The sequence below is a fragment of the Vitis riparia genome, chromosome 5 (genome assembly GCF_004353265.1).
Source record: "Vitis riparia cultivar Riparia Gloire de Montpellier isolate 1030 chromosome 5, EGFV_Vit.rip_1.0, whole genome shotgun sequence".
NCBI lineage: Eukaryota > Viridiplantae > Streptophyta > Magnoliopsida > Vitales > Vitaceae > Vitis > Vitis riparia.
Window position 1 is genome coordinate 4,130,547 of NC_048435.1, and position 124,016 is coordinate 4,254,562.

At 35.3% G+C, this 124,016-nt stretch overlaps 15 protein-coding genes across 19 annotated transcripts in view; 11 read left to right on the forward strand and 4 right to left on the reverse strand.

Moving 5' to 3' along the window:
- LOC117913950 (signal peptidase complex subunit 3B-like) overlaps positions 1-1,180 on the forward strand; it is a 6,419-nt gene extending 5,239 nt beyond the window's left edge. Inside the window, exons 5-6 of the mRNA XM_034829085.1 lie at positions 218-304; positions 723-1,180. Coding sequence (XP_034684976.1) covers positions 218-304; positions 723-848 — 213 coding nt within the window. The 3' untranslated portion in view covers positions 849-1,180. The remainder of the gene's footprint in view (positions 1-217; positions 305-722) is intronic.
- Positions 1,181-6,439: 5,259 nt separating this feature from the next.
- On the forward strand, positions 6,440-9,781 carry LOC117914602 (stem-specific protein TSJT1). Its single transcript, XM_034829994.1, has 5 exons — positions 6,440-6,682; positions 8,396-8,636; positions 8,748-8,872; positions 8,984-9,089; positions 9,417-9,781. Exons 1-5 carry the CDS (start codon positions 6,480-6,482, stop codon positions 9,450-9,452), a joined length of 711 nt encoding a protein of 236 aa, XP_034685885.1. The 5' UTR covers positions 6,440-6,479; the 3' UTR covers positions 9,453-9,781.
- Positions 9,782-14,302: 4,521 nt separating this feature from the next.
- On the forward strand, positions 14,303-18,512 carry LOC117914374 (nuclear transcription factor Y subunit C-3-like). The gene is made up of 4 exons (XM_034829684.1): positions 14,303-14,484; positions 14,604-14,664; positions 16,744-17,616; positions 18,177-18,512. The coding sequence occupies exon 3, from the start codon at positions 16,790-16,792 to the stop codon at positions 17,576-17,578; it is 789 nt and encodes a 262-aa protein (XP_034685575.1). The 5' UTR covers positions 14,303-14,484; positions 14,604-14,664; positions 16,744-16,789; the 3' UTR covers positions 17,579-17,616; positions 18,177-18,512.
- A 530-nt stretch (positions 18,513-19,042) lies between these two features.
- On the reverse strand, positions 19,043-25,828 carry LOC117914373 (ATP-dependent (S)-NAD(P)H-hydrate dehydratase). The gene is made up of 12 exons (XM_034829683.1): positions 25,662-25,828; positions 25,301-25,569; positions 24,260-24,336; positions 23,991-24,100; positions 23,784-23,898; positions 22,918-22,980; positions 22,631-22,794; positions 21,691-21,752; positions 20,818-20,884; positions 20,110-20,172; positions 19,835-19,963; positions 19,043-19,507 (listed from the first exon to the last, which is right to left on the reverse strand). Exons 2-12 carry the CDS (start codon positions 25,533-25,535, stop codon positions 19,480-19,482), a joined length of 1,113 nt encoding a protein of 370 aa, XP_034685574.1. The 5' UTR covers positions 25,536-25,569; positions 25,662-25,828; the 3' UTR covers positions 19,043-19,479.
- An 8,344-nt stretch (positions 25,829-34,172) lies between these two features.
- Positions 34,173-38,450, forward strand: LOC117915123 (protein trichome birefringence-like 10). Of its 2 annotated transcripts, XM_034830700.1 has the most exons (5): positions 34,571-34,661; positions 34,760-35,008; positions 35,811-36,200; positions 37,271-37,429; positions 37,612-38,450. In XM_034830700.1, the coding sequence occupies exons 2-5, from the start codon at positions 34,776-34,778 to the stop codon at positions 37,964-37,966; spliced, it is 1,137 nt and encodes a 378-aa protein (XP_034686591.1). In that variant the 5' UTR covers positions 34,571-34,661; positions 34,760-34,775; the 3' UTR covers positions 37,967-38,450. The 2 variants fall into 2 exon arrangements, with proteins under 2 accessions (XP_034686590.1, XP_034686591.1); XM_034830699.1 differs by having other exon boundaries at positions 34,173-35,008.
- A 1,106-nt stretch (positions 38,451-39,556) lies between these two features.
- LOC117914357 (NEDD8-activating enzyme E1 catalytic subunit) lies at positions 39,557-52,840 on the forward strand. Its single transcript, XM_034829664.1, has 9 exons — positions 39,557-39,744; positions 39,843-40,006; positions 41,873-42,075; positions 47,609-47,841; positions 47,966-48,028; positions 48,153-48,209; positions 49,184-49,305; positions 51,308-51,425; positions 52,200-52,840. Exons 1-9 carry the CDS (start codon positions 39,643-39,645, stop codon positions 52,485-52,487), a joined length of 1,350 nt encoding a protein of 449 aa, XP_034685555.1. The 5' UTR covers positions 39,557-39,642; the 3' UTR covers positions 52,488-52,840.
- Positions 52,841-54,686: 1,846 nt separating this feature from the next.
- On the forward strand, positions 54,687-55,640 carry LOC117914358. The gene is made up of 2 exons (XM_034829665.1): positions 54,687-54,970; positions 55,108-55,640. The coding sequence occupies exons 1-2, from the start codon at positions 54,848-54,850 to the stop codon at positions 55,342-55,344; spliced, it is 360 nt and encodes a 119-aa protein (XP_034685556.1). The 5' UTR covers positions 54,687-54,847; the 3' UTR covers positions 55,345-55,640.
- Positions 55,641-59,283: 3,643 nt separating this feature from the next.
- LOC117914237 (3-dehydrosphinganine reductase TSC10A-like) lies at positions 59,284-62,491 on the forward strand. Its single transcript, XM_034829479.1, has 4 exons — positions 59,284-59,930; positions 60,302-60,449; positions 61,214-61,505; positions 62,222-62,491. Coding segments are annotated over exons 1-4 (972 nt in total). The 5' UTR covers positions 59,284-59,399; the 3' UTR covers positions 62,223-62,491.
- A 1,161-nt stretch (positions 62,492-63,652) lies between these two features.
- Positions 63,653-74,172, forward strand: LOC117914238 (peroxiredoxin-2F, mitochondrial). Its single transcript, XM_034829480.1, has 5 exons — positions 63,653-63,913; positions 64,019-64,048; positions 72,223-72,381; positions 73,349-73,443; positions 73,652-74,172. The coding sequence occupies exons 1-5, from the start codon at positions 63,698-63,700 to the stop codon at positions 73,755-73,757; spliced, it is 606 nt and encodes a 201-aa protein (XP_034685371.1). The 5' UTR covers positions 63,653-63,697; the 3' UTR covers positions 73,758-74,172.
- Positions 74,173-77,365: 3,193 nt separating this feature from the next.
- LOC117914865 (E3 ubiquitin-protein ligase RHF1A-like) lies at positions 77,366-81,577 on the reverse strand. 3 transcript variants are annotated; one of them, XM_034830372.1, is made up of 8 exons: positions 81,243-81,577; positions 80,193-80,239; positions 79,985-80,047; positions 79,717-79,828; positions 79,301-79,650; positions 78,834-78,941; positions 78,394-78,748; positions 77,366-77,747 (listed from the first exon to the last, which is right to left on the reverse strand). In XM_034830372.1, exons 1-8 carry the CDS (start codon positions 81,369-81,371, stop codon positions 77,736-77,738), a joined length of 1,176 nt encoding a protein of 391 aa, XP_034686263.1. In that variant the 5' UTR covers positions 81,372-81,577; the 3' UTR covers positions 77,366-77,735. The 3 variants fall into 3 exon arrangements, with proteins under 3 accessions (XP_034686263.1, XP_034686262.1, XP_034686264.1); XM_034830371.1 differs by having other exon boundaries at positions 80,599-81,335; XM_034830373.1 differs by lacking the exon at positions 80,193-80,239.
- Positions 81,578-82,045: 468 nt separating this feature from the next.
- On the forward strand, positions 82,046-93,282 carry LOC117914498 (DEAD-box ATP-dependent RNA helicase 58, chloroplastic). 2 transcript variants are annotated; one of them, XM_034829842.1, is made up of 11 exons: positions 82,046-82,338; positions 82,921-83,014; positions 83,500-83,613; positions 83,795-83,917; positions 84,071-84,175; positions 84,635-84,793; positions 84,904-84,972; positions 85,158-85,247; positions 86,107-86,247; positions 86,911-87,128; positions 93,154-93,282. In XM_034829842.1, exons 1-11 carry the CDS (start codon positions 82,061-82,063, stop codon positions 93,206-93,208), a joined length of 1,446 nt encoding a protein of 481 aa, XP_034685733.1. In that variant the 5' UTR covers positions 82,046-82,060; the 3' UTR covers positions 93,209-93,282. The 2 variants fall into 2 exon arrangements, with proteins under 2 accessions (XP_034685733.1, XP_034685732.1); XM_034829841.1 differs by lacking the exon at positions 93,154-93,282 and having other exon boundaries at positions 86,911-87,237.
- On the reverse strand, positions 87,395-91,446 carry LOC117914497 (glucose-1-phosphate adenylyltransferase large subunit 3, chloroplastic/amyloplastic). The gene is made up of 15 exons (XM_034829840.1): positions 91,160-91,446; positions 90,837-90,950; positions 90,579-90,752; positions 90,206-90,298; positions 90,033-90,116; positions 89,887-89,942; positions 89,657-89,750; positions 89,451-89,563; positions 89,111-89,183; positions 88,914-88,994; positions 88,651-88,737; positions 88,456-88,560; positions 88,189-88,295; positions 88,024-88,084; positions 87,395-87,648 (listed from the first exon to the last, which is right to left on the reverse strand). The coding sequence occupies exons 1-15, from the start codon at positions 91,382-91,384 to the stop codon at positions 87,547-87,549; spliced, it is 1,569 nt and encodes a 522-aa protein (XP_034685731.1). The 5' UTR covers positions 91,385-91,446; the 3' UTR covers positions 87,395-87,546.
- Positions 93,283-93,351: 69 nt separating the features above from the next.
- Positions 93,352-96,383, forward strand: LOC117914500 (uncharacterized GPI-anchored protein At3g06035-like). The gene is made up of 2 exons (XM_034829843.1): positions 93,352-93,532; positions 95,694-96,383. Exons 1-2 carry the CDS (start codon positions 93,451-93,453, stop codon positions 96,194-96,196), a joined length of 585 nt encoding a protein of 194 aa, XP_034685734.1. The 5' UTR covers positions 93,352-93,450; the 3' UTR covers positions 96,197-96,383.
- A 3,415-nt stretch (positions 96,384-99,798) lies between these two features.
- LOC117913810 (peroxisomal adenine nucleotide carrier 1-like) lies at positions 99,799-104,946 on the reverse strand. The gene is made up of 5 exons (XM_034828858.1): positions 104,601-104,946; positions 103,363-103,594; positions 101,084-101,230; positions 100,626-100,786; positions 99,799-100,384 (listed from the first exon to the last, which is right to left on the reverse strand). The coding sequence occupies exons 1-5, from the start codon at positions 104,741-104,743 to the stop codon at positions 100,108-100,110; spliced, it is 960 nt and encodes a 319-aa protein (XP_034684749.1). The 5' UTR covers positions 104,744-104,946; the 3' UTR covers positions 99,799-100,107.
- A 1,642-nt stretch (positions 104,947-106,588) lies between these two features.
- Positions 106,589-120,841, forward strand: LOC117915463 (mitogen-activated protein kinase kinase kinase NPK1). The gene is given in 19 exon segments (XM_034831060.1): positions 106,589-107,006; positions 107,158-107,199; positions 107,503-107,568; positions 107,644-107,754; positions 107,832-107,912; positions 108,028-108,105; positions 108,207-108,284; positions 110,100-110,104; positions 116,491-116,572; positions 116,709-116,775; positions 116,778-116,808; positions 117,172-117,211; positions 117,384-117,443; positions 117,537-117,586; positions 117,678-117,906; positions 118,003-118,239; positions 118,389-118,726; positions 118,831-118,898; positions 120,413-120,841. Coding segments are annotated over 19 exon segments (2,049 nt in total). The 5' UTR covers positions 106,589-106,724; the 3' UTR covers positions 120,517-120,841.
- Positions 120,842-124,016: the final 3,175 nt, after the last annotated feature.

Consider the following 124,016-nt stretch of genomic DNA (forward strand, 5'->3'; position numbering starts at 1 on the left):
CACATCTATTATTTGTTGTGCATGCTGAACCAATGACTTTGCTTCACTTATGACCATAGTTTCAACTCCTTAACCGACTCTTGTTCATACTATTTGACAATTTTGTCATTTAAGATTACTTTCTGTGCATGCTAAATTGTTGGCTTCGCTTGATTTACGGTCTCCATATCAGAAATCATATTCTGTGCATTTACTGGATTTCACTGTTATGAAACAGGTTTCTATTTGGGATGGTATCATACCATCCATAGAACAAGCAAAGTTCCGGATTAACACCATAAACAAGTACCGTCTTGCTGATCAGGTAAGGCTTCTCTTCAGTACAATTTTGCCACTAATGGTCCCAGGAGCGTCAAACCCCTATAAAAATTATGTGTCTCTCCTCACCAAGCCAGGGCCCAATATTTATCATACTTTATGTTGGTGATACGGAAAAGGAGGCTTTTCTTTCCAACCCCATCAAGAAAAGGAAAAATTTTATAATCTGCCTCTATTTTCTGCCCTCTTACCACCTACCATATGCAACAAGGATACCCCAGTATTTGCCTTCACCTAACATCCATGTCCAACACAAAACCTTTATCTAAATTTATGCATGAAAATGTTCTGGATGTTTCACTGTGGATGCCTTTCTGCTTCCTGATTATGAAGGTGATGATCTGTTTGTCAATCAGTTCACTGCATATTTGTTTTCTTCCACTCATCCTTGTCATCGTTTCCAGGGAAACAACCTTCGGGGCAGAGAATTTAACTTGACATTGCATTGGCATGTCATGCCCAGGACAGGCAAAATGTTTGCCGATAAAATAGTTATGACAGGATATCGCATGCCCCATGAATACGTATAAAGGATCTTTTCTGTGTATTTTAAGTTCTTATAGGATGGGAATTAAACAATTACACTATAAAGAAATATCACAAATTTTTCAAATTGGGTGAAAAGCTTATCAGGAAGAGACTTCCCTTGAGGTTATAGGCTGGCCCACTCTTTCATCTTAGCAATCAATTGCTACCTTCAAAAACGTTTGTCACTTCAACATTGACGCAAATTGTTTTGTACCTAATTTGCATCCTATTTTATATTTTGATCTCATCTATTTGTATTATGATCACATATGTTTTGTATCTTTATTTAACGATCTAGATTTCATAATATACAATCGAGATTGTATGTTTGATAGATGTAAATCAATACCCTAAAATTTTTCAAATATAAAATAAAATACATCGCTCTCACCAAACATGGTGGCTGGATTTAAAAAAGCTAAAAGATCCAAGTATGAAGCTCCAAATGGTGAAGATAAGCCATTCTCCATGCATCCCGGAAGGACTGCAACAAGATCCATTTCGTTCCCTCTCATTGGCTTGTCTGTAATTTTTTTTCTTCCGTTTATCTTATTTAATATATGTATGCATTTCATCGCTCTCATCAATCTGGCTAGCACTTATTTATTTGGACATTATTGGCTTCTGATATTTACTGGCAGCCAATGAAAATTTCATTAGTATTTAATAGCGAAAGTGCAGAGTGTGGCTCACACACCATATTTTTAAAAAGCAAATGGATACAAAAATGGAGGAAAATACCTCAAGATCTCCAATATCTCAATAGAAAATCCAAGAACCCACCCAATTCTTTTCGCAATCAATGACGATTGACTTGCTACTTCACTTCCATAATATTTTGCTTCTGCACTATAAAAAAAAGTCCTCCAATTTGGGCTGCCAAAAGATTCATCCAAATGTTTTTTCTCAATGCCTTTTTCTTTATTTTCAAAATTACCCTGGAGTAGTATCGATTCTTATATTATTCATTATCATCCCTGAGGTCATATCGCACCCATCTTCCAATAAAAATTTGACGCTTTTCTTTCTCTTTATCCATTCAACCAAACACAGCATGTAAATATTCTTAAAGAAATTCTTCCAGAATTCACCAAATCAAATAGAATATCTGGAAAGCTGAAAACTTCAGAGACTACGACAACGAATTATCATTCATGATGATGCTACAAATTGGATAACGAATCATCAAATTTGCTCAATATTCAATGCAGATGCATGAAAGTTTGAATGGTCCCTACGTATAATAGAATACAGTATATGAAAAAGAAGGTATCTTGGCATATAGGTTTTCCCCAAAATTGTAGTTTTCAGTGAAGGCGGTGGCCACAGGCCCCCAAGGTCAAGGGAAAATTGAAGATGTGGCTGTCACTTGCCTTAAGAAAATGGGGATTGCACAAGTCTTAATCGTTGTTACTGGTGGTTGTGCTCAAATGGGCTTTTATTTTGGTGGAATCGATCTTCCTCTTTTATCAAATCCAACAATTATTTTTTTTTTGGCTTTTTCTTATGGGTTGTTTGGAATCTTGCATTTATACGTTTCCTCTTGGCCCCACAGATTCCCAACCACTATTCTTCGTTTTTATCGGGAAAATTTTGAGGGTGAAACCACCTAGAATTCCTAGAATTAGGATAAAATAGTTATAAATATCAAAAAATTACATTTCAATAATTCACCAAACGGAGCCTCTTCTTAAGATAAAGAATAGAGCGTATAAAAATAACTTGTTTAAAGAAAAAATTGAGGGATAAGATAGGTTATTTTATATCATTTGACAAAACATAAGCAATTTGTGTTCTCAAGTGACTGCAAACCACCGCCAGACAAGGGCAGTAAAGTTTCAACATCTCCTTCATGGCGCCTTTAAGCTACCCACCAAATAAACGTGCCCTATAATATTGCAAATGACTTCAATCAACTGCCCTTTGCTTCTTTCCATTTTTGCCATTTTTTCAAACAATCTCTAATGTTTAGGAAACATTTTTGCATTTCTCAATGTACACTCACCTACTCTGCCCTTCGCAAGTTGCATATTCTTGCCTATAATTGGTCATTTGTGTTGCACTCTCTAGATGCTCATTTCTCTCATGATCTCATCAAGTGCCTCTAGTGGGTGCTACGTCCAAGCATGACACCTTCAAGATGATACCAGAAACCAATCTTAATTCATCTTTTTGTTTTTCATTTCATTGAACGAAAGAAAGTATAGGAAAAGGAAGGAGTGTAGAAGAAAGTTAGGTGCTAGTCGTGGGGTGCTACCATGCTAGTGGACAATAATTTTGTTGGTTTGCCCTTCAACTAGTACATGCATATTACATATCTTATTCATCATGTCATGTGCGTTGGTATGATTATCATTCAATTGATTCATGACCCATTTAATTATCCCATCATATTGACAAGAATAAGATTGTAATTTAGCTTCTACATCTACATATTCCCATACTACATAATTCGTGTACGTTTAAAATCTTCAATGAGTTCGATAAATCATAATCATATAATTTAATTATTTTACGTCCATTTCATGTTAATTAACCAATATTATCGTACACGTACCAAAAGGTAGACCTACCATGGAGTCCTTGACTAATCTCTTCAAGATGCTTAATGATTTTTTAGAACTTCATGTGAAATGCTAGATATATTATTCTTTTTCATTTTTAAATTTAATTATTAATTCTTTTTTAAAACAATGGAGTACTATGTAATATGAGAGCAGCATATCATAATAATAATAATAATAGAATGAATAGCATTAGATTTCCGAATAGATTCTTGAATCACATGATAAATAAATGTTATAAAATAAAGAACAAGTATATGTAGTTGAAGCAACCAATTGATATGTCCATTCTTCAAATTAATTGAACCCATATGGAACAAAGTTAAGGTATCAATTTGACATCTGATATACTCTTTATCTCCACCATTAAAAGTATATTAATCAAAATCGTACATACATGAAGTACGAGATTTTAACGTGATTTGATGATTAATATGATATATCCACTAAACGTATTAACACTTAACAATCTAATAATCAAAGGAAAAAGGAATAGAAAAGTGAAACTCTTCAAAAAAAATCCTCTGATTGTATTCTTTATAAGAATTAAATATATAATAGGAATCAACTCGTGATTTATCACATAAAAGAAATTTCTCTAGGGCGTTGCCCCTTCAATCCCATGAGCTAATCAAGCAGCTCGCCGTGTGCTCAACAAAGAATTATACTTCAGGCATCGCGAGCGAAATCAGATCAAATATAAAAAATAGGATTAAGATGGATTAAAGTATAAAATAATAAGATGCAAATATGTAACTAATTGATTGTACTTTTGGGCAAATGACTCTTTGTATCGTAGCTGACCGCATCCATAATATACCAGACTGGAGACAATCTTCTAAACCGTGGGCCATTTCCCAATACCATGTGCCGGTGGCCAGCGGGCGTTTCCCTCACGTTTCTCAGTTTTATCCACGGCCGTTGCTCTTTACACCTCTCCGATTCCTTGGATTTATTGTTTTTTTATCCACCACTTGGACAAGACAGCAAAGCCCAGTATCCACTGCCCCCACCCCTGATCCCTGCTCTGCAACCGACACGTGGCCCACATGATCGGGATCCACGTCAACATGATCCAGACCCCCAACATCAATGGGTTGACCCAAGTCCAAAAATTGAACGGCTCCAAGCTCACTGCGTGAGCACATAGTTTCCATCTTTTCAGTCTTGGAGATATCATCATTGATAGTTTTTAATCATACCTTTTCCGGTGATAGTTTTTTCGTAATGGAATCTGGGATCCTTGGAGTTGAAGAATCTTCCCGTTTTAATTAATGGGAAACAGAAAAAAAAATAGTATCTTTTTGCCTTGGATGACTAGGAAAGCCACTTGGAAAAAGTAAATTATAATATGAAAACCCAACATAAAGAATCAATGTATAGGCTGTCCTGTCCCTGCCGATGTGCCTGATTGCGTTTCGAAGCCTGTTCGAAACGGTGACGTTTTGATACTTCCACCCACAAGTGGCTCTCCTTTCTCTTGAAACTTAGGTTTATGTTGCTTTCAGCACACAGGAACTTTGGGTCCATCCCTGGTTTTGGACGTGGGAAGGAAGCTTGGACCTGGTCATATTTTTCAATATGATCACCATCCTATATTTAATTATTGGAATGTTTACGTGTGCCTTCAATACACCTTTATTTTTATTATTTTTTATTTTTAAAATTTTGAAAACAATATATATTTCATAATATTTTATATAAAAGTTATTATTTTTTAATTTTAATAATTTAATAATTTTATTTTTATTTTCTAATTTTAGAAATTGAAAACCTTCACCATCAATATCTGTTGTTAGGGATGGGAATTGAAAATTCGAATAGATTTCAAATATAACTTCGTCTCGTTCCATTAGTTTCGATTATATATAATATTAAAAAAAAATATTTTAATTGAGTTTTTTATTTCTAACTTATATATATATATATATATATATATATATATATATATATATATATATATATATATATATATATATATATAATATTATTTTTTGTAAAAATGAATTACAAATATGTATAATATTCATTGAGTTATAACATATTTTTTTAATAAAATTTAATATCAAAAAATTGAAAAAAGAAATTTAATTAAAAGAGCATAGGTGGATATGAGAATTTCTATACTATTCTACCCATTGCCATTCTTAATTGGTGTTGGTTAATAAAATAAAATATAAAAAATAAAAGAAGGAAGAAGGTAGGTGGAGATGGGGTGAGTAGTAAGGAGAAACCCAACAGGCCTCCATTTTAGTTAGGGTAGATGTCTTAATTTGAGTACCAAATTTAGAAACATGGTGTTGAATAAAATCCAATTAATCATATGGGACGAAAATGGTGGTCCCACATCCAGTCATCCATGAGATGGTTCACACTCAACCGTCCGATGCAATTTAAAAAAAAAAAAATTTATTTACTCAAATTTCATTAATACATATTTATTTTTAACATCTTAAATTAGAAATGCTGATATCATTTTGCTGAAAGGAAGTAATTATTTTGAATTAATTTTCCTTGACATTTAATTTAATAATATAAATATTAAAATAATATGTTTTAAAATTTTAATTATTTACTTTAAAAAATAAAAATGAAATAAGATAAAAAAAATAATAATTATTTTTCTTTTTTCTTTTCTCATAATATTTTCTTTTTAAAATGCTTTATTGGACGAACTTTATATAAAAGCTTTCAGCAAAAACATTAACCTCAATTTTATTAATATATATATATATAATCTTTAAAATTGTTGTTTATTAAAAATTACGTTGGATTCAAAAGCCACCAACTCCGGCCACTAGGCTGAGATGAGGCGGATGAGGGCCCCACAAAGCCAATACGTCTCAATCCGACGCACAAGAATCATCGCCCCTCACGCGGGACCCACGACCCACCCCACATGACCTTCCCGTCCTCTACAGAATTAAATAATTAAAATTACCATTAAAAAATTCAGGAAATCATATAATTACGATAATGCCCCGCCGCATTTTCTTTATATTGCCACCCCCTTCCTCGTTTCCTCTTCCATTTTCCAGCCTTTAACTTTCTGATACAGAGCAGAGTAAAATGTTGGGTGTTTTCAGCAGCTCCATCATGTCGCCTCCAGACGAGCTGGTGGCCGCCGGCTGCCGGACTCCGTCGCCCAAGATCACGGCGGAGGCGCTGATGAACCGGTTCATCCAGGGAAACCCCTCCGCCGTTTCCGTACATGTCGGAGACCACGTTCAGCTTGCCTACACTCACCACAACGAGTCCCCTTTGCTGCCCAGGTAAAAACACACACAAACCACCAACTCCACGACCTCCTTCTGCATCTTTTTCTCACCACATATCAGTCGTTACTAAAATTTCGTTTCAGAAATGATTCCTGATTTTTTTCGACGCCGTCAAATGCCATCCACCGCCCGATGAGATGGCGGATCTGCTCATCGGACCGTGGGGAACATTCAATCGTTTCCCAGATCCCCCCTCCCTCCTCCGTAGACCACATGAATGATTTCTCCGTTTGGTAGAGGTTCAAATTAGGTTCAAAAGAGGCCTTGTTGTATAAGCATACCCATCCCAGCATCCTCACACAGTGTTAAGGTTCTATTTGCCCAGAAACCAAACGGGATCACTGATCAGACTTTCACTCGTCTTGAACACGAAAGTGAGAAAGCTTCATCCTTCATTTCCTGCAATTGAGATTGGACGGTGATGATCTCATAATCATCGTGAATTCTGCGGCAATGATTAAAACTCATCGGCCAGAGTTTTGGCGTTGAGGGTCCCACCTGCATCCATGCATGCATGTGTGACACGTAAGACAAGAGCTGTGACCTCCCAGGTCATCCGTGGGCTTTCAACCACACGCGTGGCATAGAGCCCAGAACTGAGGCAAACAACTGGTCTCCTGGTCAACTTTCTAGTTTTGCGTTTCAATAATTCAATCTTTCATTCGCTCACATTTTTTCATGCTTCTAGGCACATGTATTGCAACACCCAAAAAAAAAAAAAAAAAAATCTTTCTAAAATATTTTTATTTTTTAAAAAATAATAACATATTCAAAAAAAAAAAAAAAAAAAAACCCCTTTAGAAATGCTAACTTTTTACATCATCAAGACAAAAGTGGAAAATCTTATACTAAAAAAAAAACGTTATTTAAATTAAAATTATCTTCCAAAAAAAAAAAAAAACCCTTATTTTAGATAGGAAATATAGATTTTTTTTTTTTTTTTTTAATTTTCTAGTTCGATTATTTGGTGTGAGATGGTTGGTCCCCGGTTGCAAGGGTGTGACATAATCGGCGTATTAGATGATTTAAGGACACGTAACTTGTCGTTTTCTAGAGGTATAAGCGGCGTAAGCCATGGGGCCCAACCTACTATTTAGATTTATTCTGAAATTTCTTATAGTATAATTTCAATTGTCAATTTTTAAAGTGATATAATATAATAATATAATAATATAACATTGACATGATGGGAAAATTTGAAGGCATGGTATAGATGATGACAGATTTAGAAATATGAAGACTATATAGGACTAGAAAAATGAATATGATTAATAATGATGAAGCAGATAAAGCCATGGCAGCATCTTCATCTTCCCAGCGAGGGGATGAGAATCCAGGACGGTGTGGGCTCCATTTGGGTTGAACAAAGGAAGAAAGAACGGAGGAGGTCATGGAACTAGTGATCCTCACGCTTGGACTTTGGGATTTTTGCTTTTATGACAATGACCTAATTTTCCTTTGTAGTGGGTGGCCCGATCAATGGTATGGTGACTACGCTTTATCCTGAACCGAGGGGATGGGCACCGGCTAAGGATAACGTCCCTGTCTCACCTGTGGGACCTCGACCATTATCAAAACCCAAAGCCCATATGGTCCCCCAACTTATCCTCTTTCCCCCACGAAAGTCTTGATATAATATATTTATAATGAATTTCGTGATTTTTATTTTTATTTTTTATTTTTATGAAAAATAAATTTGTCGTGCAGGTCATTTGCGGTGAAGGATGAGATATTCAGCTTGTTTGAAGGGGCACTGGACAACCTGGGGAGCCTGAGGCAGCAATATGGGCTAGCCAAGTCAGCAAACGAGGTGGTTCTGGTGATAGAAGCGTACAAGGCACTGCGTGACAGGGCGCCTTACCCTCCTAACCATGTCGTGGGACATCTCAGTGGAAGCTTTGCTTTCATCGTCTTCGACAAGTCCACTTCCACCTTGTTTGTTGCTTCTGTAAGTCCCTCCCTCTCACCCACCCCCACCCACCAATATAAGATGGGGTGTGTCCAGTTTTCAATTTCGTGTTCTCTGATGTGAGTTGGGGGTTGGTTGGAATTGTGATAGGACCAATTTGGGAAGGTGCCTCTGTCTTGGGGAATCACTGCTGATGGGTATGTGGCCTTTGCTGATGACGCTGAATTGCTCAAAGGCGCTTGTGGCAAGTCACTGGCCTCTTTCCCCCAAGGATGGTTCTTTTTCCCCAGTCACTACTGATGTTCTTATCTATCTATATATATATATATATAGTTTACCAAAAACAGTTAACCGATTTAATGGTGGGCATTGGGTTTTGCAGGATGTTTCTTCTCCACAGCAGTGGGAGAACTGAGAAGCTTTGAGAATCCCAAGAACAAAATCACTGCTGTTCCTGCTCCCGATGAAGAGATATGGGGTGCAACCTTCAAGGTATAATGTTGATTGATCAAATCTCGTACTTTCTCGATAAGTTCCAAATTGGTTGCTACATTGTTTATCCTCAGTTGGAGTTCATGCCAATTCTTTTGGCCCTCTAGGTCCCACCCGTGGGGACGATGTCACACACATCAAAATCCAATACGCAAAGATTATCTCGTTAGACTTTTACCCAGCTGGCATAATTATTCCTCCTCTGATAATATATGTGGAAATGAACCAACCATCTAAAGTCCTAATCAACCAACTTGGAAAAACCCATTGAGCCACATATTTTCTTCATTCTACCCTACTGATCTATTGATTTATTGGCATTCTCAGGTGGAAGGCCCAGCGGTTCTCGCAGCCACAAAATAATGACGTTGCTCTCCATCACTACTTCCTAAACCTTTTGTTTATTTCAGGGGCGGAAAAAGGGGGTTTTTATGTGGTTGTGGACGAAAGGCTTGCATGGAGGGGTGCCATGTAAATAGCAGAGTGAGAGTTGGGTGGTGTTGACTTCTGAAGAGAGTATGTTTGTGCCAAGCGATGGGCAAATTTAGTACGTGGGTCTGGTAGTTGGTAGGGCCTGTTTTCTCTAGGATAGTTGCTCTTTGGGTTATATAGCTTTTCAGTGGTTTCAATCAATGTACAGCTATGTTCCCTAGTTTAATAAAAAGCTTGTGTGATAGTTTGAAATTAATCAACCCCAAAAGACCATCCATCTGATATGAATTCCAGCTCAAATTTGAGGGATAACCTCAGCTTTCCCTTGTCATAAATGGCTATATATAGCCAATTCCTGAAGAGTCTTGACTCTGGGTGTTTCATCAGCAATGTGATAGTCAAAGTCCAACATGCCCAAAATCATAATTTGACATCACCTTTTGAAAGGCAGGAATCATATGGTTATCCATCCTTCCTTAAATCATATAAAGTTATAAACTAACTCCTTCAATGCGTCCCTCCAAATTAAACGGTGTCATTGAAGACAGCCAGCAAACCCATTTGAGCAGATGGGAACGATCAAACTGTCTTTCATGCACTCCAAATGACTTCATTCATACCCTATTTTCTTAAAAAGTAACTTCAACCTCTAAAAAATGAATGAATATGCATTCCATGAAGAAGGCTAAAATAATTAACAAAAACACTTACGATAGGGGTGAATTGGGTGATTTAAATTTTTTCAAAAATAATTCGGATAAGTAACTATTGAAACAATAAAAGTAAATAAAATAAGGAAGAGAAATGCAAACTCTTTTTATATTGGTTCGAGGGACCGTTATGTTCACTCTCTTTAATCTCTTTATGAGTGAAGGCTCCACTAATTAAAGTTTCAAAACAAGCCTTCAAATTTGTACACTTGGATTTAATATCTCTAGCACTATAATTTTCTTCAATTTCAATATTAACTTGAAGTTTAAAACACTCATGGCCTATTTGGTAATTGTTTTTTAAAATTATTCTGAAAAACAGTTTTTGAGAACAGTTTCTTATGTTTTCATAAAGAAAGAAAATTGTGTTTGGGAACTATATTCTAGAAAACAGTTTTTGTTCTAAAAAAAAAAAAAAAAACATGTTTGGTTAAGTTAATAAAAAAGTTTTTTAGAATAAGTAAAACAAAAAAACATGTTTGAAATTTTTTTTTTAATTAATAAAGTGTTTTCTTCCATTAACTTGATATTATAAATATATAAATAATTTTCATATGCACAATTCATTTAAATTAAAAAAAATTATTCCATTTTCAAATTTTTACACCAGTTATAATTTTCTTAAATAAATTATGACTTTGTCACCATATGTAAGTATATTAATTTCAATAATTTAAGGAAGAAGAAAGGTTTTGAGGGTGGGGGTGTGGGTGTGGTGGTTGGGTGGAGTTCGTTCATCTTTGTGGAAATACAAAAAAAGCTAAAAAAAAAACACAAAAGGAAGGAAGAAAAAACACGAAAAACAATATATTCTTTTAATGGTGAAAAAATAATGAAAATATCTTTTTATTATTTTCAAAAAAGTGGTTTTTGATAACACAAAAGATAAAAACACACCCCCTTCCCCCACTAAGTTTTTTGTGTTTTTTGTTTTCAAGAACATAAAATAGGAACCAAACAGACCCTCAATCTTTCACTAATAAAGGATAGGACAACATTTATCCTAACACCATAAATACTCATTACAAATGAAAGCTAGGAAGAACACAATGGGGGTATACTAAATGGATTCATAATTGAAAGAGTAAATGCACTTGGATTTGAAAGCTTTTGATTAAATAAATGAGTATGTAGTTTTTTTTTTTTGTTAATAAATGCATAGGAGTTCTCAATTTATTGCAATAACTTCAAGCACCCTATTATGCAAAAGTAGGTCTTGATCAATTGGGTTCCTATTTGATTGATTGAGTAGTTGTTAGACATTTAATGCACTGTAGGCAATGATGAAAATATCGATTTTTACAGATATATAGGGAAATCGATTTTATCGATATATCGAAATATATTGATGAATATTTTAACAAAAAATATCGATGGAACAAAAATTGATCAAAACTCATAAAAATGTTAAAACAATTTAAACAAATAAATATAAGAAGTAATAATAAACATTTTGATGTTGTTTTAAAAAATTTGATATATGTTTGATATAATTTATGATATTCAACAATTATATTCAAAATTTAAAAATAAATTTTATATAAATCTATTTAATTTGGATGTTTTTAGTGACATAAAGAAAATGATAATAAAAGTATAAATATTTTTTATTTTAAAATGTTGATAATTTTATTTATAAATTTATATGTAGTTATTTTGTATTTAATTATTATACAAAACATATGATACTTAAAATCAATTTACTTACAACAATTTTATTTAAATATATACAAAAAAACATATGTTAATTTATGCACGTATAATATAATTTATAATATAATTTACAAACAGAAGTGTGATCGGGAACGATCATTTCTCCCATCATGATACCTCTTGCTCAAATTACTCATACCTCAACGTGATTCAAAATTCATCACAAAAGCTTATCCAATATGAGACGAACTAATTAGTTGTTTGATACTTTTGGTCTTTAAAAAAAGAGTTTAACACTTCATCCACTATCATTGTCGTCTTTCCAATTCAAAGCGTAATCACAATTGTCTCATATGATTCTAGTAAAGATGCTAATAAAATAATAACTTGATCTTTCTCATCAATCTTAACATCTACACTTAATAACGGAGTAATGCACTTGTTAAATTTAATTATATGATCCCTAAAATTTGTTCTTTCATCCATCTTCAACTCAAACAATGGTTTTTTAAAAAATAGTCTATTTGTTTGAAATTTTGACACAAGTTTTTTCTAATTTCTTCCGTAAAATCGAAGAAAGATTACTTATTCAAAACATTATATTTTATTCCAAGAGTTAAATGAATAATATTTATCGGTCTTCTAATTATTCTCATTCTTCATTCATCATGCTCTCAAGTTTCTTGCTTTGTAACGCTTTAAGAATTATTTGTCACACCAAAGTGTCTTCGATGATACTCTACCATATATTGAAATTATTTTTTCTATTGAACGTCTAACATTATCTTCAAAACAATTTTTTCCAAGATCTTCTCATCAGGACTTTAATACCACTTATTGAGAAAAATTGTAACACTCAAACTTAATATAAAAAATAAAAAGAAATAGGTGAGACAAAATATTCGTGTAATCGCCTATATCCACGAAAAGGATATCAAATTTATTAATAAACTTTAAAAATACACGCTTTCCCAAAACTCCATGCACCCATTATCTATCTCTCCTCATTATTTTCTTACTTTTTTCTTATCTTTGTAAATCTATATAAGACCACATATTAATATTAATAGAGTCCTGTAATTAATCCCAAACCAATAGTTTTCTAATCCTATTCAAATTTAAAAAGGTAATTTACCAAAACACACCATCTATAAACATCAACTTTCCTATAATCACAAAGTCAAATCTCAGCACTTTAGAGACGTGTAGATGCTTCTAGAAGCTTTATGGCCCAGGATAATCTCATGTGAGAGTTCATTTGGAGAGGATGTGACAATGGTGGAGATGGCATGATTAAATTTTTAAGTTTCTTTCATACTCATTTGATTTATTTCCAAAGTTTCCCATTTACATTATTGTCATTATTATGCTATACTTTGAATTTACTTTTGACTTAGGATACATAGTTGCTTTTATTATTATGTTTCTAATTTCTTTTAAAATATCTTATTTTTATATTAAAAATAAAAATAAAAATAAAAATATAAACTATTTAATATTCTTTTCAATAGCAACTCACGAATAAAGTTTTTATTTTTTATTTTTTATAATTCTGAAATTTCTTTCTAGATTTTTCACCTTTTTATACTAATAGAAAGTATTTTTCAATCAAATTATATATTTAGTTCAATTAATACATTAGTATTAATAATAAAAAATGAATTTCAATTTATTTTTGCAATAAATCTCATTTTTTTAATTATATTTATGCATGTATGCCCAATTTTGTAGCTATTAAAGCTTAACCATCCAAAAAGAAAAATAAGAAGCTGAATTTGAAAAATATTTCTAATTTTTTAAATATTTTTAAAAATAAAAAATTATTTTTAAACCCAAATAGGTGTTTGGTAATTTTTTTAATTAAAAAAAATAAGAAAAAATGAGTTTTCATATATTTATATAAAAATAATTATAAAATAAGAACTCTAAAAATAATTTAAATTTAATACACTTACTAGTCAAAGTAACACCTAAAATGATTCAAAAGTCAAAAATAATACTTTTGATAAAAAATGCACAAAATATTAATTATTTTTAAATAACAATTTGAAATTTATATTTTACAAATTTGAGTTACTATTTTATGATTTTTTTATATTAGTATATGAAAGCATATTTTTTAATTATTTTAAAATAGGATTATTTAAAAGAAACTTATAGACTTTTTATTTTAGAAAACATCCAAAAAGTATTTTCAAAAACCATTATGAAAAACTAACTTTTAAAATGTTTTAAAAATGTTTCCCCCCTAACCTTATAGTTTTAGGACAAGAAAAATGGTCAAAAATTTTTATTAAAAAAATAAAAAAAATACACATCTAGAAACAATTTTTATTTTTATTTTTCCGACAATGAAATGCATGAAAATTAAAATGAATAGGAAGGGGGTTGGGGCTTGATAGTCCACAAGATGAAAAAGTCAAAACAGCACAAGGAATAGTTTGGAGGACGAAGAACCGAACTCGCGCTTTTCCCACTAATTCTATATAATATTATTTTTATTTTTTTAGTCTTTAGCAAACATTTATTCCTTCCTCCTAAGTGCTATTAATTCTCATCTTCCACTTCCCAAAAAAAGGGGGAAAAACAGTGTTGAAAAGGTTTAGATTTCTGAGCTTCGCATGTTTCTTTTTCTTTTTCCCTTTTAATTCGATGGAATTTTAGTTGCAGACGATATCTTTAAATTTTTTTTTTTTTTTTTTTTTTTTTGGTTTTTTAGGGTTTGAATCTGCGAAGAAGATCAACAGACGGAAGCAGATTCTTGATATCTACACATAAAGGTAGGGGTTCTGTTATATCGTATTGGTTTTCAGTTGTTTTCGGATCTGTTATTTCGCTTTTCCTCCATTTTGTTTTTATTTTTATTTTTGTTTTTTCATGTGTTGTGTTTGAGGTTTTGTCGGAACTGATAATTAGGGTTTTATTAGTATCATAATTTCATTATTATTGCTAGGTTATTTTTATTTTTTTTTAATTTTGCCGATGTAATCTGCTCTGATACTTGAATTCGGGTTTAATGATTATGTTTTTCATCTGTTTGTTAGTGAGTTGCATGGTGATGGTATGATGATGGTAAAGTTTCACAGAATGAATGAAGTTGTCTTATAATGAGTGGATTGTATTAATTTGGGGAATTAGGTCAAGTAGGGTTTGGGTAACTCAGCTCCATCTTTATTGCTCTAGTCAAAATTTTTGTAATGTTTGTAAATATATAAGTTTAGGTCGTTCTTGTCGGCTATATTTGCATGATGATAGGTCATGCAGGTAAGGCTATGCCAAATGCTCTGATGATATATTTTGACATGTTTTGAAGGTTCCCTTGTTCTATTATGCTGCAATTTGTGTGTGAAAATCGATCCAAGTTCAGACATGGTAACCATGTTTCAAGATAGTTGGACCGTGGTGTTGTAGAGTTGTAGTTTCCTGATGTCCGCAGCATTGCATGTATACATGTTGCTTTGATTGGATGTTTTTGTTTGGTTGGTGAAGTGGGTTATCGTGGTAGTAATTTGTTCAATTCCAAGACGTACCCTGAGGTTTTGCTGATATTTTTAATGATGGTATCTTCGAAGATGGGAGCAAAATTAAAGATTCTGCAAATTAGCAATCATGTGGTTGAGTTGCTGGTATTATTAGTTGTATAAATGTACAAAATTATCTTACTTTAATTTTACAACGTAAGCCACTTTCTTTGATGGATTTGCTTGTGTATGGAAAACAAATAGATAAACCTTTGTCTAGATATAGTTAATGTGCATTTCTACCTAGAAACTCAAAGATGATTGCCTTCATTTTTATCCTAGGAAGGCACATGTGTAGTTCTGAACAATAATGGAAATTTGCCTCTAGTAGATGTTTGCCTAAAATAGATAGGAGAGAGACGTAGCAGAGTGGGAACAAATTCTTGCATGCCTTGTGTGATTCTAACCTATTACCGCTTTTTCAAAGGTGAAGCTGAATGCAATTCCTGCTTTTCCCTTGTTTGAGGAAAAAAAATTACAGGCTGTGAAAGAAGGATTAACTCATCACCACCAATTTATTAGAGCTTACGGATGTAGCTGGAATGCCCCTTTTCCCTTATATTATAAAACTTCTTTATGTATGAAACTAGTTATTCAAACACGTCTCAAGTCAGTTCCAGGTATTGTTTTGTTTTACTTGCAGTTCTGTCACAAGAGAACCATGAGTTGACAGAATCATGGTTGTAGGGTGAGCATCTCGCAGTTAATATGTTCCTGCAACTAAGACTAGAGCCTTGTTACGTATTGCTTGATCACCTTGTCCTGTTTAACTTGTTCAATATAAGGAACACTAGAGACTTATCTATTTTGATGTTTTAAGTGGTTCTCAATTGGTTTAAGTGGTTTTCCACCCTCAATAACAAGGGTAACATAATGGGCAAGGAGATAAAGGAGCACAATCATGTCCATTTAGAGAGAACTCAATTTTAAATATAAGATTTGATCTTGAAAATATGCAGTTATGCCCTTAATTTGAGGGGTGGTTATCTATTCGGCTAAGAGCACTTGTCAAGTGGCATTTCCAATGAGAATGATGAGTGGTTAGGTATAAAGAATTGATGCCAGCATTCCAAATTGTTGGTGCTGGAGTGGCAATTTAGAGTAATAAAGCCATATTTCTGCATTCTAGCATTTGGTTTCTGTCAGGAAAGTGGTTGTTAAATTCTAGCTATATATATAGCATTGGATCAGTTTAATTTAGTTATACCATCTCTTAGCAGCTACCCCCTTTCCTTTTTGTTGTTGAAAATTCTTCCAAATTCTATATTGCTCTTGTAAAAGTTTTTAACTGTATGCTTTTCGTGTGTCGCCTTTTCTTTTACTTGTTTGTACCTGCAGGTAAAGTTGTAGAGCAAAGATTTTGTTTAAAGCCTACCTCGCCTGAATGGATCAGCCAGGGCATGGGCAGCCCCCGGCAATGGGCATGGTTGGTAGTGCAGCTCAAATGCCATATGGTATCCCTCCATTTCAACCTAACCAAATGGTTGGGACCTCTGGACCTGGAACGGTTGGATCAATTCAATCTCCTACTCAGCCAGCAGGTATCTCTTCTCCAGCTCAGCTGGCACAACACCAACTTGCTTATCAGCACATTCACCAGCAGCAGCAACAGCAGCTGCAGCAACAACTCCAGAACTTTTGGCAAAATCAGTACCAAGAAATTGAGCAGACTACTGATTTTAAAAACCATAGTTTGCCATTGGCTAGGATCAAGAAGATTATGAAGGCAGATGAAGATGTAAGGATGATATCGGCAGAGGCCCCGGTCATCTTTGCCAGGGCATGTGAGATGTTCATTCTTGAGTTGACACTACGATCATGGAATCACACAGAGGAGAACAAAAGGAGGACACTTCAAAAGAATGACATTGCAGCTGCAATCACAAGGACTGATATATTTGATTTCTTAGTTGATATTGTCCCACGTGAGGATTTAAAAGATGAGGTACTAGCATCAATCCCAAGAGGGGGACCACTTCCAGTTGGAGGTCCTGCTGAGGGTCTCCCTTACTTTTATATGCAACCTCAGCATGGTCCACAGGTTGGAGCTCCAGGAATGGTTATGGGTAAGACTGTGATGGATCAAGGTCTTTATGGCCAACAGCCTCGCCCTTATGTTGCTCAGCAGATGTGGCCACAGCAGCAGCAACAGCAGCCACCTGCAGATTCTTGAGCAAAGAGGAGATTTGCTAGAGCAGAAGCAAGAACAATGTGAGTGGGTTTATCATGGTTTATTGAATGTTGAAGTGTTAGTGCTTATTTTTAGTTTGTCATGAATAAGCTGTCATGGTTTATCTCCACTTATTAGCTCATTGCAATGTTGTACGTTTGGTACTGGTATTAAAATTTTGTTTTCTTCTAACATTTTTCTTAATCATGTCAAAGATGTGGATTCTGGGCTGTTCATAATTGAATTGCATAATTCTTTACCAGTGAGGGTGTGGTAGTCATTTCCTTGTCAAGTCAGTTCTCTTACCTTGGTGTTAACAATGCTTCGGAGTCCTTAAAAGTTAGTAAAATGTCATGTTGAGGTAGTTGATTTTATGTGCTAGTCAAAATTTTACACTGAAGGTCAACAATGAAAAGACATATTTTATACGAGGTTGCAGAATGTGGATTTATGGTGGAATATGATTCAGAAGCATGATGTAGATGGGTTTTGTTAGATTTTTTAATCTTCCCTCTTGAAATAGTTCTTCTTTATGTAATTTTCATGACAGTTCTCTTTTTGACCTTCTATTCACCGAGAACTCTGTGATTGCCTTCTGCAGAAGTGTCAGGGAAGAAGATGTCTTACTAGTATCGAAATGAACAGGAGAAATACATGAACAAGAGAAGCACCAAAGTGATTGCAAAGACTGAATATGTGGGCTGCACAAATTAATATTGATAAAGAAAATATTATTACCTCTGGAGATTAGCTTTATCTATAGAGTGAATGTTTTATTTTGTTGAAAGATTTAGTGCTTAAAACTTAGTTAATATGGACGGCTTATTATAAAGTTACTAGTGCAGGGTCTACTTGTAATGTATTTGCTATACTATGATTCTCAGGTCATGCAAATCAAAGTAGCTGAATTTGACCTTATGACCCAACTAAGTGTTGTGGAACCCAGGTGATGATGCCTTGCCTACATGTGCAACTTGCTTTCAATCTCCCAATTGTTGATCGAGTGTTGTTACAACCAAAATTCAATTACAAGTATTAAGTGTTGTGCTGGGTAGGTTCAGGTTTTCAATTGGTGGCTTCACAATAGGCAAATTTCCAACAGCATTGGATGCCATTAGAGATTCTGGGTGTGGCCTCAGCTTTCACTGGTCCCCCTGTTAACTCACTAGACCTAAAGTTTAGTTTTGGATTCCCTATTGAGCCTTTTAAGACTTTTAAGTTCTCTACATTTCAGACAGACAAGGCTGTTTGAAACTCATAAGAGAATGCATAATTTCGAGGTAGAGAAAGGAATGAAATCATGAACAAAAGAAAACAAATGGAATCAGCATGAAAGAGACCAATCCAGGTTTCTCCCAAATGACGTTTCTAACGCTAGCATGCTTAAACTAACATGCTCTATAAATTTCTGTAAAATAAAAAATATTGAAATACCTATAAATTTCTATAAAAATCAAAAATCAAGAATATCCATGCAAAATATCGCTATTCTATTCTTTCATATGAACAAAATCCGGGCATCTTCTAACTGATTTCCCGAGAAAATTTTGAGTCACCCAAGGGGTAAAACCAAATCAAATTCTTGACACCATGACCAGATAATTTATACAACAAATGCTTCTGCAAGTCCTAAGGAGGTCTTGGTCCCCGTTGTCAATTCAATCCCCAAGAAAATAAAATGATACTCAATACTCTGCGCTAAATATAGGGTGCATAACTTTTCCAGCAAATCAGTGCATATAAAGTGAACCGTTCCTTGCAGGTCTATCCACTCTTTACCATTTATAAACTTGGAATAAAAACATCAATAAAATTGTCCTTTATTGGTAAATTTATAGAAGCAGCAGCAGTCTGACCATGGCAAAAGTTTTCTCAGCTGTATCCACTCTATCAAACTCAACAGATCACTTGGCTGGACAAATATCCTCCAAACTGCAGCGGATAAAGCAATTAGTGTCTTAAGCCCAGTCTGGAATAGTGTTTTAACTTTTGTTCTTAAAATTAACTACCATTATGATATAATTGAATTTTATAATTGACAAGTCAACTGAATTTTAAATGTCTCTATTAAAGATAAGGATACTTATTATATTTTTAAATAAATAAAAATATGTTTCTGGTGTCCTTACCTCGATTTCCAAACACCCTTTAACAGTTATGTTTGACAGTTACTTTTATTGTTTGAAAAGCTCTCCCAAGCAGGGCTTTAATCATTTTTGTTCACTATACAAAATTTATGAGCATAATAGAATTCAATACCTTCTTCCCAAGCACTCAATGATATCACCGGTAAGGGTAGATCTTTTCTTATTCTCAAAGGCAAGTGATGCAGCCTTCCTCATTAAAGCAGACCCTGCAATGCTCCCCAGCACCGTTGGACTCTTCGGACTTTTTAACAATTGCAAAATTGAGAGAAACAAACCATTGTACATTTGTCAAGCATGGGGCATGAAGGAACACAAATATCCAAAAACCTCAAGCAACCCTATAAGCAAAAGTAAGGAAATTAAGAGATTCCAAGAAAATCATATAACCTGATATTCAAATCCCCTTCAGCAATGATTCGTTGTCGCGCCCATGATAAGAATACTGCAACACTGGCACCAACAAAAGAGAAATTTTCTATTATAAAAATGCCAGTCTGAGTAAAGCACTTCTAGGCTTCTCTAGGATAGAAGAATCAGTTTCTGTTGTTCATTGTCAAATAGCTAAGTTTTAAACATCCAGTTGCAGGGACCATGGCACTTGCACAAAGAAAACAACATAAATGAACCTAAATGTCAACTAAGTGCATAGACACAAGTGATGCACATGATCCTTGTGATTGAATTATTTAGCAGTGGCATTCACCCTTACATTTGTTAAGTTACTGTTTTAACTTTCAATTTAAATTTGTAATGATTTTTCTACCAGGTTTTCCTAGGAGAATAAAAGAACAATTGGTGTGAATAACCTAAAAATAAAAAAATCAAACTACTAATATAGAATTATAGACAAAGAGACTACATGAATAGAATAGAAAAAGCATAAAGAAATAATGCATTGTAATTAAAAGAAAATGGAATTTAAGGATGGAATAAAGAAGAAAATAACCTAGGAAACTCCAACATTTAAATAAGAAAAAGGGAGAATTCTGTCTGACAAATGTACAACATTAACACTAATAACAGGAGCCATCTAAACATCAGGGCACCTTTTCTCTTTCACAGAATATGTTGCTGAGGACCTAAATAATCACTTACCTTCCAGAAAGTATATCACCCTGGCCGCCACAGCGTCGAGGAGAACCATAGATGCCTACTGAATTGACTGCACAAAGTATGGAGTATTAGAACCAGATGGGGTTCATGGCTCCCACAAAAGAAAGAAAAAGCCAGTTAATTTCATTCATGAAATGGGATAGGCCAGCCAAAATAATATTTTGTTAAGAGAATACTAAATGCGCATGACTAATAAAAATTATTAGATCTGGATAAATGTTCAATTTGATTTCCAATACCCCCATACATGCTATACCAAGTCATGGGCAAGATACCAGGGTGGTACCACATTCTTTTTCAGCTAAACTCAACCTGGAGATCAATCCAAACTGATGGAGCTTCAAAGTCAACCAAATCAACTGGCTGCTTAGATTGAAGTTCACAAATAATGGAAGATAGGATAACTAAAAGATGGCCATGATCCAGTAAAGTCATTTTATCATGTCAGTAATTGATCAGTGTGAGTATCATAACCATCCAATCCATAAAGTCGCAGTGTCCCATATAAAAGAACCATTCAGCATACACTCTCTATCCTATATTGCTACCATTAATTTTGGAAATGCAGAATATTTGCAACCATTGTTTTGGTAGTAATAGGTCTCCAGGAATAGATCAACTTGCAGTTCCTACTGCCTAGACACATGTCACGTGTACTGCACCACCACTGGCAGAGTAGATATTTAATTTTTTGAAGGTGTACTCAAAACTTCCAGCCCATAAATAGTATGATAGATAGATGCAACAAAGAACTTTGCCAAAGAAAACATCTGCAAACCAATTCATCACCATTTCGAAAAACTAGCCAAAGCTGAACCACACATAAGAAACATAATTAAACATCTAATTCTATACCTGTTTCACCATCACTGATGAGATCAGACTTTCCTTTCCGTAGGATAGTTACGCCACCAATCCTGAACAAGAATAGAATCTATCTATTACGATATTCATTTACAAATAAGTATGTTACCAAGGGAATTATGTGTATTCATACACACACACACAAACGATAGACAGGCCAAAAAACTATGTATATACCCATGCAACTATGTACAGTTCAATATGGAAATATGAGAAATTGCACATGGTCCATATTATATTGACACAACTCAATAACAAGAATGTAGAAGAATGTAAATCCAAGCACATAGTCTGCCAATCTAATATGTGTCTTTTATATGGTGCAAAACCATGTAAAAGGCATGAACCACGCATTGCACATGTGATGCCTATGAACCATGCAAAACCATGTAAATCCAAGGAGAATGGCACATGTGATGCCCATGAGACATGAACCATGGTGGAATTCTGAGGCAGTAATTGTACCAACCTTAGCTGTTTCTGTTTTATCATTCTGTATCCTCATCAGTTCTTATATTTAAAACGTGGACCACAAACAATTTTAGAAGTTCATCATGACCAACCATAAGACTTCCTAAGTAATAGTATAGTCTTGAAAAGAGAGGAATGGAAAGATAAAAATCTACAATGATGAGAATCCATCTTTCTGACACAGACCAAACTATTTTAAAATCCACTAGACAATGGCCACCTACAAGGTGACATATAAGCCAAAATAGTGTCAATATTGGGTCCTTCCAGATGGTCCAGTAAAATGCAAGGATTGACATGACTGATTTCTATATATTAATCCCTTCAGAGCAACAGTTCTCCCATATTGCAATGCATCATAGTTCCATAACAATGAATACCATTTTGGAAATACAAATTAACCAATAGTGTGGCTCAAAAACGCTACATTAACTTAAAGGGATGTAAAAGGAATTTTTACCCTTTGGCGAGAGAGAGTAATTGCTCAGCAGCATCTTGATCACCTACTTCACAGTTTAGCACCTTCTGAACAAGGCGCTTATATTCATTCACATTTGGGGTTAAGACTGCTAAAGGATAACCACTAACCAGATCAAGACTGTTTGTAACAAGAAAGAGTCCATCCTGAAAGACCCATATCATCAAGCAAAAGGTCAAAGATCAACAAAAGTAATAATATAGAGTACACAAAGATGCAAGATTGAAGTAGTGTATACACTAACAAAACAACATAGCTACAATACATACCCCATCTATAACAATTGGGACATTTGACTGTCTTGCATGCTTCATGATTTCACTAACACAATCCTGGACATGTTATGCAAGCATTAGAAAGGATGACAATTGACAAAAATACGCTGTATATACCACAAAACGGGTGAAAAAAAAGGGCTTTCAAGGCACTCAAATGACATCAGAACCCTTGCATGCATCAATGCATGAGGAAAGGACTCCATTAGTTCTAACATTTCAAAACTTAATAGACATCAGTTATATGCTTAACTAAAGCTAAGGAAATCCCTTGAGGCTAGCCATTACGTCAAATAAGTTGTTAGATGTCATGGTCTTCATGCAGGAACCAAATCTAGGCATTTGGTTGAAACATAATGAAAGGCTCTAGCCATGGAATTGAAACTAAAAGTAACACCTTCTTCTGTTCACTTTAGTATCTTTTGAATGAAAAAGGGAAGTACTTTATCCTTTATGCTTAAAATTTATCCTGGAATGCCTTAAAAATGGTTTTGGGTCACTGCTTGCAGCTGAAATCAACAACACTAATGGCAGAAAATTTATCACCCCCTAAATTTTTCTCTATGAGATGGTTGAATCATTCATAAAAAAGTATGTGCTAGTAAACGTGTGCGCACAGACACATGTTTGTCTCATACCTCAAGTGGTCGAAACATATCAATACTCATCTTTGCCTCTGAGATATTTGTTAGTTCATAACTCTCTTTCAGAACCTTATATATGGATTAGGGACACATCTCAAGCATTGCAGAGTCAAGATGTGTACAAATGATTTTAAGTCATAAGGAAATAAAGAATTACATTATTCAACCTGCAAAGGTAAATTTAGGGACCAAAGCATTAGATTAAAAGAAGCACACCAGGAGAAAGGGGTCCCTTCCAAGGCCTGGACCAACGACTAGGCAATCAAATCTTTCCATCCACTTAACAACCTCTGTGAGAACCTTCTCTGAGATTGCTTTTTTGTCCTTCTCTCTGAAAATATAGTTTTCACAAGAATAAGCATAGTATTCAATAATAAAAAAAATATATGTTGAAGGGAAAAGCAAACTAGTTAAAGAATTTACCTAACACTATAAGATTCTTCTAAAAGAGGGTGCACAATTAACTCAGGGCTGTAGCTTTTTATGACTGGAGCAGCATCTTTAGTGCAGAACACATGAGACAAATCTGCACCCTGTGGGAGGTAAAAATAAAAACAAGTTCATTCAAACTGGCAGATCATGAGTGTGATTGAAATCACAAACAATTTTCTTTGAGAGACTATGCACTTGGAGGTAACAAAACCAAGGAAGAAAAACCGTAAAATCAAGAAAAGAAGGGGCAGAGCACTAACAATTTTTAAAGCTGAGATAGCAGAGAAGTATGGGGCACCTGTATATTCACGACAGCCGCCAATAACAGCTATTTTTCCTGAGTAACAAATAGTACTTAGTGGGGATTCATAACAGAGAACTATATACTTATTTGTACAGAAAACAAACAAATCACGGTGGACAATCTTAATTCTGTATCAAGAATGGAGCAAGTCATTGTCATCCCAAATGGATAGCAGATAATAGATCAAATTATATGAACTCTGGAGCATCTCTTTATTTCAGCAATTGCATCTGTTGCTCCTAAAATAATAAAATCATTCTTTAGGCTTCATCCAAATAATCATATAGGCTAAACATATTGCCAAGTCCCAGTATCATATCGAGTTCAATGACTATCACTACTATCTTTTTTTCTATAAATTTTCTTAAATTAGCATGCAATTTTCACATATGTATTCTTCCGGATTAAATAATAACATGCATACCTTGAAGTTTTACCATAAAATTTTTCGGTCATGTTGTTTAACCAAGTTTCACCCACATAAGCCCACAGTATCATTCACATAGCTTGCAGCATGAAATATATAAGAACCTCCTCGGCCACAGCCCAGATTCACTATTAGGTTCATCCATCAGAACAACTTCATTTAAACCACTAGCCATTGGATTTAAATATCAAGTCGCCCCAAATCCAATTTAGTGCTACTAGTTCACCATTGCCCATTAAAAATAAAACACTGGTAGAGAAAAAAAAATGCTCAAGTCTTCATTTTTGTTATGTATTAACAAAAATTTTCTCGGGAATCCTACGAAAGTTTCATCATGTTTTCACAATTAACTGCAAAAAATATGACTTGATGACTCGAAATATATTTATTTTATATTAAAAAAAAAAAAAGAACAGAACCAAATTTCATTTGCGTCTATAATTTCCATTTTCTTCGAAAAAGACACATATGATTCACTGGTCAATCATAAAAAGAAGATGAAAATGGCGAAAAGAACAAAGAATAATCATAATCCTAATCATAATAAATAAATAAACATGATGAGCTTACCAGCCTGGCCTTTGTGCCTAGCTAAGTCAAGTGTGGGAGTGATTGCTCTCAAAATGTTTTCAGCATCCGCCTCTAAAGCCATTGTTCTTGGCACTGATTTGCGATTGAATTGTTGGCTCTGACCTCCAACTCCAAGGCACCTTATCAAAAACTCCTGTCTTCTGAAAACAGCCGACGAAGCCAACATACGATTGTTTGGGCTATGCAAAAGACTCACGCCATTTTTTATTATCATGAGCTAGTGACACCACCGCTCTCTTTAACTAAACCTGACAATGATTCAGAAAGCTTCAATTTACCCACCATTTTCCTAAATCTTCCCAAATTGAGTGGAAATTTGAAAGCGAGTTGTTGATGAAACCTCGAATGGTGATGGAATCGTGAGCGAATTGTCGAAGGAGGAGATTGAGCTTCTACCGAGTTGAATCGGCCAGGCTTGGTCGGTTCTTCTGAAATGGGACCGAGTTATCGGCGTGTGCTGCTGAGGAGTACATTTGCCTTTTGAGAATTTCCAAACCGATTCACGGCTCACCCAGAGTGCAATGCTAGCGCGACCCCACCGATAATCATTTTTAATCTCCGAGTTCTAATTGTGTTAAATTTTTTGGGTTAATTTCATTCTAATCCCTCAGCCCTCGTCTATCAAACTCATTGGATTTGAAATTTTATTAAATATCCCTCTTACTCTTTTCATTTTTTATTTTCACTCCCTTCCCTAAGGGAGATACATAATAAAATTTCAAATATTTGGGAGCTAAATGTATTTAATCTTTTTATTTTTTATTCTCACTCATTTCCCTTCTCGACTCTCACTCAAAGATATATAATAAAATTTCAAATATTTTGAAGCTAAATATATTTAATCAAAATCTTCAAGTTTAACCCCAATCCAATTTAGCACTTATTATGTATATTATCTTATAGAGTTTTGGGTCAAAATGACCCATTTTTTTAAAAAATTGTAACATCTAACCACTTTTTGAAACTTATATTCAAATTGACCTCTTTGATGCCACGTAAGCGTCATGTCATTAAAATATATTTTTTTTGTCATTTTAGTTAAAGCCGCAGTTGATAACTGCAACTTCATATTTGAACTAAAGCCGCAGTTGGCAACTGCGGCTTCTTTTTTGAACTAAAGTCGCAGTTGTCAATCGAGGCTTTAGTTATTTTTTTTAAAAAATTTTAAAATTTAATCAAAAATTATTAAATTACAATTTATGATTGAAATTTTAAAAATATACTTAAATAATAAATAATTTTTATTTAAATTTAAAAATATAGTATTACTTCAACAAACATAAATTGATAAATATAAGATATTATAAATGAATATTTTATTTATTAATAAATTAATAATCTTAAAATAATAAATTTATATAACATATAAATAATATATAAAATTGTATAATTTATTAATTTAATATATTTAATTTGTTGTTTTTTTAGATATTAATTTATTTGTATTATGATAAATTTATCTTTATCGAAATAATAGTATACTTTTAAGCCTAAGTTGATAACTGAAATTTCAATTATAATTTTTTTTTTTACTTTCAAATCAAATTAAAAACTATTAAATTACAATTTATGATTGAAATTTAAAAAATATACTTAAATAATAAATTATTTATATTTAAACTTAAAGTCTAGTATTACTTCAACAAACATAAATTGATAAATAGAATATATTATAAATGAATATTTTATTTATTAATAAATTAACAATCTTAAAATAATAAATTTATATAACATATAAATAATATATAAAATTGTATAATTTATTAATTTAATATATTTAATTTATTGTTTTTTAAGATATTAATTTATTTGTATTATGATAAATTTATCTTTATCAAAATAATAGTATACTTTTAAGCCGCAGTTGGTAACTGAGATTTCAATTATAATTTTTTTTTACTTTCAAATTTAATTAAAAACTATTAAATTACAATTTATGATTGAAATTTTAAAAATATGCTTAAATAATAAATTATTTATATTTAAACTTAAAAATCTAGTATTACTTCAACAAACATAAATAGATAAATAGAAGATATTATAAATGAATATTTTATTTATTAATAAATTGATAATCTTAAAATAATAAATTTATATAACATATAAATAATATATAAAATTGTATAATTTATTAATTTAAGATATTTAATTTATTATTTTTTAAGATATTAATTTATTTGTATTATGATAAATTTATCTTTATTAAAATAATAGTATTCTTTTAAGCAGCAGTTGGTAACTGAGATTTCAATTATAATTTTTTTTTTTACTTTCAAATTTAATTAAAAACTATTAAATTACAATTTATTATTAAAATTAAAAATATATACTTTAATAATAAATTATTTATATTTAAACTTAAGAATCTAGTATTAGTTCAACAAACATAAATTAATAAATAGAAAATATTATAAATGAATGTTTTATTTATTAATAAATTAATAATTTTAAAATAATAAACTTATATAACATATAAATAATATATAAAATTGTATAATTTATTAATTTAAAATATTTAATTTGTTGTTTTTTTAATATATTAACTTATTTATATTATGACAAATTTATTTTTATCGAAATAATAGTATACTCTTAAGTGGTAGTTGTCATATATAGATTTTTTTACAAAATTAGTTAATGAAATTAATTACAAAAAGTCTATTACAAAATGTAATTTTTAATAGTTTAATTAAAGTCACAAAAAAATATCCACTAAACACTAATATAGTGGAAAAAAACATATATAGTTCAAAAAAGAAGCCGCAGTTGCCAACCGTGGTTTTAGTTCAAAAATAAAGTTGTAGTTGCCAACTACGGCTTTAGTTAAAAAATGAAGTCACAGTTGTCAATGACTTTAGTTCAAATATGAAGTCGCAATTATCAATTTGCAGCCTTAACTAAAATGACAAAATAATAATAATAATAATAATGACATGGAGCCTACGTGGCACCAAATAGCCTAATTTGAACATAAGTTTCAAAAAGTGATGAGATGTTACAATTTTTTTAAAAAAATTGGTCATTTTGACCCAAAACTCATATTTTTTTTATAAAAAAATATTAAATTATAATTATATTATATATTTTAAAATAGATATACGATTTTATTTTTATATTTTCTCATTATCTTGAAATTTTATCTTATTCAAATTTCAACAAAATGTATTTTTAAAAATTTTTTAAAAAACCATTGTGAATAAATTTTGAATTATATAATGTGACCAACCCCATTAGACCGACTCTAATACAACTAATTTGACTAATCCAAATATAGAAGAATAAGGTTGCATTGGGTTTGAATTAACTCATATTTGTGGTGAGATTGAATTGGGCTTAAGGTAATTATTTTTTAATGTTGGTTTAATTCTGGTTAGTCATTAATTGTTCAAGTTGCGGACACAATATGTCTAATTATTAAATATAGAGAAATGCTACCAATGCTCTTTAATTTTATTTTTTTATATAGTTAAATATCTTACATTCCTATATAAAAAATTTTCAAAATAATGAAAATTTCATATCTATATTAGATTTTTTTTTTCTTTTGATTCCCACTAAATTTGTGGAGATGGAATAATCAAGCGGAAAAAATGTTTTGATATATTAATTATTTTTAAATCATATGAGTTGAAAGGATATTTTTTTTTGAGAAAAAAGATGCTATAATTGAGAACTTCATATTTTATGGATTGAAATTAATAAAATAAACCTAAATTGTAAAAGCATTTGCTTAAGGGTATATCTTTTGAGGGTTAACAAAAATACCCCCTTTAAAATGGGGGAAAATGGGAGTTTTTGAGCAAAAATACCTCTTTTTAATAATTAGTTTTGACCAAAAATATCTCTTTAAAAAGGAGAAAAATCATCTAAATGTCTAATATATATATATATTATAACAACTTTTATAAAATAATTCGCATTCTGACTTTATCAACTTCTTTTAACCTTAACACTTAACAAACCAATATCACATTATTTTCTTTTTTATTTTTTTTTCTTCTTTCTTTATTTTAGCTATAAAGTATTGCTAGTTTTGATATTTTTTTTACTTAATATATTAATTCACTTTCTCTGATGAAATTTTATTAATTTCTCTTTTTATTTTTTTTATATTTATTTATTTTAATTATTTATAAACACTTTAAACATAAAAATAATAATAATATAATAAATAATTAATAAGAAAAATTGATATAAAATTTTAAAAAATACATAATTTATTTTAACTGGTTATAGCTTTTTATTTATAATTCTAACTTGAATGTAGTTCTAATTTTTTGTTTGATTAAAATGTTTAATTTTTTATATAAAATGAAAACTTGACTCATATATATATATATATATATATATATATATATTTTATTTATCGAAACTCGGGATATGGATTATTATGTTTTATAATAAATAAAATAGATAAAAAAAATAGAAGAAACTTTTTGTGGGGAAGAATTTCAATGGTTTTGCACATTGGTGCCATTTGTGGGAATGTAGAAAGAAAATGTCTCAAAGGCTAGAACAACTAGGGAGACCTTGGGAGGAAAAACGATTGTTGGATGAAAACCCCTCCATCCAAAATTCCAAATTTATGATGCTATTAGAGATCTAGTTGACAATCCGATGCATTTCCTACATTTAATACCTCTACTGCAAGGTAATGATGTGTTCATATGAAAAGATTTTCCAACCAATTTGCACTAGTATTGTTTCATAAATTTTTATTTTTGAGCATGTGGCCTCTCATTGGGTTGGAGAAAAGGGAAAGGAAAAAACACAAAGGGTAAGAATAATCTTAATCGAGGCCAATATTTCGACCGGAACTATCACAGACCATCTCAACGGTGTTGCGCAGGGGTCTGCCCAGAACGCAATCTCTATTTGTATAGTCGCCCAGTGACAAGGACGAGGGTGGCATACATAATACAGAGAGAGGGATAAGCTGCAGAAAGGGCAGGAAGATGAATAATGCGGTTAGATCCGGAATAGTGGTGGTAGGGGCCATAGCATTCGGATGGCTGACCCTTCAGGTTGGTTTCAAGCCTTTTCTCGAAAAAGCCCAGCTCCAGTTCCCCGAATCTCAGCCCCCTCCTGACCTTCACGATGCTCACACATTTCCCGATTCTCCCTCCCAGGAAGAGTTCGATACCATCCAAGTAAAGCCCACATCTTGATCCGTTTTGCTATTTCATCACTGCTCTCTTGGTTTTGCAAAAGGCCTCATTCTGGGATTCAATTTCATGATCCGAATCGAACTTATATTGAACGTTGGAATTTTCCTTTTTTATCAGTTTTGCCTTGCAGTATTGTATTTCCAGTAAAAGATTTGCCCTCAAAATGATGGGATTGGAAAATTGTTTGACATTTAGGGTTTCTATATAGCAGATTGTGGTCCTATCTCATTTTGTGCCTTTGCCATCTATGATAAGAAAGATTCTATACTGGATGTTCAAATTATCTTCCTAAGTGTGAGACTGATAGATGAAGTGCCTTGAAAAGAATCATACAAATCTAGAGATAGAAAAGCCATATCAGGTAAAATTACTGGTTCATATGGGGAATTCTTGGTTGCTTTGAGAAGGATGTACTGTGGAAACCGACTTATCCTCCTCATGTTCTTAGGATAGATTGGTGGGGATTTTGTTGGGCTGATCAGCTGTTAATCCTGATTGGTTTTCTCCACTCATCATTTGACACACAAAAGAACAAGTCTAAGCTTTAACTCTTCAGAATCTGGCTTTTTAGGATACTCCTATTTCAACCATTAATTTTGTGACTTCTCTCTGGATGATGGTCATGTTTATGAACAAATATGATTTGGCGGATGAAGAAAGAATCCATGTAATTCAGTTAAACAGGCAAAATCTTTTAGTGGGTCATTGTTTGGAGTGTGAAAGAGTCTGGTTGGACTGATTCACACAGAAAGGTGGGTATGATCAAGCACTTTACAAGTTGAGAGCTGTAAGCAGTCAGAAGGAGTTTATGAGTAGCAAATAGCAAAAGAAGCCTTGATGCAAAGCTTAGTATGAAGCTCATGACTTGCAGATCAAAATAAAATAGAATATGGGATAGGGTTAATTTCAGTCCTCTGGACTTAAGTCATCATGAGTTTGAAAATTTCAAACCAATAACACCATATCTGTTTAACCCAAACCTCAAAGGAGATAAATGAAATTAATCCTGCTGAGTTTCCAATGATTCTTTTTATAGAGAGACTATCTGGAAATAGACTCTAGATCTAAACAACTCCGGGTTCATGATTGAGTTAGTCTTGTTTGGTATCAAGGACGGCAGATCTGGGAAATGGTGTGAGAAAAGCTTCCAGCACATGAGCAGGCCATGCTCAAAAATGAAGCGAAGTAAAAGCTGCTGGCTGATTCTTCTTTCCCCTTTTGTTTTATTTTACAGCTCATTTTGGAGAAGCATTTTACAGCACATACTCCCATTAAAGTCAATGATAAATGCCTCTAACCAACCCCATCATTGTTCTTTGAACACAGTCGGCTTCTGAAAACTTTTGCAAGTGTATTAATATCTCTTCATTTTTCTACAAACAGTGTTGTATACATCTATAAGGTTATAACCCTTCCGAGAGCTGCACTGAGTCCAGACTATCTACACTTTCCATTGCTAGCTTCCTCCCATGTGGCCATTGTCTATCACTTAGAAATTGCCCACTTGGGTCCAAGAGAGTGGGTTGTAACGAATGAGAGTTGATTCCCCCCACGGTCCAAGGGTATTTCTCCATCTAACCCACAATCCATGGAATAAAATGGAAACATTGTGTCTGTATGAGATGATTCAATTAGAGAACGAGGGAGCGGGTCTTGAGTCTCTCAATGCAGGGGTTTATAACCTCCAAGTGGGTGGAGCCCTGGAAACTCACCGGTCCATCTCCTTTTTTGGCTTCCTTCCTGGGGGTTTACAAGAAGCGGGTTGGGAATTTTTGGGGCTTTACAGAGAGAAGCTTGGGCATCGCAAAAATATTAATTTGGCAAAGCGGATACGCCATGGTGTCTGCGCATCTCATTCCATGTGGAGGCAAAACGGAACGTGGCCCTAAATTCTAATATACTTGTGCGCATATCAAACTCTTCTGTGTGATCCGGTCCCTTGATATAATTAAATGGTAAAGGAGCATGATCATTATCAGATAATTTTTAATTCTTACACCCCAATAGAACTGCAATCCAAGTCCATGTAAAAGTGTCATAATTTCACTTTGATGGATCCCTCATGCCTCATCATTAAGTGCTCATTTTACATTTTGGAATCACATCTTAATAATGCTTCAATCCAATTCACTTTCCTCACTTTCATTTTCATTTTCTTTTCTTTTCTTTTCTCTCTCTATTTCATATCTTATTAGAGTTATCGGGTGTGATTTAGTAATTTAAATCATTAAGTATATTTGATAAAATAACTTAGTAATATGACTTAAAGTTAAAAACAACTTTAAGTGATAAATAAACTTATTCTTAAATCTATATTTTTTTTACCTTTTTATTTTTATTTGTCTTAATTACCTTCATAATCTCTTTTACAACTTTAATGATTTCCATTATTATTGGACTTCTTTTATCCAAATTATAATTTAGGAGGATAAATATATCAATTTAATAATTTAAAATTAATTTTAAGTTAATTTATCAAACAATTTTAATAGTTAAATTAAGAATTAAGTGATAAGTTTTAAGTCAAATTTAATTTAGAGTTAATTTAAGTTATTAAGTAATAAGAATTAAGTTTTACTAAATTCCCTCCTATTCTTTATTTGAATTAAAAAAGTAGGAAAGTATATGCATAAAATAGGCAAATGTCCCGGGAAAAACAAAATTTCCATTAAACTATCAAATTTAAAAGGAAAAGAAAAAAAATTCAACAATTAAGCCAAATTTATATTTTTATATCACACTGCCTTCTTAAAATGAATTTTTTCTATTTTTGCCACCCGCCCTACATTTTTGGCTTCGCCAAGTGAATTGTGGCGGAGGAATCACACTTTTAATGAGAGCAATATTTCATTTTTGTATAATTAATCTTTTAATGAAAGTAATATTTTATAATTAATTTTTTTTATTCTTATTACTATTTTAAAAATAATCCAAATACATTGGAATCATATTCCATTCCTTACTCTAAAGTTTCAAACTTGCCCTAAAAGTCCTTATCTTCTTTTTAAGGAAAATGAAGGGAAAAAAACCTTTGTAATTCTCTAAACATAAGAAAATTAGTTTTTTTTTTTAATATATTTCCTAATTTTTTAATATTTTCCATAAATCAAACATTGCTTGAGGATTTATTTATTTATTTTATATAAATGGGAAAAAAAAGTAATTAAAATTTAAAAGGTATGTAAAAACATTTATTAAAAGGTTTTTTTTTTTTTAATATCTTTCCATTTTTTCTTACGATTTTTACTATATCCAAAACTTTAAATATAAATTTCTTTAATATTTTGGCCTAAAAAAAAGGAAAAAAAAGGAAAAAGTCATGCAGTAGGGCAGAGAGAAGGGCAAAATGGGAAGTGGGGACAATAACTATTTAATATTCTCAGTGCTTTTTCCTTGTCGAAGTTATGAATTTGATGGATGTCCAACTACGCCACGCCCTTCACCCGGAGCGTGGGTTCCACCTCCAATCAGAAAACGGCACATTTTCCACACACTATTTGAAAAATCAAAAAAGGAAAATTGCGTGTAATCGCGAGATTTATTCCCCAAAAATCCTATCCGTGACCGTTATCCAATCCACCTTTCTTTCCCTAGGCTTCCCAGTAAGCCAGGGTCCGGATTTGACTCCGACTCCGACCCAAGCCATTGTAGCGCATTCTAGGTTTGAAATTGAACTTGAATCCTAGTAGCCAGTTAGTCTATGACTCTCTCATCATTATTCTCTTCACCAAACAGGTCCTTCTCTCTCTAAAATGTTTCCCCCTTTATCTCTCCACAAAGCAACAGGTAAAGAAAAAATAAAAAGAAAAAGAAAATATTAACTCCGCCATGAATGCTTCTTTGCTTCCTCCACACCCATCTTTTTCTCTCTTTTTCTCATCCAATTAGCCCATACTCACTTGCCAAGTAAAGAAGCGAGAAAATCGCATTATAGGACTCTACTGGGTATGAATGATATTTTCCTTGCGGAGCACACCTGTTTCTTTCTTTCCCATTTTCAATCACACTGGCTTGTTCTGTTTCTATTTTCTATTTAACCAAACGCAACTCACACTCGCCAACCCATTTCTGAGGTCGAAATGTCTAAGACCCCATCTCAGCAGGACCATGAAATCCTGCCCTTTTTTGATGTTTTCAAGAAGTTCAAGCGGTTTAGGCTGTTAGAGCCTTCGGTGGGTGTTCTTGGATTCTTCTTTGTTACTGTTTCTGTGATCTGCTGCTTCTTTTACTTGGATTATAGGGCTGCTGCTAAAGGGTTTCTGTTTTCTAGCCAATCGGAGAGGTTTATGTGGTTTCGTTTTGGTGGGTCGAGTGAGGATCGGAGGGTTGATTTTCTGGCAGAGCAGGGTGATGGGTGTGATGTGTTTAATGGAGGTTGGGTGTGGGACGAAGCGTATCCGTTGTACCAATCCAAAGATTGTAGCTTTATGGATGATGGGTTTCGATGTTCTGAAAATGGGCGTCCTGATATGTTCTATACTAAATGGCGTTGGCAGCCCAAAGATTGCAACTTGCCCAGGTTCTTTACCATCTTTATGCCTTTTTGCTTTTCCTGTTTGATTGCTGAGAAAATGTAGAAGAACCCACTTACTAAACTGGAAAAAGAAAACACTCGCTTATGCCTAATACAACCATTTAGTTGATAAAAAAAATAAAATCGTTTATTGTTTTTTTGTGTGAACAGAAAGTAACAGAAAATATGACCCTCAAATTTTGTTTATTTTAGTTTCCTTCATTTTCCTAGTAACCAAACAATTGTATTTTTCAACTTGGGAATATGTGAGTGGCTTGGAGAAGTGTGTCATAATGGCGTATATCTCCGGTTCCATTACGTTATGCTCGATGAAAATGACTTTGTCCTCAATCAACATTCCAAACTCTCTACCTTTTTGTCTTTTCTTTTCTGCTCAGTGCCTTGTATTCTCCTCCATAAATTTGGACCATTATCCTCCATTCATCAGCTTCGCCCGTGATCCATATGCTCTCGACTAATGAAGACAAGTTGAATTAGTTTTACTTTTATCATTCTGCCTGCCAGTTATGGTAGAATTTATTTTTCATTTCCCTTTGGTTTCTGTTTGCTAAGAACCGTGTAAAAGAAGACGCTAAAAAAAATTGAATTTCATTATTTAGTGCCCAGGAAATAAAGCCATGTCTGCTTAATTGAGCAGATTTTTTTCCAGAATCTAATTAAAATAAAGAACAAGGAAAGAATAAAATGAAGAAGATCAAGTTCCATTTTTTTTTTTTTTTTAAAGAATTCTCAGCCTCCAAAAGTATTTCTGATGGTTGGTAATATTTTCTGGTCACTTGGAAAGCAGATTTAATGCAACTCTGATGTTGGAGAGACTGCGGAACAAACGGCTAGCATTTGTAGGTGACTCCATTGGAAGAAACCAATGGGAGTCCCTCCTCTGCATGCTTTCTTCTGCAATTCCAAATAAGACTTCAATCTACGAAGTGAATGGCAGTCCAATTACCAAGCACAAGGGGTTCTTGGTGTTCAAGTTTAAGGATTTTAACTGCACTGTGGAGTACTATAGGGCTCCATTTCTTGTACTGCAGAGCCGACCTCCTGCTGGAGCTTCAAAAATGATAAGGACCACCCTGAAATTGGATCAAATGGATTGGAGCTCCATGAAGTGGAGAGATGCAGATGTGCTGGTGTTCAACACAGGTCACTGGTGGAATTATGAGAAGACCATAAGAGGGTAATTTAATCCTGTAGGACCTTGTCCTTCCTGCATTTATATTGTCTATTTATTACACTAAGAACTTTTGGATTGGGTTGTAGGAATTCTGTGAATGATTTTCTCACAAAGCCTGGGTTGTAGGAACTTGCTTGCATGGAAGGTTAATGCAATCCTTTGTTACTTTTCCGGGTGTGAATAGTGCGGATACAAAGTTGGAGTGGAATTGGGCACCTTAACTCTGCTTCTCTATTCATGACCATCTTATTCTGTACAAGTGCTCAAAAGCACCGTCATGCCTTTCCTAATGGAGACTTCTAGATCTCCAGCGGGTGTTGTCTACCTTATAATTGACCCTCTTGTGGAATCTAAAAAGTATGGATCGTGGGGGTCCATGTGGGTAATGTTATAGTATGTGAAATTCATGGTAGCAAATTCAATAGCAAGATATATATGCCTGAGAAAAATGAATAGTCTTACTTTTGGAAAAGCTTCTTTGGTGGGTTGAGCTGTTGTTTTTCTTGTTTTTCTCATAAAGTTGGTCCAACGGGTGGTGGTTTGTGACGGTGGTTTTGTTTGGAACTTATGTGGCTGTTAATGGATCTTCTTTTCTGACATGACCCTCTTTATATTTTGTTTAATCTCTCAATTCGAGTTGCTGTTGTGGAAAGTATAAGATGCTATGATGTTAAATAGTGTTTGGGCCATTATAATGTTGTTTTGATGTAGGAGTGGATTCTTTGAACTTTCAACTTTCAACCTTGCTTTTTGATTGGACCCTGTAATGAGATGTGACTGTCGTGAACTTGCTGATAGTGGCTTGTGTAGATTGTCTTTTGAATGCTGATCCCGTGAGAATCCTGACTTCTCTAGATTGAAATAAACAAGATCTGGACATTAATTGTGGAACCAATAAATATTGGGATGTTGCCTTTTGGAATTTATGAATATGGGGAAAGTGACATGAAAGGGAAAGCTAGTTGTTGGAAGTGGACTGCATATTTAGCATGTTCATATCGAGTCTGTTATGCATCTTTGAGTATCATTCAAGCGTCTTGACTTCAAATTCTGATTTATTTACTTGTTGACAGGGGATGTTACTTCCAAGAAGGCAAAGAGGTGAAGATGGACATGAGAGTAGAAGATGCATATTACAGGTCCATAGAGACAGTGGTGGACTACATACACACTAAATTAAATACAAACAAGACCCAGGTCTTTTTTCGTACATTCGCCCCTGTACATTTCAGGTTTGTCTCCCAACTGATCTTCTCATTCAATGTTGTTGCATTACACCTCGTAAAGCCTGGCTCGCACAAGCTTTTAATTTCTTTGAACTTCCTGTTCCTGGAACAGAGATGAGTTGTAGAGAGTTACATGAATATCCCATGGAGCTAAACTAATAGAAGATGTATTTATTTTTCTTTCACAGAGGTGGGAATTGGAAAACTGGTGGAACCTGTCACTTGGAGACACTCCCAGAGCTCGGCTCCTCACTGGTGCCATCCGAAACTTGGTCTCAATTAAAGACAGTTGTGGATGTGTTATCAGCTCGTACAAACAGATCAGAGGTATTGAAATTAGACCTATTAAACGTAACCGACATGTCTTCACGAAGGAAAGATGGACATTCATCTAGATACTATCTGCCAGACCCTGCACCTCTCCACCGGCAAGACTGCAGCCACTGGTGTCTGCCCGGAGTCCCTGATGCATGGAATGAACTACTCTATGCACTCTTCCTCAAGCATGCCCCATCAAATTCATCGGCCCATGCAGAGTCATGATTGGTGAAGAAATACTCTTTTTTTTCTTTTATTTATATGCTGGCATTGAAAGGATGCAATTGCTTCAGAACAACTCAAATTTTTCCACAAAGAAGAAAGCAGAGATCTTAGAGAAAAGGATTCTGCCAGAGAGTTGTGTGGTAGCGATCAGGCAACCAGAATCTCATCCAGAGGTCAAGACTGTTAATAGTGAAGGAACCCAGACTTAGGAGGCAATTAGGATGGCAGGAATTCATTGAATAAACTGCAAAAAAAAAAAAAAAAAGAACACACACGTGGATACTTTATTGTGATTATTATCATTATTATTTTTGGGAAATAATCATGTTGTCAGCCATTAAAGGCTGAAGGGGTGGTTGGATGCAAGACCACAGACTTCACCATTGAACTGTATGACATCTTCAGTTATCTCAGATGACTTGTTTTCATGGGAAAACTTGTGTAATTAGCAATTTTTCTGTTTGTAAGTTGCAACTTTTCTCCATTGATGGCTTACTGCTTCCACTGAGAATAAGCAGTGGATTTACATTTTTCTCTACTGTTTCATTTATATGAAATAAATAAATAATTTTTAAAAATAATTTGGAACTGGATAATCAAAATGGATCCAACTATTATTAAAAAGTCGTGAATTGGAACTCGTGATGTATAAGTATATTTTTATTAATTTGTTTGGGAAATAAATTTTAAATTAAATAAAATTTAATGTATTGGATTTATTAATAAGTTTAATCGATTTTTAAAATAATTTAAAATTCAAATATTAAATTCAATATGTAAAATGTTTATGGACAAAAATTGATCCAAAATGATTATTTTGTTTCTTTTTTATACAGAATTATATTTTTATTAATGATTTTACTAATTTTAAAAATTATTTGAAATTAAAAACTAGTATTAAAAAAATAATAGACAAAAATTGGTTTGCATAATACAGTTAAAAAATGTACTAATTTTTTAAGACTAATTTGAAATTATAAAAAATGATTGGAGTAATTTAATTTAATTAGATTATAAAATTAAATTTACAAAAATCAAAATAGAAAATTTAATTTTGAAAAAAACTAAATTTTATTTATTTGAAGTAGTTTTTTTCCTTTAAAAATTATTTGTCAAATATCCTTATTTTTAGAAAATAAAATAAAATAAAAAATGTTTTTTTTTGGTTTTTAACTAAAATTTAACTTTTAAAAGCAAATTTTAAAAAAAGTTTAACACCTGTTTGGTAGTTATTTTATAGATTATCGTTATTTAAAATAAAAAATTAAAAAACCGATAATAAGAAAATGATTTTTTACTCTTAAAAACATAACATGGTATTTTAAGAAAATATTTTTAATTTTTAATTCTTTTATGAATTTAGCCCTATTTGTTAATATCAATTTTCAATTATTAAAATTTCATTATGCGTATTTAACGGTGGGAATGGAGTATTGCAAACATAATTGTATAGGTGTCAACAAGCTATTGGTCTGAAGACTGAACTAAGTAAAAATGCGAAGGCTCCCTCCTCTGATTAAACCCAACGCACTCAGCGAGTGAGCAAGTGAGGAGGGGTGCGCAGGTTAAATACTTAACACTCCAAGCGTAAAAGCTAAGCTACCATCGGGTTGGGGGAAGTTGTCAGCGGTTGTTTCAGAAAAAGAGGAGAGAGGGAAGGCAGCAGGATTTTTGCAATGGCGGACTCCACGGCGCACGTTAGCAGATCACGGGACCTCGACAAGCTCCTTCTCCGTCCCGGCCATCTTGTTGGCCCCACCTTCGAGCCTGGCCCCGAGGTCTTTCTCTCAAAACAGTCGTGTTTGTTTATCGCATTTATTTTTATTTATTTTTATTTATTTTGGGTGTTTCAATAGTTGATTTTTTGGTGTTGCAGTTGAGAGATGACCTTCGAAAATTTGCCACAGTGTTGGTGGTAGGGGCAGGTGGATTGGGCTGTGAACTGTTAAAGGACTTGGCTTTGTCGGGTTTCAAGAACCTCGAAGTCATAGATATGGACCGTATCGAGGTTTCTAATCTTAATCGGCAGTTCCTCTTCAGGTTTTTCTTTTTCTTTTTCTTTTTTTTTTTAATTTCTTAATGATTTCTGGTTATTGGGTTTTAATTTGATTCCGAATTCATTGCTGGGTTTAGTTCTAATTCGCGAACTACTTTCTGGTTCATAATTCCTTCTGGTTATTTTCGAATTGTGGAAATGATTTTGTTCTTGGGTGGACTGATGTTTCCGTGATACAAATCACAACTTTGATGGCATTGGTGGTGAGTCTGATGACCAGGGGTAGTATTTGGGCTTAGGGATGGGCGCCAAGTGAATGGTTTTGTTGTGCATTGGCTTCCAACCCCATTCAGTTGCTTATAACTTAGTCCTAACTTTGATCCAGACGACTATTCTATTCATGTTAAATTAAATATTCGGAGTTTTATATGTTAGTCTATCTGAGTGTAACATCTGAAAATGTTCTTTGGGAGAGTATTTGAGAAGGAACTGGTATATCAATTTCCTAAGAATGTGAGAGGAGTAGAAAGTGAAAAGAGGATCTTTGGTTTTGCATACTATATTGCTGGAAGAAAGTAGAATAATTATAGAACAATGGATGCATAGAACCTAGAGGGAGGTACTGGTTATTATACCAAGAAATGACAGTTTAACCTTTCTTCTGGGTTAAGGACTCATCAATTTATGTGATGGATATATTTTCATTGCTTGTTGCATGGAATTTCAGATTGATTTTGGTCTCCCTGTTAGATTCTTGATAGATGCAAGACCCATGTTAGTGTCTCTATTTTGTGGTTATATTGTTTTTAAGGTTAACTTTACTCACATCCCATGAGGTTTGATGTAAATACACTTAGCCACTATTGTTTTAAAGTTTGTTTGTTAACATCCTTATAGAAGTATTTTGCCTATAATTTTTTTTAAAGAGATTTTAGGTAGAAAGATTCTAGATAGACGTGTTTAAAAATTCTCTACAAAATAAATTTTATTCTCTAAAAAAAATATTTTGTAGACAAAATACATCTATAGGGGTGCTAACGAAATTTGAAACTAATGGTAGCTTAGTGTATATACACTAACCTCAGGGGGTGCGAATGGAATTTACTTTTGTTTTTATAGTTATTAATGAGATGATTGCATACCAACACACTTTTAAAATACATGCAGTACTGGTATCGGTTATGTCTGTTATTACATTCATTTTAAGTTTGGGATATGATATCAAAAAAAAAAAAAAAAAAGTTAGGTTGATATCATCTTGATTTTACCTATCAAAAAAAAAAAAAGTTTGGGATATGATATCAGTTTTAAGTCAGGTTGAGATTTTGACCCAAACCTAACCATATAATCCAGACAAAGATTGCTCATGCTTAAGGCCACGTACCCCAGAAAATTGAGGAGTTGAGCAAGATGATAACCTTTGGCGGTGGGACCAAGCTGGAATCCTCTTCTAGGTTTTTGGAGACAAATAATTACTGGAAATATATCTATAATACTAATAAAATGGGAAAATACCACTATATGTCAAACATTTTTTTTATCGGAAGTATTCTAGTCAAATTGGGTTATTTGAGGAGGTTGGTATTTGTCATAAGTTGTTGATTTCCCTTTGAATCTCAGTGACATTTTCTAAACAGTTAGATGTGAGAATGTAATTATTCTTATTGATAGGCGTGTGAATTAATTAAAAGCGCCTAACCAAAAAAGAGTGCAACTCTTGTGTGTATATACATGTATTCCTTTTATTTTAATGCTTGAAAACATCAAACACCTGGCAATTAGCATCTCCTAACAATGGATTCATAAAGCTGTTACCTTATCTGATGGGTCATTTTCAATGCCTTGAAGTTGTATCGATTATTCTATATTTTTTCAGAAAGTGTTCCCTAAGCAAGATGTTCCAAATGTAGGCTTCAAGACGTTGGAAAGCCAAAAGCTGAGGTGGCAGCAAAGCGTGTTATGGAAAGAGTTAGTGGTGTAAATATTGTGCCACATTTTTGCCGGATTGAGGACAAAGACATTGAATTTTATAATCATTTCAATATTATTGCCCTTGGTCTTGATTCCATTGAGGCTCGGAGCTACATAAATGCTGTGGCTTGTAGTTTTCTAGGTGCGTATCAACTGCCTATCTCCTGGTTGGCTATCTAAAAATTACGTAGCATTGTTATTTCAGTTGAAGATGAATGATATCCATCATGATATTTCTTGATGCAGAAATAACTGTACCATTTGGACTATTATTTCAGTTACCACTGAATGCTATCCATCATGATGTCTTGATGAAGAATAATAACCTATCAAAAAAAAAAAGTTTTGATGTAGAATAACTGGTCCATGTCCTTTTTGTTGTGTTCTTTATAAAAATCAGCTGTTTTGATATTAAAATTGCTGCCTTCAGCCTAATCTTGCACAGGTTGCTTCATTTTTTTATTATTTTTCTCTGTGTACTTCTGTTCTTGTTGTGGTTCTTTAGTTTTTTGTGTAAGTTTAAGTGAAAGTTAAACTGACCATGTCTAATATTTCTAATCAGTGAGAGGATTACTCTTAATTTTTGGTGCAATGTGATTTTTATGCATCATTTCAAGGTTGACTGATAATGTTGCAATTTCTCAAAAGTTTAAGATTATAAAGCCACACAAACTCCTCATGACTGGAACCTATCAAAAAAATAAAAAATAAAAAAGAAACTCCTCATGATCACGAATAATTCATTAAGGATCTAGATTAGAGAAAACAATTGAAGGAAGATATGTTTTTCAAGGGTGGCATTGGACTTGAAAGTTAACTTGCAGTAGAGTGAGATGATTCTGGTAAGGAACATGGTAAATGTGGAGGTTTTGGCTACTTAGGTATGAAGTGGAACTACTCCTATCCTCCCATTTAGGCATGTAGTTGGGTGCTTGTTTCAAGTCTAAAGAAATTTGGTACTCAGTGATAAAACATTGAGAGAGGTGCATTGCTTCATGAAAAAGGTATTTACTTTAAAAGGATGATGTACTTACAATCCTTAAAAGTAATCTACCTAATCTAATATGGAAATATAATTATTTCTCTTTTAAATTTATTTGCAATCAAATCGTGTCAAAAGAACCAAATTTATTGTCAGGTTTATTAAAATTGACCATTAATGGTCCTTTATTGTAGTATAGTCTAGCTATGATCATTTAAGGGAAAGAGGAGAAGGGAAGGAGTCTTATTTGATCAAGTGGTCAACAGTTTGTCTTCTAAGGAAAGAGGCTTAGGGATCTAATATCTTTTTTGCTCTTGCCTATCAAAAAAATGTCTTTTTTGCTCTTAATGAAGCCTTATTGAGTAAATGACATGAAAGACATAAAATTGTGGTGATTAGTATTTTTGGATTAGTTTGAGATAGGCAGTGTCCAATTGTAGTGGTCAACAGTTTGTCTTCTAAGGAAAGAGGCTTAGGGATCTAATATCTTTTTTGCTCTTAATGAAGCCTTATTGGGTAAATGACATGAAAGACATAAAATTGTGGTGATTAGTATTTTTGGATTAGTTTGAGATAGGCAGTGTCCAATTGATTGCAGGTTGTGGTATGCCATCTGGAAGGAATAGAATAGTTTCCATGGATTTACTAATATTTTTATGGGGAATGTGTAGATAACTAATTTTTTGGGTTCGCATATGGTGTGGGGTGAAGTCACTTGAGGATCAATTTCTGGAACTTTTTGTCTTGGTTGTGATTGATAGCTTTTGTTGCTAAGTAGTAGAACAATGAAGATGGAAAAGCCATTGGAACAATAGTTTTATAAGAATTCCTAAAGATTGGGACTTAGAGATGGTGGTGACTTATTTCGATGTACCTCTCCCAAGGTTGTGTTTTTTGCTTGGGAAACAGTTTGCAGGGTGATTCTTACTATTGATTCATTGATGTAGTTGGGTCTGATCTTAGTGCATGGGTTCATTGTGAGGTGGCTTATTCTAATTCATACTGTTCTTGTCTATAGCATATCATGGGTGTTGTTGTCTTTGTTCAGGACTCTTTGAATAACTGGAAAAAGACAGGAAAATTTGGAAATTTACTTTCCTTTTCTCGTTTTGGTGCTTACGAAAAAGCAAAATGTGAGAATCTTGGATGAGATGGAGTTGTTGGTTGTAGGGCTGAAAGACTATTGCATAAAGTCTATTTGTGTGGTCCAAAGACTCTTTAGGGAATAGGAGTTGTCCTTTTTATTGTCCATTGAGAGTTTGGTATTGGCTTACAACCTTTTATGCTTTCTGGGTGTCTCATGTGTTTGTGTGTGTAATGAAGATGGTAGATTGAAAGAGGCCCAAAGTGGGCATAATCCATAATCCACCAATGTTTACATTGAGTTTTTTGTGAATGGAGGTTGGTCATATGAATGGCAAGATGTCATGGAATAAGAAGAGAATGGAGTGAAATGGGAGGTGAGAGAGGGTTGTAGAGGATGGCAAAAAACCTTTGAAGGGTTTCAAATGGAGAATTCAAAGAGTGGAATTCTGAAGTGAACATCAGTTTTACAAAAGCACAAATCTTTTCAAATGATGGCCCTTTGAGATTTATTATAATAGTTTTTTTTATTAGATACCATTTGGGTCTTTTGGTAACAATTAACTGAGCTAATAAACTATCAACCAATAATATGGTGTCTGTTAAAAGAGATGTGGAGGACACTTTGAGCTGGAGAGAAAGTAGGAATAGCTGTTTTTCTGTTAGTTCTCTCTACTGTTCTTATACAAGGGCCTCTTGTGATCTAGTTCTCTCTACTGTTCTTATACAAGGGCCTCTTGTGATCGTTTCCCTTGGTGCATTATTTGGAGGTCTTGGGCTCCAATGAGAGTGAGTTTTTTTTGCTTGGGAAGCGTCTTGGAATAGAGTTTTGACTACCGACCAGCTGAAAAGAAGGGGATGGAATTTGCCAAATAGATGTTTCTTGTGAAAAGAAGAAGAGGAAACTAATGACCATCCTTTTCTGTTTTGTAGCAAGGCTAGTAAGCTGTGGAGTCTGATCTTCTCCCTTTTCGGTGTGCATTGGGTTTTGCATTCCACTGTGAGGGGGAACTTGCTTGGGTGGAGTGGAGTTTTTGTGGGTAAAAGGTGTGGAGGGCTGCCCCTTTATGCCTAATGTGGACTTTATGGAAGGAAAGGAATGGGAGAGCATTCAACGATGTCGAACGGGCTGACTAAGCTATCGAATATTCTTTTTTGTATAATTTTGTGAATTGGGTTAGGGTGTATATAGAGGATCACACTTTGTCTTTGTTTGACTTTATAGAGTGGTTGTTTGTTAAGTAAGGGGTGGGCTCTTTTGTCTTTTTGCTGCCTAGTTTTTTCTTTTTTTTGGCATTTAGTGTATACTTCGTGTGTACTGTTTTCGCCTTTTCTAGGCATTCTAATGCATGCTCTTATTTGCCTATCAAAAAATATGGTGTCACATGCATATAAACTAGTAAGATGGTGCCATGTATACACCTGGTTAGGCTTTTGACAGCAAATGAGGTAACAATGAAACATGTCCTGTGAGGTGGTCCTTGATATCACTTAGTTCAAACAGGCTAGGCTCAACAATGACTGGTGATATTTTGTCTCAGTAAGCTTTTAATTAGAGTCATCAAACCATGACTTTGAAACCCTATATACTTGATGGTAAGCACATCATTGAGGTACACCAAACCCAATTGGGCTCCTTGAGCCCTATTCCTGACTCTGACATGCGTGGAACATCTAGTTGATATGCCTTTAGGCATTCAAGAGGAGAAGGAGATACTTTCTAAGCAGTGAGAACATGATTAGGTGAGTATTCCTCTTTTGGAATTTGTTGGAAGTATCATCTTTATTGGGCGAGGAAAGGTTAGTGAAATCAACATGTGAAAGTGGGAAAGGGAATCTTATTGCCCAACTTAGCATGTTGGGCACCTTATCTACATTATGAGGTGGATGTCTTCATTTTGAGATGGTGAAGAGACTTCAAAGGTGGGCATCCACCATTGTGGGCATCTATTAAAGATAGGTTTCCACCCTGAGGGTAGAGATGTATTCCAGGTTGTTATAATGTCCTAACACAAAAAAAGGAAATAACAGGCTAAGGTTTCAATAGGCACGTGGAGATATGATGATCCATGGTGTCCTAAAATTAACTTTGCATGGTGTGGACTTTTGAGGTCCATCCACATGTTATATTTGGTTTATGCACCACAATGGATATGTAGCATATTGAATAAGTGCATGGGTCATTGCAAAAATATATAGCTACAATTGACAATGTAAAAATAGATATCAACAATTGACAATGTATTTGAAACTGTGTCAAATGCCACTGGATAAGCAAAGAAAAAAAGAAGAAACAAATAGAACTTCTTATTCATGAGTGCCACCCTAGCTTCTGTAGAAATTCACAAATGATTACCTCCTGCCAACAGTCATTCTTTTTTGATAGGCAAACAAGAATATATAAAAGATGCCAATCAAAGAATGGGGGTGCACCCCAACAGGGTCATCCTTGATCCAGGAATATACAGAGAATGGCTGTTTAATTTTGGGTATTATGGATTCCTAAAAAAGTCCTCTTGTTCCAATCTTTCCAGATGCACACAAACATGGAGGGACATTAAGCACCACTTTCCAGGATCTAGGGAGCACCAAAATAATCTAGAATGAAGAGAATACCATGGACCACAACCCCCAATGAACTAGGCAATGAATCAGAAGATGGTGCACTGATACCTCATTCCTTTTGCACGAGCAGACACCAGTTACCCAATCTCCCACTTCTCACCTTAAGATGATCCTAGATGAGAATTCTCTTCCAAACTCCTGTCTAGATGTTTCCTTGGAAACAGCCTATTATTAGGCTGGTTAATAGGCTGGTCCCTTCTTTGGCTTTTTTAATAAATCATTTTTGCCTATCAAAAAATACTTTCATCTCACCTTTTCATGATATACTGCAAGCCTTGAGATGTATGATGTGTTTTGCTAGTATCTCACACTTGAGGTGGGCATGAGCCTTCATGGCTGTGTCTTGGCATTTATCTGGAGCCTGGCCTAAAAATAAAAAAAACCTTGAGGTTCATTGTCAGAGTGCCCATGGATGTTAGAGGAGGAAGCTTCACCATCATTTACCCTATGCTTCTATTACTTTTAACAGTGGTAGGGGCTACAGCATATGAGGGATAAGAAACTGAAGTGAACTTTTTGGCTTTTAAGCTTTTTCTCAATCTGTTAGTTTGATGAATCTGGTTTGGGGGCGTGTCAGAAGCCATAAAATTTTCCTTAAAAACTATTTTTTCTTGGTGCAACTGCCAATAGATTGACATAAACCTTTTTTTTTGATAGGTAAATAAGGATTGTATTAATAAGAAACATGGTATACATGACATATACAAAGAAACGAGATTGACATAAACTTTTTCAGCGGCTGCCTGCTATATTAGAGTTTCATGGTGCTATCACCTTTAGTTTTGAATTTATTTTGCTCTGATACTCTATAAAATTGTTCACTGTTTTCATAGCTGTTTAATACATTTCTTGGTTACATGTCCAATCCTTATCTGTGCCTTATATGCTTTTGAGAATCAAATGTGTGTCATTTTCATAGTGAGTAGATTTTTCTACATTCTGCCTCATCTTATCTAGTCGTCTCATTGTGTTTTTGGAAATTTAGAGTATGATTCTGATGATAAACCACTGGAAGAAACAATTAAACCTATGGTGGATGGTGGAACTGAAGGCTTCAAGGGTCATGCCAGGGTTATCATTCCAGGGGTCACTCCATGCTTTGAGTGTACCATCTGGCTTTTTCCCCCTCAAGTGAAGTTTCCTTTATGCACTCTTGCAGAAACCCCTAGAACTGCTGCTCATTGTATTGAATATGCCCACTTAATCAAGTGGGATGAGGTAAGGCATTGTCATTTTTCCAAGCTATATATCCCAGTGTTCTTTTGAACTAATTTCTCTACCATCTTATTTCATATTTTATTTTTTAGGTATACTTATCAAAAAAAAAAATTTTATTTTTTAGGTTCATAGTGGAAAAGCATTTGATCCAGATGATCCTGAACATATGAAATGGGTCTACTCTGAGGTTAATAAACTGTCTACATTTGCCATAATGTTTTTTTTCCCATTTTGTTTGGTTATTTTCCCCCTTTTTTAGTATTGTTTTTGTTTTTCATATGTTGTTCTCTAATCCCATTGATATTATATAGGCAGTTAAGAGAGCTGAGCTCTTTGGCATTCCAGGAGTCACATACTCTCTGACTCAGGTATATTTCCATATTTCTGAAGCTAGAGTTTTTCTGTTTTTGCTTAATCATTATGTGGGTTAGCTTCTGGTGTCCTTTTCTTTTCAAATCTTAAAGAAATAATACTTCATGCTAGGTTTGGTGTGCTTGATATAATATGAGATAGGATAAAAGATTTGATAGCATATCCTGTCCCATAGGATAAGCTATCCCACCTCTTATCCTATCTCATGTCTGATTAAGAATGGAATAAGATAAGAGGTGAAATAAGATATTGATCCTCTTTCTCATATTCCTTATACTTTATCCATGAAAAAAAAAATTCCTTATACTTGGGATTCAATAATCCCATGGGAAGAGATGGGATATGCATATCCCATAAATCATAAATACTTTTCTTTTATCTATTCTTTTATGTTTTTTCATTTTTGTTTTTCATGTGAGTCACTTTATGAAACAAATAAATAAATAAGTCTTTGGTTTAAAAATGTTATATTATTTATTTATAAAACTCTGAATATTTTAATTATTAATAAAGAATAAAAATTAGTTATTGAAAAATAAATTGTGGATAAATCTTCAAATAATGCTAAATATGATTAAGTTTCATATTTTTTTGAATATCAAACATCAGGAATCAATTTATTTTTTATTTAAAAAACAACATTAAGATGAAATATGTTTTTCATTCCATTTTTAATTCCTTTAACAAACCAAACACTAGCATGGTATAACATACCATATTAGATATCCTAGGATATCATTATTTGTTAGATATAATATCTAAGGATATCATATTATATTGAAAACAATATACTAGAATATGTGTCATATTCTATCCTATCTAGCCCTCCAACCATAGCTTTAAAGAATTTTAATATACATTGAGGTGTTGGCAACACATATATGTATGAGTGGCAAAATTTTTCTAATTATACAGATTTAAATTCACAGTTCTGTGATAACACAAGCAGGTATTTCTTTGTTGTTTACAGGGTGTGGTGAAAAATATTATACCGGCCATTGCATCCACAAATGCAATTATTTCAGCTGCATGTGCACTGGAAACCTTGAAGATTGTATCAGGATGCAGCAAAACTTTATCAAACTATCTAACGTGCGCCATACTTCCTCTTCAATTTTTAATTAATATTCAACTTCACAAAGTCTTGTCCTTGTTATATGGATCATTTTATTAGAACTAAATGATACGTTAATGAATTTCATGGTTGCATTCATGAAGTGTTCTTAATGATGACAAGAGTTATTAAACAGGCTTTGATGTCATAAATTAAATGTGTTGATAGATTTACATAGCTTCATTTTCATTTAAATTACCTCCTAAGTTATTTCAGCTGTGTAAACATATGATGTTAGCAACTATAGATTAATGTAGTCTGGAAAAAAGGTTCTGAATAAAAAAAAAAATTAGCTTTTCATTATGATTCTCTGCTTCTTGAATTTCTGATTCTTATTTAGCTACCTCTCTAGATTCTTCATTCTGATTTTGCTTTAGAGCTGAAGTTGTGTCTCTCATACTTGATTATTGCCTCACTAAGTCAAGTATGCAGACAGATCTTGTGGCATTCTTTGTAGTGTTGCTGTTGCTATGATGGTTCTAGAAATTGTCATACATCAGCATTAACAACCTTGGAAACAATCTGTATATTTGTTGTCTCAACTCAGCTCAACTAAGTCTTATCCAACCACTTTGTTTTGACTTCATGATTTCTTTTCCTGTTTAGCCTTATCCAACTACTTAGTGTTGCCTACACAATCCCTTTTTTTTTCTTTCTTTTTTCTTTTTTTTTTTTGTGATATGGTGTTGCCCACACAATCCTTGTTGCTCATTTTGCTCTATGGAAGATCATATTCTGTTAAATCATAGGCCATAATGTCTTTTCTCACTATATTGACTGACATTCTCTTTGGCCTTCATTTTGCCCTTGTCCTTTCAACTTGAATCATATTACTCCTCAGAATGCAGTTGTTTGTCTTTGTTGCATATGAATAAATCATCTTAGAAAACTTCCCCAAATTTTGTCCTGCAGTGGTGCTCTTCTAGCTTTTGATGGATGGATCTATTTGTTATCTGTCAGTTTCATATCTATCATTTCTTGTGTTGTTGCTCTTCCATTGATATACTCTATTTGAGCTATGCAACTTTGTTACATGGATTTCTTATCTGCTCGATATTTAGTTCTATAGACCATGACTGCCCTGATAGCTGCCTCATAAGAATTTCCACTTAATTTTGATATTACACAACACTCAAGAAGCACTTCTCAACTTTATCCATTCCACTTCAAATCTATATATGGCATGCTTTTCAATCTGGCCCTTGACGATTCAAGAGAATATTCTTAGCTTGCTTATCCCATGACTCTTGAGAGTTAATATTCTAAAGCATCTTTGTCATATATCTAAGACCCCTAACTTATAAATATTGTTGTTGTTATTTGCTTTCAAAACATTTGATTTTATATCATATATGTTTGGATATAAGGAAAACATTGTGAAAATAGGAAAACATTGTGGCTCTGAGAAAAAAAAAAGAAAGAAAAAAGGAACAGAGAAGAAGTCATTCGATTATGAGTGGAAATAGAATTCAAATTAGTGGTGGTTCTTTGAAGACATGACCCTCCCAAAACTCTAGAGGTTCTATCAAGTTTTGTTAGGGTCATCTCTCTCCCTACCTCTCTCTCTTTCTCACACACACACAAGAAGACACACACACCCAATTTGAAAATTTGCTCCTCTTTCAATCTCTTCCCTCTTTTCCAATTTTCTGATGCTGATGGTATATGTTCTTTTGATATTTTTTTTTGTGTTTTTCATGAAGGATTACAGTGGCATTAACATGGCATTTCTTTGTCCTTCTTTCCTTTCATTATCATTAATTGATATCAACTTTTAATGATCATCATCATGAGTGTGTTGCTCATAACATGGATGTGATATTTTTAATTAGTTATTGATAATTTTATTGGTGATGGAGTTATGCTTATGCATTTTTTCAGTTTAGAGTTGAATACTGAAAATCAAATATCGTGATAGGTTCCTCTTGGATCTGTTTATTATTCTGTTTAGATAAAATGTTCTGTTTGAATATTTTGTAGGTACAATGGGGCTGAAGGTCTCCACACTAAAGTAACTGAGTTTGTGAAGGACATGGACTGTCTTATATGTGGTCCAGGTGTTCTTATTGAGTTGGATACTTCGGTTACTTTACAAAAGGTTAGTTTACTCTGTATGGCCCTTCTTTTTTCAGTTTATAATGGACATAATCATGTAGTTTTATTTCTAACCAAAAGGGGTCACTTTTGTATGATGCTCTACTGAAAAAGAACAACTGGGTCTGGTGCAACCTAAGAATATATATGCACACACATACAAATACACAAATCCTCTCATGATTTGATCGTTTTGGCTGTTAATGTTGAGTAAAATAAATAAGTAAAAACTTGCATTTATTAACCCTAGTTTCACACCTAGAGCTGATCTGAATCTACCTTATGTTCAAGTTTTCTGTATGTGTTTGATGCTTTATCCCTAATTTCCCTTTAACATTAGACCAACTGATTTGGCCATGGAAGAAGGCCATGGAAAATCAGTTGGGTGAGCTTGAGATTTTTCTTTGTTGCAACTCACCTGCACAGATATGACAAGAATTCTTAATAGATTTTTCGATTCACTAAAAAGAAAGAATCTGGTTTTCTGAATCTTGTACCTGATTCTCCTTTATGCTCGTCAAAAAGAAAAATATCTGATTCTCCTTTATTTCTCGTTGGCACTCACTGTCCTAGGCAAATCTTTAGGCTTGCACACACCTACCAATATAAATTGATGAGCATCTCTGTTTACTGGCTTGATAATCCTTGTCCTCATGGCTTTCGGCTGAAACAAATGGAATATTTATGTGGGAAAAACCTGATAGCAAAATTCTGATTTGACCCATCTTTCTCTGGTCATCTGTCTTATCTTCCTTTGAATATCCTTTGAATTCAACAGTTTATGGATCAACTTCAAGAGCACCCTAAGCTGCTTCTTTCAAAAGCAAGTGTCAAACATCGAGAGAAGAATCTGTACATACAGGCTCCTCCAGTATTAGAAGAGTTGACCAGATCAAACCTAAATCTACCGCTCTTTGATTTAATGGGTAAAATCCGGAAGGATATCGTACATGTGACTGGTTCAACCACCAAGAATGACAAGAAAACTTCATGTCTGAGGAAACTACGTGTTGTTTTCAAGGGAATTGATGGGGCTACAGATATGGACACAGCTGGCGGGGCATAGATTTTTTTCTTTCTTTCCTACACTTGGTTTTTATTTGGAAAATGGACCCGGAACTGCTTCTGAAGCTGCAGAAATGTTCCTTTTCTCCTCTTCCCTTTTCTTTATCTGTTCCATGGAGTACGTCATCTGAGTGAAGGGCAGAAATGGGGGTGAAGTGGGTCTGGGTGCCTTATTACTTTGTTAACATTTTTCCAAAGACAAGTCCTTGAAATAGTACTTTGAGCTGTGATATTATTACGAAGATGATAATTCTATAAGGCAAGTATTGTAAGTTTCATGTTACTTAATGCAAAAGATGGCTCTTGTAGATCAAAAGATGAAGCTTCCTAATGGGCATTAGATATATTTACATATATCCCATTTGTTCCTCATTTTGATTGCTTCTCTTTGGATTTTACTCACAAAGAATTGCAGTGTTCCTTATTGGCTGGACCCATGCTTGCTGTCCATTGCCTAAAACCAGAAGGTAGATTAAAATTGAAGGCCACAAAATAATGGCTAAGCTTTGCGTTTTAGGATGAAAAATTAACAGATGGGAGCAAAAAAGTCTACACTCATACATGCGACAAGAATCTCTACTCATGTCTCTGCTTCCCATGATTTTCCCTCACTTTTAACTTCGACATGAATGGAATCGAAAGTCGGTGGGATTCCTTTTTTTTTTTTTTTTTTTCTCTATTCTTTTTCCCATCTGAAGTGGGCTCTGAAATGAACAAGGAGGGGCAAGCCACAAAGGCTAAGTACATGCTACCCGAATGAAGAGTAAAGGAACATTCATATCTTAATTCCAATATTTATCACCGGCTTTTTATAGGGAAAAATCTAAAGGGAGTATCATAAATAAATATGTCTGATTCCTTGAAGCATTGCTAGATTTCTTTTGGAACCGTGAGTCTAAGATAAGATAAAATCCTTAGATGAGGGAACCTTCATCATCAACAGTAGTCACATGATATCTTTTGAACTTTGCCTCTCCCTCCTGCTATGAGACAGCTTGCCCTGGGCCTCTCCCCTCTCCCCTCTCCCCTCTCCCACATCCACAAAATCAACTATGCTCACCTGTCCACATATATTACCTTCAATATAGAAAGAAAAATACAATAATCTTTTCTAAAATTTTAAGAATGTGTATGACTATCCAAATGCATTTAGGAAACACTTGGGGGGTGTTGGTATGGATGTAATAATGTTGGTCGTTTTTCTCAGAATCTCTCTAAAACTGACATCCCCACTCCAAGAAAGAAGGAAAATAAATAAATAAATAGATGATATTGATTTAATAGGGGCATAAAGAAAAGAATTGAAATCAACATCCATGCACCATAATGGTGTGCAAATGGGTGGGACCCTTGGCCAGCCAGCTAACCGTGTGGACCACATGATACCCATAATTCACTAGTTTGCTTTGTATAGTAAAGCAGGGCACGTACAGCTGAGCTATAAAGTGTAAGGAACAAGTCAAGCACAGTGATGAAAATTGAAATATTTTCATCATCCCTCAAACCCTCAAATGCATTTCATGAGTTTATGAAGTGGACCCACTTCTCCTAGCATACTACTGTCCCTTCTTTTTATTGAACTAACCCTCTTCTGCACCACCATCGGTTTTAGGTTTATGACCCTTCACACTGTCCCTATGGGTCCTAGACAGTAGGATACATCTTCATCTGATAATTCAGTCACATACACCCCAATATACACAAAGTGTCAGGATCTGCAGGGTACTATAATTTACTTCCTTTGTCTGTATTCATTTTAAATCTTTATCTTGAAGAGATTTTCTAGTACTGGTGATGGAAAAATTAACAAGGTCCTGTGGGTGAAAATTTGGGTCAAAATGGAGAGACAGGCGTGTAGATGTGTTTGAGTGTGAACCATACCTTGTTCCCTTAAGTGGATGGGAAGTGTGTGAGTGAGAGAGAGGGGGCAGATTCACAACCAAGTGTGCTAAAGATTAAGTCTATCTTGGATGAGATATCTGGGTGTGGGTTGTTGCCGGCTGCTCCTCATCTCTTTCTCGACTATGGATAATATCATAATACACTTCATGATTCTTGTGGGGTAGTGAGACTTAGACAGATTGGCCAACTGCCACCATGACCCCACCACCCCCACATGTTCACCACCCTCCCTATACTCTCAACTCACCCCCTTCCCCCCTTCACTTTCCTTTCTATATTTATAAGCCATCCACCCCCACTCAACTGAAGGAAAAGAAAAGAGAGAGAGAGAGAGTGTATCTGTGAATCAAGTGTTGAGCTTCTCTCTCTTTCTTTTGTTTTTGCGCCACCACTCACACCAAGAAGCTAAGCTCTTGCCTCTCTACCTTCTGGTTTAATCAAGTCTACATAGAGACAGATATGGAGGTGGCGATGGAGATAGAAGATGATTTGTTCTTTCAAGACTTGAGCAAGCAAATTTCTCTTCTAATCATGGACGATGATGAAGACCCGGTTGCTCGTTGCCCTTCTGTTTCTCTCCAGGTTCTGCTTCATGCCCATGCCCTTCTGTTACAAAAGAAAGAACATGTTTTCTTGCTTCCTAGCTTCCATCACCTGTGTGGAGCCTCTGTTTCTCACATGATAATATGATAATTAAACTCTGTTTGATTGATGTTCAGGCCTTCTCCAGAGTGATCCACCCATCCACACAATACCCAATCCTACATGATCAAAATTGCAGAAGAGAGAGCAAAGGCACAGGAGTTTTCATTCCAAGATCATCCCAGCCAAGAAGGAAGAACAGGCAAGGGAGATTCAACTCATCCAACACCAAATCTCAAAGGCAACCTGATAATAACACAAGAGGGGTTTCTCATCTATCCTACAAAAATTCTTTTAACCCCAAAAAATGCTAAGCAGCTACATATTGGTTAATTAGTGATGAAGTGTATAATTTGAATAATGATTCTACTAATTACTTTGCCATTGTGTTGAGGCAAAGCCCCTCTTTTTTATTTCCCCCTTTTAATCTGTATGGTGGCCATGTACATTAATTCTGTATTACTCTACTATTAATCCTTGGCTTTGGGGAGGTTTCACCAAAGGTCATACCTCTCTAGATATGGAAATGTATGCTGGGTGTTGAGATTGATGTAGGATAAGCTTTGTGTTCATTTAATGCCATAACTTAAATTATTTTATTTTTATCTTATTCATTCCAAGCAGTTTCCCTTAGCCTTCCTGATTCTCTTAACTGTCTTCTACTCTTAGCAAGGAGAAGAAATATAATGAATTATCCGACAAGACACATTCCATTGGTGGTGGCCCTTCTCAGGCATGTGCAGAAAAGCAAATAAATGGGTATTATTTTCCTTTTCACTAAACCCCATATTAAAAATCTTGAGAATATCAGTTTTGGTCCCATTAATATATCATATCAGATTGATAAGCTTGTAAACAAAAGTACACATAAGAATGATGTATGCCAGTTGCTATCTACTCTATTGTTCATATATAATATTGTGGGAAAATAGGCCATTAGGTGGAGGCTGAGCCACTTGAGAGCCTTGAGCTGTGCCTTCACCTCAGGAAAAAATGTTCACTTGGAATAAAGAGGCACTGAAATACTAAAGTGGCAGCTTTGGGGAATTAGCTTGCAAGTTGTAGCCCACCCTAAAAGACATAGAGAGAGAGAAAGGGTGGGGGGAAAGATATGGAAAGGATGCTTATGTTCTTTGTTTGATTCTATCAGGGGGGCATTGGCAAGCTGTATGTATGATTAGTTGTTTGAAGCTTGAGACTTCTCTTTTCTCACGAAATACCTAATCATTTATTCCCTTTCTTCTTTAGCCTTTATGTTGAAACTTCTTGTGGGCTGGATTCATTTGGGTGGGTCTGGTGCAGAGCCACTCCTTGCTCTGGCTCTTGATTCTTGTCCAGGCATTTGGAATCACCATTCACCTTTGGTTTTGCTTCCTGAATAACTTTTCAAATCAATACTTAATAAACCATGATTATTGAGAATTTTGCTTGTAGCCCTTGATAAATGAATCTTCCATATGTTCTTTATGAAGAGAGAAATTAAAATTTTTTCATGGGTAATTGGTCAAAGCATCAGCTTGGGTTCCATGTGTCTTCAGCTTCACATATTCTGGTTTTTATCCCATATTTTTCTAGCTGTCATGAGGATCCAATGCCTAGGGTGATCAATATATGCATTATTTTGAGAAAACCCAAATGAAACCCCAAAAAGTATTGTGATTAATTAAGCTGATGGGATCATCAGCCACTCCTTCTGCCAAATCAAACATTGGATCCTAATCAATAGAGGCAGACACCATATGAGCCCAGTACTTTTAGATCCAAATTATGATCCTCAAAAAAGGGTCAAAAACTCAATTATTTTACCCTCAAGAATCCTAGGTTTTCACAAACAAAGTAAATTAGTCAAGCCCTAAATCTCCAAGAGATCCTTAATATCACAAAAAAGTAAAAAAAAAAAAAAAGAAAGCAAAGCAAAGGGCTAAAAGACATGGTGATGGAATATTTGCTTAGATTTCTTAGAATAAAGAGAGGTTTTATTAATTTAGTTTGAAATCTAGGACTAGCCCACTTGTGGATGTACCATACCCCAATCAGAGAGTGAATTATTTAGGAAGAAATGAAAGGAAAAGGATGAGTTGTGGGTTCCAACTCTGTTGTTCTCAATATCTCAAACACCCACTTACTGAGAAATTGCTTCAAAAAGATAGTACCAGTAGGCCTACTCGGCTTGAAAATAATCAAAATGATTCAGAGTTTGAACTCACCCCCCAGTCCCCTCAAGATAAAGCCCCCATCATCATACAACCTGTATCCCTTCACCATCACCCTGTCACCATCACCACCTCATCTTCAATTATCTCATCTCATGTCTTTACAAATTAGCTTATGCCAAAAGATTTCCTGGATCTTCTTGTCTAAGGTTGTGTTTCGATTCCCCATCTCAGGCACACTCCTTTTCAAGATGTGAAAATCCACTCCTCATTTTTTTTTTGCTTAATTTTAATGTGGGTTCACTTTAATGTAACATGTTGTTAGAGTGCCTTATGTTGTAATCAATTATATAACATGTCATTTGGCTTTTTTGAGGGAAAAAAGAAAACGTTTTGAGATATCATTTTCCTTGCTGTAATTTCAAATGGTGTGATGATTGTTGTTTTGAGATCCTTCGCTCCAAAAATTGTCAGTTATGCCACCTCTGGTCTAACCACGATTGACATAAGTAAACTAACTTTAAGCCCAGCCCATACCCAGTGGTCCAACCGAGCCCAGCCCACAATTGGGTTCAAGTTGTATTTGGGTTATTCCTATAAAGATCAAATTCCATCATTTTTTCCCCTCAAAATATAAATCTATTTAATCAATTTCAACTTATTTTTTTAAATTAAATTCATTAATTAAAAAGTAATAAATCTATTTTTTTTAAGTAAATAAGAGCGGGTATAAGTTGTTTTAATAACTCAGATTCAACCATATGGATATTGTGTGTCTGTACTTAATTATACAAATATTGTCCGCTTTAAACCCAAATGAACTCTTATGGTTTTAAAAATCATCTATATAGTTAAAGATGAGTTTGTACTTATAGTTAAAAGAAGTTCATACTTATATAAAATGGTTTTTACGACTTTAAAAAATTTCTAAATAATTAAGAGGAGTTTGTATATATATAGAGTCATAAACTTTCTCTCGTATCCGATGTAAGATATCACAATTACTCTCATGCAGACACGATACTGTTATTACGTCCTATAGGATATAAATCTATTTTTTAAAATTTCTTTCTAATTTTCCTCTTTATTTTTTCCCGAAATTTTCTAGAACCAAATGTAGCTAAAAAGTCTCCTTTTAACTTATATGAAAAATGATTTCCTATATGACTAAAATTTGTTGGAATTATGATTTTCGTAAGCTACATCAAATCTGATGTAATAAGTTTGAACTAAAATTGATTTATTCTTTGAAATTAAATTCACTAATTACTTATACAATTCATCTGTTATACAAAATGTTTATGAAATTAGTGCCCTCCTTTAAAACGGTTTTATTTTATTTTAAAAATATTTTTATAAATTCGAATAATGAATTTTCTATTTTATATTATTAAATCATGTTTCAAATAAATGATTTTTAAAAATTTTTCCAATATTCTTGAATTGTGTTTGATTGTTAAACATAAATTTTAACATTAAGAAAATTTATATCTATATTTATATTTTTAATAAATAGAAATAAAAAGAACAAGTTTTAATTTTTTTTTTTCAAATTGTAAAAAATCCAATAAATATAGAAATGGATTATTAATTTTTTTAATGATAAACTAAAAAAAAATGGAAGAAAAAATTATCATTTGAATTAAAATTTAATTTTGCATATATGAATTAATTTGTAAAAATTTAAATAATGAGTGAGAAAATTAAAATGTTCTGATTGATTTTAAAACATAATTGATTTTAAAATCTCATTCAAATTATTATGAAATTAATATATGTAAAATTTAATTTTTAGGCTGATTTTAGTAATTGTTTTCAAAAATATTTTTTGAGAAAATTATTCTATAATGATTTATAAAACAAAATATGTTTGAAACCTAAAATATTTTTAATTTATTTTTAATAATTTTAAATATGTTTTAAAAATAAATTTCATATATAATATTTTATTTCTTGATATAATTATTTTTTAAAAATATTTGTCAAATAGGCGGTTATTATCTTGTTAAATTAAAATGATAGAAAATTTGTAATAAAGATTCTCTTCAACCGTATTATTTCTTTCTCTTCATCGTTTTCCATGATAAAATCGTTTCTTTTAACGACGATATTTTTCGAAGTTGGTGAGAAAATCGTCTTGCTGAAACGATTTCCTTTTAAGACGATATTTTGATAATATCGTTTTATTTGCATCGCCTCACAGAGGAGCTGTGTCAATGGCGGACCTCAGCCTGGCCCAGGTCTTCTTCGTCGTCATCTTTATCGTAATCTTCCTTTTACTAGCCCTAATCCTCAAACCTCAATCTATCAAGATCCCAATCAGGAACCGCCACGTGTTCATCACTGGAGGATCCAGCGGCATCGGCCTCGCCCTCGCCCACCTGGCCGCTTCGGAGGGCGCTCGCGTCTCCATCCTCGCTCGAAATGTGGATAGGCTCCAGGAGGCTCGAGACTCTATCCGCCTCTCCACCGGCAATGATGTCGCCGTTTTCCCCGCCGATGTCCGCGACCCCGACGCCGTCCTCCGCGCCATCGAAGAGGCTGGCCCCGTCGATGTGCTGATCTGCAATCAAGGAGTGTTTGTGCCGCGAGAACTGGAGAAACAGGAATTGGAGGAGGTTAAGTTCATGATCGATGTGAATCTGATGGGAACATTTCATTTGATTAAGGCTGCTTTGCCGGGGATGAAGAATCGGAAAAGCCGTGAACCGGCGTCGATCGCCATTATATCGTCGCAGGCCGGTCAGGTACTGTGCACTTGAACAAGTGTGAAGTGTTTTAAGCTAATTTGTTTGCTATGAAAATTCTATAAACTGTTAGGAACTCCTTATGTTTTCAGAAATACTTTTTCCCTACTTTTTATGCTTCAAAAAAGCAAGAAAGCACTTTCAACGTATTGCCTTTTGCTTTGATCTTTTGTTCCATTATTCTAGTGATTTTTTTTCAGCACTAGAAATGAACATTACCGCCTAAATTTAAAATGGAATACCTAGAAATCGACTTATTTGACATTCAAAGCACAAGAGTTTTTGGATCTTAGATGTTAAATTTCAGTGTTTATTAGATTCCAAAACAACTATCTGTCTATTGGGTTCATTTGGAGTCATGATTTCTGTAGGTGGGCATTTATGGTTACACAGCGTACTCGGCTAGCAAGTTTGGCCTCCGGGGATTGGCAGAAGCATTGCAACAGGAGGTCATCGCACACAACATTCTTGTCTCACTTATATTTCCTCCAGATACAGACACTCCTGGGTTTGAGCAAGGTCTTTGAATCTTTAATTTCTCTGCTTTACTATCATTTATTGGGTATCTTTGAACTGTCGTGAAGACATACATGGCTTTTTGATAGAATGGATGGTCTTAACACTAGATTGTCTCCTCCTATATTACTGCAATTGACCTTTGCAATTCAATATCAGTCTTATGCATTTAACTCTATTCAAGCGCATTTGCAAATCCTTTTTGTGCAAGCCACAACTCAAACGAACCAACAGAAGACTTTTACCAACTAAGCTATTGGGGTTTTGCAATTATCTATCATGTTCATGCCATGCACAAAACAATCTCATCTTTTTACTTCTATTTCAAATTGGCTTTGATGGGCTAGGAGTTTCAGGCCTTGTTTGGGATAGCCTTTTATTGTTTTTCAAGCTGAAGCCAAAGTCAAAGCAAAAGAGGTGGTAAAAGTTCCATTAAAAATGAAATAGGTTATAGGAGAAGCAACATTTTCTTGACTTTTACAGTAAGCTCTTGTAACCAAATTATCCAAACAGACATAAAAATTCTAATTGAGCTTAAAAAAGATTCTAACTTCTTAAAAGCCAATACGAGCAACAGCCTTGAACAGTGTCCCTGTTGCTGTTTTGCCTTTCAACATGCCCTTGGACCATTTCTTTGTGGATTACCCAAAGCACTCCCAAGAGAACTACTCTATAATCCTTTAAAACATGGGCATAATCATATCTTGTTAAACATGTGTTGTACGAAGCTCAATCGCGTTCCACTAAGACGTTCCCATTTGTTGCAGAGACCAAGATGAGACCTCAGCTTACCGGTATTATTGCGGCCTCCTCTGGAACAATGAAAGCTGATGAAGTTGCCAAGAAAACTTTGAATGGGATCAAATCTGGTAGTTTTATTGTCCCTTGCAACTTTGACGGACTCTTACTGGCCATTGCAACAGCTGGTTTATCTCCTCAAAGATCAGTACTGATGGCTTTATGTGAGGTGTTTGCTGCTGGTCCAACCCGTTTTATAGGTCTATGTATCCAATGGGGCTGGTATAGAAGCATAAAGAGGTGGTATGCGCAAAATAATTAGTAAGTTCTCCATAAGCTGACCATTTAACACTATAAGATACGTTTCCTCCTGTTTCATCGGTTGCAGTGACTGGTTTGAGCCATTTCTTTTGAATGTTCAAATCAGTGAAAGTGTGAACGTTTGGTTAGTAATCTAACATGTAGATGTTCTTCCATATTGCATGGTACACATAATCAGTTAAACTATTTGTTATATGATTGTGCAAATCTTTTACTCAGTTCACATTTCTGTTGTGTTCACTAATTCCTGGAACTTCTGTTTCTGTTCTAAATCATGAAATGGTTCGTATTCTCTCTATATTCGAGTCATACTAAATATTTGGCCGGGCTTCTTTAAAAAACGGGAAGTGAAGTGGTCACAACATTCTGTTTCCTTTCTTCAAACAAGTGTGAAGTTGAACATATCTTAAGAGTTCTATGCCTTCTATGTGGTTGGACTCAACCATAAGACACTTGATTTATACATCTAAAAGGTAACCATCAAAGTAAATATATGTCATCCTTTCAAAGCAATTTTAAATGGTACAAAAGTTTCCTGTAGATGCAAAGTTCTATTTGTATTCACTTTTACTTGGCAATTGTAGAGCCTGTGGCCCTTTCACACTTTCTCTTTATATGTTTGTTCGCGTAGCTTGAATTTAACTTGAATTTTCTAGTGCTTGAAGAGTAAAAATTTCTTGTTGCTCACTTGGTCTGAAATTTATTATTGTTTACAGATATTAGGGACCTGGAAGTTCTTGATGGAAGCTGCTTGCAGTGATCATTGAGGATTCTTTGTCTTGAAAGAAGCTGCAAGCTGAAATTTTTCCTACACGCCCTTTTTTCTTCTCCAGTAACAGTTGTATGTTGAGGCTCAAATCTCATTTTGTATTTTTAAATTAATAAGGTTGTCTCAGTACTGAAAATCGAGGGAACTGAAATCATTCTGCTGATGAGAAACTGTTCACAGTCTAATTGATATTTTGATCAAAATCTTCAGTAGTAAACCTCGTCCTCTCTATGACCCTGCAAAATTTAGTTGAACTTTGTGAGGTCTCAATTAATGGTTTCTGCTCTCCAGTCTATATAATGGAAGAGGAGGAAGCTATATCAGAATATGTATGTGAGAGTTACAATGGACGGCTAGAGAAACAAAGTTTGAGGTATCTTTCAAAGTCCTGAGAGCTCTTCAAACCTCGAAGAATAAAATTGATTTCTCATTCCTTCTTTTACAAACATGAGCCAGGGACTTTTGACATCTAAGTGGAGTAGAAAACGTACATGGAACATAACAATGGGCCAAAATTCTTTGAACCTCCGGAAAATGATCCCAGCCACCAGATGGTTTCAAAGCCCAGTGGATTAGGTCACTTTCAAGAAACGTAAGTGCCTACTGAATGGACAGAAGAATTGCAACATGTCCTATATGCCTTCTTTGACAAGCCCACAAAATTTGACCTATAGGCCTTGTTGGGATCATGCCCTCAAGTAACAATTATATTGAGTCTTGACTATTGATTAGGAATCTTATGAACCAATCTCATTTCGATGAAATTCTAGGCTATGTTTTGTTGGGAAAAATTTCCTATAGTATCCAAGACAAGTATCTAACTATCCAAATAGGGCATTAAGTGGACACATAATCGTACAATATTTGAAATAAATAAGAGTCTGTTTGATAATGATTTTAAGAAGTGTTTTCATTCTTTCTAATGCTTAAAAGATAAAAAATTTTAAGTGTCAGAAATATTAAAAACACTTTTTAAAATCACTATCAAATGGACTCTAAGATCACTTCTTATACTATGAATTTTGTGAGCATGATAATTATTTATTTGGCTACTTCACATGTGTGTCGATTTTAGGATTGGTAATTTATTGACACGTGTCTATATTAGTAAATAGATTAATTTTATGCTTCTATAGGAGACTTCCAATTTTAAAATTTTCTCTTTTTATATTAATTATTAAGTGGAAATTTTGCATTCTTTTCAATCAGACAAGAGTTTCTTAAATGTGTGACCATTAAGTTGAAGAATAAATACAGTAGATTTATTAAGAAAACCTTCTGGGCCAGATGGGCCAACAAATGAGGCCCATGGTGACAGTCCAGAACGGTTGCTTAGTTGGTAGGCCAACATTTCAGTGATTTCACTATATAGCCCTTCGTCATCCGCGAATGCCCGAAGCCGAACCAGTCACGGTTGGAATCCATGGCGTCCAGAATTCTGAAGCGAAGCATGATGATGAAATCAACGGTGGAGAGTCTCCGAATCGCAGCTGCAGCAGCATCAAGGCATTACGCCTCTGTTGCAGTGGGGACAGATTTGGTGTCAGCTGCACCAGATGTTCGTCTCCAGAAGGCTCGGACCTGGGACGAAGGCGTCTCCTCTAAGTTTTCCACAACAACTCTCAAAGAACTTTTCAAGGTTTGCTCTTCAAATTTCCTTTCCATGGATTCCTCTCTTGTTCTTCCAGTTAGATGTTCGGTTCTCTAATTTCTTCGTTTTTGTTTTCTACTCCGATATTTTCAGGACAAGAAAGTGGTCATCTTTGGTCTCCCTGTAAGTAACAGTATTTTACCTTTTTAAAAAATAAAAAAAATAAGAAAATTGTGTGTGTTTTATTTTAATTCCTTTTCCAGTGCGCAATAGATGCCGTTTGGTTAAGCCAGAGAAAACCCTATCGAGTCTTCAAACCCTATTTCTTTTTCATTTCTAAAGGTAGCATTTGGAGGGGAGAAGAACCTTAAGCACTCACTGGTTGATATGTTTGTGATAATTACGGGTTTTGTGTTTGAAATTTGAACCTCCACATGGAGTTTGGAAAATTAGAACTTCGAATGGTACTGGAAAAATCTATGATGCTATTGTGTTTGCTGCAAAAGAATACAGGTGCCCGTGCTTGGTTAATAATAATTTCACGCTTCTTGAAAGGAAATTGGATTCAATTTTTTGTTCTTTGGAAATGCTATTCTCTTGGAATTGTGCCATACATACTAGCCTCAATCATGTTATTTTATACAAATTTTGGATGTTATTGATTAGTGTTGTAGTGGAAGCTCTGATACAAATTAAGTTTGAGCTTAATATATTTTCTTCCCCAATTTTTTTTTTTCAATTTTCTCTCTTTTCAAATAGAGAATGAAGAATTTGAAGATATATAAGTTGTCAAAAAAATTTATCGATTTATTTCTTTCTTCTTCTTCTTCTTTATGTTTTTTCCAATTTTTTCATGATAAACAAAATAAAAATTTTGAGATTTCTCCTTTGTTTTTCTTTCTCCTTTTCCTAGTACCTTTCAAAATCCAAGTGGAGCTTAAGTGACACATGGATAGAATTGAAACCGGTACATCTCAGAGACTGAAAATGTACTTTTCTACTTTGTTACTTATTTTTTATGAGTTGAGACAAGCAAAAGCACAAGTTCCAAAAGATAAACCTGGAGAATCACTAGACTATGATTGCTAGTCAATAGTCATATAACTTTTATTCAATGTGATAACTTTGGGCTTTGTAATTTTTCCCTACCAAAATTTCTAGCTTTTTGCTTAGAAGAAATGAGAACTAAAGGTATCAGCTATAGCCCAATTTCTAGCTTTTTATGAGTTGAATTTTGATGAGTGCTTGTTAGGAAATTTGGGACAACCAGGAATTGGAGGAATGCTCCTGAATTATCATGGAATACCATTGAGAGCATTTTCTAAACATACTAGAAATTCTAGGCTTGTTTGAAGGCCTAAAATTGGCTAAAGTTAAAGGTCTTTCCAACCTACTAGTGGAAGATTCTAGCAGGGTCTTATCTTGGGTGAATAAGAAAGAAAAAGGCTTATGGAAATTCGATGGGCAAATATCTTTATCTTGCTTCAGGGATGGCATGCTCCTTCTGTTGGATTTCTCATTTAACTAATCACATGGTAGATATGTTAGCAAAGTGGAGAGCTAAACATTTGATGTTCTTTGTAGGGGAAGTTCTATCGCTGATTATTGATTTATTTATTTATTTATTTGGAACCACTATTAGTTTAACAATGTCCTGTGTTTTTTTAGAATAAATAGTTTTGTTTTTCATCATTCTTTATATATATACACAAACACACACATAAACTAGTGAATCATACTATTGTTTATTGGAGCGTTTGAAAGTGTTTCAAATTCCTATTTGGTACAGATTCCTTTGGTAAAGAATATATGCGGGGTATTTTATATATTCGTATTTACTTGTAAAATAGATATTTATATTAGATAAAGAAAGTTGTGAGGAATACCTACCTTCATATATAACATATTTTAGGACATGGGCGGAAAATGTTATGAGATGGAGATGGACTTATAAAGTCTATGTCAAATAGTAAGATGTGAGGAAAGTGGGAGGCATCCAATAGAGTGAGGTCTTGTGGTTTAGGGTGTAAATACAAGGAGCGGAGAAACAAAGGAACATGATATGTTTTGGTACTCAATAGTTATATATATGTTTCTATTCTTTGTAATGATTCTCTTTTTTGCCAATATAGGTATAGTTGGTTGAACTATGTTAAAACTTTATGCTTTTTTGTGTATGTATGTCTTTTTTATCTTTATGTTATTGCACTAACTTGTAGCATTAAAATTTCCATTATCACAATAAATAGTATTAGAGACTAAGATGATGATTTCTAGAAGAGTCAAGGAGAAGAAAATACAAAAGAGGATTGTAAAAGGAATTTTCTTTGAATGTGGAGTTCATTGTTTTCTTATCAGCATGTGATACATGGAACAACAAACATGTATTTTGTTTTCTGGCATAAGTTTAATGTTTTCTATACATTTCGTTTTGGCAACCTGCTCTTTCTAGTGTAAATGTCATCCACTTTGGGCTCAATGGGTTTGCACGACTTTAGAACATGTTTATATGGTTAAGAGGAACTCATTGCATATATATTGCTAGGAACTTCTTTCCCTGTCCAATATGAGATATTGTAATCATCCCTCATATAAACATAATGTTCTTGTTGTATCCGATAGAATTGCGGGGCCACTCAACAGAGTTACTTTGAGTGCCACATCAAGACCATGGATTGACTCTAATACCAATTGTAATGACTCACTCCCTCTTAAGTAATAGGCCATCACGACTTTAAAAGACATTTATATAATTAAGAGAAATCCACTACATCTGTAGTGTTGGAAACTTCTTCCTATATCTAATATGAGATATTACAATCTTGAAAGGTGGAAATAGTGAAGTGGTTAAACAATTTGAGGTTATGGTGCATGAGAAGACCATAGCACATGAGGGGATTGTGGTGCTTGAAGGGGACTATGACATACGAGGAGAGTGTGGTGTATAAGAAAGTCATGGTGATGAATAAGGATTTGGTTTAGATAGGTTTCCAAGTAGAATATATTAGAAGATTGCCTTAATTGTGACATATATCAATGCTTCCCCCCTTGGGTCCTTCAGAAGAGGAAAATGTGTACCGATGGGATTTGAGGGTGGGCCTAAGTGCCAGCAAGGTGTGTAGTGGTAAGGAGTTGAGTCTAGCCATGCCATGTGATGGAAAGGGATGGGAGGAGGAAAATTGGGAGGAAAGTGAGTTAGCCAAATTTAGCAAATTCTTGGGATTTTCTACAGAAGGTATGGAGAAAGAAATATTGGAGTTTCTGGTTAAAATCCGTAAGAGAAGGGAAAAGGTCCATAGTAAAAACCTTTTAGAAAAATCCAAGTTTGAAAGGGAATTGAAAAGGTTGGAATGTTCTATTAACTACGAGGGGGGAAAGAAGCAAAAAAGTGGGATGTTAGCAGGAGGGTGTCAGATTATGGTGGTAAAATGAAGCTTAGAATCTTGAGCTGGAATGTTCGGGGAGCTAATGATAGCTCAAAAAGAAAGGTAATCAAGGCTTTGATAAGGAGTCAAAGAGTGGACTTGTTTTGTCTCCAGGAGACCAAGATCCAAGCAATGACAGAGGGGTTGGTGCGGAGCTTAGGCACTGGCAGGTTCCTTAATTGGGGTACTCTGGATGCCCAGGGGACTGCGGGAGGGATTCTAATCTGCTGGGATAAGAGGACATTGGAATTAATGGAAATGGAAGTGGGGAGCTTCTCAATTTCTTGTAGGATGAGGAATGTGGAAGACGGTCTAGTCTGGATGTTTACTGGGGTTTATGGGCCATTTTCTAAAGAGGACAGGGAGTGGATGTGGGAGGAAATAGGAGCAATCCGAGGCATTTGGGAGGACCCATGGTGCATAGGGGGTGACTTCAATGTCACCCTGTCAATGAGGGAAAGAAGTAATCAGGGGAGATTAACGAGTGCAATGAGGAGGTTTGCTCAAGTGGTGGATGATTTAGAACTCATTGATCTTCCTCTTCAAGGAGGGATGCTTACCTGGAGTGGGGGGAGGAATAATCAGGCGTGGGCCAGATTGGATAGATTCCTGGTGACCCAGAGTTGGCTTGACCACTTCAGTGAGACTGTGCAATGTAGGCTGCCCAGACCGATATCAGACCATTTTCCTATTGTGCTGAAGGGGGGAGGGTTGAGGAGAGGTCCGTCCCCGTTTAGGTTTGAAAATATGTGGCTTAAAGTTGACGGATTCATGGATCTTCTGAGGGGATGGTGGCAAGGAATTGAGGTCAGAGGGAGGGCTAGTGTCAGACTAGCCACTAAAATGAAGGTGCTGAAGCATAAGATTAAAGTGTGGAATAGAGAGGTGTTTGGTAGGCTGGAAATTAATAAGAACTTAGCCCTGCAACAAGTGGAATTTTGGGACGGGGTGGAAAGGGAAAGGAGCTTGTCTGCAGATGAAACTGAACTGAAAAAAGAAGCTAAGGACTCTTTTAAAAAATGGGTCCTTTTGGAGGAGACACACTGGAGACAAATGTCAAGGGAATTGTGGCTTAAGGAGGGAGATAGAAACACTGGATTTTTCCACAGGATGGCTAATGCTCATCGAAGGAACAATTCTATGGATAGAATAAAGGTTAATGGAGTTTGGATGACGGAGGAGCAGGAGATGAGGGAGGGAATAGTGAGTGCTTTTCAGCAGGTGCTTTTTGAAGAACCTGGCTGGAGGGCGGATATTGAGGGGGTGCACTTTAAATGCCTTAGTTCCAGTGAAGCTGATTCTCTGGAGGTGCAATTTACTGAAGAGGAGATTTTTGCAGCCTTAATGGGTATGAATGGGGATAAAGCTCCAGGACTGGATGGGTTTACAATTGCTTTTTGGCAATCAAGCTGGGAGGTAGTAAAGGAGGAGATTATGGAACTGTTTAGAGAATTCTATGTCCAGCGTTCTTTTGCCAACAGCCTTAATTCCACCTTTATAGTCCTCATTCCTAAGAAAGGAGGGGCTGAAGATTTGGGTGATTTCATGCCAATTAGCTTGTTAGGGAGCTTGTACAAGCTGCTGGCTAAGGTGTTGGCGAATAGGTTAAAGAAAGTGTTAGATAAGGTGGTGTCCGGGGACCAAAACGCCTTTGTGAGGGGCAAACAAATCTTGGATGCGTCTCTTATTGCCAATGAGGTGATCGATTTTTGGCAAAAGAGAAACGAGAAAGGGCTGATCTGTAAATTGGACATTGAGAAAGCCTACGACAGCATTAATTGGAACTTTCTCATGAAAATTCTGGTCAAAATGGGTTTTGGGTCGCGGTGGGTGGAGTGGATTTGGTGGTGCATCTCAACCGCCAAATTTTCAGTCATGATCAACGGGGTGCCGGCTGGTTTCTTTTCAAATTCTAAGGGGCTAAGACAAGAAGATCCCCTTTCCCCGTATCTTTTTGTGTTGGGAATGGAAGTTCTTAGTATCCTAATTAGAAGGGCGGTTGAAGGGGGCTTCGTTTTAGGCTGCAGAATGCGGGGGAGAGGGGAAGAGGAGATGACAGTTTCCCACCTACTCTTTGCTGATGACACGATCATTTTTTGTGAAGCTAGCAAAGAGCAAGTGTCCGCCCTAAGCTGGATTTTGGCGTGGTTTGAGGCGGCTTCCGGTCTTAGAATTAATCTTGATAAAAGTGTCCTAATTCCAGTGGGTGAGGTGGAAGACATTGAGGAGCTGGCTGTGGAACTTGGCTGTAAAGTGGGAGTGCTGCCCACTGTTTATCTAGGGCTGCCTCTTGGAGTTCATCACAAAGCTGCCTCCATTTGGGATGGAGTGGAAGAGAGAATGAGAAAGAGATTAGCTCAGTGGAAAAAACAGTATATTTCAAAGGGAGGGCGTATCACCTTAATCAAGTGCACTATGGCCAGCCTTCCTATCTACAATATGTCCCTTTTTCGTATGCCGAAAAGTGTTGTAAAGAGGCTTGAAAAACTTCAAAGGGACTTTCTTTGGGGAGGGGGCAGCTTGGAGAGGAAGGCCCATTTAATTAAGTGGGAGGTGGTGTGCACTAGAAGGGAGAAGGGTGGCCTTGGCATTCGGAAGATTGACTCCCTGAACAAAGCTTTGTTGGGCAAATGGGTTTGGAGATTTGCAATTGAAAAGGATAATCTTTGGAGGCTAATGATTGGGGTGAAATATGGTCAGGAAGAGCTTGGGTGGAGAACCAAAGAAGCCCGGGGTACTTATGGAGTGGGGGTTTGGAAGGAGATTATGAAGGAAGCAAAGTGGTGTTGGGAAAATACAAAGTTTAAGGTAGGGAAAGGGACTAGAGTGAAATTCTGGTCTGATCAGTGGTGTGGGGATGAGAGGCTGTCCCACTCTTTTCCCCTATTGCATGAGATGGCGGTCGACAGGAATGCAACGGTTAATGAGATGTGGGATCATAACAGTGGTTCAGGAGGTTGGAATCTCAGATTCCATAGAGATTTTAATGATTGGGAGCTGGACGTGATTAGAGGATTGCTTATTATGCTCAGGGACTTCAAACTATCTTCAGAAGAGGACGTGGTGTTTTGGAAAGGGGGGGGCCATGGGAGGTACGGGGTGAAGGATGCCTACAACAAGCTGGTTGTTATCAATGCTGGTGATTTTCCGTATAGAGGCGTTTGGGTGGATAAGGTCCCAACCAAAGTGGCGTTTTTTGCTTGGGAAGCCGCGTGGGGGAAGATTTTGACCTTGGATAGGCTTCAAAAACGGGGATGGCAATTTCCTAACCGATGTTTTTTGTGTGGGTGTGAAGAGGAGAGTGTAAATCACATTCTCTTGCATTGTATAGTGGTAAGGGCCTTATGGGAAATATTTTTGCCCTAGTGGGGGTTCAGTGGGTGTTCCCAGAGTTGGTGAAGGAGGCGTTATTAAGTTGGAAGGGCCCCTTTGTGGGGAAGAAGAGGAAAAAAATTTGGAATTCTATACCATTGTGTATTTTTTGGACGGTATGGAAGGAAAGAAATAGGTTAGCCTTTAAGGGAGGGGTTTTAAATATACAGAAACTCAAAAATTCTTTTGTTTGTACCTTGTGGAGTTGGGCTAAGGTGTACATTGGAGAGGAGTCCTCTTCACTCTTAGGTTTTTTGGAGTGGCTAGCGGCCACTTAGGGAGGGTAAGGGTGCTTGTTTTTTTTGTGCTCTTTTTGAGGCAAATTGTATACGTCCTGTATGCTTGGTGGCCTTTGCCCTTTAATATATTCATGATATTTATCAAAAAAAAATATATCAAAGAAGTCATGCACATTGATGAAGTCTTGTAGACAAACATCATGAATATAATAGAGGTATGTATCACAAAGAGATAAAAGATTGATTTGATGAAATTTGAATCATGGTGAAGATTATTTGAAAGTATCTCAAAATCCTATTTGGTATATGCTCCTTTTGGTTAGGAATGTGTATGAAGTGTTTTGTATATTTGTATTTCCTTGTAAAAATAGATGTCCATATTGAATAAGTAAAATTAGGAATATTCTATATATATTCGAGGACATAAGGGGGAAAAAACTATAAGATGGATATGGTCCTATAAAGCTTACATTGAATGGGTAGAGATGTGAAAAAAAGTAAGAGACACATGATGGAGCAAGAACTCAAGGCTTAGGGTGTAAATATAAGGAGTTAGGAAACAGGGAATATTTCATGATTCAATAGTTGTATCTATTTTTTCTGTCCTCCAAAAGTAGGGTGGAATGATACTTTTTCATCCATGAATGTATGCATAATTGGCTGATCCATGTTTTAAAACTATGTATGAATTTCTTTTTCTTTTTTATTATTATTATTATTATCTTTAAGTGATTTCACTAACCTATGCCATTAAAGCTTCCATTGGCAGAACAAGGAGATCATGGTTTTGAATCTGAATCCATATATTTTTATTTCCTCAATTTTTTGAGCCACCTGAAAATCCAAAGAAAGCCACCTATGAGGCTGGATATTAGGATTTTAGCTGAAATTTCCATAATATACATCATTAGCCGATCTTTACCTGAAAGCTTAAGCTTTGGGGTCCAATTGGCTGCTTAATGTGAATCATAATATTCTATTTTAAAATGATTGTTTTTGAAAGGCCACAAATTGTCAATTTATTGCTGGCATTTCAAATATAAGAGAGGTTTAATCCTATTGATATTGAGTAGGAGCTGAATGGTGAGTGGTTTATGTATGAGTTGAGCAAGAATGTATGCTTATGAGCTGTATGGGCAGGTAGGGAGCCTCCAACATTAATTTTTTATTTTAAAACTTAGAAATGTAAAAAAATTGGGCTTTGGCTGAAGGAGATACAGAAAGCCCTGACTAAATATTATCTTTGGATCTTTTTCATTTCGTATTTCATACTTATCTTTATATGGAGAGTTTAATTAGATTTGCATTTACCGATGTCCAGGGTGCGTATACAGGCGTTTGTTCAGTCCAGCATGTGCCTAGCTACAAAAAAAATGTTGATAAGTTCAAGGCTAAAGGGATTGATTCTGTTATTTGTGTGGCTGTCAATGATCCATACACTTTAAATGCCTGGGCAGAAAAACTTGAAGCCAAAGATGCAGTAAGTAATTTCTTTTACTTTTCCCCCTTTATTATCAAATTATATTTTTTTAGATATGAGCCATGAGAAAAACTTCAAGCCAAAGATGTGGTAAGTAATTTCTTTCACCTTTTTCCCTTTTTTATCAAATTACATTTTTTTTTTTGGGGTATGAGTCATGAGTGAAACCTGAAGTTAATGGCAAGGACCATCTTATTGCTATTGATTTTACCATATCGATTTAAGATGAAAGGAAGCAGGGACAACACAGAATTTGGAAAGGGGTGGGAAGGGTTCTTGAAGATAGACAGTTCTAACTTAAAAAACACGTTTAACATATTTTTGAGTGAAAGTAGTTTTTTAAGAATTTGTTCTTAAAACAGGGTGATAGGTCCTCTCGGCTTTGAAAATGCCAATCATTGTTTAGAACAATTTTGTGGTATTTTGAGGTGTTTTTTATAGTGTTCTGAGAAACAAATGAAAATATGAAAAATAGGTGAGAAACTTTTGCATTATACAATAGCATATAGTGTCTTCGAAGAGAACATGTTAAAAAAAACTGCTTGTCCTATTTGAGTTTTTGAACAAAATTTCATTTTTGAAAACAATTGAAAACTTTTTTAAGAATTGTTATCAAAAACTTATTTTTGAGAATTATTTTTTGAAACATTTCCTAATGGTTCCTAAGTAATTCGTTGTGAAGGTTTTTTTTTTTTTTTTTAATGTTATTTTTTATTATATCCACACATAATTTAGATGGGAACTTTTGAATCAACATCCTCTGCTTATTATCAATATGATCTACAGTTATGCTGTCATTGTTTACTTTTTTGTTGGGTGCAAAGAACTCCTGGTGCCACTATAAATACTCTGCAGGGGTGTCATTTTAAGAAGGCTGTGACAGTGAGTTGCAGTGGTGTCGCTGAAAGTGGCATTGTGTGACATTTTCTATCATTCCTCTTATAATATTAGTTCAATGTTTTTCTAGATTGAATTTTATGGGGACTTTGATGGAAGCTTCCACAAGAGCTTGGATTTAGAAGTGGATCTTTCCGCTGCTTTGCTTGGACCTCGTTCTCATAGGTATGACACCGATTCCTCTAATCACACCATACACGTTTATACCCCAGTATTGTTAATTTATAGCCGATTTAGTTTGGAGTGAAGAATCACTATGAAAATCCATGGACATGTTACTTTTAGGAAATAGATTGAGCTCAGCTGAAGCATAGGATTAAACCAAAGTGTATTAATAAATACTTTGTTCCTGACACTACCGTTGATGATGTAGATGGTCAGCATATGTGGTTGATGGGAAGGTCAAGGCTCTTAATATAGAGAGTGCTCCATCCGAGGTTAAGGTTTCTGGTGCAGATGTAATTTTGGAACAGATTTAAAGCTGTCCTGTTCCACTTTGTCGTTCAATCCACAATACTGCTGGTATGTTGTGGGGCAACTCTGAGATTTCCAGTAGAAAGGGTGACTACATGGCTAATAATTTGAAGTGTTCCAGAAGTTTCTACAGGGCTTCTTTGCATCTTTCTTTGACCCTGTTCTTTGGAATAAGGTGGGTCGATAATTGACTTAGTCTGAAAATCAAAGAGTTGAATATAAAGTTTATGTGGCTGATTGAGATGAGCATGGCTCATGCTTGGTTTTTTTTATTATATTTCTATTCAATGCCATTTGACAACTGCTTACAAGGTGGATATGTTTGGGCTTTTTGACCCATATAGGTGAAATGGACTTCCCTGCCCAACTTCACCGTGTATGACCAATATCCAGGGGTGTAAATTATGCCTGTTGGCCTGATATCCTACCTGGCCTGGTCGAGAATTTTGGATATACTCTTTAACCTTTAGCTAAGCCTGAGCATTGAATTTCAGAGTGCAACGAGATTACCTGACGAAGTCCTACATATGTTAATGGAAAGAATTTGAACTCGGAAGAGCTTATTTGGAAGTGATTCTAGTTAAAACATTTTTATGTGTAATGCCTTTGTTAGTAGTGTTTTCGGCAAAAATGTTTTTGAAGATAAATGTTTAATGTTTAGATATAAGCTAAAAGAAATGATTCAGTAGTGGTTTTTTTTTTTTTTTTAAAATATATTATAAAAAAAATGATTTTTGAAAAAATTACCAATTAAATGATTGTTTAAAATCATTTAAGTAATTTCTTAGATTTTTAAATGTGATTTTTCTCTGTTTAGCTAGCGGTCCAAAGTTTCCATCTCTGGGCCCAACAAACTCAGCCAGTCCAAAGGGAGCCTGTTGCGCACCTCATCCAACAATGCATCAACCCTGATTAGAAGAAGCCTTCCGACAACCTTCTTAATGCTTAAATACTACTCCACGACTGCATATGCATAGATGATTTGGTATTTTATCTAACGAAAGACTTCACAATCGTGCATGTGTATTCTTTGTTTTATATATTTACTTGTACGGAGCTGATGGCAGGGGAAAGTGGCTCTAGTCACCGGAGGTGATTCCGGGATAGAAGGGCAGTGTGCAGTGTAGGGTTGGTGTGAAATGAAGAGGGAGTGTGGGTATTGGTGCAGATGTGTCTTGGATGTAGAGTTAGCCAGTGCTCCACTTTGAGAGTTAAGGGCAAATTTGTTGTTTAACCATAAACTTTGTAGTTTATTGTCTAAGATATTGTATGTCAACGACACTTTCAGACATTTGAACATGAACTGAAGCCTGCCGACCAATTTTAAGTGAGCACGTGATTTGAAAATCTTGAGAAAAGAAGTGGGACAGGTGATTATAAATATGATAGGCTCTAAAGAAAGATTAAAATGTCATGAAAAATTATGTTTTCAATGGAGCCCATGTGAGATGTACAAGTGACAAGCTCCCCTGGTTGCACGTGTTGGACTTATCTCTAAATATCAAGTCAGTCATAGTTTCTAAAAATAAAAGACAGAAAAAACATGTGTGAAAAAATTTACCCTTCGTTGTTCAATTATTCAAGGTTTTATACGGATTGGATTGATTTGATGGACTAATCATACTGATTATTGGGCCATCAAAGCCCACCATTATTCAGTAATGTCTTTGTCAGAAAATGGTTACATGTTCCTTGATTTGGGAGGAAGATCATCTCATAATTATAAGAGTATATTCAATCATATTAAATGTCACCACTATTGTTTAAGGATTGTTTACAAAATGACATTGAATTGCATTTAATGTTGTCATTGTACTCTAAACTTCATTTCATGTGTGGATTGTCATTTTTCCATTCATAATTAAAGTATCGATCCCGAATCACAGCATGACATGTGCCTTTTGAGTAGCACATCCTATAATTCCCCCTCTTTTTTTTGAATGGGGATCAAAAAGTGGGGAAATTAGAAGGTGGCATAATGGTAAGCACGTGTTTCTAAACATATAGCAAATGTGTGGTACAATAATTATCCTTTTAAGTTTTCTAATGGTATCATGTAAGTGCCTACATAAGACACCTCCCTTTATTGATTCTCCTTATGTTATTCTCTTTCTTTTGATCTGTTAGCTTGTTTTCTTGCTTTTACTTTCATGCTTCAAAAGGTATTAGTCATGTTAAATATAGCTTTTTGGTTTGTTGTTACCATATTCTTCCCAATGTAAGGGTTACTGTTCTTGTTAGCAAAGCCCCACCTAAAAGGGTGGGGCTTTGCTTACCGCTACTCCTCTCTTAAGGCACTTCTTTACTTTCATATGATCAAGGCATTTCTTTATTTTCATATGATGATCTTGATGATGAATCTGACCCCTAATTATTTCATAGGGCTTAAGAAGTTGTTTTTGTACTGAGTAGGCACAACATTAGGATCTAGTCCAATTTGATGAGGAACCCTTTGGGTGCTTTTATTTCTTGTAGAATTTATCAATAGGAGACCATAAGAGACGTGTAGTTTAATCTAGGTCAATTCTCTCGTCAATGACCGACCCCTTTTGCTTATCTTTATGGTGTCTAGTCACAAGGTTGTCCTTTTCCTTCTCTTAAATTCACTTTAGACTAGACCAAATGATTCTCTAGTGAGTATGACTACCATTGAGGATGGCTTCCTAGCTCGTCTAGACTTCCAAGTCTTCCTCCACATATCATACTTCCTTGCTTAAATAACAACCCTTCTATAATAGCAAAGGGCGACTTAGAAAGTGATAGCTCTAATCCCTCAAAGAGCCCTTAAAGGCCATTACAAAATCCTATGTGGTACACTCTAGCACTTGGGAATGATTCCATATTGAATCGTTGTAGGTATGTTCAAATTGACTCGCCCATTACCTTTGCACCAGAAAGAGCACTCTTAGCCCTTTCTATCATTGGATGGAATGGATGTATTGGGCTATAAACATCATCCTCAGGCTTTCGAAACTAGAGACTGATTGGAGTGGAAGTTGATGGAACCATAAAAGTGCAAATCCTTGCAGACTCGAGGAGAAGATTTTGCATGGCAGGCGATCTCGTTGTCTCACACCAAAACTATCATGTATCTCACATGCATTAAGTGCTCATAGGAGTTGACCAATTCCTTTGAAGATGTTAAATTTGAAGACCATGCACCCTTAAAGGGCATCGTCTCAAAGGATGTTCTTCATATATGGTGTTGAGATGATTCCATGCGTGGATGGCCATGGGATCTATTTTTCTTCCTGAGGTCGATCATTGCACTTATACAATCAAGCCCTATTGCCTGCAATGGCTTCTCCATGCCATGTGAGGGAAAGGGTGTCATTTGTCTTTTCATGCATCTTGTGTGGATCATGCGACGTCTCTCTTCACATCTCCTCTCTCTGCTCATTACAAATACTCCTTTGTGGCAAAAGTTGTCAATTAACATCATCCAAGGATCCAAATTCCGATAAGATTCCGCTTGCAACCTAGTAGATGGTGTTCCACAAGGATCCAAATTATGGTGTTTCCAAACCATCTCTTTTAGGGTTCCCTTGTAATCAAAAAGTCATTTTAATAAGAAATATTTCATTGTTCTTGCATTTTTAAAGTAACAAATGCATCCAAAAAACCATAATAGCATGGCTAGAATATATGATTAAATAAAAGAAGGAACATTAAAAGCAAGAGGTATGACAATGAACTTTTCTAGAATTCCCTTTGATCATCTCACATCATTTTGAGAAAACTAGTGTTAATATCATAAGCATTATAAAAGGGATCTTACACGCCTATAAATAAAGAACCAAATCCCTTCAGAAACATCCCCCAAATGGTCAGAACAGTGAATTATTAATGCAGGACGCAAACCAATCATCAAGGATGGCTGATTGGTACCCTTCGTGTTCGTCACTTGCATGAAATACCTTCTACTGTGTAGTAGATAAAACATACAAACCGTGCTTGAGTTTGCAATCTCAATCTTGAAACCATCATTGTCCGCTCTAGAAAATAAAAACCAACAAAAATGTCAGATTTAAATATATGGTGATCCTTGTGCCTATTTCTAACATCTATCAAGGGCACGGTTGGGTATAGATTAGAAACTGAATCAATTCACAAATGTTCCTATCTTGTGTTCATGAGCGTAACAAAATCAATCAATTTGTTTAGGGCACGGTTGGGTATAGATTAGAAACTGAATCAATTCACAAATGTTCCTATCTTGTGTTCATGAGCGTAACAAAATCAATCAATTTGTTTAGTTCTTCTTCATCTTCTTCTTCTTCTTTGATTAAATACTTGTTCATAGACATTTTACATTTTAGGGTTTTTGTAGATGGTACATTCTCTCACCTTGTTAAACTAACAGTCACTTTTGATCTGATACCAAGCAAAATCCATTTGCCCACTAATAAATGATAACATAAATTTAACTTCTTTTGGTTTCTCTTTCCATGCATAGAAATGCTATAAGTCATGCAAGTTGGGAGCATTTCATTTCAGTCCCACCCTCTAAATAAGATTATACTAGCAAAGAAAGAAAAAGAAGCAAGGAAACCCCTTGAGATTAAAATCAACATTATAATCCCAAGGAGTTCATGGTGATGTAAATGCAGAAAAATCGAGTATTTAGATTTTTTTTTTTACCTGCAAAGGAAAAACTTCAACTCGGTCTGAGATGGTAACCGAAGCAAGAGGTGATGCATCAGGACTCAAATCATTTGAGATTTCCCCATTATTTCCACTAGGAGTGATCACATTTTCTTGCACACCCTTCCCCTTATGAGAGACATTTGAGGTTCCCCCAGTAAAGCTGGAATCAGGATTAGATGCTCCAGTGCGTTTTAAGATAGGATCTAGGCGCTCAATCATCCTTGTAACACTAGCAATACCTGCATTCATCTCACGCTGAACTCCTTTGCTCAGCTCCTTGACTGAGTTATTACGTGAAAGTAGTTTTTCCTTGAAACCTCGTGTACCTTTTGAGATCGATTCCTTGTATCTGTTGCAAAAGCTCAGGACATTTTAGTATTCAAGAGATAAGTACAAATCAATTCAAATGGAGAACCCAATTGTAACTAGTCTACCTTGCTGAAGCAGCCGAAAGTCTAGATTTAATTGAGTCAGAAAAAGAAAGCAAGTCAGATGGGCTTGGTCTCCTCGGACTACTAGGCAGTGGCTGGTCAAAAATAACTCTGGATAATGACAAAAACAGTTACTGAAGAACAGAACAAAATTGCAAAAAATGACAGAAAACTCGCTAAAGTGGTAAATGAACAAATTGCTTTCATGATGCACCAAACTTTTGTAATAGAAATATCAGCAACACGATACATCCACAGGATACACAAGGGTGTTTTTATTGCTGAACTTATAATGATTTGTGAGAAAGAAATTTGCAGGGGTTACGTCTTCAAACGCGGGCGTGTGTGTGATTTTTTATCAGATCTTCTGGCAGGGAATATCAGACATAAGCAGATAGGTTGATAAAAAACACACACATGGAATAGATCATTAGATCTCTGTGTCAGTTCTGACAGTTCCAGGCAGATACCTGGGTTTAGCTAGACCATCTCTGTTGGCAGCTGTGCTAGACACCATATTCACAACAGAGGGAACCCCTGATGACAGAGGTTGAGCATTGATAGCAGATTGATCGCTGTGGGCTGGGGAATTGCTTTCAGATGACACACTGCCTGAATTTTGATATTCTTCTGGTGACGGAGTGTTTATTGTCTGCACATCAGGCACATCTGTAGGAGGAAAAACAAGACTTTCAGAAGGACCAAGACCAGAAGATCTCTGCCTTTCCCTTCTGTGAACATAAGGGGCTCCACTTGCTGCAGCAACTACATGCTGCATAATATGCTCATCGAGATCGGAGTCATCCGAGTAAGAAGCATCCTGAAAATTTGCATTCTTACTAAGCAATCATTCAGCATAGGAGAACTCATCAACTAAGTAACTCACATGATCATAACCAAAATCTCCCTGGAAATGATGAAGAAATGTGGATTCTGTGGGGGATGAGTTCCTTGACCTTGGGCTCCTTTCACCCTCCACTGCTGCAAGTAGCTCCTGGCTACAGAAATGAAATTAATGAAAGATTAAATAAAGTACCATTACGGCTAGCAGCACCAGTAGAAATATATAGAATTAGCTGCCTTCAATTGAGCAGTCCCACAGAGACATGAATCCATGAGCACACTCAACCATTTTTCACATAAAAAATACCTACCTGGTAGGGTCTTGCAAGACAAGAAACTGCCAGCAAATTGGGCATTCTTTGCTTCTTTGTGACCTGAAAAGAAACAAGCTCACCTCAATTAAGGACAACCATCCAGACATTAAATTTATAGTATATGATTGTGAGGGTGAAGTGAAAATTCATAATGCCAATTCTCATAAATCAAACATAAACTCAAAGCTATGGCAATTGAGTCTACCATTCAAGAATACACTGAAGATGATATTCATGCCTGCAGTTGGTAATCTGAAACAAAAAACAAGGTTAAGAGATTTTTACTCAGACCTACATGTAACTGTCCATAAACCATAAACGATTTCAATCAGAGCATGTATTGGAAATTATCCTCGTTGGCCAATAGATTGGATCATTGATGTGAGGAAAATGTCTAGATTATATGAATTTCCATATTAAATTGACTCAGGTTTGTGTTACCATGCCAGTGCATGCCTAGATGCCATATTAGTTTAATATCTCATATCCCCTGAAAAAACTATATCCAATTTTTCTTCTTCTATAACCATGGGCTTATAAGCATTACTGGACAACAACCCTTCACTCAAATCAAATTGTCAATTAGCAGTGTAAGAAATAATCTTACTAACTTTACAGTTAACAAGAAAAATGTTGCTTTTGTCCTTCGGTAGCACCGCATAGCCATCAGCAAGAAGACAAGCAGGCAACAGCAAAAACAGAAACATACATGATACACCCATGTTGTAAATTGTCCAAACGCACAGTGTGAGCATCCATGCCACAAAAGAAGGTATAGCAGTAAATGCAAGAAGACCTTGGAGGAAATCTGTTGTTCGATATACATTACTAAGTCAACAAATCCAACTCTGTTTGGAAATAAAAGATTTTCCCTAAAGATTAGATAGTAAAGTTTTCCCTTTCCGAGGCAAGGGTAAAGGGAAGAAACATAGCGAAGCCTCTCTCAACTACACACCAAAATATCCATTATGGCAAATAAAACTTCGATAGAAATATAAAACCGGAACTTTACTGAAATTTCTTTGGTGATGATAAAAACAGAAGGACGTAAAAAGAGACAGAAAACGACTAGGAATAAACGATCATGATGCTACAACTCATCTAAATCAAAGATCCAATCAATCGACGATCATCATGAAAATGCCTAAAAAATCATTAAATGTAGATACAAAAAAAGAAACAAATTTAAAAGGAAAGCACAAGCAATTGATAATATGACAGAAATAGAGTAGAGAATGATGAACGAGGATAATACAGTAGCAGGATCGTCGGTGCTGAACGGCTCGAGACAAATACTACAAGAATCCTCGGAAGCGTCATCGGCAGCTCCGGCGGAGAACTCCGACAGGAAGATCGGATTGTCAGAAGAAGTTAAGTCCGCCATTGAGAGTGATCAACTGAGCCGGGGAAGCTTTAGGAGAGACGAGAATGAGGGAAGTTGGGGAGAGAATCAGAAGATGAAAGAGGAAAGGCACAAAGAGAGAGGGGGGAGAGAGTAATGGGTCAAAGTAAGGAATTATGGGAAGAAGAGGAAAAGAGAGAACGCACGGAAAAATCCGATTCAGACGGTTGATAGAATCAATCTGATTACCATTGAACAACCTTGTTAAACCAGTCCTTCAATTTCTTTTTCTTTTTTTCTACTTGGGACTCCCTTTCTTCTATTCTCCACTTTTGCCTCACTTTAACTTCTATTAAGTATTAACACGTGGACCAGAAGAAAAGTTCAGCGAATTCCTGTAAATACAGTGAGAAATAGGGACTTGTTTACAAATACAGTAAAAATAATATGTCCGGTCGGGCCGTCAAGCACCCCAGGGCCAAGATAGACTAGACCGCAGGCCTTTGACTATTGATGGGACGTCTTGCCATACGCGATCCTATCCCTCCATTCGGGAACTCTTTTCTCATAAACCGTTGATTTCAAGATGACAGAAGATCAAATGTGGGCCCCACTTTCCTACACAGAATTAGGCTTGTAGACTCTTATTCCCATCTATGATTTCCTATTTTAACCCGTCCACCTCATCTGTTGCGCCGAGGCTCGGTTCCCTCTTCCTTTCTGTGAGTCTAATGGCTTCTCTTCCAACTGCTCAGTTTCTCTCTCTTTTTCGTACTTTCTCGGGAAAATCATGTCCTCCTCGGGTTCTCGCTCCATCACTAAATTCTAATCGTAGAACCGATTCCACCGTTCACTTTACGCAGCGTGTTTCCAACTCTAATTGCAATGCCAAGCCTGCACAAGCCACTCTCAATTCTTCTTCTATAACTGAAGCATCTGATATTGGAGAGAGGACCTTGACTCTTCGAGAAATTTGCCAAGGTTGCGTACCGGAGCACGTGTTGCGTAGGCGAGTTCTTCTCTTTCTTTGTTTTCTTTACAGTTGTGTTTGGTTGCAGGGAAAACTTAGGAAGAAGAAGAAGATCATAGCACAATTTTATTTTTTTTGTTCTGCGTTGTTTTTGGTTTCTCATAGATTAAGAACCATCTCGACAAAGCCGAATACTTGTGTTAGTTGAGTGGAGATTTTTGCTTTCAACACTCAGGAATTGTAACCTATTCTCTTTCCTACATTTTCTCAGAAAAGAAGGGAGTATAAGTATGGTACTCTCTTCTGAAAATCTTCTTGTTGTTTCTTTCCTAACTTTTTTACCTTTTTTTTTTCCCTGAAAATGGCTATTTTTTAAGAGGCCAAAAGGCAAAAAATTTGACTGTTAATTTCACATTGGAACCTGAAAAGGATCTACATTGCAACTATTTGATTGTGTGGCCCAATGATTGCTTCATTTTGTTGCTTATGCCCTTCTCATGTACTGGGTAACATTAGGACCTCGACAAAGGGTGGTCATTCAAGATCTTTATTGTGTATTATGCACAAACTCAAAATGTTTCCAGGAATTGACTACAACAGTATTGCTCTAATCTGTTTCAGAATAGAAGAGGTCGGATTTATTGTGCCCACAGATGTACAGCAGCAAGCTCTGCCGGTTCTTCTTTCTGGTCGTGATTGCATACTCCATGCTCAGGTCAATTTGTGGTCTTGAAATGATTTGGCATTTTGGCATTTGATACTTGTTTCATTCGTAGCTGTTGTTGGTTAAGTCCTACAATGCCATAGGTTTATTAAAATCAATGTATATTTAGCACTTGGCAATCTATTAATCTTAAAATGGTTGCCAAATTTCCACTGCATCAATGTAGTGCCTGGTGCAATTAAAAACATCTCTGCCCATTCCAAATGCACATGTCCAAGTCTTTTGAGTGTGTGAAAATTTTCTGGCAAGTGCCTAACTTACCCATCCCAGGCAAATACCTCTGGTGGGTAATGGATCATTGACAGAATGGCCCATCCACCCTAAAGGGATGTTTCATATATTCCAGACTTTAATCTGAACTACATTGTGGTTTTATATGGGTGAATTCTTATATTTGAAAGAAATTGATAATAATAATCTTCCACTACTATAATGCTGACAAAGCTAATTTTTTTTTTTTGTGTTTGGCCCTCTAGACAGGTTCTGGAAAGACTCTTACATACCTACTATTGATATTTTCAGTGGTGAACACTAAAAAATCTGCTGTGCAAGCACTGATTGTGGTGCCTACTAGGGAGCTCGGAATACAAGTAAGAATATTTGTGATGCTCTTCTAAATATTTTGAGTGAAAATGTATGGGTTTCCCCTAACAAAGTATGAAAAAGTAGTTTGAATAAAAAGGCAAGCTAAAATGAACCAATTCCTGTAAATATTTCTAAACTAGTAGGACTATAAAGTGCCTTGCTAATTTTTATCTTTTGGTTAATAAGGTCACCAAAGTAGCTCGTATGCTAGCTGCAAAGCCTATGGAACCTGAATTGGAGCAGAAGTCATGTACTGTTATGGCTCTTTTAGATGGAGGAATGCTGAAAAGACACAAAAGTTGGCTAAAGGTGCTGTATTCTCTTTTTTGGTCATATAAATATCATCTCTGTGGTGATATAATCCTAATTTTCCATGTTAGTTCCTTAAAAGTGATATGAAATTTGAAAAGAAATAATATTTGTGTCTATAAAAGGCATTTCATTCTGTGCTTAAATTTTCAGGCTGAGCCCCCAACAATAGTGGTTGCAACTGTGAGAAGTTTGTGCCAAATGCTGGAGAAGCAAATTTTCAAGCTAGAATCAATGAGGGTGCTGGTAATTGATGAGGTAATTGATCATGATTTAGTATTTGGCTGTTATTTTCAGAATCAGATGTTTATGCAACCTTAAAGTAGAAATTTTAACTCTATATGCTGCCAGAGAGGCATTTGAAATAATTGATAACTTATTTGCTGCTACCATCAATATATCTCTGAAATTGCTAATCTTAAAGTTTGTGAAGAAGTAGCACATGGCCAAAAGATGAAAAGGTTTTTCAATAAGGCCTGAAAAATATTCTCTTAGATGTTGTAGACCATTGGTATTGGCCCTGCAGCTGTGAAACAAAGCATACTCTTGGACTATACGATGTGTTCGATTAAGTATTAAGACAAATGGGAGCAGTATGAAAATGTTTGTGAGTTGTAGTTAGCTTGTTACTGTATGGAGTAACTTCGTTAGCTAAAATGCCTCTTCTGCAGTATTTTCTCTGAAGGAGTTGATTTTTTATTATTACTGTTTGGATAGGTGGATTTCATGTTCAATTCTTCAAAACAAGTTGGTTCTCTTCGAAAGCTTTTAACATCATACTCTTCAACCAATAACCGTCAGACTGTTTTTGCCAGTGCATCCATCCCCCAGCACAGACGATTCCTACATGACTGTATACAGCAGAAATGGACTAAGGTTTGCTTACATAGTTCTCTTTGTTATGTCATCTTTATTAGAATTTGATATAATATTTTTTTTTCCCTTTTTGTGATGTAACTTGCATTATAATCTTATGTTTGTAACAGAGTGATGTGGTTCATGTCCACGTGAATCCAATTGAGCCCATGCCATCATCTCTACACCATAGATTTGTGGTGAGGAAAATTTAAAACTGACAGTTACATTGCATTTTTTGCTTGGTTAAAAGTGTTCATGATACTTGGTGCTTTTTATGCTTCATATTTCACTTATCACTTTTTTTTTTCAAGAACATCTTCGTGAGCATTGTCCTTATTCTTAACAGATCTGATTTTGATATGGTATTCATCTCTTTTTACAGATATGTAATAAATATGAAAGGCGTCAAACTTTGCTATCCTTATTGCACTCTGATGCACCTGAGTGTGGCATAATTTTTGTTGGTGAACAGGTAAATGCAGCATATTATTCCGATTGTATTAATTTTTTTAGAAATTTTGATCAGATGTCATCCATTTTACATAAGTTGGGCTTTATATATAAGCATACTAGTAACAATCACATTAACGACACACTTAAGGAATGACATTTGTTATGTAAAAAGGAATAGTTTATAACCTGACCATGATGGGGTATTAATTTTGTGGATTCAATTTTGAGAAAAGTTGTAAGAAATGATGAAAAAGAGAAAATGTGTTTTGGGCCAACAACACCCTGAATTAGATGAAGTTCTACTTGCCTGGACCGGTCACTATGAATTTTGGCTTAAAAGAGGTATGATAAAGCTTTAAATGTGAGGTGTTAAGACAGTTAATTTAAAAACTAAAATAAGGAAAGATCAGAAAGAAAAAAGGAAAGAGTAAAATAGAAGAACTGAAAAGGAAAAGGTTGGTTTTAATAACTCTAGGCTCTGTGATGGAACCGTAGCATTGATTGATATTATGTGGTGCATGCCCTAGACAGAAGGAAAATATCAAGAATCTGGGATATAACCTGTAAGGTACCTGACCTGAATCTTACCTCAAGCAGTTTGGACCATTCTGTGAGCAAAAGAGGGAAATGTTATAGCTTCAGTCTGGATGATGGAATTGTAATGATGACAATATGTGTATTTCTACAATCTCATTTTAGCAACAAAACACAGGTGTGAAAAATGTATCAACTATGAAAACCAGGTTAGGAACAGATCTTTAAAGCTAAGAGCATAATATCTTTGCATCGATATACATGGTGGGACAAGATAAGATTTCATGATATTTGCTTTCAGCATCTCCAGTTGCTTAACATTTATTTCCCATCTCTCTATGCAGTCTGAGAAGTCAAAAAAAGCTGGAAATGCTCCATCAGCAACTCTTTTAATTGATTTCTTGAAGACTTCATATGGGGGTTGTCCAGATATTCTTCTTCTAGAGGAAGACATGAATTTCAATTTGCGTGCAGCTTCACTATCAGTAAGTGCTCTTCAATTATCCAGCAATTGGATGACTGTAAAATCTCTTTATTATTTCCCGTCCACTCAAATAAATGTGGAGTTTAGGCAAGATAATGCCATCTTCTGGAAAATTAATCCAACAATTTAAGGATATGATAAAAAAATCAATTTCAGCCTTGGGTAGTCTAACATAATCAATGGGATATGTCTGAGTACATGGTCGAGGAAACAGAGAGTTGTAGACTGGCATGGAACAAGGCACTGGACTGTGCAAACCCCTTAATAATATAAGATTGAGATCAAGGACCAAGGAATATACCAGTCACTTCAATTAGTATATTTAAATTTATGAATAGATCAGACACGTGACAAATTATTATTATTGTCATCATTATTATTATTACTATTATCATTGCAAATTATTATTATTATTATTATTATTGTAAATTATTATTATTGTTATCTTTGCAAATTATTATTATTATTATTATTATTGTAAATTATTATTATTATTATTTCTCCTGAATTGAATTATTGCAAAAATATTTTATCCAAAAAATTATAATTTTACCGCGGCCAAGAATGTGTTTCTTAATGGAGGATGATAAATAATCACTCTTGGTACGGTAGTGATGCATCCATGTCTTAGTTCATAATCTGATATGTCCATTCTTGAATACAGGAAGTGAGACAAAGAGGAGGCTATCTTCTTATATCAACAGATATAGCAGCCAGAGGAGTCGACTTGCCTGAAACTACCCATATATACAACTTTGACCTCCCAAGAACTGTTGTAGATTATCTTCACCGAGCTGGACGAGCTGCTAGGAAACCATTCTCTGATCAGAAATGCTGTGTCACCAACATCATAACATCTGAGGAGCGGTTTGTCTTGCAGAGGTATGAAAATGAATTGATGTTTCACTGTGAAGAACTGTTCCTACCGACCCAGTGTTAAATTTCAATAGATGCAAAATAGGGAATCTCCTTTACCCCAATTTCGATTCAATCCGTTCTTGAATGTGAACACAAATGGCAAGAACAATAAGAAAATCAAGTGCTTTCCTCTTGGAAAGAAGGATAATGAAAGAGGAAGGAATGAATAATCAAAGAAGGAAAGTATAAATGAGAACAGAAAAGAAAGGAAGCATGAATTACTTAGAATCTTGGAATGCCCCAAAACAATAAGAATATGAACATATGTATCCTTCAGGCTGCTCGCACTGTTAATAAAACATTACAGCTCATATCTTACACTTGGCCTTTTACATTCTCATCCTCACAACCCAAAAAATATAGGAAAGGATGAATATATTTATCATATCACAAATCCATCCTTAATTGTGAAGTTTTTTAGTATGATGGTAATCCCAGAACGGATGTAGAAGCCTTCCAAAGATCTATCAGCTTCTTGTATACCCTACAGGATCCAAACATAAAAAAGCAACACAAGTTACAAACAGAGCTTATTTAGACTTCAAGGCTGGCTATTCATGGATCTGGAGTTCTCATGAAATATCTTATTTTCAATTATTCTCTCTCTCTCTCTCTCTCTCTCTCTCTCTCTCTCTCTCTCTCTCTCTATATATATATATATATATATATATATATATATAATTATATTTGTTTTCAGAAATCCCCTGTTTTTATACCAAATTTTTTTAAAAATTGTTTTTTATTAAAAATTTAAGAAATGCATTGTTAGTCTTGAAAGAAGAGAAAATTACTTTTAAAGGTTAAGATAACAAACACTATCATCTGCATCTTCTACTAGAAATGATTAGAGGGATGATACCTCAGAGTTTGAAATAACAACATTCTTCCCAATTCTGGCATTTTTGTCGATGATGCAGTCTCTGTACAAGCATAATAAGAAGAGCCATGAGATAGGAGAAAGATCAGTGAAAGAATTAGATCAAATGAAGAAATGGGGCGGCGAGTTCTAAAGTTTTTTCTGTACTTGATTCTTGTATTTTCTCCTATTCCAATAGGAACCCTCCCCTCAGCCAACAGTGATGCCACTTCAGAGTCGGTTTCATAGTAGTCAGCACCAAGCATCACGGTATCCTGCAAGCATTAGGCCCTCATAAGGGTACTCATACCTTGATTGATTTAGAGCACAACAGAATCACATAAAAGCACAACGCAGACTTCAAATTTGTATCATTTTATGCAGCAGAGTGATGGGTTCATTTACAATCATATTGATGGAATTTATAGAACAAACCTTTAAGTGAACATTGGAGTTTACACGGGACCTGATACCGACAACACTGTGCTCTATGAAGCAATTGTTTAAGAAGCTTCCATGTGATATGATCGAATCAACAATCTGCAGAAGAATGCAGAGAAGGAACAACATTACATTCTGGATAATGCTTGAAGCATAGCTTTCTAAATTAGGAAACTTTATGTGACCAACCTTGCTATCATCGATCTTTGAAGGTGGTAAATTTCTTCTTGATGTGTACATTGGCTTTGTTGCATCATAAAAACTAAACCTTGGTGGCTGAAAAACACGAAGAATTATAAAACTTAAATCATTGCCATGTGAAACTCAGACTAAGGTTGGGCAGCATTTCCCTCAAACAGTTTTTCCCTAATACCGAACATAAGACATGAGCCTTAGAACTTAGAAAAGCTGATTAAGAGCAATGGTATATATATATATGTTCCAATACATACATGTGCAGTAAGGGCTAGGTTTGCTTCAAAGAATGATCTGATTGTACCAATGTCTTCCCAATAATCATTAAATAGATAAGCCTGCAAAAGTAAGTGTTGTGTGTTGTTAGATGAACAGAAGTGTCGAATGTACCCATCATCATTTGTTTATAATGTTCATGGGTTTGAATCAAATATTTTAGATAGTTGATCCAGACCTTTATGAAGAATTCTTTAGCTGAGGCAGGGATGATCTCTGATCCGAAGTCATTTGCAGTCGGGAATCGCCATCTGACTCAACAACAAGACACAGTACTTAATGTTCCTGTATTCCTGTTTGACATGGTTTTTGTTGTATATTGTATGGAGAGCATCACAACAGGTTCAAACACACTAGGCTGGCCATCCCCATACTCGTACTGGTCTCTTGTTTCCAATATTTATTATGAATATAACTCTACACACAATGATAAATAGTAGTCTCTTCTGCATTTGAAATTAAGCATGCCGGAAAGCTTCATTTTTAATCTTAAACGGCTTGTAAGTGTTAATTAGTACCTTAAAAGATTCAGGAGTATCTCCTTCTTGAAGACATACACTCCCATGGAAGCAATGTATGGCTTCTTTTCTGCCTCTTCCCTTGAGAGTCCCAAGACTTTTGTATCTACTTCCTAATGACATTGGCACAGTCAGTAGCCACTCAGAGCCTTCAGATCAGAACCCATCTCTCTAAAACTGTAGTAATGAAAAAAAAAAATCATTACCATTGCCTTCAAATCTTCTCCTTTAGGCTTTTCACTGAAGAAGAGAACCCTTCCTTTGTTGTCTATCTTCATTAAACCGAAATCTGAAGCACGGCTATCATGGAAAGAGAGAAAGAACTCAAAAGGGTAGTTTTCAATCATCTAAAGGAAAACAGGGACATGAACAAAGAGGCTCTGGCATTTGGCTAATAGCATAAAGAGTTGAAACCAGTATAGGAAATAGAACCTACCTGTCATCCATTGGCAGACAAGAAATGGTGATATCAGCCCCACTCTGCCGGTGATTCTGGAAATAAAGCAGATAAAATGTTTCCGAGTGTACAAATAAAATGAAATGAATCAAGAACAGAAATCAAAGTGAATGGCAGTGTCTTACCTGAACAAAGTCCATATAGTCCATTCGGTATAAGTGATCTCCAGACAGAATCAGCACATCCTCAATTTCCTTACTTCTTTGATCCTATAGGATGAAAAGCTTTAACACCCTTCTTGGTTTGATACCGTCTATTGGTAACCCCAGAATCCTAACTAGAAGTGAAATATGGGTACCTCAAAGAGCCAATGGAACTGCCGCACAGCATCTGCAGTGCCCTGGAACCATCTTTTACCAGCCTCCCCTGGAGTTTGAGTGGCTGCTAGAGCCTGACATACAAGAAACCATTCTTTAATCAGTCCCCTGGTAAAGAAATGGAACTCTTACATCCATATTCATGGAAACATTTGGCTAAGACTATATCGGTCTGCTGTCAACGTATAAATTTTATCCGTTCTAAATCTAAGAACCCTTACAGCTTTAATATGCATCTACAAGCATAAGTGACTTCTATACATATATAACATCAAAAACTTTTTCTCCTATATGATGTAAGATATCACAAACATCCCTTGAACCATTTGAAACTGAAGACTATTTATTATATACCTCGACGTAGCCATCTCCAAAGTTGACCCCACTGCCAAAGTTGTAAGCACGAGCAAGATGCCTGTTGAGTGATGCTGAATTGAACTGAGTGAGAATGTAGACCTTGTTGATTCCACTGTTGATGCAGTTGCTCATTGGCACATCAATCAGCCTATATGACCCTCCAATCGGGACCTACAATACACCCATGTTCTAAATTATAAACCTATTGGAATCTGTATAAAAAAATGCCCCACATTGCTTTCAAAGTGGACTTACAGCAGGCTTGGCCCGGCGTTTGGTGAGGGGGAAAAGGCGGGTACCAGCTCCTCCACCAAGAATAACTGCCACCACTGTGCGTGGGTCCCTCTTCTCCATCTCCAGATCCCTCAACTGCACAAATTCAATCCAATCCCTTTATAAATTCTGATTCCTTTCCAACCCAATAATTTATTATGCATTTATCATTCAGACTGAATCAAAGGTGGTTGGATTGAAAGGAACTAGAGCCAAAACTTTTCATAGTAGGCCAGGGATTACTCTAAATACAGTAGAAATGGCCCACCAATAAATCGAATTGAGTTGGGATTGAACCTTCTGACCTTAGAATCAACAGCAACATCTGTGGTAAGAGACATGCATACGTGTTTCCCAACACTCTTATTTCTAAACATCCCTTGATGAAGTTGGGTCATCTTCAGCTTCTTCCCCATCATCTCTCCATTGCAGAACTTCACCTGCCTCAAACTCCTCCCTGCCAATCCTGTTGTGCCATGGAGTTGGCCTGCTGCCGAAAGCGATATCCGGGCATCCGTTGACACAGCCATTTTTCTCGAGACCCAGTGACAAAATTGAAGTGTAAATTGTAGTTAAAGACTCATGGGGAGAAGAGAGAGCAAAGGACCATAGAGTGTGGAGGTGGGGGAGTTGCTTACTTGGAAATGCATGGTATCAGAGGATTGGGCCACGCTATCCAGAGTCAATCCCGACCACTAATTCTTAAGTTCGTGTGTGGCCGTAATGTTCTTATAAGAAGCCCTTTCTACTTATTACAAGGAATATTCTACAGGCTGCTCCTCCCCTTGGGTTTAACCATAACCATAAACCATACACTTTGAATCTGCATGCTTTGAAGTCTAAGTGTAATGTCCTATTTCTTTGTATTATCTCTTTCCTTTTCTATTCCCCATTACTAGTTTCTACCTCTCTATTTTCTTTTCTTTGCTTTCCTTCGGATCGACATTTATGTTTTATGTCCATCTCTCATAATTATGTTCACATTTTCATTCCATTATTATATCATTAACAACCGTATTAATTGCTATTAATTTTATATTTATCAAAAACTTATTAAAACTATAAATATTTTATATGATTTTATATTTTCCACTAGAATTTTCTCCTTCAAATTCAAACTTTTCTTTCAATTCCATTTAAGTATTATAAGTGAGTACGTGTTTCCCTCTTATATTTCCCATTAAATAAAACAATAATATTTTTATTTTTCATTTTTAAAGATATTGAATCCTCTTATTCTTATTATAAGCATAAAAATTTCAAGATTTTTTTGTCCAAATATTGTTTATCTTTTAGTTTAATTTTTATTTTTTTATTTTAAATTTACATTGCCTTTTTATTTATATTTTTTATTTTTAATTATTTTCTATATTTATCACAATAACCATATCCTTTTAGTTTTTTATTTTTTGATGTTTTTATTTAAAAAAGATAAATTTATTGAAATAACTAAAATATGAAGTTTTAATATTATATTAATAATTTTTCTTATATAAATAAACTAATACAAAGTATTTTATGTAACAGCAATAAAATTGTCAACATAATTTTTTTTAATGAAACTATTGAAATTGAATTTCAAATAAAATATGTTATATAAAATCTTATTTAAAAATCATTCAAAGTGGTATTTAATTTTTTTTATCAACTTCCAAATTTATTTAATTTTTTATTTGAAAACTAATAGAACATGTTTATAGAAAATTAGTTTTTCAAATGAATATAAATATGTTAAAAGAATTTAAAATAATCCAAGTAATTTTTTTTTTGATAAATATGATAATAATTTTAAATTAGATTTTTAAACATAAATTCATTTGGATAAAATTTCAAATAAAAAAAAAGTAGAAAGAAAGAATATTCCTAAAATTATTAAAACAAAATATGCAATTACAAAATTTTGATAATAAAATTTTAAAATAAGAGTCGAAACAATTCTTGGGAAAGGAAATTTGAATGTGGAAATTGTGTAGTCTTGGGTGACAAAAAAAAAAAAAGTTTTTCATAATCACTTCAAAATTTTAACAAAATACAGTCTTATACATTCCTTGTACGGTTAATAAATTTGTTTTATATAATTAGCGTAACACTCTTGTGTAATAATTCAAATTTCATACACCTCCTTATGAATGTGTGATCGATTAATCATATTTGCATTGGTTTGATTTAAAATATGGGAAAAAATTATTGTACAATTTTGTTCGATAATCATTATTGGTGGGACAAGTATTCAAATAATCATATATGAGTTAGATAAAGTGCGAAAATGATTAACTTGTTAGGTTATGAATTGTATCAGGCTCGCGCTAATTCCACTGATGGCAGGGTCACGCCTCAAAGCGACGTCGTTTTGATTAAGACAGCTAAAAAGCATTACGGCGTATGCTACGTCAGAAAGGCCATAGAAATAATAGAAAGCGTCAAAACGTCGTCGGTTTGTTGCCAAGGCCCGGTCCTGAGCAGCTTCCGAGCGACTCTATACCTTTGTACTTTGGGACATTACCAAGCAAACCCAGGGATATATAGTATATACCACCATTACACAGAATCAACCGGAACCAGAAGCTACATTGACCCTGCACCTTCTTTCTCAACAATGCCTTCTTCACAGCTCTATCTTCTCCTCCCCCTGCTTCTTCTACCCCTTCTCTTGATCAATCACCCTGTACAATGTGATGGTAAGCATTCTTTTATTGCTCTCTGCATGTTTGCTGATTCACCTTGCATTGATCTCTTTCTGTCTTTTCGTACATATTGTTGTTTTCATCTTGCATTTTTCACATGGATCCATCTGGGGTTTATTCCAGGCAAATGGGGTTTCTTTTCTTGATGTCTCATTCTTTCCCTGCAAATTTTTAGTTTTTCAGTATATATGGTGAGTTGCTTGATGTTTGTTTTGGTTGTGATGCTAATATAGAGTTGAATCTCCTCTTTGATGCCACACCTGGGGTTGAGGATTCTTTTGTTTTCTCTTTCTCCCCAAGGAATATGTTTTTCTGGAAAACCCGATTCAGAGGAGATCTGAATACACTGATTGAAGTTGGAAGTGTGATAATCAACGAAAAAATGTTGTTTATCCACTGATCCATTGGATTTGGTTTTGAAAATGGCTTTTTATAGTTGTGCAGCTAAGATTCACACAATTCTGTTTCTCAGTGGGCAAAATTTTGTGTACAAAGATTTGTGCATACTATCAAGAGAGATCTATCAGAAATGGATGCTTATTTCTTTAGATCCATGAAACAGTTTTTGATGGATTGTGTGTTTCTTTCTTTAATACCAACAAAATGTAAACCCAGTATGGAAGCCATTTAATTTCATTTAAACCATGCTCTTGACTTCTGAAACCCTGATCTGATGGCAATCCAATCATGAATCACCCACTTATCATTACAGTAAACATTGAAACAATACCCTTTTCCTATTTTGATAGTCTCTCATCCACCTTATTTCTGTATGAGCAAACTTAGTTCTTTCCATTCCCAATTTGTATCATTACTTACACTTTACACCAAAAGAAATGACGGCTTCTATTAAAGTATTAAATGTCCAAATTGGGTCTAAGCTTAACATGATGGCCATCCATGTAACAGCTTCTTGAAATATGCTTAATCAGGCCGAAACCCACCTAATTGGGCGGTGGACAGCATGTGAAAATTGTCCTTAAAGGTAAAAACATGTTGAACCCAATCCAAACCTGCCCTAATCTATCCTAAGGGTGGGCAACAAGACTCACTTTTGAATCTGTTTTACAGGCATGCCTACATGTAGCTACAAAAAATAACCGGAACTCACTAATGCTGTTAATGATTGCTTGTTTGCAAATAGAGCCTAGTCAGATGGCAAAAAACATCCTGAACATAACCCATAAAGGTAGGAATTCTTATTAACATGTAGGTTTTATTGATTTTAAGCCAATCCTAAAATAAGCTTTACTTATTTTATTGCTGTATTGCTCAATATACACCCATGATAGTTTTGGGGTCAGGCCCTATAGGGTATACTTAGTTCTCTAAGTTTATTTGTAGCATTCTCTTAGCAAGAATTTTGAGTTAAGTTGCTTTTGACTGTTTTTCCTTTTGGAGTTTGAAAGCCTTCTTCTTTGTCTGCATTATTGTACAAGCTGTTTGATTGCCAATCTTTCAGATGATGATTCTAAAAAGCAACAAGACAGATAAAAGCAGTTTTCATGACCTACACAGGATTGAAAATCTAAGATGTGCCTTTTTGTGGCATGAAGATGTGTCCAATATGTCCTCATTTTCCGCTTGTTTTCCCACACTTCTTCCTACCTTTCTTTTCTTTCCTTCTATTGAGATGCAGGAACAGGAAAAAACTTTCTAATTTGATCATGCTTGGGTGTCAGGATTTTTAAGTTTGTGGCCTATTAACCTTCTCAACTCGGAAACCCGATATCAATCCCCAAAATGCAAATGCTAGATTTGATACATGGTTCACCTATGGGTACCCAACTGTGGAAACTGAACTTTCTTGCCAAAATTTCATTTCACTATGGCCATACATAACTACAGAAATATGGATGGGTGAGTGGATAGAACATAGAAAATGCAGTAGTCATTAATACTTCTTAAGAGAATCGCAGATGCCAACTTGTGTCACCCTTGCTAATGACTAGATTCAAGTGACCTCCCTTTCTCTCTCTCTGAGATAACATTGGTTAATAATTGGTTTTCTTCTCCTTTGCGGTTGCCTCTTATGTACCCCAGTATACTTACGGTGCACCCCCTTTTTGTTAGGCGCTTTTATTTCATCTCATTTCTTTGCCTACTAAAAAGAAACATGAAATTTTGAGTTTCTGCCTCTATCATTCTTCTGCAGATGAGGAAGACAGTCTTCTTAAAGGCATAAATGACTACAGGGCAACCTTAAACTTGACGGCCCTAGTAAAGAATGAGAATGCAGAGTGCTTTGCAGAGGAAATGGCTGACCAGTTCAATGATCAACAATGCACAAATACCACAGGAGCCAACACTGTACCAGGCACGGAGCCTACATTTGATACTTACCCCAAGCTTTTGGCTAAATGCCATTTGAATATCAGCGATACAAGGGAGGGGATGATAATGCCTGCTTGTGTTCCTAACCTTGTTGCAAGCCAACTCCTCTCTAACTTCACACAGTCACAGTACTCAGAGTATCTCAATGACACTAAATATACCGGAATTGGAATAGGTACCGAAGACAACTGGATGGTTGTCGTGCTGACCACTAGCACTCCTGGAGGAAGCTTTGCAACTTACAATGCTGCCAGCTTGGTTTCCAAGACTAGTCTGATCTACCACTTGCTGTTTCTGCTGATGAGTTTTTTCTTCTTCTTGTGAACTGAAGGAGGTGTTTGTATCCTTGGTTTCCCCAGATTTTCTGAGTCATGATGTGTCACATTTATGGAGTGGTAGTTCCACCTCCCCTTTAGAGAATGTTACAAACTTACAATGAATTTACTAAATTACTTGTCTTTTTTTTTTTAGTGAAATACATGAAACCATCTACACATTCTTTAATGTTCCATGTTCTGCTTTGTAGGGAAATGCAGGAGATACACTTTGAGAGAGTCTATATCTGGATTTCTTTTAGAGAATATATATATATTTGGTTTTTGGTTTAGCGAACTGCGGTTTCTATGTTGAATTTGCATTTTAGGAAAATGTTGTTTCATTCACTGTATCCTACTTTTTTTGGGTATGCTGCTCAGGGAGCAGAGTGAATGACATATTTCCCTCCTAATTTCATGAATACCCTTCGCCCAGTATCTCCTCATCTTCCCTGTGGACTGCATGAATCTTATCTTCAGGCCCAAAAAAGGAAGGATAATTACTTTTGTAAGAGGTTTTTAGACTGCAGCTGTATTGGACCTTTTTTCTCTTCTGTTGAAGTTCATCCCCTAATTTTTGCTATGTACATCACTTAAAAGCCCTCTAGGTTAGCCCTTTGAAAGTATCTTGAAATGCATAAGAAGCAGCTCCCCCACCTAACTTGTATTAACTCTGAAGTGATTACAAAAAATGGTTAAGAAGGCTTATTTGAACAAGACTTTTCTTAGTGAATTTACGTAAATAAAAAATAAAAAGGAAAAAAAAATGCTTGATAAAGTACATTTTATATGGATATCAATTATAACCAAATTTTAGGAATCAACCCACTAATGCAACTCATATTCTAGGTAATGATTTAGCTCATGGCTTCAACTAGTGCCACCAGTCCTAGCAGTTGCGTTACCATGATCCTGCTTTTCTCTTCTATCACAATAGTTGAATTGTCCTAGCAGTTGTATACCAATGCTCTTCCTTTTCTCATCTATCACAATAGTTGCATTGCTTGTTTCTACTGATCATGTCACCTATATTGTGCTTAACATCTCACACCCTTGGTCATACCACCTTTCCACATCTTACTACACCATTGCATGTCACCTATCCCATCATAATAGGGATTTGCTAGCTTGTGTCATGCGTCTAGCAAGCATATTAGATCACTATATGTCTCATGTTAGATGCCTTATAACATCCCATGTCAGGTGTCATCTCTTTAATGCATTAGCAGCCCCTTGCTTAGACTTCCCTCAATGCGATTTATGCCTCCATGTCATGTTCTTAGTCTCTATTAGCCATTGCTTAGTCTTTCACCATTGCCAATTGTTACATCATGTTGAGCCTATAGACAATCCCATGTGTGTCAAACCCCCTCTTGGCTCATATCCTTTTTGTAACCTAGCTTATATGTGCCAAGCTCTCATCTCAACCCATGGCCTACATTTGTTGCATTATGGCCCATGCCTACCAACATTACTGGTTCCTTCCCTCCAATGCAAACATAACCCATGTTGTATGCAGTAGTCAGGCCCATTGTGCCTTTGATAACAACCCTTTTCAACATGACTTTCTCATCAAACGACTATGTCTTGGCTTGGAATTCTTCCATCATAGCATTGACATTAATCATGAACCCAATAATATTTTGCTCAATGAATATGTCATGACCCTCGAGTAAGCTCCTTTGAACATCAAGTTCATTGGCAACCTCCTCCACTTAGTAGAGAGAGTGGTGTCAAAATCACTAAGGGTACTCTCACCAATGTATGCCTCAATTCGAGAAACTTGCTCTCATAGTGCTTCCATGACACCTCCACTAGCCAACTTTCCTCCGCAACGAGGCTCTAATACCAACATCACAAGCACAAGGCTTATCCCAAATTTTTTTTTGCGTTGTGGTGCTTAGAATCCCTATAAGCCAACCTTTTACAAAACCCATGAGATATATAAGTGGCCATGCACAAAACACAACTTTTTACGAGGACAAAACCCCAAGTTGTATTAACTATCAAATAATTATAAGAAATGTTTAGGCTTTCTCTCAACAAGACACACTACCTTTCTAGGTGAGTTCATGTAGAGAATGTTTGGCAAAGTATACTTTATATAATCAACCCACTAATGTTACTCATATTCTAGGTAATGGGTTAGAGAAGGGCTTCAACCATTGTAACTTGTTGTAGCAGTTGCATTCCATGTTCCTGTTTTTGCCATCTATCACAATAGTTGCACCGCTTGCTTCTATTTGTGCCATTTGTACCATGTTCAACAACTCACTCTCTTGAATATGCTACCTTTTTAGTTGTTGTTGCACCATTGCATGTTAACCCATCCCATGAGATTTTCTTAGCTTGTGTCATGTGTTTGAAAAATATATTAGCCTGCTATGTGTCCCATATGAAATGCCTTGCAACAATGTCTAGTGTCATCTCCTTAATGCGTTAACAACCCTTTGCCTAAGCTTCCCCTAATGTCAAAGTGTCACATCCATATGCCTTCAAATTTCATGTTCCTAATGTTTAACGGCCCTTGTTTGGTCTTTAACAATGCCAAGTACTATATCATGTTAAGCCTGTACATGCTACTCAACCACTTATGTATATATTGGTGACCCCATGTGTGTCAAGCCCCTTCTTGCCGACATCCTTGCTATAACATGGCCTATATGTACCAAGCTCCCTTCATGGTCCATGACCTACATCCATTGCCTCGTTGCCACAACCGCACCTTATGATGTTGCACCTACACACACGTGCTAAAAAGATTCACCATCACACCTTGCTCTTGCCTTGGGCTCAATCTTGCCTTTGAAGTGGCATAGTCATTATCACCTACATTCCATTATTATCCTTAGAGAGAATTGCCCCCATTAGAGAGTTTTTTGAGCATTTCTCATCCTAACAAGAGAAGACATTGTATGTGTTTCCATGAACATAAGGAATTTTATTTAATTATGGAAAATAAAAAATATATATATTCTCTTGCTTGGAAACTTCTCAACCAACGAAATCACATACTTAAATTTTTGCAAAGACTAGCCACCTACATGATACTTGCATGTGAGCACCGTGCCACCACATAAGTCCTTCAACGTAGTTAAGCTGCTCACACTTCCACATGGAAATAAATGATTGCTTATAAGTTTGTTCAGGTTTTTATGATCTGCGCCTAAGTTTGTGTGGTCAACCATGACTTAAATTGATAAATGCCATTCCATTTTTGGGCTAATCTAATTTCCTTTTCTTCCCAACCGTGAATCATTTATGGTCTCAACGTCATTGACAAGGGGTATAGGAGAGGAACCTATGAAAACATGAATACAACCATAAAATGAAATAATATGCAAAAGAGGACCTTGAAAGTTTACTAAAATGTGGTGGAATTCTCTGTTCAGAACCATTTCAATTTTTACATTGGGTTCATCATGAAGAACTTAAAATCCAATTCAAATGTCCCCTGCCTAACATCAAACATCAACACCATTTGCCTTCGTACCCAAGGTTCGAAGCAACCAAGGACATCGTCTATACATAGAGATATGAATTATGAGAGCATATCAATGTGAATGGTATAAATATTATTAGAAAGAAAGAGATAACTCGAGTAGGGAACAGTTTATGAAGACAACAAATAAATTAATATTAATCCAATCATGAGCCAAGTGGCAAAATTTTACAACAAACTAGGAGAGTTGCAAATCATGATACTATTATTGAACAGGGATAACTAGGAAAGGAAAAAGAAAAGAATTGATTTGTTACTACCTGGGATTTCCTCACTGAGAAATTAAACTTGGTGTCTGTTGTCAACTAACACTTATTGCACTTGCTACAATCTTGCTCCACAGTTTGAACAAATCAAATGGAGCCTCTTTATTTACAAGGGTTCCCATGCAGACATTTTTCTTCATCATCATCACTCGTTCAAGCAGCTTTTAATCTGGTCCTGTTGACGATAAGATACCTTCTAAGTGCAAGCAGTATGACCCATGTTGTCTTTGTGATCTTCTCCTTAATCATCAGAAGCAGGGCTGAGCTTAACACAGTTTTCAGGATCTGGGCCTCTAATCCTTTGAAAAAACCAAGCAGGCCTTCTCTTTTCCAAATGGAATAGATTGTATCTGACACTGTTTTTCGGGGTTGAGCTTCTTTGGTCGTCCCATCTTCGTCTGATTCTGCAGCTTGAAGCATGACCTTACACCTGTCCACAGTCCATATTTTAATTTTATCAATGAAATTGATTTTTTTTATATGTCATTTTTCACAGAATACTCCAATATAAAAAATGAGTTTGTGAATCCTAATGCTGTGGAAAACAAAAGGACAAGACTTCATTCCCATGAGTCATGGACATGGACTACACAAGGAAGAAGGATTAAATAACTATCCCCTAAAATGATGCATGAAAATGCCAGGGAAGAATGTACGAATAAAGTCTCCACCTGATAGCTGGGTATGTCACGGTGGTGGCAATACACTTAGAGACTGCACCTAAAACAAAAGCAGAAAAGGCAGAAAGAGCCTCCGGGGATGATTCTGTACCAGTTTTATTGCTCAGCTTCCCCTTCAAAAGTCTTAGTTTCAGCTGGTCAAAGACCGTGTACTGCACCACACAGGAGTTCTTGCAAGTTAAATCTCAATTGAATCGTGTTTACCGGAAAGGAAAAAGATCATAAATTCATGAAGTAAGAAACAGTAATGGTAGTTAGCCATCCTTGAGTGGAATATGAATTGGATGGGGCAACAACAGTTACTCCCTCTATCTGAAAACTCAAATGCCAAAAGCATACTCATGCTGATATTATAAGCCTAAAAATCAAACACATGGATCCCACCATACAGACCACTCCCTCCATGTGAGTTACATACAAGCTTCATACCAGGATGCATAGGCAAGTACCTGGATAGAGGGGTTTGCTGTTAGAAGCAGAGAGATGCCAAGACCATCAAATGCCTCCTTCCAAGTGCCCTCTGAAAGAGTTTTCCAAAGTCCTTTAGATTTCCCAAATGCACTTGTCTGCATCCTTGAGGATGCTGTATCCAAGGGCTGTAAAGTAAGATCACATATTAGAGCATCCGACATTGAGAAATGGAATGGTGATTGAAACCTACATAACAAAAATGAAGTAAATAAGGATAACAGATAGAAATAATTAAACAAAATCATTCTAATGTCTTTTTTCCTTGTTTTCACTCTCTTGGCCTTTTGTACCCTATCAATAAGTTGTGTTGGCCTTTCTTTCACCCATTGGATACCTTCCGTATACCAGGGGTGCACCCCCTTTGTCTGTCAGCGCTTATTAATAAAATCTCTATTTGCCAACCAAAAAATATAGTATTTTTTAATTTAAAATTAGTCCATGTGATTGACTTATTGGATATATAAGGTTTGTAGATTTCAACATATGATCTTTCTGGTAATTACATCTCTCTAGAAGACAAGTCTTCTTTTCTTCCTCATTCCAGGGAAAGCAAAAAGGAGTTTTACTGTCTTCCAATGTGGTGTTCAAACAGCACCGAAATAAATGGAACCCAGACAGGCTTGTTAGCATGTTATGTTTTAACCACAGGTGTTTACAAACAGTCATTGTCAAAAGACAGCTTTGCTGTCCACACTTCTTTCCTTATTTTAGCCCACAATTCTTTCCTCATTTTAGCCCACAATTGTTTCCTTATTTCTCCATATATTATTCTGTACAGTTAGCATATATTATTTGACAAATTATAGTTTACATGTATAGGGATAGAATCATGCGGGGATTTATTTACTTTTATTTGCTTTCCATGTATAGCATCTTTGTAAAGTCTATATATAATATACAAAACTCAAGGCTAAGGAATTCGGTCATTCACACAATATTTTGACATGGTATCAGAGCTTGTGTTTTGAACCTAGAGTTTAAACGCTTTCTAGTTTTTCTTTGGGTTTTCTCGGATTTAGCCCTAGGGGCTCTCAGATTTAGCCCTAGCGGCTCTCGGATCTAGCCCTAGCAGCTCTCGGATCTAGCCCTAGGGGCTCTCGGATTTAGCCCTAGGGGCTCTCGGATTTAGCCCTAGTGGCTCTCGGATTTAGCCCTAGTGGCTCTCGGACTCTAGCCCAACTTTTGGGTTCTTTTTTTTTTTTTTTTTTGGTGGTTGTGACAACACATCTGTGGTGTGATCTTGGAGTTTTCTTTGGGTTTCTTCGCTTCTAGGCTCTTGGAGATCTTCGATTATTTGGAGGTTTGTTATCAGATTTAGGCTCTTTGACGATGTTTTTTTTTGTTTCCTAGGCTATTTCTATCTTCGTAATGTCTGGAGAATATTCTATTGTTCGTTTCAATGGCAAAAACTATCTTCGTTGGGAGTTTTAGTTTAAGATGTTTGTGAAAAGTAAGAAGCAAGACAGAATCTCTAAGTCATCTATGGAATCTGAGTACCGGACGATGTCTCTTGCTTATTCTAAAATCATTTGGCTTTGAGCTTTGCTTGCGGAGTTAGATTTTTTCTAAGACCGATCCTACACCTCTACATGCCAATAATACAAGTGTTATTCAAATCACGGCCAATCCTGTCTATCATGAGCGCACAAAGCATATTGAAGTGGACTGTCACTCTATCCGTGCAGCCTTTGAAGCTCGTGTTATCACTCTTCCACATATTTTCACTGACTTACAAATTGCTGATATCTTCACCAAGGCTCTACCTCATCATCGATATTGCTTGCTAAGTAGCAAATTGATGCTTGTTGATCAACCTGCATCAATTTGAGGGGGGCTGTCAAAAGACAGCTTTGCTGTCCACACTTCTTTCCTTATTTTAGCCCACAATTCTTTCCTCATTTTAGCCCACAATTGTTTCCTTATTTCTCCATATATTATTCTGTACAGTTAGCATATATTATTTGACAAATTATAGTTTACATGTATAGGGATAGAATCATGCGGGGATTTATTTACTTTTATTTGCTTTCCATGTATAGCATCTTTGTAAAGTCTATATATAATATACAAAACTCAAGGCTAAGGAATTCGGTCATTCACACAATATTTTGACAGTCATAATATAAGTTTTTCAGTTAATCGGCTAAAAGAGGTAAAAATGCCACATATCATCACACCACAAGAAACAATTCAAATTGCAGCTCATAGAAAAGATGTTTCTATTCAAGCAAAAAGAACACATCAAAGTAGGACTCGCCTGTGTCATTAAGACAGTACAAGCCCCAGCAGCTGCAGCAACAATCAGGTTTGCCTTTGTTCGAATGGTTTTTGCTCCACTTTTCTCCAAATATAACCTCTTAAAGAAACTGTATCCATAGAAATAGACAAACTGGGAAATAAATGACTGCAGATTCTTTGTCCCAAGCCCCTGGTACAATGAAAGAACTTGGTTGGTAGAAATTGCCTCCCATAGAACATCAGAAATGTTCCTGCAATAGTCCAAAATTATGTCAAATATCCATTTGTATAATCATTCTCACCTTAACAACATAAAGTGATCGATTTGATTTTTCAGCCATCACCCTTAAGCTGTCAAATAGGAGAATATAGATTGAAAAGTTCAATTCAAGAAGTCAGTAATTTAGACTTGAAGCATTTTGCATAAGAAATTAATTTGAGAATCGTCTATGGGGTATCACCTATTCTTCTCGTGTTCAATTAGGAGGCAATTAATTAAGAATGTGGGGATAAGCCACATGTGTAAGGTAATAGTTACAAAAATGAGAAATGTCCAACCATGAAGGGTGACAAACAAACCACTAAACCAAAGAAGACCCTCTATAGTTTAAAATATTCTGAACATCTGAAACAAAAAATCAGCCAAAATAATAATATAATCACTAGCCCTTTGGAAGCAATTTTCCTTTCCTGGATAGTTCCCCATTTGACTGCTGACAAATCTTGTAACAAACAATTTGACTCCAAAATCCAGATAGATCAAGAAATCAAACTTGCTTTTTCCTTGGATACAAAATGTTCTTAAAAACATTCCGCCATATATCTTGTCCTTACCATCCCACAAGCTTGGATTCAAAACTACGAACTCGGGAGTACGCTAAGGCATTCCACAACAACTCATCATGGCAAATCCGGAAGGAATTATTTGACGCAAGTATAAAAGAACAATGAACAATCCAACAGCAAAGGATGGGCATATAAATGCCTGTAAAAAGGTGGGTGTTGAATAAGTTCATTGAAGATTAATAGAAATATATTAAATTCCACATATGATATGATAATCCACATGGGCATTTCCATAGGCAAGTGAATCTTTCCAACTACAAGAACACCCAATTTTCTCTGAAGGGAAAGCCAGATTGAGCAAAATTATCAAGCTCTGAAATTCCAAAAACAGACCCACAAGCGCAAACCAAAAAGAAACGAAATCACTAAGGCAAAAATGACAAAAATCAACGAACAGGTCAATATACGAACCTGTACTTCTGCTGATGATGGCCACTAACTTCAGCCTGGTACTTGGTCTTACAAGTGTCGAGGGGATACAAGATGGTGGTGCTGACCAGAGCTCCAACGGCCCCTGACGTTGCCTCCAACAGGGATTCCATATCAAAGCCCATCTCCCTCCACAAAGTCAAGGTCCAGAGGTGTGAAATTTGATGAGAATGGGAAAGGGAGCAGAGAATCAGGCAGTGGAAGCAACCATGTGAAGACGAGTCGGCGGGGTTTAGTTAAGAGTGACGCAGACACACGGAGAGTTGAGTAAACTTTCACGACTCCTCGGAGTAGTGTACTCTGATTGGGATCGTGTTGGGAATCGGAAACTCTGACGGCAGCTTTGATGGCTTTTGTGGCGGTTATGGGTGTTGGGTTCTGGATTGGGCCTAGTCCTAGTCTCCTCTTCAATGGGCTTAGCGTGAAGGTTCGAAATGCACAGATTCAAATTTGAAGCTGCCTAGAATATTAAATATTAATTAGGAAGTGTTTTGACTAGGGTTTTAATGGTGGACCATGGTAATGAAAGCCCATTCTAAGGCTAATTTGGATGCCCATGATGATCATTGCAAAAGTCAAGTAGACATAAAAGAAAAAAAGAAAATTATTTGTCAATTAGAAAATAGAAGATTTAAGGCTTGTTTGTTAATTATTTTTTCTATTCTTTAAAAAAAAAAATCATTTGTCAACTAGAAAATAGAATATTTAAGGTTTATTTGTTAACATTTTTTACTATTTTTCAAAAAAGAAAAAAGAAAAAAGGAAATCATTTGTCAACTAGGAAATAAAAGACTTAAGGCTTGTTTGTTAACTTATTTTGTTGTTCTAAAGAAAAAAAAAAAGGAAAAAATTATTTGTCAACTAGAAAATTTGAATTTTAAGGCTTGTTTCTTAACTCTTTATGTTGTTCTCCAAAAAGAAAAAGAAAATGATTTGTAAATTAGAAAATAGGAGATTTGAGGCTTGTTTATTAACTTTTTTTTTTTTCTACTTGTCAACTAAAAATATAAAAGATTTAAGACTTGCTTCTGGACTCTTTTTGCTGTTTCCCAAAAAATGAAGAAAATTATTTGTCCACTAAAAAATATAAAATATTTTTTATTATTAAAAATAAATTGAATTTTTTTTAGTACAAATATATATATAAACAATGAAGCTTATATGTTTTTTTTTTATAAAATTAATAATAATTTTAAGAAGTGTTTCTAAACTTTGTAATGTTTGGAAAATTTTATATTCCAAGTATTAAACAAAAATAAAAACACTTTTTATAATTATTATCAAATATATTATAAGAATTGGTTTAACAATGATTATAAAAAAGAGTTTTAATATTTTTAATACTTAAAAATTTTTATCATTCAAATATTAAAAATATTAAAACTCTTTTTAAGAGTGAGTTTTTTTTTTTTTTAACTTACTAATTTTTAGTAATAGTAATTATGATTTTATTTCAAATTTAATGGTCTGTTTAACGAATAAGAATCCAAAGAGGAATGAGAATTAATAATAATATCATAAAAAAATAAAGTAATTAAATATCTAATGAAAAATATTTTTATTTTTTATAATACTGTTTATTTATACTTTTATTTTTAATAAGTAATAAATTTTTTATGTTGATTTGGTACTCTTTAAGTTTCAAACATAGAATAACGGTAAAAATGATGGCTTTTAGAGGCTGTAAAAGTAAAAAAAAAAAAAAAAAAACTGAAACAGGGAAAGAAATGGCGTCGGTAGCAACAGGGAAAAAAAGAAAAGAGGAAGAGAGAGAGAGAGAGAGATCAAAACGGTGTCGTTTTAGGTGAACGATTAGAACAGGCAAGCGTTTTTAGACTAGCCGTTATTAAACTGAACTTAGAGAAGGCAATCAAATTGAAACGGCGTCGTTTAAGGGCCGAGAGGTACCCGGTATTAAGAAAACGCCATTGACAATTTAAGATACCATTTTTTTATTTTTGAAAAAAAGACCCCACTCTCTCTTCCCTCCTCCGAGTTTCCTCTCTCTCTCTCTCTCTCTGTTCTTTCACTCACACCAGACGAACCTCGGAGAACCCTAGGATTTTTTCTCGCAAACCAAACACTTCCAGATAATCCACTACACTGATGCAAGACATATTCGGATCAGTTCGCCGATCTCTAGTATTTCGACCAGCATCCGGCGAAGATGGAGGATATGGAGGCCCGGTGGAGAAAATATGGTCCAGCATTCGCAAATCTGGTATCGGACTCTTTTCAAGACAGTCTGTTCGTGCGTTGCCTCCGATCCCCAAAGATGAGGCGCCTTCGATCCGGTGGAGGAAAGGCGAGTTAATCGGGTGTGGCGCATTCGGGCGAGTCTATATGGGGATGAATCTTGATTCCGGAGAGCTTCTTGCCATTAAGCAGGTTAATGTTTAGCCTAAGCGTTGTTCAAAAGTGAAAATTCGAGGAAATGATTAGGAAATGGATGAGAAAGGAAGCCGATTTATGCATTTTAAAGTGGTTTTGCCATTATTTTGACACTAATTTTGGACATTTGTATTGCTTATTGTTATAGGTTTCAATTGCTGCGAATAGTGCTTCAAAAGAAAAAACGCAGGTAAGAATTAATATTTTTGGTGTACAGAATTTAGTTTCTTGGGTTAATGACTGGCTTGAATTTTGTAGCGATAGAATTTATTTTCTTTTACACCCGTGGAATGATTTTCATTTTTAAAGTACTTTTCTTGCCTTTAATGGAATATGATTATTTTTTATGTACTTTCAAATAACAACCAAGCTTCATCCTTTTGGATTTGCTGTGCTTGTGGTATTGAATCTGTAAATTTGTGTTCTTAAGTAGATAGTGTTTCAGTTATTTATAAATATATTTGATAGAGGTTATATCCTTTAATTGGAATAGGCTCACATCAGAGAGCTTGAGGAAGAAGTGAAGCTTCTGAAGAATCTCTCACATCCAAACATTGTTGTAAGTATGATCTCCTGTTTCCTTGTGGAAGAGATGTTTGCTTATTGTCTAACCTCTTCTTCATTCTTTTTTTAGAGATATTTGGGAACTGCAAGAGAAGATGAGTCATTGAACATTTTGTTGGAGTTTGTGCCGGGAGGATCCATTTCGTCACTCTTAGGAAAATTTGGATCCTTCCCTGAGTCTGTAAGTGAGTTTTACATTTCAAGCTATATGATTTGTATGTTTAGAATGCTGATTTGCTTAACTTGTTAAATATTCAGGTTATAAGAATGTATACAAAACAGCTATTATTAGGATTGGAATACCTTCACAAAAATGGTATTATGCATAGGGACATAAAGGTATCTCCTTTTTTCTTGCAAATGGTATTATTATGGAACTCCATTACTTGTATATGTGTGCATGCTTATGTTTTCTACTTGTGTCTATATCTCATAATGGACGTGCATCATTCAGGGGGCAAATATCCTGGTTGATAATAAGGGATGCATTAAACTTGCAGACTTTGGTGCATCTAAGAAAGTTGTTGAGCTGGTAAGGCATTATTTACTGTTGTATTCTAAATCTAAGTAATTTTATTCTTCAAGGTCATTTTTTGTCAGCATATTCATAATTGAGGTTTTATTCTGCCGCAGGCTACTATGACTGGTGCCAAGTCAATGAAGGGTACTCCATATTGGATGGCTCCTGAAGTTATTCTCCAGACTGGCATAGCTTGTGAGGAAAATCATGCAACTTTATGATACTATATTATCACATGAATCCAAATTTTCTCAACATACTTAGGAACCAAATTTGCTTGACTTAATTAGGAATGGACAGCTTACTTGTTTCTCTATTCTTAATGGTTCATACTTATTTAAAACTCTTAGTTTGAAATGGATAAACTAGATCTGTCCATTGTGACACCTAGTAATTAAAAGAAGGCATTACAAATGGTTGTGGTGATCAGCATTTTTTTTATGTTCAAAACTTATTTGATGAGGGAAAATGCATAGCATTGAAATAACCTTGTTTGCTATACTAACATATGTTTTGTGATCCAAGGTAGCACAGCATGGTTTTAGAATCCCCTATTGAGCTTTCAGGCACTTAATGGTGCAAGTAAAACATTATTAAATTTCTTGAAGAAGCCTAGAATTTATGTTTTCCATTTATGTCCCTCAAATGTCTTGATAGGAGTGTCCTTTCGAAAGTATTCAGGGGCCATTAGAGACTGGCAGGATCCATGGTATATTGAGGGTAATCTTAATGTTGTGAGGTACTGCCCCTGCGCTTTTACGTGTCCTTTGTATACTTCCTATATACTTTGGGGCACTTTTTTGGAGCGTCTCTTTTTTATATATTCCTTTTTATCCATCAAAAAAAAATGTTGTGAGGTATTGTTTTAGAAAAGGTCTTTTCTTTATTTGTTTATTGTCTCCCTTAAAAATGCCTTTGTTTATTTTATTTTTATTTGTATTTTTTCTGATAGGTAAATGTTTTGTTTATTTTTTTGTTAGGAGGGAGGGAATTCCCCTTCTTTCTTGACTTCAAAGGTTTGAAATCCTAGCAGTCTAAGTAGTGTCTCTTGTGTCAGATGTGGTTTTTGGGGTAAGAACATTACCATATATCTATTATGAAGTAGAGGGTAATCCTGCTTAACTGGTGTTGCTTATATATCAGGATGCGGAATCTACTAGCCATATTCTTCTTCATTGCATTGTGGCTTGGGTCCTATTTTTCATATCTTTGGGATTTCTGGATTTTGCCTTGTCTGTGTTAGCTTTGTTAGTAAGAGAATTTTGGAAAGTAGAGTCCTATGCCTGTTTATTGCATTTGGAAATAATGGAAGGTTCTCTTAAAGGGTGAAGTTTGCAACAGTTTTATCTCATCAGAAACAAATATTTGGAGAACACATAAAGAAAACAAAGTTAAAAAATAGACTACTTTTAGGGTTTAGGAAATTGATGTTGTCTTTGTTTCAATTATTTTTTTTCTTGTAATTAACTAAAAACTGGGAGAGTGCACTTGAAAACACAAATTAATTAGAATGTAAGTGAATTTTTTTGGTAAAGTGAGTATTAATGATGAGAAAAAGTGTTTTAGTGAGAATTATTCCACAACATGGAAAGTTTAAAGTAGAGTGACTTTTTGAACAATCAGTAAGTTTTATATAAAAATAAAAAATTATTCAAATGTGTTCTGTTTTTTCTTTTTTCCAAAGCTCACAAACAAATTTCTTTTAAGTTCTCGAAGTTTTTTTTTTTTGTTTAGAAGCTTTGATTTAGTTTTAATCTAGCTTTCTGCCTAGGATGGATGATGTTTTAAATAGAAGTTTAAAGAGAAAAAAAATTTAGGAGCAGTTGGAAACTTGAAAGATTTAAAGAGACAAGTTCATTTGAGAATTGAATCACAAAATTTTATGTAGAGAACAAATTCTCAATTAAGCGTATGGTTTTTAAAACCTAAAAATTTGAACTTTATTTCCAAAAACAGTTCTGGAAAATAGTTTTTAAAAGCTATTTTCTAATGTTTTATACAAAAAGAGTTTGTTTTGGGAATTTGAAATGTTTTGAGTCTATTTTTTATGTTTTAAAAACTTTTATGTGTAGTGTTTATTTTTAATCATTCTCCATATTTGTATAATTATTTTTTGAAACAGATCTTAGAAAACAAGTGAAAATAACTAAAATTTCTTCTGTTAAAAAACTGCATTTTCTATTTTTAAGAGCAGAAAAATGTTTATTGTTTTTTGGTTGTCAAATATGTTTTTCTATTTTTTTTGTTTTATCAATCATGGACTTGATTTTTCTCTTCTTCTCTATCTTCTTTTTAGTATAACTTTCTTTTGTTGAAAGATTACGTTTTTTAGTTAGTTTAAATTTGTGTTATTTAATAAAAGATCATAAAAGATTTGTTTGTTAGGCAACTATCTTATTTGATCAGATTGTTTATTTTTAAATTTATTTTTCTGTTCCTAGATTTTACGTTAGCCAAAAGGTTATCTCTAGCTTCTGTTTTACATATCTTGTAACTCTATAAAATAGAGTTTTATGTAGTGGAAAAAATAGGATGAATAAAAAAATATCTTTTCAATTCAATATGGTATCAAAGCACTCTCTAATTTCCTTCAAAAAAAAATTATTATCCATGGTTAAACAACAATGACTAGCCATGCTCGTGATGGAACATCTAAAGCATCCTCCGAGACAATTGCCTAACCATCCAACTCTGTTTCTCCCAACAATATTGCTGAATCTCACACCCTACAGATTACCTAACATAAATTAAATGGGACCAATTATTTGGACTGGTCCCAATTTGTTTTTTTCGTCATTTGCAATAAGGGACAACTAGGCTACTTAACATGAGACTCTCAAAAACCAGTAGCAACTGAACATGGCTATCTCACATGGGAATCCAAGAATTCCATGATGATGACTTGGTTGGTCAACTCGATGGAAGCTAAAATAGGGCGAAATTATCTCTCTTACAAGATGGCAAAAGAGATTTGGGACACTGTCAAGGTTATGTACTCAGATCTTGACAATGTTTCTCAACTCTTTGAACTACAATTTGAACTCAAGGAGAAGAAGCAAGGTGATTCAATGGTAATAAATTATTACAATACCTTGATTGGCTTGTGGTAGGAGTTGGATTTGTTTGATGACAAAACTGGGGTTTGCCTGGAGTGTAGAGTAAGATATACTAAGAAACTAGAGAAAGAAAGGTTGTTTGCTTTTCTCCATGGTCTTAACAAAGACCTAGATAAGGTTTGTGGACTTAATTTGGGAACAAAACCCTTGCCAAGGATTCAAGATGCCTTTGCTGAAGTTAAACGGGAAAAAAGTAGGAAGCAAGTAATACTCAGAACCTCTAAGGATCCATCAGTCGAATCCTTGCTGCAAAACGCTGCTCTTGTAACAAAATATAGTAGTTTAGCCTATGGAGAGCAGTGTCTAAATTATGGAGAGCAACGAACGATTCATGGAGAGCAGCGTCCAAATTTTGGTGAACAGCGTTCAACTCCTGACCAGCATGGAGGTTGACAGAATAATCGTGTATGGTGTGATCATTGTCAGCGATCTAACCATAGTCGAGAAAATTGTTGGAAATTACATTGGAAACCAACAAATTGGCAACCAAGGAAGCAAGATGATGGACGAGGATACCAGGCCACAGTAGAGGACAATAAGCTACAAGGACATTCTGTTTTTACCATTGAACAAATGGCAGAATTGCAACAACATGCAGGCACAATTCCAACAACACAATACTCAACCTAGTCCTACTCCCTCTTGTTCCATAGCCCAAAAAGGTAGCTTCTCATCTGCCCTAACCACAAAATCAGCAACTAGTAAAGTCATGGATTATTGGCTTTGGAGCATCCAACCACATGACGGGCAGCCATGACCTGTTCACTTATTATACACTATGCCTTGGGACTTTTAAGATTTGAATTGCTGATGGATCACTGTCATCTGTGGTTGGCAAAGGAACAGTGTCCATTTCACCTAATATAACACTACACTCAGTTCTCCATGTTCCTAATCTCAGTTGTAATTTGGTTTCAATTAGCAAATTGACTCGAGATTTGCAGTGTGGCTAAATTTTTCCCTTCTTATTGTGAGTTTTAGGATTTGCATTCAAGGAGGACGATTGGCAGTGCTAAAGAACAAGTCTTGAATAAACAAGCTCAAACTCTAAGTAGTGGATCTGTTCTGATTTCTATTTTTGTTTCAAACAAGATTATGTTATGGCATAAAAGACTAGGGCATCCTAGCTTCTCTTATCTAAAAAGGCTATTTCCCTCGTTATTTCAAAATAAAGAGCTAAATTTATTTTAGTGTGAGATATGTCAATTAGCAAAGCATACACGAGTTGTATATCCCATCTAACCTTATAGAATGTCCAAACCGTTTTCAATGATTCATAGTGACATTTGGGGACCTTCAAAAGTAAATAAGATCACAAGAGCTAGATGGTTTATCACCTTTATAGATGTCACACACGCCTATGTTGGGTCTTCTTACTTGAGGAAAAACCTGATGCCGAGTCTACCTTCCAATTTTTCACCAAATGATCAAAACCCAGTTTCAAACCCAAATACAAATTCTACACATAGATAATGGTCGTGAATACTTTAACTCTATCCTTGGGACCTACCTTAAGAATAATGGAATTGTTCATCAAAGCACTTGTGTCGGAACCTCACAACAAAATGGCATAGCTTAACAAAAAAATGGACATCTACTAGAAGCTACCCGTGCCATAATGTTCACAAATAATGTCCCTAAGTTATTTTGGGGAGAAGCCATTCGCACTGCCTCTTATCTTATAAACCGTCTTCCAGCTAAGGTTCTTCAATTTCAAACTCCCTTACAAATCCTACTCCAAACCTATCCTCACACACGATTAATCCAAAATTTTCCCATAAAAACCTTTGGTTGCATTGTCTTTGTTCATGCCTCCACTAATACCAAGCTTGATCCTTGAGCCACAAAATGCCTTTTCCTCATATATTCACCATGCCAAAAAGGATACAAGTGCTATTATCCTAAAACTAGAGAACTGTTTTTACTAAGGATGCTACTTTCTTTGAGGACCAACCATACTATCCAAATCCTTCTCTTTAGGAGGAGAAATTAAGTGAAGATTGTCTTTGGGATTTCTCAACTATTCCTTTTTCAGTCTCAACCAAGTCACCAAACCTCCAACTGAGTCAATTATGCCACTGACAATTATGGAAAATGTAGAACCAGAGTTGGAAATAGGAAGAAATCCGCCTAGGCTTAATCACCAACCAGAGCTGTGTTTATTCGTGAAAGGAAAAACATCATGCTCCTCAGGAAGTACCTGTTGTTACACTCCAAGAGCACTGCCAAGAGACTGAACCGGAAACAAATCCCAAATGTGAAGGAGTCTCAGGTTTTCCAAACAGTCAACATGAAGATTTCTCAACTATTCCTTTTTCAGTCTCAACCAAGTCACCAAACCTCCAACTGAGTCAATTATGCCACTGACAATTATGGAAAATGTAGAACCAGAGTTGGAAATAGTAAGAAATCCGCCTAGGCTTAATCACCAACCTGAGCTGTGTTTAATCGCGAATGGAAAAACATCATGCTCCTCAGGAAGTACCTATTGTTACACTCCAAGAGCACTGCCAAGAGACTGAACCGGAAACAACTCCCAAATGTGAAGGAGTCTCAGGTTTTCCAAACAGTCAACAAGAAGATATATTGCAACAATAAAATGGCTTGGACATGCCAATTGCAGTTAGGAAAGGTATACGAAGCATATGATATCCAACTATTTGTCCTACAGCAACCTGTCTTCACCATATCGGGCTGTAAGTGTAAAAATTACAGATGCAGAAGCACCTACAAGCATTCATGAAGCTCTAAAAATTCCCAAGTGGAAAGTTGTAATTATGGAAGAGATGCAAACCTTAAAAAAGAATGATACTTGGGATATTGTGGAGCTACCAAAAGGGAAATACCCAATGGATTGCAAATGGGTGTTCACGATCAAGTATAAATTGGATGACAACATAGAAATATACAAGGCTTGATTAGGGGCCAAAGGTTTTACCCAAACCTTTGGTGTAGATTACAGTGAGACCTTCGCTCTAGTTGCTAAGCCTAATACCCTTAGAGTATTGTTATCACTACCTGCAAACCTCGATTGGCCACTTCATCAGATGGACATGAAAAATGCTTTCCTTAATAAGGAACTTGATAAGGAAGTGTATATGGACTTACCCTCTAGATTTGATGGGGGTTATGGAGGTAGAAAAGTACGTAGGTTGAAGAAATCTCTTTATGGGCTAAAACAATCATCATGAGCTTGGTTTGATCGCTTCACAAAGTTTGTAAAGAAATATGGGTCCAACCAGGGCTAGGCAGATCATACATTATTCTTCAAGTACTCTCAAAATGGGAAAGTGTCCGTTCTAATGGTGTATGTAGATGATATTATCCTTATGGGAGATGACTTAGAGGAATTAGCACGACCAAAAGGATTTTTAGCACGAGAATTTGAGATCAAGGATCTAGGTCAACTACAGTACTTCTTGGGCATGGAAGTGGCTAGAACAATAAAAAGGGAGTTCTATATCCCAAAAGAAATATATAATTGACTTATTGAAGGAAATAGACATGCTTGGTTGCAAACCATCTGAGACACCTATAGAATGGAATGGTAAGTTAAGAATGAAGGCAGGTAATCTAGTAGATCGGGGGAGATACTAGAGATTGGTTGGAAAACTAATATACCTTGCCTCATACAAGACCTGACATTGCTTTTGCAATGAGTTTATTTAGTCAGTATATGCATGACCTGTTTCAAGAACATTTGGATGCTATGCATGGAATATTGAAATATCTAAAGACTACACCTGGAAAAGGGCTATTCTTTGGCAAAAATGAGAAGAGAGGTGTGGAGGCCCATATAGATGCAGACTGGGCAGGTTTTGTTGATGATAGAAAGTTAACAACAGGATACTGCACTTTTGTATGGAGAAATCTAGTCACATGGAGGAGCAAAAGTAGAATGTTGTGGCCTAGAGTAGTGCAAAAGCTGAATATAGAGCACTAGCACAAGGAACATGTGAGCTGATTTGGCTTCAAAGATTGTTGGAAGAACTCAAGATACCAAGTGTGAAACCTATGAAGTTCTTTTGTGATAACAAAGTTGCGATTGGCATCACCCACAACCCAGTTCACCATGACCGCACAAAGCATGCAGAAGTGGATAAGCATTTCATTGAGGAAAAAATTGATAATGGAGTACATCAAGCTTTCTTAATACAATTGCTTTTACTTATCAAAAAAAAAAAATTGAAAATAAAGTGACCTGCATGACTTATGTACCAACCACGCAACAAATAGGAGATACACTCAACAAAGGGTTGTCCAAACAAAGTTTTGAAGATTTGATAGACAAATTGGGAATGACAGATATATCTATTCACTAGCTTGAGAGAGGGGGGGGAGTGTTGAAAGATTACGTTTTTTAGTTAGTTTAAATTTGTGTTATTTAATAAAAGATCATATTAGATTTGTTTGTTAGACAACTATCTTATTTGATCAAGTTGTTTATTTTAAAATTTATTTTTCTGTTCCTAGATTTCAGGTTAGCCAATAAGTTATCTCTGACTTCTGTTTTATGTATCTTGTAACTCTATAAATTAGAGTTTTATGTAGTGGAAAAATCAAGTTGAATAAAAAAAAAAAATCTTTTCAACTCAGTATCTTTTCTCTCCAAAGAAAACCTTCCCAATCTTTAACATAAAAATTATTAAGACTTAACGATAGGTTGTACTAGTTTAGACAATTATTATTATATTTATGTATCATTTGTGATTTTGTGGTATGCTTTAGCAATGAAAATTACAAAAGAATTTATACCTGAGCTAACATTTAAATTTTTATTCAGACAATAGAACCTGGTCAATTGAGAATTTAAAAAAGTGTAACAACATGGAAACTAACTTTTAAGGATATTCTTTTGGGTTGTTTATATTTACCTTTTAGCTTAGTTTGTGTTTATTCAGAGTTTTAGTTGAAATTTGCATGCATATTTGTTTCCTTTAGTTCAAATGTAAGGTTGAAATTGTTGAAATAATTATTGGAAGGCTCAAAGAACAGTGGGGTTTCTAAGTTCTTGTGAGGTGCTGTTTCACATGTATTTATCTAGTGAGTTACCAAATGGAAGCAAAAAAAAGAAAGAAAAAAAGAAAAGAAAGGACCAGAGGCTTAGCAGAATAAGAAAGGTTTTCGGAAAGTTCCTATTCTAAATTCCCATTTGGATGTTTATCAATGATCTTGTACAGAATCTGCTTTGACTCCTATCTCCAATGAAATAAAAAGTTATTCTTTCTGCTCCTTATCTTTTGTTCTTTGGAGCTCATTAATTTGGACATATATTTTACAGCTCTGCTGATATATGGAGTGTTGGATGTACTGTTATTGAGATGGCTACAGGAAAACCTCCTTGGAGCCAGCAATATCAGGAGGTACCAACTTAAGACCACTTTTTCTTATCTCAAATTCCTACTAATTCTATCTCTTTATCTGGTTTGAGTGAAATTTTCTGAACTTTGCATGATGCTTCTCCATGCTTTGCAAACTAACAACAGTTATTTATTTCAGGTTGCTGCTCTCTTCCATATAGGGACGACTAAATCTCATCCTCCAATTCCAGAGCATCTTACTGCAGAGGCAAAGATTTTCTATTGAAATGTTTACAAAAGTACATCCACGATATCGTAGTTTCTTGGTTTCCTTCATTTCCACATTATTTTTTTGGCTGGAAAGAGCCTATCACACACACACACACACACACACACATGCACATATGCATGCTTGCATATATATAACGATAAAAAATGCCATGCACTCATCCCTCATGGGGCACAAGGACTTATGAAAAATCCCAGATGCATGCCATGCATATGGGGTAAAACTGGGTGTTTTAATGTCAAAAATACCCAAAAACAAAGCTTGATCTTTAGTTGCAGTCTGTTCACACACACACACACACAGTGTTTACCTAGATTTTCTGCTATTTACCCTTTTTCGTCTCTAAATCTTTTGTGTCGTATTGTGGTGGCAGGGAACCAAACTTGAGGCCTGCTGCTTCAGAATTGCTGCAGGTAATTCTGAATTCTACGTTATTTTCCCATATTAATTCTTTATTGATTAAGCTTCAATAATTCATAGATATGCACTATCTTGGAGTTCAGCATTCCCTTGCCACTAATAATGTGCATGATATTAAGTAATCAAACTTTTACTAATTATCCTGTTTTTGCTAATCATATGTAGCATCCATTTGTATCTGGGGAGTATCAGGAACCTCATCCAGTGTTTCAAACTTCAGTTATGGTTGGTATAATTGTTATATGCTATATTTGTCAAGTCCTTTCTTTCTTCTTTGACAGGTCTTAGGCTAATTTTATTAATTTTTACATTCATCAGGAAAATTCTGGAAACATGATGGCAACATCTGAGACAGACCTTAAGAGCTTGTAAGCATTTTCATTTGATGGTTTTGAGACTTCTCAACATTTTTATTATTATTTGCCTCTGATCACCCTAGAGGCAATATTAATGCTGCAGCCCAAACCCAGTAATCAGAAGGTCAAACTGCACAAGCTCAAATAATGTTTGTAACATGGGTAGTGTGAGATGCTCAACTGTATACCCTGAGAAGTTTTCAGGAACTGGACCCCTTTGGGGAGCAAACAGTTGTGATGATGACATGTGTCAGATTGATGATAAAGACGATTTTATAGTTCATCAATCAGTAAAGTTCGGTTCAGCCATTCTTTCTGATCATCTAAATAAGGTAACTAACCGTTTTCACATTCCTCATGTGGATCAGATATTCTAATTTATAAAAGAAATTTAGTGACTAATTGGTATATTTGCCTTTTTGTACTAGAGTTTTAACCCTATGTGTGAGCCCACTGATGATTGGCCATGCAAATTTGATGAGAGTCCAGAGTTGACTAAGAGCGGAGCGAACTTATCCTCTCACCAAACCATTAGTAAGCCTGCTGGCAGCCCTAGAGCATCTAATGAGAGGGAGAATGACTTCACATTTCCATGTGGGCCATTAGTTGGAGATGAGGATGATGAAGTTACAGAGTCAAAAATTAGAGCCTTTCTAGATGAAAAGGTATGCTTTTCTTTCATATAAATCTTCCTTGCATTACATGATGATATTATCATATTATTGGTTCTTAATCTTTATGGGTCATATCTTGCATCGGAGATCTTGTAAGGTAGAAATCTTGCAATTTTCACTTGCTCTGTAAATTACTGCAGGCCTTAGATTTGAAGAAGCTTCAAACGCCACTATATGAAGAATTTTACAACACCACATTGAATGCAGCTGGTCCTCCAAGTGCTGTTGGGAAATCACATGAAAATGTTACAAATTTTTTGAACTTACCACCTAAAAGCAGGTCACCAAATCGAACCCCTACCAGAAGGCTGTCAGCTGCTGTTGATGCTGCCTGTATTTCCAACTCTGCAAATCATACAAAACGTGGATTAAATGTTGGCACTATAAGTGATAGAACTTTGAAGGAAATTCAGTCGCCTCAGCTGAGTGAATGGAAAGAGCTTCTTCTTGATGCCCAGCAGGAACCAGTCAGTTTAAGGTTTGTTTACTGATGTTGATATTTGTTCGATCATTATATTCCCTGAATTAATCATGTATTTTTCCCCTTCTATATGCTGAGAACTAAACATGATCTTCTGGCAGCACAAACTTCTCTGAGAGACGAAGAAAATGGAAAGAAGAGCTTGATCAAGAGCTTGAGAAGAAACGAGGCAAGTTACACCTTTTCTCCATATGCTTTTTAAGATTTAAATGGCATAACCATGTGCTTTTGTTTCTATTGGACCACTACTGTAGTCCATTTTAGATTCACCTTGCTTGATTTTAGTCCAGGGAAGTACAAATTTTTCTAAAACATAAACTTGTAAATTTGTATAGAAACGTGTAATGCTGTTGTAAAAGGGTTTTTAATTCTTCTACATAAGTGGACTCTATTAGATATGGCAGCTGGGAGCTCCTGCTACAAATTGCTAAATGATCAGCTGGAACCAAGAAAACTCTTTGCCCACTGTGGCATATGCAGCAGATTGGGTTGAAAGGAAAGCTTGTTGTAATCCTGTGTGCTTAGGAGGACAACTCAAACCAAAATCAGTAGTGCCCTTGAGTTGGGATTTAAAAATAGTAAACCAAGAGGATTCTGCTGCCTTGAATGGTCTTCAGAACCATGCTTGAGGCTTCTGGAATCAAAAGATACGAGGTTTTTCTTGATATGAGGATTCATCTGGGCCAGATGCACTGGCATTCAACAATTGCATTGATGGCCTCATAATAGAATATCTCTCAGCTCAAAGTTGCTCCAATTGAATTATTCTCACCATTTTTTCCCTTCTGTCTTGTATTATAGATACATGTTATGACCTTTGCCAAAGTTTTAGCAAATTTTAAGACTTGGCTTAGGTAAGCTTGCCTGTGGAAATCAGTAAAAGCATCAGGTTCCCGTCCTCCATCTTCATACCATGGGATTAGAGAAAGTGCAATCCTCTTTGTTTTTGTATCTGAAATTATATCTTGGAAGGATTAGACAGTGAGAATTTTTCATTATAGTGCAAACAACAGTGGATGGTGAAATGATTCACTACGTTTAGGAAGAATTGATGGTTCCTTATATTTGCTGCTGCATATGCTGTAATGACATATTCCTGAGCGTTCATCTTCTTGTTCTACTCCAGTTGATTGTGGTTAAATTTACTTTGTACTAGTTCTGGACACTTGAGTCAAATCAGGATGGATTGCTCTTCAAAGTCCTTGCCATGTGATATGGATTTGTGTGCTAGCCCATTAGATGGCATCAGTTGTGATAACACAGAATACCGGTCCATTACAGATTTGAAAATAGATTAGTTTATGCTATTCTTAAACACAGAAGCTTAGATCTCTGAAATATACAGGTTAGCCCATTAGATGGCATCAGTTGTGATAACACAGAATACCGGTCCATTACAGATTTGAAAATAGATTAGTTATGCTATTCTTAAACACAGAAGCTTAAATCTCTAAAATATACAGGTTACTTAGAATGAAATTTAAAAACAATATATTAGTTTGACAAAATATTGTCTGAAAAATAGTTTTGGCTTGTATTTGTGTCAAACTGGGAGAATGATGCCTTGTTGCTTAGGTTTTTGTTACTATTGTGATTTTGTTTGAACTGGTCTTTTTAAAAGGTTGCTTGACTTTATATCTTAACATTTTTTTGGGAGCATGACAATGGAGCTGCATGTTGCAGAATTGTTGCGCCAGGCAGGTGTTGGAGGGAAGACAGCATCTCCAAAGGATCAGATTCTAAATCAGCCAAGAGAGCGGTTAAGATTTGCATTCCCAGGAAAATGAGTATACAAATGTGTATCTATACTGGTGCTTAAAAGGAAAAAAATGTTTTCCTGTCAAGAGTATCAATGTATGTAGCTCTGCCTTTTTTATGAAAATGGTGTCTAATAATATAGTGGCTGCCTAGCCCATATATGCATGAATAGAAGGAACTGCAATTGCCCTGCCTTTGTATTTGGTGCTTGTGGCATCCAGGCATTGTCACCTGAACAGTATCTATGTATGAGTTTTTTCCCCTTTTCCTTTTATTGGCTATGCTCATGTATTTTATTGTGGGATATGAAATGATTAAAAAAAAGAGAAAAAAAACATGCCTTTTGAGATTTTATGTGTGAAGTTTTGACTCTAATACATAGAAAGAGGTGTAATAGCGTTGCATTGCAATGTTTCGCCAACCAGACTGGTTGTTGCTGTTTCTACAGATGCCTTGATGTTAGAAAAATAGTTGATTTGGCAACTGGTTTGAGAATATCAATCATCTTCATGCTTCCAAACAAGAAATCTGCTGATGATATGTACAAGATACCACAAAATTCTTCAAAGTGTGAGTATTCTGCTTTTCAGGAAGTAGTAGGCCAATTCTCCATCTCTTTCTCATCTCTCATTGTGTAAAATTCTTAAATAGGATTGCTTGTTGAACAACATAATTTCAGTTACACAAAACTCACCCTTTTCAAGATTTTTGTTGAAGCAAATGAAGCCTACAGAAGTTTGTTCTGTAGATTGGTGGATTGGCATTCCTGATAAGCATGGTATGTTTCTCATCTTAGGTTTTATTATCCAATTGACTTTCTTTTCTTGGAAACCTAAAATGGTTTAGTATTTGGCAAAGTCTAATGCATCAATCTCTCCAATTGATGTCTCATCTTTAAATTTCATTCCATGCATGTGTTTTGCATTGAACTCTTTTCTTTTTATTGAGTACAATGTTTCTGTCTTGAATCCAACTTTAGATATTCAAGGATCAAGGAGTTTTTGGGCCTTGGAAAATGTAAAATATCCTGGTTTAGTATTTGGCAAAGTCTAATGCATCAATCTCTCCAATTGATGTCTCATCTTTAAATTTCATTCCATGCATGTGTTTTGTATTGAACTCTTTTCTTTTTATTGAGTACAATGTTTCTGTCTTGAATCCAACTTTAGATATTCAAGGATCAAGGAGTTTTTGGGCCTTGGAAAATGTAAAATATGCTGCTTGACAATTGGGCCGGCTTTGCCTACTGATGGTTAGAGCTTAGAACCATGCTTTGTTCTTGGGTTTGGCCTTTCTAACATAACAGAGTTGGGATGCGTCATTTAGTAGGAAATTTTCATTATATTTGATTTGGTGATTTATTGTGATCTTCAATGGACTAATAGCTATATCTGAAAACAGTCCATACTATAGACATTTTTTAGCTTGTCAATTAGGTAAAAATTAACTAACAGAATACATGCTTGATTAAACAAAAGAAGTATGTAAACTATATGGATTGAATTGGCCACAGAAGTATAATGGAAAAACATTAGTAGGTATCATGACTTCGGCCTACAGAACTCCACTTGGGTCCAAAATTCTAGGGCACACTCCCCCTTCTTGATTGAAATCAGTTACCCTGAGCTACATATGTAACATTATAGTAGAATTCTGATTGTGATGTTTGAATCATATACAGAAGTGTCTGATTGTAACATCCATAGCGCGGCTGCTGATTAATCCACAGTTAGCTGTCCAGCTCAACCCTGAGACAAGTTTAATACCTGCAATATCTTGTTCACTCGCTTTTCTCTTTTTGTGCGCTGTATTTTGTGGAAGTCAAAAGAAACATGGGCTTAGTGAGAATGATTAATGCGTGTTGTGGAGGAACATGGAGGTGTTTTGGTCATCTGGGTTTTGTTTATGGCCACCACGAATTGTCGTTATGTTTCCCAATGCATGTACAGGCCTTAATGCCTGTCTTCCCGTCTTCCCACTATTTAATATCTCAAAAGGATCACCAGAATCTCTGCACAGAATTCCTTTTGTTCCACCGACAAATTCAACCTAATAAACCGCCAATTTCGTTAACTTGCTTGGTTGGTGTGAAAATTTAAAAGAAAGGACAAGGGGAAATGGGTTTAACTTTCTTCGTTTTGGAACTTGAGCATGGCAATCAAAGCAAGGAGTTGGTCTAATAAACCAAAAGGAGAGGGAAGACAAATGTTTGCTTGCTTGCTCACGTGGCTAAATCCGAATGATAAGAAGAAATCAAATGTCATGAAGAAAAATTTGTGGGGGGGGTGGGGGTGGGGGTGGGGGGGGGGGGGGGTCTCTTTTTCCTCTTTTGTAGTGAAAAGAGAAACCTCGATGTGAAAGAGTTGGATTCTGGGAGATCAACATTATTATAAAGTGTAAAGCAAAATATCAGGCAAAGAGATTCAGTTTCAGGGAGATGCACTTTTCCTTATATGTATTATAGGAATTATTTCACATGTTTACAGCCTTCTACAAAACCCTTCTTCTATGGTTGAAATATCAAGACAAATCATTTTTGACAAAATTAAAAAATTATCCACAAGACTACTTTTTTTTTTAGTCTTAATCAATTTGGAAAAAGACCCTAAAAAAAAAAAGAGAGAATTGTGTACCAAACTTGTAAATTTTTCTTACTTCCTCTTTTGGTATGCTGGTTCTTGTCTATTTATTTGTTCCTTTTGGTTTTGAGTTGATGTGAAGGAAGCAAAAGAAAAGAAATTTGCTTAAGAGGCAAGATACATGGTAGTCGGGCTTAGGGTTGAGGATGGATACCAAGAATATCCCTTCCATCGTTCTCATGATTTGAGTTCAATGGTGAAGTGGGCATGGCTTTCTGCCTTTCTTGTTTTCCTTTTATGTCCATACAACATGATTTTCCAGTGCCCACTCTTTAATTTTCTTTCCCAAAAGTACAAACCTCCCTCCCTCCCTCTCCCTCTCCCTCTCTCTCTCCCAAAATCCTATTAATAGAGAGAGAGAGAGAGCCATCTCTTTCTCTGTCCTACATCACAACCTCATTAAGAGGACGCCTAAAGAACAAGTGTTTCATGTCCTCCACACCCATCACCAAAAATTTTGAAAGGATAAGCACATGCCATTCCAGTGGTCATTATTGAAAAGCAACTTTACGTACACTTTCCATGCCTCACACCTCCTTGTCTCCCTTTCCTTCTTCCCTAATCTCTCTCACACCGCCCTGTCTCTCCCTTTGCTTCTTCCCTAATCTCTCCCCCCTTTTTCTTTTCTTTAATGTGTTAACTCTCTCTTCTTCCAAACAGTACTTTGATTCAACCCAATTCTTAGATTAATCAAATAATGCATGCATCATGAAAAACTTACGCCACATCTATGAATAGGAACAATTAGTGGAATTTGAGATGGATGAATACCATTGAAAACTATTTTTGGATGGAATGAAGGAGGTTCATTTGATGTATGTGGAGTTCAGCACGTTTACGTTAAAGTCATATATGATGTGACCGTACCATTTCACAGCCACAAATATGCA

Excerpts from the sequence above, each read along its gene's own strand:
- LOC117914602 (XM_034829994.1), top strand. The coding sequence starts at position 6,480 with ATGTTGGGTGTTTTCAGCAGCTCCATCATGTCGCCTCCAGACGAGCTG. Across the intron at positions 8,873-8,983 it reads GCCTCTTTCCCCCAAGGATG|TTTCTTCTCCACAGCAGTGG; the intron begins GTTCTTTTTCCC and ends TTTTGCAGGATG. Across the intron at positions 9,090-9,416 it reads TATGGGGTGCAACCTTCAAG|GTGGAAGGCCCAGCGGTTCT; the intron begins GTATAATGTTGA and ends TGGCATTCTCAG.
- LOC117914374 (XM_034829684.1), top strand. The coding sequence starts at position 16,790 with ATGGATCAGCCAGGGCATGGGCAGCCCCCGGCAATGGGCATGGTTGGT.
- LOC117914373 (XM_034829683.1), bottom strand. The coding sequence starts at position 25,535 with ATGATAATAAAAAATGGCGTGAGTCTTTTGCATAGCCCAAACAATCGT. Across the intron at positions 24,337-25,300 it reads TAGGCACAAAGGCCAGGCTG|GAAAAATAGCTGTTATTGGC; the intron begins GTAAGCTCATCA and ends TTTGTTACTCAG. Across the intron at positions 22,795-22,917 it reads TCCCAATTGTTATAGATGGG|GATGGACTCTTTCTTGTTAC; the intron begins GTATGTATTGTA and ends TGGGTCTTTCAG.
- LOC117915123 (XM_034830699.1), top strand. The coding sequence starts at position 34,569 with ATGTCTAAGACCCCATCTCAGCAGGACCATGAAATCCTGCCCTTTTTT. Across the intron at positions 35,009-35,810 it reads AAAGATTGCAACTTGCCCAG|ATTTAATGCAACTCTGATGT; the intron begins GTTCTTTACCAT and ends CTTGGAAAGCAG. Across the intron at positions 37,430-37,611 it reads TTCGCCCCTGTACATTTCAG|AGGTGGGAATTGGAAAACTG; the intron begins GTTTGTCTCCCA and ends TTTCTTTCACAG.
- LOC117914357 (XM_034829664.1), top strand. The coding sequence starts at position 39,643 with ATGGCGGACTCCACGGCGCACGTTAGCAGATCACGGGACCTCGACAAG. Across the intron at positions 47,842-47,965 it reads ACTTAATCAAGTGGGATGAG|GTTCATAGTGGAAAAGCATT; the intron begins GTAAGGCATTGT and ends TTTATTTTTTAG. Across the intron at positions 48,029-48,152 it reads TGAAATGGGTCTACTCTGAG|GCAGTTAAGAGAGCTGAGCT; the intron begins GTTAATAAACTG and ends GATATTATATAG.
- LOC117914358 (XM_034829665.1), top strand. The coding sequence starts at position 54,848 with ATGGAGGTGGCGATGGAGATAGAAGATGATTTGTTCTTTCAAGACTTG. Across the intron at positions 54,971-55,107 it reads GCCCTTCTGTTTCTCTCCAG|GCCTTCTCCAGAGTGATCCA; the intron begins GTTCTGCTTCAT and ends ATTGATGTTCAG.
- LOC117914237 (XM_034829479.1), top strand. The coding sequence starts at position 59,400 with ATGGCGGACCTCAGCCTGGCCCAGGTCTTCTTCGTCGTCATCTTTATC. Across the intron at positions 59,931-60,301 it reads TATCGTCGCAGGCCGGTCAG|GTGGGCATTTATGGTTACAC; the intron begins GTACTGTGCACT and ends TGATTTCTGTAG. Across the intron at positions 60,450-61,213 it reads CACTCCTGGGTTTGAGCAAG|AGACCAAGATGAGACCTCAG; the intron begins GTCTTTGAATCT and ends CATTTGTTGCAG.
- LOC117914238 (XM_034829480.1), top strand. The coding sequence starts at position 63,698 with ATGGCGTCCAGAATTCTGAAGCGAAGCATGATGATGAAATCAACGGTG. Across the intron at positions 63,914-64,018 it reads CTCTCAAAGAACTTTTCAAG|GACAAGAAAGTGGTCATCTT; the intron begins GTTTGCTCTTCA and ends CGATATTTTCAG. Across the intron at positions 72,382-73,348 it reads AACTTGAAGCCAAAGATGCA|ATTGAATTTTATGGGGACTT; the intron begins GTAAGTAATTTC and ends ATGTTTTTCTAG.
- LOC117914865 (XM_034830371.1), bottom strand. The coding sequence starts at position 80,742 with ATGCTCACACTGTGCGTTTGGACAATTTACAACATGGGTGTATCATGT. Across the intron at positions 80,240-80,598 it reads TTTTTCTTGTTAACTGTAAA|ATTACCAACTGCAGGCATGA; the intron begins GTTAGTAAGATT and ends TTTTTGTTTCAG. Across the intron at positions 78,749-78,833 it reads CTTTCGGCTGCTTCAGCAAG|ATACAAGGAATCGATCTCAA; the intron begins GTAGACTAGTTA and ends CTTTTGCAACAG.
- LOC117914498 (XM_034829841.1), top strand. The coding sequence starts at position 82,061 with ATGGCTTCTCTTCCAACTGCTCAGTTTCTCTCTCTTTTTCGTACTTTC. Across the intron at positions 83,015-83,499 it reads ATTGCATACTCCATGCTCAG|ACAGGTTCTGGAAAGACTCT; the intron begins GTCAATTTGTGG and ends TTGGCCCTCTAG. Across the intron at positions 85,248-86,106 it reads TAATTTTTGTTGGTGAACAG|TCTGAGAAGTCAAAAAAAGC; the intron begins GTAAATGCAGCA and ends CTCTCTATGCAG.
- LOC117914497 (XM_034829840.1), bottom strand. The coding sequence starts at position 91,384 with ATGGCTGTGTCAACGGATGCCCGGATATCGCTTTCGGCAGCAGGCCAA. Across the intron at positions 89,943-90,032 it reads ACTATATGGACTTTGTTCAG|AATCACCGGCAGAGTGGGGC; the intron begins GTAAGACACTGC and ends CTTTATTTCCAG. Across the intron at positions 88,561-88,650 it reads CAAAGATCGATGATAGCAAG|ATTGTTGATTCGATCATATC; the intron begins GTTGGTCACATA and ends ATTCTTCTGCAG.
- LOC117914500 (XM_034829843.1), top strand. The coding sequence starts at position 93,451 with ATGCCTTCTTCACAGCTCTATCTTCTCCTCCCCCTGCTTCTTCTACCC. Across the intron at positions 93,533-95,693 it reads TCACCCTGTACAATGTGATG|ATGAGGAAGACAGTCTTCTT; the intron begins GTAAGCATTCTT and ends ATTCTTCTGCAG.
- LOC117913810 (XM_034828858.1), bottom strand. The coding sequence starts at position 104,743 with ATGGGCTTTGATATGGAATCCCTGTTGGAGGCAACGTCAGGGGCCGTT. Across the intron at positions 103,595-104,600 it reads CATCATCAGCAGAAGTACAG|GAACATTTCTGATGTTCTAT; the intron begins GTTCGTATATTG and ends GGACTATTGCAG. Across the intron at positions 100,385-100,625 it reads GTGACATACCCAGCTATCAG|GTGTAAGGTCATGCTTCAAG; the intron begins GTGGAGACTTTA and ends GACTGTGGACAG.